General features: G+C 38.1%; 1 protein-coding gene across 4 annotated transcripts; it reads left to right on the top strand.

Moving 5' to 3' along the window:
- The first annotated feature begins 26,721 nt into the window (after positions 1-26,721).
- Positions 26,722-122,357, top strand: TINAG (tubulointerstitial nephritis antigen). 4 transcript variants are annotated; one of them, XM_043907061.1, is made up of 12 exons: positions 26,766-26,996; positions 38,293-38,356; positions 38,970-39,059; positions 47,660-47,774; positions 60,563-60,686; positions 64,624-64,774; positions 67,578-67,758; positions 69,518-69,563; positions 72,954-73,077; positions 103,180-103,225; positions 107,124-107,233; positions 121,467-122,357. In XM_043907061.1, exons 1-12 carry the CDS (start codon positions 26,867-26,869, stop codon positions 121,531-121,533), a joined length of 1,248 nt encoding a protein of 415 aa, XP_043762996.1. In that variant the 5' UTR covers positions 26,766-26,866; the 3' UTR covers positions 121,534-122,357. The 4 variants fall into 4 exon arrangements, with proteins under 4 accessions (XP_043762994.1, XP_043762996.1, XP_043762995.1 ...); XM_043907060.1 differs by lacking the exon at positions 107,124-107,233 and adding an exon at positions 120,952-121,009 and having other exon boundaries at positions 26,766-27,221; XM_043907058.1 differs by having other exon boundaries at positions 26,766-27,221.
- Positions 122,358-144,179: the final 21,822 nt, after the last annotated feature.

Raw genomic sequence — 144,179 nt, 5'->3', positions numbered from 1 at the left:
GTAGAGTTTACTCAGACAAAATAGGGAGGTGGGATTGACATTTCAGTCCTCAGACATCACAAGAGTATAGGTCTAGGAGGGAGAAAGGACACATTCTGGGTGCTGCATTTCACGTGGCTGCAGCTCAGTTGGTAAAGAATCTGCCTGCAATGCAGGAGACTCTAATTTGATTCCTGGGTCAGGAAGATCCCCTGGAGAAGGGGTAGGCTACCCACTCCAGTATTCTTGGGCTTCCCTTGTGGCTCAGCTGGTGATGTCCATGGGGTCACAAAGAGTCAGACATGACTGAGTAACTTTCACTCTCACAGGACAGTTTGAGTCACATTTTAGGTTCCCCGAGAAATGGAGTCTAAGACCAAGATGTCAGTATAGAAAGTTACTGGGACGTGTATTCAGTTGACAGCATCCGTCAAGGAGAAAGGAGGAGGCGAGGCTGGGCAGCCAGAGAAGGTGGGCTGTGATGCAGTTAGAACAGGGACCACAGGCTGCCCCATAATAAGTTCTAGAACCAGGATGGCTCTTTAAAATTATCACAGATGCGAAGAGAGGAGAGGGTTCTTGTATTTTCCACTGACCTTGGATAAACGTTACCTGGGGGTGAAGGAGTCACCTTGGCTGAGGCGGCTTCCTTTGGCAGAAGGCAATTCTGGAAAAGGGTCTCAGTGGTAAGCTGTCAATTGGCCACCTTTGAGAGACTCAAGAAAAGAGCCAGGACTTGAAGGGGCTCTGCAGCACAGCACCCACTACAAGGAGTGAATCTGTAAAAGATGCAATTAGAGAGGTGAGAACATTCCAGGTGATATAGAGTCTTACAAGTCATAGTTACAGGTTTGGGCATTTTTTTAAGCAACAGGGAGCTACTGAAGAATTTTAAGCTGAGGTTAAATCAATATGATCATATTTGTATTTTAAAAGGATCGCCATGGCTGCTGTGTAGAGAATTGATCAGAGAAAATACTGGAGGCAGGGAGCTCTGTGAGGAAGTGGCTACAGTCATCAAAGACAGACGTGATGAGAGTTTGAATTTACTAAGTGGGGGAATAAAGAAAAGTGGGCTGACTAAGGAGATAGAAAGCAGAATTAATGGCATCCGCTTATGGATGGATGGGCTTCCCTGGTGGCTCAGTGGTAAAGAATTCACCTGCAATGCAGGAGCTGCAGGAGATCCCTGGGTCAGGAAGATCCCCCGGAGGAGGGCATGGCTACTCACTCCAGTATTCTTGCCTGGAGAGTTCCATGGATGCAAGAGCCTGGCCGGCTATAGCCCATAGAGTCACAATGAGAAGGATATGACTGAAGTGACTTGGCGTGAAAGTGAAAGTGAAGTCGCTCAGTTGTGTCCGACTCTTTGTGACCCCGTGGACTGTAGCCTACCAGGCTCCTCCAACCATGGGATTCTCCAGGCAAGAAGACTGGAGTGGGTTGCCATTTCCTTCTCCACTTGGCATGCACACACACAATTATGGATGAAAAGAATGTGAGGATGACGGAGAAAAATGGATGAAGTCTGCTTTCTGGCCTGGGAATCTGAAATAAGAAATTGAGTCAAAGATAATGCTGCATAGTTTTAATTTTCTGTTCCATCTTCTACCACGTGGATGACTAGACTTGGCAACACTCTGGTAGTGAAGAGAGACAGTGTAGCTATTGCCAGTTAGTGAGATGTGCGTGGAGGTTATGGCTGCAACCTGGCACGAAGCCATAGAAAACCCAGTGCATCTTCTCCTCTCTTTCTTCCTCTTTCGTAGAAGTGGGGAGACCATATGTGGAGACGGTAGAGCCACAGAATCAAAGCAGCTGAGAACCCTGCGTCATGCTGTGGAGGCAGCTGCTCCGGATTGTTTCCCAGGCGGGAGGGACATTGTGTGAGCCAGAAACAGACTTTTCATGTTACACTTTAAGATTGGGGATGTTCTTGCAGAATAAGGCTAGTCTGTCCTGAAAAATACTGAAACATAAAAGTGTGTGTGTATGTGTGTGTGTGTGTGTGTTTGGGTGTGTGTGTCTGAGTATGGGGATGTGTGTGTGTTTGGGTGTGTGTTGTTGTGGGGCTGGAGGCAAAAATAGGGTAGAAAAGGCAGAAGGTAAATTTAGTTGTACAAATGTTGAGTTTAAGGTCACTGAGAGGTATTTTTTCTTTTTTATTTATTTTTATATTGAGTATAATTGCTTTATAATGTGTTGGTTTCTGCCATATACCAACATGAATCAGCCATAGGTAGGTATACATAGGTCCCCTCTCTCCTAAACCTCCCTCCCAGCCCACCTTTTCCCAACCCTCTAGGTTGTCACAGAGCACCAGACTGAGCTCCCAGCATCATATAGCAAATTCCCACTGGCTATCTGTTTTACATATGGTAATGTATATGTTTCAACGCTACTCTATCAATTCAACCCACCCTCTCCTTCCCCCACTGTGCCCACAAGTCCATTCTCCATGTCTGCACCTCTATTGCTGCCGTGCAAATAGGTTCATCAGTACCGTTTTTCTAGATTCCATATATATGTGTTAGTGTATGATATTTGTTTTTCTCTTTCTGACTTACTTCACTCTGTATAATAGGCTTTAGGTTCATCCATCTCAACAGACCTGATTCAAATTCATTCTTTTTTATGGCTGAGTAATTTTCCAATGTTTATATATACATATATGTGTATATATATGTATATATACAGTATATACAATTATATACATTCCAACATATCTATATATATACAGTATATGTGTATATATATATATATATATATATCTATATATATATATATATGTATGCCACAACTTCTTTAATGCATTCATCTATTGATGGACAAGTAGTTTTGATGGTTGCTTCCATGCCCTGGCCATTGTAAGTACTGCTGCAATGAACACTGAAGTACATGTGTCTTTTAGAATTGTGGTTTTCTCAGGGCATATGCCCAGTAGTGGGGATTAATGGGTCATATAATAGTTTTATTCCTAGTTTTTTATTTCTTAAGAAATCTCCACACTGTTCTCCACAGTGGCTGTATCAATTTACATTCCCACGAACAGTACAGGAGGGTTCCCTTTTCTTTACACCCTCTCCAGAATTTATTGTTTGTAGATTTTTTATGATGAACATTCTGACTGGTGTGAGATGATAACTGATAGTTTTGATTTTCACTTCTCTAATAAGTGGTGTTTATCATTTCTCATGTGCTTATTAGCCATCTGTATGTCTTCTTTGGAGAAATATCTGTTTAGGTGTTCTGCCTGTTTTTGATTGGGCTGTTTTTTCTGATATTGAGCTGCATGAGCTTCTTATATATTTTGGAGATTAATCCTTTGTCAATTGTTTCATTTACAATTATTGTCTTCCTTTCTGAGGGTTGTCTTTTCATCTTGTTTTGGTTTCCTTTGATGTGCAAAAGTTTTCAAGTTGAATTAGATCCTATTTATTTTTGTTTTTATTTCCATTACTCTAGGAAGTGGGTCATAGAGGATCTTGCTGTGATTATGCCAAAGAGTGTTCTGCCTATGTTATCCTCTAAGAGTTTGAGACTCTTGTTTTACATTTAGGTCTTTAGTCCATATTGACTCTATTTTTGCATTTGGTGTTAGGGAGTGTTCTAATTTCTTTCTTTTACTCACAGTTTTCCAGTTTTTCTAGCACCACTTACTGCAGAGACTGTCTTTTCTCCATTGTATATTTTTGCCTCCTTTGTCAAAGATAAGATGCCTATAGGTACATGGGTCTATCTCTGGATTTTCTATCTTATTTCAGTGATCTGTATTTCTGTCTTTGTGCAAGTACCATACTATCTTGATGACTGTAGCTTTGTAGTATAGCCTGAAATCAGGTAAATTGGTTCCTCCAGCTCCATTCTTCTTTCTCAAGATTGCTTTAGCTGTGTGGGGTCTTCTGTGTTTCCATGCAAATTGTGAAATTTTTTGTTCTACTTCTGTGAAAAATGCCATTGGTAGCTTGATAGAGATTATATTGGATCTGTAGATTGCTTTAGTATAGTTATTTTCACAATATTGATTCTTTCAATCCAAGAACATGGTATATCTCTCCACATGTTTATTTCATCTTTGGTTTCTTGCATCAGTGTCTTACAGCTTTCTGTATACAGGTCCTTTGCCTCCTTACTTGGTTTATTCCTAGGTATTTTGTTCTTTTTGTTGTAATGATGAATGGGATTGATTCTTTAATTTATCTTTCTGATTTTTTTGTTGTTAGTGTATAGGAATGTAAAAGATTTCTATGTATTAATTTTGTATCCTATGACTTTACTAAATTCACTGATTAGCTCTAGTAATTTTTGATAGTATTTTTAGCATTTTCTGTGTGTAGTATCATGTCATCTACAGACAGTGAGTGTTTTACTTCATCTTTTCCAATCTGGATTCCTTTTCTTTCTTTTTCTTCCTTTCTTTTCTTTTTCTTCTCTGATTGCCATGGCTAGGACTTCCAAAACTATATTGAATAACAGTGGCAAGAGTGGGCATCATTGTCTTATTTCTGATCTTAGAGAAAATTTTTTTAGTTTTTCACCATTGAGAATGATGTTTGCTCTGGGTTTGTCATATATGACCTTTATTATGTTGAGGTAGGTTATTCTATTTCCATTTTATGAAGAGTTTTTATCATAAATGGGTGATGAGTTTTGTCAAAAGCTTTTCTGTACCTAATGAGATTATCATATGATTTTTATCTTTCAATTTGCTAAAATTGTGTATCATGTTGTTTGATTTGCATAAATTGAAAAATCTTTGCATCCCTAGGAAAATACCACTTGATTATAGTGTATGAACCTTTTAATGTGTTATTGGGATTTGTTTGCTAGAATTTTGTTGAGAATTTTTGCATCTGTATTCGTCAGTGATATTGGCCTGCAATTTTCTTTTTTTGTGATGTCTTTATCACAATTCTATGGTATCAAGGTGATGGTGGCCTTGTAGAATGAGTTTGGAAGTGTTCCTCCCTCTGAAATTTTTTGAAACAGTTTGATCAGGGTAGACCTTAGCTCTTCTCTAGATATTTAATAGAATTCAACTGTGAAGCCATCTGTCCCTGGGCTTTTGCTTTAGGAGAGACTTTTGATCACAGTTTTGATTTCAGTGCTTGTGAATGGTCTGTTTATAATTTCTATTTCTTCCTGGCTCAGTCTTTGAAGTTGCACTTTTCTATTAATTTGTCCATTTCTTCTAAGCTGTCCATTTTATTGGCATATAGTTGTTCATAATAGTCTTTTATGATCCTTTATATTTCTGCATTGTCTGTTGTAACCTCTCATTTTTCATTTATAATTTTGTTGATTTGAGTCTTCTCTCTTTTTTCTTGGTGAGTCTGGCTGATGGTTTGTCAATTTTGTTTATCTTCTCAAAGAACCAGCTTTTTGTTTTATTGATTTTTGCTACTAATTACTTCATTTCTTTTTCATTTATTTCTGCGCTGATTTTCATGATTTCTTTCCTTCTACTAACTTTGGGGATTTTTTTTTGGTTGTTGTTCTTTTTCCAGTTGCTTTAGGTGTAAGATTAGCTTGTCAGTTCAATAATTTTCTTGCTGTCTTGTTTCTTGAGGCAGGATTGTATTGCTATAAACTTCTCTCTTAGAACTGCTTTTGCTGTATCCCATAAATTTTGAGTAATCATATATTCATTGTCATTTGTTTCTAGCTATATTTTGAATGACAAACCTAGACAGTGTATTAAAAATCAAAGACATCACTGCCAACTGAGGTCCACATAGTCGAGGCCATGGTCTTTCCAGTAGTCATGTGTAGGTCTGAGAGCTGGACCATAAAGAAGACCATAAAGAAGACAGAGCACCAAAGAATTGATGCTTTCAAATTGTTGTGCTGGAGAAGACTTTTGAGAGTTCCTTGGACAGCAAGAAGATCAAACCAGTCAATCCTAAAGGAAATAAGTCCTAAATATTCATTGGAAGGACTGATGCTGAAGCTGAGCCTTCAATACTTTGGCCACTTGTTGTGAAGAGCTGATTTATTGGAAAAGACCCTGACGCAGGGAAAGATTGAAGGAAGGAGGAGAAGGGGACAACAGAGGATGAGATGGGTGGATGGCATCACTGATTCAATGGACATGAACTTGAGCAAACTCTGGGAGATGGTGAGGACAGGGTGGCCTGGCATGCTAAAGTCCATGGGGGCACAAAAAGTCAGACACAACTTGGCAACTGAACAATAGCAATGACAATTTTTTAATTTCCTCTTTGATTTCTTCAGTAATCTATTGGTTATTTAGAAGCATATTGTTTAATCTCTGTGTGTTTATGTTTTGTTTTTTACAGTTTTTTGTTTCCCATAATTGATATCTAGTCTCACAGAGTTGTCAGAAAAGATGCTTGACAAATGTCAATTTTATTAAATTTACCAAAGCTTGATTTTTGACCCAAGATGTAATCTATCCTGGAGAATGTTCCTTGTGCTCTTGAGAGGAAAGTGTAGTTGTCTACATTTGAGTGAAGTGTCCTGGAGATACCAACTAGGTTCATCTGATCTAATGTGTCATTTAAGGCTTGTGTTTCCTTATTAATTTTCTGTCCTACTGATCTGTCCATTGGTGTAAGTGGGGTGTTAAAGTCCCCTACTATTATTGTGTTATTATTGATTTCCCCCTTTATGTCTGTTAGTGTTTGCTTTATGTATTGATGTGCTCCCATGTTGGTGCATAGATATTTACAATTGTTATGTCTTCTTGGGTTGATCTCTTGATCATTTTGTAGTGTACTTCCTTTTCTCTTATAATAGCCTTTATTTTAAGGTCTGTTTGTCTGATATGAGAATTGATTCTCCAGTTTTCTTTTGATTTCCATAGAATATCTTTTTCCATCCTTTCACTTTCAATCTGTATATACCTCTAGGTCTGAAGTGGGCCTTTTATAGATAGCATATATACAGGTCTTGTTTTTGTATCCTTTTATCCGGTCTGTTTATTTTGGTTGGAGTACTTGATCCATTTACATTTAAAGTACTTACTAATATATATGTTCCTATTGGCATTTCCTTAATTGTTTTGGGTTTGTTTTGGTAGGTCTTTTTCTTCTCTTGTGATTCTTGCCTACAGAAGTCTTTTTAGCGTTTGTCATGAAGCTGTTTTGATGGTGATGAATTCTTTTAACTTTTGCTTCTCTGTAAAGTTTTTCTTTTTATGTCTCCATTAATTTTGAATGAGATCCTTGCTGGGTAAACTTGGTTGTAGATTTTTCTCTTTCATTACTTCAAATATATCTTACCACTCCCTTCTGGCTTGGGGAGTTTCTGTTGAAAGATCAGCTATTAACCTTATGGGGTTTCCCTTGCATTTTATGTGTTTCTTTTAATATTTTTTCTTTGTGTTCAATTTTTGTTAGTTTGATTAATATGTGTCTCAGTGTGTTTCTCCTTGAGTTTAACTCATATGAGACTCTGCACTTCTTGGACTTGATTAACTATTTCTTTTTCCATGTTAAGAAAATTTTCAACTATAATCTCTTCAAAATTTTCCTGCCCCTTCTTTTTTCTCTTCTTCTTTTAGGCCACTATAATTCAAGTGTTGGTATGTTTACTATTGTCCTAGAGGTCTCTGAGTCTATCCTTAATTCTTTGATTCTTTTTTCTTTATCCAACTCTTCAGCAGTTATTTCCACCTTTCTATCTTCCACGTTACTTATTCATTCTTCTGCCTCAGTTATTCTGCTATTGATTCTTTCTACAGTATTTTTAAATTCAGTAATTGTGTTCTTTGTCACTGTTTGCTTTTTCTTTATCTCTTGTAGGTCCTTGTTAAGTGTGTTAAATTATTCTTGCATTTTCTCTATTCTATTTTCAAGATTTTGGATCATATTTGTTATCTTTACTCTGCATTCTTTCTCAGACAGTTCGCCTGTTTCCTCTTTGTTTATTTGGTCTTGTGGGTGTTTACCTTATTCCTTCATTCACAAAATATTTCTCTATCTTTTCATTTTGTCACATTTGCATGGATCTACACATTCCTTTCCAGGGGTCAGGGACTTCAGCCAGTACTCACCTGGTTCGCAGCAAGATCCTCTGCAACTGAAGATGCAATTTTCATGCATCTGTGAAGAGAGATGTACTCCACATCCACATATTCATTCACCACTCTGACTCATCTTTCACTGAGAGATATTTGAGAGGACATGTTCAGTATACAGTTAAAATGTGGTAAGGGATTTGAGGCAAAATCAAGGCTGGGAATATAGATTTCAAAAGATAATAAGTGAATAACCAATAAGGGAAGCAATGTGAGAAATGAGATTCCTACACATTCTGATGTTTAGATTAAGAAAAGAAACCTAGACAACATATTAAAAAGCAGAGACATTATGTTGTTGACAAAGGTCCATATAGTCAAAGCTGTGGTTTTTCCAGTAGTCATGTATGGATGTGAGAGTTGGACCATAAAGAAAGCTGAGTGTCAAAGAATTGATGCTAAAGTCAAGTAGATCTTAGGAAGCATCACTATGAACAAAGTTAGTGGAAGTGATGGAATTCCAGTTGAGCTATTTCAAATCTTAAAAGATGATGCTCTTAAAGTGTTGCACTCAATATGCCAGCAAATTTAAAAAACTCAGCAGTGGCCACAGGACTGGAAAAGGTCAGTTTTCATTCCAATCCCAAAGAAAGGCAATGCCAAAGAATGTTAAAACTACTGCACAATTGTACTCATCTCACACGCTGGCAAAGTAATGTTCAAAATTCTTCAAGTTAGGCTTCAATGGTACTTGAAATGAGAACTTCCAGATGTTCAAGTTGGATGTAAAAAAGGCAGAGGAACCATAGATCAAATTGCCAATATCTGTTGGATCATAGAAAAAGCAAAAGAATTCCAGAAAAACATCTATTTCTACTTAATTGACTATGGAGACACCTTTGATTGTGTGGATCACAACAAACTGTGGAAAATTATTAAAGAGATGGGAATACCAGACTACCTTACCTGCCTCTTGAGAAATCTGTATGCAGGTCAGGAAGCAACAGTTAGAACTGGACATGGAACCAGGGACTAGTTCTAAATTGGGAAAGGAGTAAATCAAGGCTGTATATTGTCACCCTGTTTATTTAACTTATATGCAGAGTATGTCATAAAACTGTCAGACAGTTGAAGCACAAGCTGGGATCAAGATTGCCAGGAGAAATAGCGATAACCTCAGATATACACATGACACCACCCTTATGGCAGAAAGCGAATAGGAACTGAAGAGCTTCTTGATGAAATTGAAAGAGGAGAGTGAAAAACCTGGCTTAAAAATTCAACATTCAAAAAATGAAGATAATGGAATCTGGTCCCATCACTTCATGGCGAATAGATGGGGAAACAATGGAAACTGTGACAGACTTTATTTTCTTATGCTCCAAAATCACTGAAGATGGTGACTGCAGCCATGAAACTAAAAGATGTTTGCTCCTTGGAAGAAAAGCTAAGACAAACCTAGACAGCATATTAAAAAGCAGAAACATTACTTTGCTGACAAAGGTCCTTATAGTTAAAGCTATGGTTTTTCCATTAGTCATGTATGGATGTGAGAGCTGGACTCTAAAGAAAGCTGAATGTCAAAGAATTGAAGCTTTTGAACTGTGGTGTTGGAGAAGACTCTTGAGAGTCCTTTGGACTGCAAGGAGATCCAACCAGTCAATCCTAGGGGAAATCAGTCCTGAATATTCACTGGAAGGACTAATGCTGAAGCTGAAGCTCCCATACTTTGGCCACCGATGTGAAGAACTGACACTTGGAAAAGACCCTGATGCTGGGCAAGATTGAAGGCAGGAGAAGGAGGGGACAAGAGGATGCAATGGTTGGATGGCAACACCTACTCAATGGATATGAGTTTGAGCAAGCTCCGGGAGTTGGTGAAGGACAGGGAAGTATGCTATTCTGCAGTCCATGGGATCACAAAGAGTCAGACACAAGTGAATGACTGTACTGAACTGAAATATTCTAATCTAACTGAGCATATCATTTTCTGAAAAGGTCTCTTGTTTTGTTCTTTAAGGAAAGCAATAGAATCCCAGAAAACTTTATCCTTTACTTTTAAAATTGCATAAGTCAATCTCAATATCACCATGTTGAGTACAAAGCTTCTCAATATCACCATGTAGTATAAAGCTATTTTCTTTTTTACCCTTCTTCTTGATGCTGTAGACATCAGTGTGCCCTGCTTGAATGTAAATTGAAGAATCAACTTGCACCTCATAGAAGGGCAGGAAAAGCAAACAGTTGCTATTAGAAATCTGCAACCAGTTTTTACTTAGGTGATGTTCAAACTAGGAGTTATTTTGAAAAATTGTGTAAAAGGAACCTTTGTAACATGAGTACCAATAGATTATTGTGGACAGCTATAAAATAATCTAAATATCATTTAGACACAGAAGCTAAGAGAGCTATTTGGTAATGTAAATTTTACAAGATTGAAGTAGTTTGTAAGGCTTAAGATTTTGTTGTTTTCAGGGATAAAATATAAGACAGAATCTGATATGAATTCATTGGTTGTGATACCAAGCATAACTCTGTGGGGATCCTGGGCATTGAAACCTTTCTGTGTCCTTCATTTCTTAGTTACAGGAAATATGCTTTATTTGGCCCCTCTGAATTCCAAGGAGCAAGTTCAAACACTTGCTAATTAGGAAAAGGAGAGGATGAAGAGACAAGGAAGGAGCAATCAAGAAAACAGCAGTGCAGCCTTGGAGCAGATTTCTTTTTCCTTCTCATAAATACACACAACAATATTTGAGCTGTTTTGCAGATACTGAAACCCCCATCAGGTGGAAGAAGCTAACTCTAAGCTGGGCACAAGCATGTAGACCCCAGGCTGGTTGGAACCAGAAGCTCGATGATGCTGATCCCCACTTAACCTCACCACCAACCAATCAAAAGAAAGTCCACATGCTGATCATGCCCTCTTCTTTGAACTGTTACTATAAAACCCTTCAATATCCCCTCCTAGTTGGGACACAGCATTTTGACAGCATATTAGCCTGCTATGACTCCCTTTGTCTGGCAAAACAATAAAGCCATTCTTTTCTACTTTACCCAAAACTCTGTCTCCAAGATTTCATTCAGTGTTGGGGTGCAGAGGCTGGATATGGTTTCAGATAGTCATTAGGTGCCTAGACTGCCTCTGAATCAAGCAGCAAAAATGTGTGGACATGAGATTTGCAGCATATTGCAGGAGAGTCAGAAATCTGGAAGTGGGCTTGACTTGGCTCATGGTCTACACTGTCAATGTCCTTCACATTGACAACCTGCTTGGGAGGAAATATGCTGAACTGGTCTACTGATTGTCATTTCACTTTGAAACTGATTTGCATAAGCATTAAGTTACTTCTAAAAAATGCACCAAAATATGAGGGCTTAATATCAAAACCAAAATTTGGTCCTCTTTCACTCCAAACCCCATACTTTCTCTTCTTGAACACAGTATTTTGAATGAAGTCATTTTAGGTGTGTAGGTGTGTTATTTATACCCCTCGGTATTGTGTAAGGGTGGGGGGCTTCCCAGGTGGCGCTAGTGGTCAAGAAGCCGCCTGCCAATACAGGAGGTGGGTATGGCAACCCACTCCAGTATTCTTGCCTGGAGACTCCCATAGCCGCAAGAGCCTGGCGGGCTATATAGTCCATAGGGTTGCAAAGAGTCCCAAATGACTGAAGCAACTTAGGATGCACACACATTGTGTAAGGATTGTGTTCCGCTCTTTCTTTCTCCTTAGTGTTTTAAAACATCTCAGGTAGTCATTTGTCTCCAAACTCTCTTTTGCTTATAATAATGGAAATGCTTTCTTTCTCTCTCCTGGTTTTTACTAGAGAAGCTGTTCAAAATGACTCAGCTTTTCCAATCAGCTCTGGTTCCTGCCTAATGCTGGGGGAGTGAAGGACCCACTGCATACATTCCTTTAAAACACACAGGAGGTGTCTATTTCTGATGAGAAACAAGGACACTTGTCCTGTCTGGAACCCTCAGTTCAGTTCAGTTCAGTCGTGTCCGACTCTGCGACCCCATGAATCGCAGCACGCCAGGCCCCACTGTCCATCACCAGCTCCCGTAGTTTACGCAAACTCATGCCCATCCAGTTGTTGATGCCATCCAGCCATCTCATCCTCTGTCATCCCCTTCTCCTCCTGCTCCCAATCCCTTCCAGCATCAGGGTCTTTTCCAATGAGTCAACTCTTCGCATGAGGTGGCCAAAGTACTGGAGTTTCTGCTTCAGCATCAGTCCTTCCAATGAATACCCGCCCCCCCCCCCCCCAATTCACATATAACCGTCTCACCAAGTGTTTAATCTCATTTGCCTCATTGTGTTCTGATTGACCATCATCATTTTCAAAGGGGTTGTTATCACCGTCTCTGTGAGTAAATGGGAGGTGAATGACCTCGGGATCTTTGCTCATGAATAAAAACTCGCTTTTATTCTACCAGAAGAAGAAACTCAACTACTGAAGAAACTCACAAGAGATTAGAATTTAAGGCTAGACAATTTAAGTTCTGCCTAGGGTTTTTTTTAATTCAAAGGTGAATGATAGGAAAGGGAGAAGCAGAGAAAGCGTGATCTAGAGAGGAAACGAGTATGTATTGAGTGGCTATTATATATCTGGAATAGAAGCTTTTTAAAAACTGAAGTATAGTTGATTTACAATGTTGTGTTAATTTCTGTCATATAGCAAAGTGATTGGTTATACATATGTATGTACACATTCTTTCTTTATATTCTTTTCCATTCCGGTTTATCATAAGACATTGAATATAGTTCTTTGTGCTGTTATCCGTCCTACACATAATAGTTTGCATCTGCTAACCCCGATTCCCAGTCCATCCCTTCCCCACTTCCCTCTCTCTCTCCTTGCAACCATGGGTCTGTTTTCTTTATCCTTGAGTCTGTTTCATAGATAGCTTCATCGGTATCATATTTTAGATTCCACATATAACTGCTATCATACGGCGCTTGTCCTTCTCTCTCTGACTGACTTCACCGAGTGTGATCATCTCCAGTTGCATCCATGTTGCTGCAAACGGCATTTCGCAGAAGCTTTTCCACTCATAAAAGTTTGATTCATAGACTCTCATTTTGTGAATGAAGTTGTGCTGCAATTACAAGCACGTATCACCAATAGACACACTTAGGTAATTTTTGGTTATTATGTTTCGTGAGTCATATCAGGAAGTCTGCATGCATGTGTTACTTTTTCATTATCATCAACACCCCCATTCTGGTGGATAAGTACAAAGTAAGTGCCAAAATGAAAAGACATGATGGGATGAAAAGTAGATACAATTTTTATAAATTAAAATGATAAAGAAATGGATGAGTATTACAGAAGAGTATAGAGTGACTCATTTTTCAGTGAATCCAGAGCACATGTTGCAAATCATGAAACACTTGAAGGAAGGCCTTGTGTCTGTACCACTGAAATTAATAGACAAGAGATAAGAAAAAGTGATTGAGGAAATGAAACCACTTTTGAGTGTGGGATTCCAGCGATTGTTTTTGAGTATGACCATATTTCATATCATACCAATAAAATAATCATTTCTTGAGATAAAATTTGCAGATTGTTTACTTTTTGTTGTTGTTCAGTAGCTAAGTCATGTCCAGGTTGGTTTACTTTTATTTTTTATAAATTTGACTTTCCCAGTAACTCTATTCTGCAGCCAGTGTGAACCCCTGGGTTAGGATGTCAGAAGGGAGGCGATGGGTTTGTAAATGAAAAGGCTTTTAAAAATTGGGTGTGCTGGTTTTATACATTTAGGATGATTGCCTCAAGCTGGTGGGGATTCCACAGACTCAAAGCTTTTTCAGTTTCCAAATTAAAACTAGTGATGAGGCAGTAAATGTTACTGCCATATTCTAGGAAATCCACTTTCACTTGTGCAGAGATCATTGAGAAAGTGTCTGGCCGTATTCACACATTTCATATTAATGAAACAATCAGGTTTTGAAAAATATTTCTAAATAAGTACATATTAGCAAAGAGGATAAGATTATGTTTAGTTTTAAGTCATTTTAAGGAAACGCATTAGGACCACAAGCTAAAAGAATGGGTCCCCTTTGGATTTTATGGAAATAGAACTGCCATATGACCCAGCAATCCCACTCCTGAGCATACACACCGAGGAAACCAGATCTGAAAGAGACACGTGTACCCCAGTGTTCATCACAGCACTGTTTATAATAGCCAGGACATGGAAGCAACCTAGATGCCCATCAGCAGATGAATGGATAAGAAAGCTGTGGTACATATACACAATGGAATATTACTCAGCCATTAAAAATTCATTTGAATCAGTTCTAATGAGGTGGATGAAACCAGAGCCCATTATACAGAGTGAAATAAGCCAGAAGGATAAACACCAATACAGTATACTAACGCATATATATGGACTTTAGAAAGATGGTAACGATAACCCTATATGCAAGACAGAAAAAGAGACACAGATGTATAGAACAGACTTTTGGACTCTATGGGAGAAGGTGAGGGTGGGATGATCTGAGAGAACAGCATCGAAACATGTATATTATCAAGTGTGAAACAGATCGCCAGTCCAGGTTGGATGCATGAGACAAGTGCTCAGGGCTGGTGCACTAGGGGATGCCCATTGGGATGGGGTGGGTAGGGAGGTGGTAGGGGGGTTCAGGATGGGGACCACATGTAAATCCATGGCTGATTCATGTCAATGTATGTCAAAAACCACTACAATATTGTAAAGTTATTAGCCTCCAACTAATAAAAATAATTGGGAAAAAATAAAATAAAATTATTATTGCACAAAAAAAAATTAAAAAAAATAAAGTTATATGGGACAAAAAAAAAAAAAAAAAAAAAAAAGAATGGGTCCCCTTTGGATTTTAAACACACTGGCTCAAGATCAACCTTTTGCAAACTAATCCTTTGCAAGGAAAGGAGCTTCTGCCTATTTCTAGTACTTTCTCATAGATTATTTAATCCTCAAAACAACTCTGTAAGATTAGTATTATGTTTCCAATTTTTATATGTGAGTTAACCAAATCCATAAGAATATAAAACAACTTGACTCATGTCATGTGGCTGGTAAGGAATTTCAATCAACTTTTGACTTAAAAAAAAAAAGAAAAGCCAAAGCTAAGAATCATTCTCATATACAGTGATGTTTCTCATAAAACATATACCTGAGGAATATTTGGAATTTTCCTATAGTTTGTGAAAAATGATTTTAAAATGTTCAGTATAGCCCATGAGGTTCTAAAATGAATTTCCTTACAAACGCATTTAGACTATTCAGTAACATCATTCCAGTGTCTTGCTCCAGCTCTGGCTGATGATGGGCAAAGCTATTCATGTTCATGGTTCTTAGTATATGTTGGTGACTTGCAAATCTATGCTCAAGCAAAGATGGAAGTTAGTTTCTCGTTAGACACCTATATCTGGATAACATATCAGAAAAATCAAATGATAGATTCCAAACTGAGCTAACTGTTGCTCAAAGGTCTTTTGTAGCTGGTGCTTCTCACCGGCTGTAAGTGTGAGAAACCTGGAACTCACCCCAGGAGGCCCTATCCCTTTGTCTCCACATCCAGTAAGACATTTTACAAGTATTACTTCCTTCATATCTCTCTTATTTAACTCTGTTTCAGAATCACTTTTCAAGGCCAAGTTCTCATTAGCCTTGCCAAGACTCCTGCGATAGTTTCCCGGTCTCCAAGCTCATCTCATCCGATCCATGCTCTGTTCTGCCAGTGTGATGATCTAACAGCAAGTGCCATCCTGACCATATCCTTGTCCTGTTATGAATTTGGACTAACTTCCCATTCCAAGAATTCACTGCAACTGTCAGATACCGACCATGGTTAATTGGAAGTCCTCCCAAAGGGGGTTTTGGAAAGATCTTGATAGTCACAGAATTTAAGGAAAAGCTGACTGACTGAGGATCCTGGTCGGTGTCTTCTAGTCTGTTGTGAGGCTGTTGGTATCTGAGTAACTCATGGCAGTGACCCCACTGAAGATTCAGTTCTCAGGGGAGAGTGATGGGCTCAGTTTATATCCCATGAGACCTCTAGGAAGTGGTAGGATGAAGACCCGGAATGGTCACTTAAACCAGGAGTGCATGGCCTGGAGGAAGAGCAGATACCCAAAGGAAAGTGTGTGATGCTACTTAAAAAATTTGAGGGTGACCAAAAATATGTAACAACTGACTCATATTCTTTTTTATTTTTAAATTGAAGTCTATACTTAGTGTGTCCTTGTCATTCAAGGTACAAAATTATCTGAATCTTATCAGTTTTTCAAATATGTCACCTTTTATATTTGGTTTCTCAGTCTAGAATTCCATCTGCTTTACATGGCAAATATCCTACTTACTCATTTTTATTAAAGTATGATTGATTTAAAATGTGTTAATTTCTGCTGTACAGTAAAGTGACTCAGTTATACACATATATACATCCTTTAAAAAAAAAAATCCCAGAATATAGTTTCTTGTGCCACACAGTAGAACTTTGTTGTTTATTGATTCCATATATAATAGTTTGCATCTACTAACCCCAAATTCCCCAATCCATTTTTACAGCTCAACTGAGATGTCATTTCCACAGTAACGTTTTTCCTAATTCCAGCGGGTTGGGTTGGCCACTGTGTGCTCTCATTAAACACTTTGCATGCCCCTGTAATTACTCTAATCAAGGCTCTTTGCAATGATTTCTTGACAAGCTGGCGTCTCTGGCTAGACTGGGTTATTCTTTAAGGATTAAGATTAAGACTAAGTTTTGCCTCCTCCAAATGTGCCTAGATTATGTTATTGTTGTTTAGTTGCTCATTCGTGTCTGACTCTTTGCAACCCCATGAACTGTAGCCCGCCAGGCTCCTCTGTCCGTGGAATTTTCCAGGCAAGAATACTGGAGTGGGTTCACATTCCCTTCTCCAGGGGATCACCCAATCCAGGGATCAAGCCCGGGTCTCCTGCATTGCAGGTGGAATCTTTAGCCACATATACATACAGGTCTGGAGTATGTATGTATGTATATATGTATATGTACATATAACATATATTTACATGTATATATATTTTTTTAGTAAAATAATGAATGAATAGAACTGTTTTTTCTCAAAACATTGTGCTGTAAAAGCATGCTAAGAGAATTAGATGACAGGTCTATTATTTTCAAGTGCTTCTTGTGAAAAAAACAAAACAAAACATTGATTAAAAAATTTTTATTAACTCTAGAGGATAACTATTTGCTTTCCAAGTTGTTTCCTGTTTAAATATATTGAAATTAGTTTTGATGTGAAAGAAAATTTTGTTCTTACTCATACGCACACTTATTTCTCTAATAACTTTTCTTCTGTTAGCTTTTTCTCTGCTGTAGTCTTTTGTGATCTCCTATGCCTTCATGCAATGTCCTTCATATTTATTTACTTATCTGGTTTCTTTTTGGGTCTTGTCTTTATGAGGTTTCAAAGGCTCCTCCCTTGTTTACATCTGGGCAAAGACAAGGCAGCATAAGCCCTGTAGGAGGTCCTTGAACCAGAGGGGAGACCAGACGGGAGGAAAATGGGGCCTTGGTCAGGGCCTGTCTTTGCCTTCCAGGCCCAAATTGGATGCATCCTCTCAGCCCATTAGAGTCTGCTTTGATGATTATTGTGCTAAACCAAATACTCTCTTGAGGCTATCTTCATCTGCAAATGCATGCTACATAAATAGGTGTGGGTACAATTCTATGTTGGAAAATTTTTTAAAAATGGAATGAGATGTTGAAAATGCCATTTCAAAAAAAAAAAAAAACAGAGGAAAAGTAAAACCAAAGTACCTATTTAATTATTGTGAGAGAGGTGGGAAGGTTTTGAGGCAAACTGCTTCTTGCTCGGACCTGGGCCCAGCATCCTGAACTATCACTAGTTGGGGAGCTATTATATGATCCTATTTTCCATTTCATGGATCTACTAAGTTTTGACTTTTTTTTCAATTTTCTTAATAATGTTCGATTAGAGACCAAGTCTGCACCATAAAGTTCCACAGAGGAGTAGCTTTCACTTGAATGTTTTTACAATGCACCTGAGTATGTATGCTCAGCCACTTCAGTCATGTCTGACCCTTTATGACCCTATGGACTATAGCCAGTCAGGTTCCTCAATCCATGGGATTCCCCAGGCAAGAATAGTGGAGTGGAATGCCATGCCCTTCTCCAGGGGATGTTCCTGAACCAGGGATCGGATCGAGGTACATACACAGACATATATTGGAGTTACAATGTATAAAATCTTCCAGGTCTCCTTAGCAACCTAATCCAAACACAACTACATAGGCAGAGATTTTATGTCTCACTGAAATTCTTTACTCTAAAATTTGAGATAACTCAGTGGAGTAGAAATAAGAAGAATGTAGCTTCAAACTATTGCTGATGACCCAGTGTATGAAGATGAGCACATCCATTTCCTCAAACCAATCCCCACTCTGACATCCTCACTGGTCCATCCCATCACATCATTAGATCATCCTAGACCTTTCATGCAGGTGAAGGGACCAAGTCCCAGACCCTCAAAGCTGACTTGGTAACTCTTAACTCACCTCACCGAGGAGCACTTACTCCTGCAGGACATTTTTGCAGCCTCCATAAATTGAAGAGAGAAATCGCTAATGGTGGAAGTTAAGCCAATAAAATAAACTGTTTTCGGCAAGCCCGCCTTCCTGTTCTCTCTCTTTCTCTATCTCTCTCCCTATATTTGCCTATTTAAATATAGCTAAATCTATTGTAAAGTAATTAGCCTCCAACTAATAAAAATAAATGAAAAAAAAAAGCTAAATCTTCCAATTGTATTACTACTCCCTTATCCACAGCACATGCATTTGAAAAGCCCCAGTGAATGCCTGAAATCTTGGCTACTACCAACTGTATATGAATAACACTATGCTTTTTTCCTATACAAACTTGCCGATGGTAAAGTTTCATTTATAAGCTGGGCACAGTAAGAGAATATCTGAATTGCCAGCATCACTACTCTAGTGCTTTGGGGACATGAGCCTTAAGTAAGATAAGAGTTCCTTGAACATAAGGACTGGGATGCCCCAACAGTCAATCTGATAACGGAGAAGGCCAATAAGTGATGACAGGTGGGTAGCACATACATCATGGGCACACCAGACAGAGGGATGGTTAGTATATTGTGTGGGATGAAGCTAGACAGTGTGGGAGTTCACTACTCTGTTCAGAACAGTGTGTGATTTTTAAAAGGAGTGAGGTAGTGCCATTTGCGGAGGTGTGGATGGGCCTAGAGACTGTCAAACAGCGAAGTAAGTCAAAAAGAGAAAAATAAATATTGTGTTACATCACTTATAAATGTGGAATCTAGAAAAATGATAGAGATGCACTAACTCGCCAAGCAGAAACAGAGACACAGAAAAAGAGAACAAAAATATGGACACCAAGGGGGGAAAGGGGGGTTGGATGAATTGGGAGGTTGGGACTGACACATATACGTATGTATAAAATAGGTAACTAATGAGAACCTGCTGGATAGCAGGGAACTCTCTTCAGTGTTCTGTGGTGACCGAAATGGGAAGGAAATCCAAAAAGAGGGGCTATAAATGTGTATGACTGATCTACCCTGCTTCACAGCAAGAAGCTAATAAAGCATTGTAAGGCAAATACACTCCAATAAAAATTAATAACACTTAAAAAATTGCTTATTTATGGAATTTTCCACTTAATTTCTTTCAAACAACACTTGATCATGGGGAACTGAAACCACAGAAGGGGAAACTGTGAATCAGATGGGTAAATGTGGCTAAAATTTCTAGTGTCCAGTCAATCTTCACAGCATCTAGCTAAGATCTAGTGTTAAGAAACATAATTGATTAACTTCATTCTTTCCAAGAAAACATCTAAAGATGCTGATTCCCTTCATTGTTCTTGTGTAATGATGGTAGGAAAAATCACAAGAAGAGGGAATTCAGTGCTTTTCTTCTCATCCGAAATGAAGGCCATCCAAGGAGAATGCTCATGTAGAAAGACAGTGTGGCACGGCAGGCTCTGACCTTTCTAGTTATGCATATCCTACATCCAATTTTTTGAAAAGCTACCCCAATATTTATGTACTACTGTTATTGGTTACTATCTCAAAGAAGTCATTTATTGGAAATTCATCTGATCAACCTTTATGTAAATCCAAATTGCAAGTAAACATGAGCATTTCATTTTCTTTTTTCTGATTTCTTGTTGGTTGTTTCAAAATGTTTGTAATGTGTCAATCAAGGTTCATAAACAGCATCATTACTGACAATTTTGGCCAGATAATTCTTTGTTGTGAGCTCTATCGTGTGCATTCTAGGAAGCTCTACGGCATCCCTAGCCACCATTCACTAGATCCTTGTGGTCCAGACAACCAAAATAGTCTCTGACCTAAAAAATAAAGTCTCTGGACATGGCTCAATTTCTGTTGGAACGTTAAGTCATCCCTTGTTGAAAACTACTAGTCTAAAGGAATTTATTAGTTGTAGAATTTGTGTCACATATGTCACTTTCAATGTGAAATTTCTTTGCAGGAATATTTGAAAGCTTTTGTCAATTTCTAGACCATAAATTGATTGAAATGAGATAGTATAATTAGTAGATACACTTGAACTGCAATATTTAACAATGTTCTGGAAACAAGTTAGGGCACCACCAATCCCTCCCAACTGCAGGGTCCCCATTCTTACCTCAGGGTGAAAGTAATGTGTTTGTGGGTATCAGAGATAACCCATCAAAGAACAAGGAGAGGTACTGACACATAAACTCTTCCATGCTTTATTTAAAGACTGCTCCTGGGTTACAGAGAAGGTGTTTATTCTCAGCTCTCTGGGATTGGAGTGGGGAAGGGGCGGGGAAGGGGAGGATTCTGGTCAGTAAATCATACTGTTGCAGTTTCAGCCAGCTTGTCCTAAAATGGTAAGCTGTGCAGATAATATGTGTGAATGCCAGGAGCATCTGCTGTAATCCTATTCATGGACTGAAGTCCCTGAATGAGAAAGGGGTTGAATATGGATGGGAACTAAAAGATAGTGAAGGATGAAGAGAGATGGTGGAGATTTAAGCATCATAGGCAGGAGGATTGTTTGGGAACAGGATGACACCTCATCTTCTGAGTCTGGAAAGAAGATGGGAAGGATGGCTGCAGGTGGACACGGGTTTATGTGTTTGAAGGCATAGGACTGACATTTACTGTCTTTGTCTCCTTGGTAACTTCTGAGACTACATCTTCCCTGGAAAGTGATGATCTCTGAGAAGTTAAGAAATCAATAGCTATGAAGGAAACAAGTTAAAGACATATGAGCAGCCTCTAAGAGCTTAGCTGAGACAAAAATCCGAAAATTTGTGGTGACACCAGGACTGCGGTGCATCATCTCCAATAGTACCTAAGAGACACTGTAGAAGCATAAAGAATGAAAATGGTAGGACTCATACATTTATGAAATCTATGTTCATGGAGTGCCCAATATGTGTTAGGAGAAAAGGGCTGAAGATAAAACAGGCAACAGACAAATTAGACAAAATTCTAAGATTTTACAGAACTTTCTGGAGGGGAAATATAGAAAGCAAATAATTGATAATACAATTATAGTGTATTAGGGTGAGCTGGGGTTGGAGGTGGGGTGTCATTTTAGATAGGAAATCTGGACCAGGACTCTCAGAGAAGATGTCATTTGAAGAAAGACTTAAAAGAGGTGAGAAATGAAGTCTTGGGGATTCAGGGAAGCATGGTCCAAGTAGAATGAACAGCAAGCATCAGGGGTCTAAGATAGGAGAGTGCACAGCATGATGAACAAGAGCAAAGTTAGTGTGGTGGCTGGACCGATATGAGCGAGGAGTAAACTGGTGAAATTGAGGTCAGAGAGATACCAAAGCTGGAGGTCCACATTGTATAAGATCTTTGTAGTCTATGGCTTTTAGGTTGGTTTAATGTTGAGAGTATTGAGGAAAGATTATTTGAGAGGACCAAGGAGGGAAAAGATTGAAGATATTATAAAAGCATATTTTAAAAGGCCACATAAAAGAGGAGGAAGTGAGTCCAAGAGGAAGAAGATGAATTGGGGGCCTGATGAAAAATGGGATGAGAAGCAGAGGAGAATGAAGTTCAGTTCAGTTCAGTCACTCAGGCATGTCTGACTCTTTGTGACCCATGGACTGCAGCACGCCAGGCTTCCCCATCCATCACCAATTCCCTGGGCTTACTCAAACTCATGTCCATCGAGTCAGTGATGCCATCCAACCATCAAATTCTCTGTTGTCCCCTTATCAATGAAACTGTAGGATTTAAAGGACGAGAGAGTTCTTAGGTGGACAATATACTTTTGAATGATAATAAACCCTTATTTAGCATGAATGGTAATAAGTTGTAAAGAGTGTGAATAAGATATAAAGCCCAATCTTGCATAGCAACCTGGATGTTAGGTCCATGAATCAATATAACCTGGAAGTGGTCAAACAGAAGATGGCAAGGGTGAACATCGACTTAGGAATCAGTGAACTAAAACGGACTGGGATGGGTGAATTTAACTCAGATGGCCATTATATCTACTACTGTGGGCAGGAATCCCTTAGAAGAAATGGAGTAGCCACTAGAGTCAACACAAGAGTCTGAAATGCAGTACTTGGATGCAATCTCAAAAATGACAGCAGGATCTCTGTTTGTTTCCAAGCAAACCATCCGATATCACAGAAACCCAAGTCTATGCCCCAACCACAATGCCAAAGAAACTGAAGTTGATCAGTTATATGAAGATGTACAAGACCTTCTAGATCTAACACCATGAAAAGATATTTAGGAGATTGGAATGCAAAAGTAGGAAGTCAAGAGATACTTGGAGTAACAGACAAGTTTGGCCTTGGAGTACAAAATGAAGCAGGGCAAAGGCTAACAAAATTTTGCCAAGAGAACTCACTGGTCATAGCAAACACCCTCTTCCAACAGGACAAGAGACAAATCTACACACGGACATTACCAGAGATTTAATACCGAAATAAGGTTGACTATATTCTTTGCAGCCAAAGATGGAGAAGCTCTATACAGTCAGCAAAAACAAGACTGGGAGCTGAGTGTTTCTCAGATTATGAACTACTTATTGCCAAATTCAGACTTAAATTGAAGAAAGTAGGGAAAACCACTAGACCGTTGAGTTATGACCTAAATCAAACCCCTTACGGTTATACATTGGGAGTGACAAATAGATTCAAGGGATTAGATCTGATAGACAGAATGCCTGAAGAACTATGGACGGAGGTTTGTGACATTGTACAGGAGGCAGTGATAGAGACCATCTCCAAGAAAAAGGAATGCAAAAAATCCAAATGGTTGTCTGAGGAGGCCTTACAAATAGCTAAGAAAAGAAGAGAGGCTAAAGACAAAGGAGAAAAGGAAAGACCCAGCCATCTGAATGCAGAGTTCCAAAGAATAGCAAGGGGAGATAAGAAAGTTTTCCTCAGTTATTATGCAAAGAAATAGAGAAAAACAATAGAATGAGAAAGACTAGAGATCTCTTCAAGATTATTAGAGATACCAAGGGAACATTTCATGCAAAGATGGGCTCAATAAAGGATAGAAATGGTATAGACCTAACAGAAGCAGAAGATATTAAGAAGAGGTGGCAAGAATACACAGAAGAATTACACAAAGAATATCTTCATGACCCAGATAACCAGGATGGTATGATCACTCACCTAGAGCCAGCCATCCTGGAATCTGAAGTCAAGTGGGCCTTAGGAAGCATCACTGTGAGCAAAGGTAGTGGAGTTGATGAAACTCCAGCTGAGCTATTTCAAGTCCTAAAAGGTGATGCTGTGAAAGTGCTGCACTCAGTATACCAGCAAATTTGGAAAACTCAGCAGTGGCCACAGGACTTGAAAAGGTCACTTTTCATTCCAATCCCAAAGAAAGGCAATGCCAAAGCATGCTCAAACTACCACACAATTGCACTCATCTCACACGCTAGCAAAGTAATGCTCAAAATTCTCCAAGCTACGTTTCCAGACGTTCAAGCTGGATTTAGAAAAGGCAGAGGAACTAGAGGCCAAATTGCCAACATCCATTGGATTATTGAAAAAGCAAGAGAGTTCCAAAAAAGCATCTACTTCCACTTTATTGACTATGCCAAAGCTTTTGGCCATGTGGATCACAACAAACTGTGGGAAATTCTTCAGGAGATGAGAATACAAGACCACCTGACCTGTCTCCTGAGAAACCTATATGCAGGTCAAGAAGCAACAGTTAGAATTGTACATGGAACAACAGACTGGTTCCAAATCAGGAAAGGAGTACACCAAGGCCATATCATCACCCTGCTTATTTAATTTATTTGCAGAATACATCATAAGAAACTCTGGGCTGGATGAAGCACAAGTTGGAATCAAGATTGCTGGGAGAATTATCAGTAACTTCAGATATGCAGATGACACCACCCTTATGGCAAAAAACTGAAAAGGAACTGAAGAGCCTCTTGATGACAGTGAAAAAGGAGAATGAAAAAGTTGACTTAAAACTCAACATTCAGAAAACTAAGATTATGGCATCTGGTCCCATCACTTCATGGCAAATACATGGGGAACCAGTAGAAAGAGTGACAGACTTGATTTTATTGGGCTCCAAAATCACTTCAGAGGGTGACTGAAAGCAAGAAATTAAAAGATGCTTGCTTCTTGGAAGAAAGAATATGACCAACCTAGACAGCATATTTTTTTTCCATTTATTTTTATTAGTTGGAGGCTAATTACTTTACAATATTGTAGTGGGTTTTGTCATACATTGACATGAATCAGCCTAGACAGCATATTAAAAAGCAGAGACATGACTTTGCTGAGAAAGGGCCATCAAAGCTATGGTTTTTCCAGTAGTCATTGATGGATGTAAGAGTTGACCATAAAGAAAGCTGAGCACCAAAGAAATGATGCTTTTGAAATGTGGTGTTGGAGAAGACTCTTGAGAGTCTCTTGGACAGCAAGGAGATCAAACCAGTCAATTCTAAAGGAAATCAGTCCTGAATTTCATTGAAAGAACTGATGCTGAATCTCCAATAATTTGGCGATCTGTTATGAAGAACTGACTCATTGGAAAAGACCTTGATACTGGGAAAAATTGAAGGAAGGAGGAGAAGGGGACGACAGAGGATGAGATGGTTGGATGGCATCACCGACTCATGGACATAACTTTGAACAGGCTTCAGGAGTTGGTGATGGACAGGGAAGCCTGGAGTGCTGCAGTCCATGGGGTCACAAAGAGCTGGACACGACTGAGTGACTAAACTAGCATGAATGATGTGCTAAGGACTTTAATATATTATCTCATTTAAATTTCTCAGCCACCTGATATGGGAATAAATTTTGTTATCTAAATGTTGCAGCTGATGAAATTGAAGCATAGAGAGGCTAAGCCACTTTCTCAAAGATGTGTGGCTAATCATTGGTGAAACTATGATTTGAACTCCTTAAGTCTCTTTGGCTCCTGTTCTTGACCAGTTCATTGTACCGGGCTACATGCTGTGGAGGACTCAGGTGTAATGAGATGGACTCAGGTCAATGAGAATCGAGGTTAGAGATGATTGAATGGGGCTGGAAATGGCACTTTGCAGTACTTTAGTGACTCAGTGGGTGGCAAGGAATCAGAGGCAGCAGAATTAGGATTGCACAGGTGGGATTATGGATATCAACACCAAGATGATATTAAATTAAAACAATAAAAGATAAAGACTAGCACTAGCTTACAGCCTGAGAGAAGAGTGCCAAAGAAAAGGAAACAATGAAGGTAAAATTATGAGTTAAATAATTTACAGAGCAAAGTTGGGGAATACATTTGATATGTCAGAGTTATGGATTAACTCTAGAGAGAAAGACACGCATTTTATAGGACAATAACTGAGGACCAGAGAAGCAAATCATGAACCTAAGATCATAAAGCCAATTAAATAGTAGCTCAGGGACAAGGGTCCAGGTTTTCTGATCTTCAGGACAAGTCCTTTCCACTAGGCAACCCAGACACTCTTGCTGAATCGTTGTCTGCTGGTTATTTATCTCCAGTCCAAAGGAAGATATTATAGTTAATGAGTAAATATAGTATGGCAAAACCCACAGCTTTACAGAAACATGAAAGATATCTTGACCTTTGAGTTTCCTTCACATCTCTTCCCTCCCCGCTCCCCAACAGCTCCTTAGCTCAGAGCACTGACTTTTCTTGACTATAAACTGCCTTTCAGATATTGCAGACCCCTGCATTGATGTCAAGCAGAAATTCAGGTAGAGAAAACTAAGGTCACCTTCAGGGAATTTCTAGCTAAATTAGGCTCCACTAAGTTTTGAAATAAAAATGCTTCTGGTAGGTGAGTGCTGTACGGATGCGATATCAAGCCTGTGTGTGACTGGGCATTTGTTATTGATATGACAGAGCCGAGCAGGCAATCTCAGGAGAGTCTGGATTTTAGTGGCAGTGCGAATAAGTGAGATGAATAATTGTGCTTTTGACTTTTGAATTTCCTACACCTTGCCAGTAGTCATTGCAGCCAAAATTTGGGCCATGTGTATTCCAGAGAGGTTTTTGATTTAAGAATCTAGGTTATTTTGAAGGTAAGCAATGTTCAATGTATCATCTACACCTAAGATTTTATGTATTTATTTTTATGGCAATGGATGTTTTTCCTGTAATATGAAATATAAAATTTTAATGTTGGAGGAATGACAATGGTCTATTGGTAACATGCACGTTATCTTTGGCAAGCACTGAAATTCTTGATTAATGTTTAACTACAAGAAATACAGTCAGTTCAAGTGAAGTATCAGTTTCTGGATTCAGGCTGAGTTGTCTTGATGATTAGAACTTAGGCTCCAAGGAGAAGCCCCAAGGCCAAGGGGATCGAACATAACAACCAGTGGGAGCCTTGCTGACCTCTGGAGAATGTGGGCCGGTTGTAAGATCTTAATCCTTGCTTATCTCACCACAGAAATTTGGATGGAGAGACAGTATTTTTCACAACAAGAAGTGGACCCAGGAGCTGAGTTCACTAGGAATCACACCATTTTGGAAGGTACTCGATTCAAAAGAGCCGCTTTCGAAGGGCAGTACTGTAGAAGTTTTGGTTGCTGTGAAGACAGAGATGATGGCTGTGTGACTCGGTTCTATGAAGTGGATGCGCTGTGTTACTGTGATAAATTCTGTGAAAGGGAAAATTCTGACTGCTGTCCTGATTACAAGTCATTTTGCCATGAAGAAAAGGGATGGCCTCCTCACACAAAGCCTTGGTTCCCAGAAGGTAGGGTTTGGGAATGTGTTCAAGCATTGTCCTAGTTCATTACAAGATCTGTCCAGCTGTCTTTCTCTTTCATTCCTTCCTGCCTCCTTCTCTCCTTCTCTTCCCTCTTTCCTTCTTTCCCTCCCTACCTCTCTCTCTCTCCTTTCTTTCCTCCCTTCCTTTCTTGAGTTGAAATGAAAAAATGAATACTTTGATCACCAGGTTAAATGTCTTTGGATTGTTAATGTGCTTTGATTCAGATGCTGGTACCTGCCTCAGCCTAGCACCTTCAGCAAAGTCCTGCTGTGACAGCCACAAAGGCTGATTTCCATTCTGCTTTGAATAGTCACTCAACTTATAAAAAGTTACTTAAGATTCTTTCTTTGTAAAATGTCTTGACAAAAAACAGCCTCTCATGCTTTTTTGAGTGTAACCTCAGAGAATCACATCAAAGTCACCAGACTGATCCTCTGCAGATATGTGTAACATTTTACTTATTTTCCCATGAGTGGCCTTAGAACCTGTGTCACAGCAATGCCATTTAAACCAACGCAGGAGCATAATAAAAGTGGCCACCCTCCCTGCCTAAGTAATACCAAAGACTCTCCCTGTGTGTTTTTGTTCATTTTGCCAATCAGGGATTTTAAACTGGGAAAAACAAAACAGTGCTCCATACAGAGTAGTTTTAACAGTCTAAGACTGAGTGAATAAATACAAATATTGGGTTGGGCAAAAAGTTAATTTGGGTTTTTCTATTACATTGTATAGAGCAACCTGAATGAATATTTTGGTCAACTCAATAATTCATAAGGAGAACGGTGCTACTTACTCTGTTGGTTTAATTATAGTAGAATGATTGTAGGTTCTGAGCAATCAATATATCTAAAGTTTGCAAAAAACACAGAACAAAACTCTACTCCTGCACTTCATATGAGGGAAAATTCAGGTTTCCTCAAAGCTCTGTCACATAATTATAAGTAGGTGGTGGTGAGTGGAAATTACAATTAGAAGACACTGCAGGACAAATTAGGATTTGTATCCTTACAGCAAAATCCAGATGCTGATTTTGCTTTCATTTTCAATAGTGTCATCTTGTTTGTAAAACACACACATGCTACGTTAAAATTTCCACAGCATAGTCATTCCTGCTAGACCTTTGCCTTTCCCAGCAAACAGCAATTTGATAGTTTATCAGAAATGGGCGATCTTGTCATTCACTGAAAAATATTCATTGACCATCTCCATCATGCCAGACATTGCACTTTTGCTGGGGCAACCATGGGGAAGAAAAAAGACAAATCTTATCTTCATGGGAGTGACAGTCAAGTTTTGTGGGACGGGGGATGGGGGGTCGTGGTGCTTGGTGTAAGATATTTAACAAATTCACTATACAGTTGCAAATTGTGTTAAATTCTCAGAAGGAAACATTTAGGGTGCTATGGGAAAGCCTATCAGAATATAATGTCAACATGGAAAGCAGTGTAGAGTATTAGCTTGGGGAGTGAGGGGTGTGGTCACTGGGGAGCTGACGGAATGGGATCTGGGAGCCAGGAGCTTGGTGTGGTCTAGGTGCTGGATGGAGACCTCCATTTCTGGAGAGTCATGGCCAGCAGAGGCTTGAAGGTGACGTAAGAAGGGGTTTGAGAGGAGTAGAGGTCAGATTTCACTGGGACTTATGGGCTATATCAAGAATTTTAGATTTTATCCTGAGAACTCATTGAAAGTTGTCAGGTATGAGCAGGATCGGCTTCACGAACGTTGAGGGTGAGTATTATGTATTAGCTGCAGTACTTTTGATGTGCTAAAGCATACTTGAGTTTTTCTTATTTGAGCCCTGTAGCCCATTTAGAAAAGAAACTGCTTCTGCTTCTATGTCCGTTTTTGCTTGAAAGGTAAGACTTTAATTTAGGGTTATGTTTTAGGTAGACTATGTTCCTCGTATAGCTTTTATTCTATTCATGATGGAGGGATGCAATTCATCATTTTATGTAGTAGCAAAAGGTTCACATCATAACTATACTCATGCAGGTAATTGTTTTGTTTTTTCTTTCTTATGAAAGTAGCTTGTTGAAAGAAAATAGCAGTACACAATATTGAAAAATGGTACAAAATTATATAAAATAAATAGACAATGGCGTACTATTTGTAGTAATTTTTGGCAAGAATGAAGTGGCTTTCCTCTGAGATGCTAGAAACAAAATCACTGATTTATGAAATGCTTTTCAGTTATTTAAGTGCATGATATGGTCTAGTTTCTTATACTGTAATTCTTTTTCAATCTGGGACTTAAAATTGCATTATCTTAAGGTTTAAAAAAAATTGTCAATTAAGTAAATAATGTCCCCCCTTTTAAAAAATTTATTTATTTTACTTGGAGGCTAATTACAATATTGCAGTGGTTTTTGCCATACATTGACATGAATCAGCCATGGATGTACATGTGTTCCCCATCCTGAACCCCCCTCCCACCTCACTCCCCATCCCACCCCTCAGGGTCATCCCAGTGCACCAGCCCTGAGCACCCTGTCTCATGCATCAAACCTGGGCTGGTGATCTGTTTCATATATGATCATATACATGTTTCAATGCTATTCTCTCAGATCAGCCCACCCTTGCCTTCTCGCACAGTCTAAAAAACTGTACTATACATCTGTGTCTCTTTTGCTGTCTCGCATATAGGGTTATCGTTATCATCTTCCTAAATTCCATATATATGCTTTAGAATATTGTATTGGTGTTTTTCTTTCTGGTTTACTTCACTCTGTATATTAGGCTCCAGTTTCACCCACCTCATTAGAACTGATTCAAATGTATTCTTTTTAATGGCTGAGTAATATTCCATTGTGTATAGGTACCACAGCTTTCTTAACCATTCATCTGCTGATGGACATCTAGGTTGCTTCCATGTTCTCAACCACTTGTAAAAGAATGAAACTAGAACACTTTCTAATACCATACACAAAAATAAACTCAAAATGGATTAAAGATCTAGACATAAGACCAGAAACTATAAAACGCTTAGAGGAGAACATAGGCAAAACACTCTCTGACATAAATTACAGCAGGATCCTCTATGACCCACCTCACAGAGTCATGGAAATAAAAACAAAAATAAACAAATGGGACCTAATTAAACTTAAAAGCTTTTGCACAATGAAGGAAACTATAAGCAAAGTGAAAAGACAGCCTTCAGAATGGGAGAAAACAATAGCAAATGAAGCAACTGACAATAATTAATCTCAAATATATACAAGCAACTCCTGAAGTTCAATTCCAGAAAAATAAATGACCCAATAAAAAAATGGGCCAAAGAACTAAACAGACAGTTCTCCAAAGAAGACATACAGATGGTTAACAAACACAGGAAAAGATGCTCAACATCACTCATTATCAGAGAAATGCAAATCAAAACCACAATGAGGTACCATCTGACGCCGGTCAGAATCCCTGCTATCCAAAAGTCTACAAACAGTAAATGCTGGAGAGAGTGTGGAGAAAAGGGAACCCTCTTACACTGTTGGTGGGAATGCAAACTAGTACAGCCACTATGGAGAACAGTGTGGAGATTCCTTAGAAAATTGGAACTAGAACTGCCATACGACCCAGCAATCCCACTGCTGGGCATACACACCGAGGAAACCAGAAGTGAAAGAGACACGTGCACCCCAGTGTTCATGGCAGCACTGTTTATAATGTCTCTTTTGTATAAACTGGAAGGTGGACATATAGTTACTTCCAGTCATTGGGGAATTTCAAAGGTCAGATACAGAAAACAAGTGATAGAGTTTGAAATGGAATCAGACTGGATTTTCCAGACAAAATCTCCAATGTGACAGATCTTAAGGAAAGAGTCTAGTGAACCATCTGCTGTGAACAGACATAAGCTAATTTGATTATACACAACTCTTATGTTCACCTTGGTAAAAAAAGAAAAAAAAAAGGATGTAAATTACTGGCATTTGAATTGAATGAAGGTTATTTACCCTTTCACAACCTCCTTAACCACATTACAATGAAGATAAATCACATTCCAAATTCTGCTGTGTATACTGATAATTACAAAAATATATGTTGGTACAGAGACCTACACTAGTCTATAAACCTGTGTAAGCTTCATGAAGTCTCAGGTCCCTATCCTGTTAGATGTTGCCACATCTACCACGCTTGAAAAATTTATTGGCATTTTCCCATATCTGATAATATTACAGATTATCAGGTTATAATAAATTCTCCTACCCAGTGGCTGGACAGATGTTTTAGAGATTAATCCTAGGGTATCAGGTTTAAGCATGAAGTCTTTTGATCTTAAGAGATACATAAAAACTGGGGAGTATGAGTGGGATATGATTTTTAACTATTTAAACTAATCTATATAAATTAAATATTGTTAAGTGATAAGAGTTGATTGCTTATATCCATTATGCTGATTAACAAGTTGCTAATTTTACCAATAAAAGCCCATTTCTGACACCCATTATGCTATACTCTAGTGTTCATTAAAAGATGGATAGCGGAACCCCTTGTAGGAGCTGCCCTTGAGTCTGGACTTTCAGGATAAATGATATTGACCACCCATGGGAGGCAGACTCCTGATTAAAGCAGACAACTGCCTTCCCTGAAGTGATGTTGAGACCAATACAGATAGTAGAACACATTATGATGGAGTATTTTTAAGTAAATTATATCATACTGTCATTTTTTTCTCAAATCAAGAGACTTATTTCACTTTCCAAAAATCTGATTTACCTAATTCTTGTAATAATGGCTGTTAATGTTGCAAAACTCCTTTGGTTTTGACAGTCATTACTATGCATCTATCTACTTATTTATATCAAGGTGTAACCAGCTTGATTACCTCACACTGAAGGGCTTTATAAGCTTTTCACTGAGAAAATAAAGACACCAGGAATTCTCTCAGCTCTCATCATAATTTTCAAGTTACTTCCATCTTGGTTACTGTTTCCATGAAGTAGATTCCTCTTCTTGAGCTCTGAATCCCATCATCTCTTATCTTTTCAAGATCTCCACCCTTACAATTGCCTCTTCCTCCCTCCCCCCTCTCCTTTTCTCTTCTTTCCTCTCTCCCTTTTTCTCCCTCTTTCTCTCCTAAACCATCATTTCCCTCCTTCTTTTCTGGATCAATCAATTTACAAAGTTACTGAGTTATGAAAGTGTTTTTGTAGCTCCCAACTTTTCTTTAACTCCTCAATTTCTACTACCTTTAAAGCATCAATCATATTTTCAAATTAACATTTTAAAAGAAATATTTTTTATTTAAAACTAGTAGAATCCAAAACAGGATACAAACATTGCTTGGGAGATGGAACTAGACAACATCAAAGGTTAATTTCTGATCCTGACTCTGTTTCTGTGATGAAGTGATACCTAGTATGGGAACCAAAGTTACAGTTTATTCCTTAGGGTGACACAGGATAATTCATCTTTTCACTGTTGGTGAGTGTAAATTGGTGAAATCATTCCAAAAAAAAAAAAAAAATGATGAATGAATTAAATGCCTTAAAGATGTCCAAACCTCAATTTTGACCCAGAACTTCCACTTCTTGGAATTTTTCCTGAGGAAATAACTGAGAAAGTGAGCAAATGTCATTTACAAGACATTGTCTTGCAGGAAGCTGGTGGGTGGTTGTAGCTCCCAACTTTGAAAAAGCCCACCCTCATCTCCATGTCCTTAACCAGTTTTATCTTATTTCCTCCTTTCCTTTAATGGCAAAATATCTGAAAGAAACATTTCACTTTCTGACTTCTAAACCTCTCATCAGCTCATTCCTACAAGACCTTGTTCCCTGCTACTTTACTGAGCTCTGTCTTGGCAGGATTATTGAAGACTTCCATGTTTTCAAGTGCAGTATTCAGGTGCCAATTCTCTTTTATTTTTTGGCTGTGCTATTCAGCATGTGGGTTCTTAGTTTCCCTACCAGGGATCAAACCTGCCTCCCCTGCATTGGAAGTGCAGAGTCTTAACCACTGGACCACCAGGGAAATCCCAGATCTCCATTCTTTTCTTGACCCCTCAGCTGTACTCTATGTAGGTGACAGCTTCTGCTTCTATGGAATATGTCTGTTGCTTTCCAGGACTCCACCATCCCCTGAATTCCCCCCTTCTTCCCAGGTCACTTCTTCCCAGTTTGTTTTTCTGAATGTCTGTTGGTTACGGTGTTTGAGCTCAGTCCTGGATGTCTTTCTCTTACCTACAAATACTCTCTCAAGGAGACTGTTATTTATTCTCAAAAACTTAAAGATATGCATGTTACTGGCTCTGAAATTCATGTTCCAGCCTTGACTTGACTTTGGACTTCCATTACTACTCTACTTGATGTTCTCCATTTGGATGTCTAACTTAGATTTAATCTTAGTCTAAAACATGTAAAGCAGAAGTTTGATTTCTCACCAAAAACCTGTTCCTTATTTCAATAATAGCATCACTGCTTCTCTATCCCTAAAGACAAAATCTTAGTGAGACTTCTGTGACCCTTCTTTTTCCTGATTCTCCAATAGTTAATCCCATTTGCTTTGGCTCCAAATTAAGTTCATCCAGTTCTTTCCACCCTTATCTGTATCAGGCAAATCCTTCATTCCTCTGGGACTACCATTCCAGGCAGCAGAATAGGAGAGGTGAGGACACAGATTATGGAAGAGATACTTTGGATAAGGTCTTATAAGTCCTTGTAAGCAGTTCAGTTTTAGTCTAAATTTAATACAGAAAAACTTGAGGATTTTAAGCAGGGAGTGACATAACACAGATCTTAAGAGATATCTCTAAATGCTGCTCAGGGGATGAAGGATACACTGGAGTCAGGCAGGAGTAGAGGAAGGTGGTGAACTGAATTTATATATTAGTGTAGAAGGTATTGCTTCGCTTTATCAGTACTTTGGCCAGGCTCGGATGAACAAATAATGGTTTCTGTTCAAGAAGCCACTCTCAAGTGAGATTGTAGCAATCTCTATTACTTTGGCCACCTAGTGCAAAGAACTGACTTATTGGAAAAGACCCTGATGCTGGAAAGATTGAAGGCAGGAGGAGAAGGGGACAACAGAGGATGAGATGGTTGGATGGCATCACCAACTCAATGGACATGAGTTTGAGTAAACTCTGGGAGTTGGTGATGGACAGGGAGGCCTGGTGTGCTGCAGTCCATGGGGTCACAAAGAGTAGGACATGGCTGAGCAACTGAACTGAACTGAACTGATGTATGTATGTATGTATACATATGTATATCTGAAAGCTGGTTTTTATTCATATTGTTTAAACGTTGCTTGTTCAATGTACTAGTTATATAGGTAAAGGGACCAGAAATCACAAAGGTTCTAATTGAAGGGGGCTGTCCTTTCTCTGACCTGTTCCCCAGCTACTAATTTTGAAGTCAAGAGAATGCTATCCCCAGGCCTACCCAAAATCATTAGTACTACATATAGTGTTAAAAAAAGTTCCATTTCTTGGTCTTCCCTCCTTAATGTCAAGTCAGTTCTTTGCATGAGGTGGCCAAAGTATTGGAGTTTCAGCTTCAACATCAGTCCTTCCAGTGAATATTTAGGACTGATTTCCTTTAGGATGGACTGGTTGGATCTCCTTGCAGTCCAGAGGACTCTCAAGAGTCTTCTCCAACACTATAGTTCAAAAGCATCAATTCTTCAGCACTCAGCTTTTTTTATAGTCCAACTCTCACATCCATACATGACCACTGGAAAAACCATAGCCTTGACTAGATGACCTTTGTTGGCAAAGTAATGTCTCTGCTTTTTAATATGCTGTCTAGTTTGGTCATAACTTTTCTTCCAAGGAGTAAATGTCTTTTAATTTCATGGCTGCAGTCACCATCTGCAGTGATTTTGGCACCCAAAAATAAAGCCTGTCACTGTTTCCATTGCTTCCCCATTTATTTGCCATGAAGTGATGGACTGGATTTCATGATCTTAGTTTTCTGAAAGTTGAGTTTTAAGCCAATTTTTTCACTCTCCTCTTTCACTTTCATCAAGAGGCTCTTTAGTTCTTCTTCACTTTCTGCCATAAGGGTGGTGTCATCTGCATATCTGAGGTTATTGATATTTCTCCTGGCAATCTTGATTCCAGCTTGTGCTTCATCCAGCCCAGAGTTTCTCATGATGTACTCTGCATATAAGTTAAATAAGCAGGGTGACAATATACAGCCTTGACATACTCCTTTCCTGATTTAGAACCAGTCTGTTGTTCCATGTCCAGTTCTAACTGTTGCTTCCTGACCTGCATACAGGTTTCTCAGGAGGCAAGTCAGGTGATCTGATATTCCCACCTCTTTAAGAATTTTCCAGTTTGTTGTGATCCACATAGTCAAAGGCTTTGGTATAGTCAATAAAGCAGAAGTAGATATTTTTCTGGAACTCTCTTGCTTTTTTGATGATCCAATGGATGTTGGCAATTTGATTTCTGGTTCCTCTGCCTTTTCTAAATTCAGCTTGAACATCTGGAAGTTCACAGTTCATGTACTGTTGAAGAGTGGCTTGGAGAATTTTGAGCATTACTTTACTAGCGTGTGAGATGAGTGCAATCGTGTGGTAGTTTGAGCATTCTTTGGCATTCATACATACATACATATATGTGTGTATGTGTGTGTGTGAGAGAGAGAGAAATTTTTGCTTTTTGGGCTTTTGGGTGCCCACATTCCTGTTACACCTCAGGTTTCAAACAATGTAGTGTATGTATGTATGTATATGTGTATATGTATATATATTCTTGCTTGGAGAATCCCGTGGATGGAGGAGTCTGGTAGGCTGCAGTCCATGGAGTCGCTAAGAGTCGGACACGACTGAACGCTTCACTTTCATGTTTCACTTTCATGCATTGGAGAAGGAAATGGCAACTCACTCCAGTGTTCTTGCCTGGAGAATCCCAGGGTCAGGGGAGCCTCGCGGGCTGCCGTCTGTGGGGTCGCACAGAGTCGGACATGACTGAAGCAACTTAGCAGCAGCAGCAGTGTATATATGTATGTATGAATAGATGGATGGATAGATGCATATGTCTGTCTGTCTATCTATCTATCTATCTATGGGCTTCCCAAGTGGTACAGAGGTAAAGAATATACCTGTAATGCAGGAAACACAACAGACACAAGTTTGATCCTTGGGTTGGGAAGATTCCCTGGTGTAGGAAATGGAAACGTATTCCAGTATTCTCCTCCATGGACAGAGGAGCCTGGCAGGCTACAGTCCATGGGGTCCCGGTTGGACATGACTGAGCCACTGAGCGCTGAATCATTTGCTGTTCAGCAGAAATTAACTCAACACTGTAAATCAACTATACTTCAGTAAAATAAATTTTAAAAATCAGCTTCCCCCTCTCCCCGCCACCCTTCATCCTCCCTTTAGAAATAGTCGGTGGAATACTTTCCTTGACTTTGAATGAAACTTGAATTGTTGCTTGCATTTTTACTGTTGCTTGCCTAGGTAATGAAAAGTTCTAGGGTGTTCGTAAATTGGAAGCATAGAAATTTATTTACAAAAAGTGTTTAATCCTGGGTAGTAATTAAAACTCTGAACTTGATTTAAAGTTTAATCTTTTCCCTCCCCTGTCGGCCACAAGAGAAGTGTTTTCATTCTCTCTTCCTGTGATGGTGGAATTCACGTAAAAGGGATGGTTAGATGCCAGTACAAGGAGATTTGAAATTCATTAAGCAAAACATTGAACTGTGAGAACATGGTGCTTGCTGAAAGAAAGCAGCTGTAAATGTTTCCTGAGAAACAATTTTTTGAAAAATTGGAAGATAGCTAATCTGAAATTTGCTTTTGTGACATTATGGCTTGTAGTTAAACCAGGTCCCTTGAAATGCTTTCTAAATATGTAGATTTACTCCTATTATTATATACAGTAAATTAGAATTCCTAGAGGGGTGGGATGGAATGAGAGGTGGGAGGGAGCTTCTAGAGGGAAGGGACATATGTATACCTCTGGCTGATTCACATTGATGTATGGCAGAAACCAACACAATATTGTAAAGCAATTATCCTCCAATTAAAAATAAATAATTTTTTTTTAAAAAATTAGAATTCATTTTATTTAACTAGGGGCCATTGATGTGATCTCTCAATGATATGTTTCTATCAAAAAGGTTTTCATGGGACACAGGAGTGAATTATGCTACTTTTGCTAATTCAGTAATTTGTGTCAGTTAAATTTACAAAGGGATTTAGTTTGTAGACAGGGCACTATTTTACCATATCTTTCTGGTTGGTTTTCATGCAAGGATAATTCACCATTGATCTCTTTGGAGTAGTTTCAATAATCTGGTAAAATAGTTAGCAAAAAGTTTCAGTTAATGTGACTTGGCTGGTAGCTCAGACCATAAAGAAACTTCCTGCAAGGTGGAAGACCCAGGTTCAATCCTTGGACTGGGAAGATCCCCTGAAGAAGGGAATGGCTACCCACTCCAGTATTCTTGCCTGGAGAAATCCATGGACAGAGGAGCCTGGAGTGCTGCAGTCCATGGGGCTGCAAAGAGCTGGACACAACTGACTAACTAAACACTTTCACTTTTTGGTTAATAGTTGAGGAACATTTAGATTTAGAACACAAAGGGCTGCAATCTTATAAACTTTTCTCCTGATTCAAATTCTGGAGAAAAAATAGAGTTTCTCTTTGTAAGGTGAATTCGCTGAAATGGCTTCATATTTTGGTCCAAAATCTTGAGCTCCTTCCTCTAATCATATGCAACTATTTATACCCACATGAGACTTGATTAGATTTTAAGATGAGAAATGCTATTAATCATTTCAAACACTATTTTACTGCCTACCTATTTAAACACATTAATTATTTTTTGAGTGTGTTTAGTGATTAATACCTCAGTAATCTAGTTTTTATGCTTTACAAATCCTCTCAGCTGGAACAAATACACAGAGCAAAGATAAAAGCTCATGGAGCAGATCCAGAAAAATTGGATATATAAACCCTGACAAAAACCCCATGTAGATTTCTGTCAGATTGGCACCAAATATTTTTGCATATTTGAAAAAACTAAACAAAATTTTAGAGTACTTGTTATGTGAATACATTTTATTAATCAATTTAGAATTTTGATTTGTTTACATGTTATGTTGACAGGCTGCCACAGAGATGGTCAACATTATGAAGAAGGATCAGTAATTAAAGAAAACTGCAATTCCTGGTAATGAATTTAAGTGGCACAGAACTGAATTCTACTGTCTGTGTATGTTTAATATCTGTGAAACAAAACATATGTTTAAATACAGATACACAGAATTATAAGATATCACATATCAGTAGTCTTTATGAGCATATTTAATTTTAATAGATGTGTAAAATCTACACATGAGTATTTCTTTTGAGTTTGATGTTTGTGACACTGCATTAAGCATATCTATTAATGACAAACATTTTGATATACTATAGGCAAATCAAATCATGTTTCCTTGAGCACAGTAACTAAATATATTATAATCAGACTGCCTTAAAATGATTATCCTGCAGAAAATTTCCAATTACACATACTGAATCTGCTGTCTTCATTGTTGTCTATTTTCAAACTTCAATGACTGAATGGTCATTTCATTCATTAACTGCCTGGAGTAGAAGATGTTGTGTTGTAGCGTAGTTAACGAACGTATTGTGATTTGCTTTTGTCAAGAATTAAATGGTCATACAGTTAACATTAATCAAAAATATATTTTATACCTTAACAAAGTGCAACTCTTGGTACTAATTTTGTAAATGTACTCCTAAAAGGCCAAGTCACTTTCATAATGTTTGTATTTTTACAGCACCTGCTCAGGACAGCAGTGGAAATGTTCCCAGCATGTATGCCTTGTTCAACCAGGATTAATTGAACATGTCAATAAAGGAGACTATGGGTGAGAAATATTTTGCTTTCTGGGATTTTTGGTGCCCACCTCCCTGTTACCCCTCAGGTTTCAAACAAGGTAGTTCCTATCACTTACCTGCAAAAAGATCATTCTTAAAAAAAAAAAAAAAAAGAGTGTGAGAGAAATGGAGAGGGAGATAGAAAGACATGTGAAATTGGAATACACGGAGGTAAACGTCAAACAACTAAAAATTAAAATGTACAAAGGAGAAACATGGAGCATGGTCTTAAATTATTCAGGAAGGAGCAGTGTCATGGTATGAGTGAGGTGCGCAGGAGGAAGTTTAGTTTAAATAAGTAGTCAGACAAAATCAGGAAGTAGCAAACTGATTCATTGATGTTTATCTTCTTTCCTTCCACATTTGCCCTGACCTAGCCAATCACAGGCTCAAGCTATCCTGTGCAGAATCTTACCTTAAGAGAGTAGTATTTTATCTTGAGGATTCCCCAGAAGACCAGTCCATCTAGACAGTTTCACTGAGATGATTGATATCTAGCCAATTTCACTCATAGTTGAGTCAAAAGAAAGATCAGGCCATTTTACTTTGCTAATAAACAAAAACTTGGGCTGATTGACAAAATAACAGTTTGATGCTCTGATAAATTAGCAAAGTCACTTTCCCACTTACATAGAAGGAATAAAGTAAAAATGCCAACACTGGCTTTCTTTACAGAACTGAAAGGAAGAGGGATGGTGGGATGGTTTCTGCCTCAGGATTTCTCTACTCTTGGTAACATTTTCCACCTTCAGGAAAAGATTTCACTTGAAAAGATCTATTGTCTAGCAACTATAAAAGTGAAGTCATCCTCAAATGAATTTTTTAAAACTAAAAATATAGTTTCTCCCCACACTTAAGCTGTATGTTTCCCAGCACAATGGGACACTAATTTTCAATGTATCCTGAGTATTTTCTTGGAAGACATGAAAGACAGAAGTCACATTTGTTGATATTAATATTCTCAAACCATTTTAAACTCCTCTGTGTGTGTGTTTTACCAATATTTTAGGTGATAATATGATGACATTTTAAGTATTTCAAGGGAAAATCAATTCTTTTCCATGGCTAAGTGATATTTAAATTATTAAAAGAACATGAGAGTATGTGTCATCATGAGAGATTATCTGAATCAGGTTCCTAAAAGGATTCAAATGCTTGACCTAACAAGCATGCATTTCCAGAAAGCCAAGATAAGCAGCCAACCTTTCTGCTGTCACAGAACCCAAAAGAAACCACCACCTAAAGCAATGTGGAAAAAAAGTCATATAAGAGTCTAGATCTGTTGGGAATGCTATCTCTCTTGGAAGGAAGAATTTTTCCATCATTTGTTTACTGTTGAGAGTACTCGAGGAATATTTCAGAGGCATGGGCCTTACCTTTTAGTAGCAAACATAGATGACTCAAAAAAGAAAAAAAAAAAAGGTGATATAGAATTGCAGCAAAAGAAAATATACACAGACAAAAGGGGAAAAAGAGGAGTATCACTGATCGCCCTGCTTGTGGCGCCAATTGTCTTGCTGTCTCCCACTGTGCACAATGTTCGTTGAACCCAGGGTAGGCAAGGCACAAGCTAAGAGGCTGGAAAGAGACTCGAGGAACCGTAGGAACTTCAGACACGTTTATTCTCTCCTGGTGGGCACGGCAGCCATAACACGGCTGGCTCAGCAGAGGTACTGCAGTTCTCCCCTCTCCTGACTGACCCAGTGGACACAGCCATGAGGCAGCAGTAACTCCCCCTACTTTATGGGTGGAGCTCACATATGTGCATACTGCACACAACTCGTGACCAACTGAGTACCTCATTACGAGCATGTGCAGTGCTATAAATGATTTCAGCTGTTACACAGTCATTGTTTACAAAATGTGGGGCAAGAGAGCCTGAACATGCCATCTTGGCCAATTTGCTCTCTCCCCACACTCCACCCCTTCAAGGTCGCTCACCTCACATTCTATGTGCCGTCCATTTGTGATATTCCCTTGGCCAGTAACACTGACCCTTGGATTTAATCTTGCAACAGCAGTAGCTACAACAGCAAACAGTTACTTCCCTAACACATAGCAAAGCCCAACACCAGGTATCACTTGGGACTCATGTTGCAGTCCTTGCCCTCATGGGGCTAGAAGAGTTACCCACTGCACGTGGAGTGCCTTTATCTTCCACGGCCAAGTCTAGTCCACCATCTGTCCTTGTGAGATTGTAGGAGAGCCTCCACAGGGGCAACTCCACTCCTGCGGAATTTTTATTAAGGACACACAAAACCCCCAAGAGGCACCAGGCCCACCCCTCAAGGAAGGGATCTTTTGTGGTGTTCACAGTCCACCCACATGATTACACTTTTCTAAATCTGAGGACATGGCCTTTACAGTACACCTCCCCATAAATTAGCCCACATTTGCATCTGCATAACCCAGAGGTCGGGACGCCTGCTAGCTCAGGCCCCCTGTGGGTTCTTCGCACTTTCAAAATGGCGTCCTGCGTGCCGTCTCTCTACTTCTCTCAGTGAAGTGAAGTGAAGTGAAGTCGCTCAGTCATGTCCGACTCTTAGCGACCCCATGGACTGTAGCCTACCGGGCTCCTCTATCCTCGGGATTTTCCAGGAAAGAGTACTGGAGTGGGGTTGCCATTTCCTTCTCCAGGGCTTCTCTCAGTAAGGACCTGCAAAACCTCTCAGGTGCCGGGCCCACCCCGTGTCCCAAAGTCACAAAAACCATGCTTCCAAGTGTTTCCTGTGCGTTTGCTGAACCTGCTTACCCAAGTCGGCCAACTCCACCTGAGTATATGGTTGGTATGTCATAAACTCAGTCACATTGGGGTCCCTTGAGGATACCCCCCATCCCACCTTAGCCTTCGGCTGCTCACGCTTCACTCTTTTTCCCCTGCTGCACAACGGGCCTCGCTGCCAAGCGGGGACCCACGGTCTCATGATGTTCATCATCACTGTCACTTACCACCTCGCTGTCAGGGATGCTGGGTTCTTCAGGGCCACGGGGTTCTTGCTCTAACACCAATATACGCTGCTCTAGTTCTTCCAAGTGTCTCTACATTGCACACCGGGGTGGCATCACAGAGAGCACTATCAGTATTTGCCTTCAGGGCACTCAGGAAAACCCACCCCACTGTGCCAGGCAGTTCCTGCCGCCTTGTTTGGCAAATGGGGACTCGCTGCCTGTAATGCCTTTTCAGTAGTATCCAGTGAACCATCCAGTCCCAGTCTTCCACGGGAGCCCATGTCAAGAGAACAGAGGCCACACAGTACCATATGCTATCTGTTGGCCGCTGGCTTCCTCCATCTAGTGGAGCCTCAGACTCCCCTACCCGCTGGGTATCCTGCCAACTATGCCAGTTATATCGCTGATCATCCTGTTTGTGATGCCAATTGTCTTGCTGTATCTCACTGTGTACACTGTTCATTGAACCCAGGGAAGGCAAGCTGTGAGCTAAGAGGGTGGAAGGGGACTTGAGGGGCCCCAGGAACTGCAGGCACGTTTATTCTCTGCTATAACACAGCCTCTCTCTTGGCCGGTTCAGCAACCATAGCAGTATTCTCTCCTGGCTGATGCAGCAGCCATACAATCCTCTCCTCTTGTGACTGATCCAACAGACACAGCCGTAACACCACAGTAATCCCCCCCACTTTATGGGTGGAGCTCACATATATGTGTACCGCACACAACCCGTGACCATGCGAGTACCTCGTGACATGCATGTGCAGTGCTATAAATGATCTCTGCTGTTACTACTCACTGTTTACAAAACATGGGGCGAGAGAGCCTGAACACACCATCTTGGCCAGTTTGCTCTCTGCCCACAGAGGTAAGTAAAAGAGATGAGTGATGAAGAAAAGGGCTAACACTAAAACTATTTACCAGGGAAGAAAAAGACAGAGTGTAGAAAGTCCTTGGATTTAAAAGAAAGTTCTAATTCTCAGATATTTACTGTTTCTGATGTTCAAGTTGCTTTCTTGTGTGAAAATGAAATCATTTTATATCATTCAGTGTCTATTTTAGTCTCTTTTAAAAATAACCTACAGGCAAATATATGCAGCCTTTGCTTTAAAGCATTTATTTCTGGCATCTTGGTAGTATCTAGATCCAAGCCTTTATTTATTCTACATAACCTACTTTGGTGCTTATTTACTCCTTGTATTATGTTTTCATGCAATTAATATTAACAAAACATGTGTACCCTTTTGGCACTGCTGAGGATACAAATAAATAATGTCTTAGAGGAATTTACAATCCAGCTGAGGAGCCCACATGTCATAGATTTGTAAAAGGGTTTCTAATGATAGGGCTGTTATAAATCCCAAATTCGTAGCACAAGTGATAACCAGCAAGTTAGAACAAAGGGAGAAAGAGACAGTCTCAGTTATCTGATGCTGTGTAACAAAATCACTTCGGAATTTAGTAGCTTAAAACCACAAGCTTTATTTATTTATTTATTTTTGAGAGTTCTCTTTATTTTGGCTGCACCTTGCAGCATATGGGATCTTTTTTAAAATTAATTTATTTTTTATTGAAGGATAATTGCTTTACAGAATTTTGCTGTTTTCTGTCAAACCTCAACATGAATCAGCCATAGGTATACATATATCTCCTCTCTTTTGAAATTCCCTCCCATCTCCCTCCCCACCGATACGGTATCATAGAAACTTACCTTACATTACCATATGTAAAATGGATAGCCAACGGGAGTTTGCTGTATGGCTCAGAAAACTCAAACAGGGGCACAAGCTTTATTTATTTATTTATTTTTTATTAAATTAATTTATTTATTTTAATTGGAAGCTAATTACTTTACAATATTGTAGTGCTTTTTGCCATACATTGACATGGAAGCAACCTAGATGACCATTGGCAGAAGAATGGATAAGAAAACTGTGTTACATATACACAATGGAATATTACTCAGCTATTAAAAAGAATGCATTTGAATCAGTTCTAATGAGGTGGATGAAAGTGGAGCTTATCATACAGAGTGAAGTAAGTCAGAAAGAAAAACACCAATACAGTATACTAACACATACATATGGAATTTAGAAATATGGTAATGATGACCCTATATGCGAGACAGCAAAAGAGACACAGATGTAAAGAACAGACTTTTGGACTCTGTGGGAGAAGGCGAGGGTGAGATGATTTGAGAGAATAGCATTGAAACATGTATATTATCATATGTGAAATAGATGACCAGTCCACGTTTGATGCATGAGACAGGGTGCTCAGGGCTGGTGCACTGGAATGACCCTGAGGGATGGGATGGGGAGGGAGGTGGGGGGGTTCAGGGTGGGGAACACATGTACACCCATGGCTTCATTTTTGCGTTCACATAAGCATACAGGATGGGCTTAGCTGAGGCTCTTTTCCTGATCTTTCCTTGGGTTACTCATATGTCCACAGACATCTGGAGCCTTAGCTGGGCTGCACTGTCTAGGTGGCCTCACTCCCATGGCTGGTGATTGGTGCTGGTTGTTGGGGGCCCACATGTCTCCAGGAGGACAGCCTTGTCATCTTCATATAATGACAGTGTTCAAGTGGGACATGAGTGGAGGCTAGAAATGGCCCCTTCGGAGGCCAAGGCTTGACGTTTTCACATTGCCAGCTTCACTGCTTTCTACTGAGCAGAGCAAGTCATCAGGCCAGCTCTTTCAACAGTTGGAGAAATGAACTCCATTTCTTAATGGGAAGAGCCACAAAGAATTTGTGTCCATTTTTAATCTATCATATCTCTAAACCTGATTTTTTATTATGAACTCAATGTCTAGTCTATTGAATAAGTTGGTCCTGATTTCTCAATAATGTGTCAAGTCAAAAATACCCCAAACTAAAAAGATTAGCCCTTGACTTATCCTTGGTTACTGGTAGCTCCCTCTACCTTGTCAACTAAGCCAGAATATCCGAAGTTAGTTTCAGGCTTTTTCCCTCTTCACTCTCAGTCACTATGCTCTTATTTTTCTCACAAAGCTTATTTTAGAAATTTATTTCCTTATTTTGATGCTATATTCTAGTGCATTTCTTGATGAAGCCTAGTTTGAAGTGATCTGACTTTTTCTTTTGTTTCCAGCTTAATGAAACCTCAAACCAATCCTTTATACTTTCATGGCTGTCCTTCTAAAACAAAGCTTTGCTTCTGTCACTCTTGTTCTTGAAAACTCTTCAATGACACTCCATTGCTTTAGAATATAATTACGCTCCTCTGCATAAATGACAATTTGGCCCAAATTCTTTACCGCCTCATCATTTACACTCTTTCCAGCCTGTCTTTCTGGTCTCTCTCATAGTTTAAGCATTACATATCTCCTCTTCACTAAATGTGCTTCCCAATTTCAAATCTGCTTTGCTCCAGAGTTGCCTTTGTTTAGAATAAATTCTATCTTCTCTCACGTCTGGCCACCTAACTCATTCTCATTCTTCTAGGATGAGCACTGAAAAGTCACTGTCTGTAAAAAATTGTTATAACTGCTTCAGGCAGAGTTATGTTTCAATTCTCTACTCTGATCAGGATTTGACCTACTGCTAATAAATAACACAAACTGAAGTCATTTCTCTCTTTGTCATTTTTTAGGGTATGAAATTTTTGAAGGTTGAGAATTTTATTTATTTCTATGTTCCCAGTGTTTATTGGAGAATATGATCGATAAATTAAGAAGGTTCAGTAAATGCTAACTTGGAACCTGATGACAGACATAGAGAACAGATTTGTGGTTGCCAAGCAGGAGCAGGGTAGAGGAGAGATGGATTGGGAGTTAGGAGTTAGTAGATGCAAACTGTTACATATGGAATGGATAACGACAAAGTTCTACTGTGTAGCACAGGGAAATATATTCAATATATTGAAATAAACCATAATAGAATTTTTCTTTTTTTATAAAATATATATGTGTAAAAATATTTTAAATATTTCTTTAATATTTAAATTTCTTTTTTAAAAAAGGTATATAATATACAGGGTTCCCTGGGGGTTCAATGGTAAAGAATCTGCCTGCCAGTGCAGGAAATGAGGGTTTGATTCCTGGGTTGGGAAGATAACCTGGAGAAAGAAATGGCCACCCACTCTAGTACTGTTGTCTGGGAAACCCCATGGGCAGAGGAGCCTGGTGGGTTACAGTCCATGGGGTCACAAAAGAGTCAGACATGACTTACTGACTAAACAACAACAAAACACACACACACACACACACATGTGCACCTATATGCACCTATACATGTACTTAAATGTATAGAAATAGTACCTACTCTCACTCTGTTTGATAAACTCTAATATTTCCTATTGTTTTCCCCATATTCTATCTTTTAAAATATTGATTCCTCTTTACTAAATTGAATGATTAATTAAAAGACCCACAAATATCTCAATATTTGAAGACTACTAGTGTGGAGCACAAAAAGCATGCTTTACTGACATCATGATTTTGCCTAAGGCTGGTCCTGGTAGTCTCTTAAATAAAGGCTGCAGTATCTAATATATTCAGAAATTTCCTTATTGAAATTCCTTGGATGATGGACATTATATTTAAAAACTGTGGCTCAAAGTTGCTTAAGGTTTTATGAACTAACAGATCTTATGAAAGAAAAGCATTAACTTGTCAGGCATGTTATTGAAAATTAAGTTGTATCTTGAATCATTCCTTAGACCCTTTCACATTATAAGCAGTTTTGGGGATAAACACAGCAGGATAAAGTTTAGTTTTGACTTAAGTACTGAAAATATATTGTCCTCAGTTTGTAGCTAATTCAAACAACATTGATTAAATTATTTTCATCTTTTTTCTGATTAAATTAATCAAACTTGATTAAATTACTTTTCATCTTTTTTCATTTGTCATCTCCTATCATCTCTTAAGGAATTTTCTTTAAATATCACCATAAGATTTTGAAAACAAACCTTCCTTTTCTATGTAAGGCATGAAATATGTTTCTAGAAAAGTATGTGCTTTTTTGTTATCTAATTTTACATCAATTGAATTCATATTGTTGTTAATAATGACTAAGATTATTGGGCACTTAACACAAATTAACTCATTTATATGTAATAGACTATTTTAATATTTAAATAAAATATTTCAATAAAATTAATTAGCATTGCTGTAATCTTTTTAAGTGTAACTATTTTGTCTTCAATTTTTCATGGATACTTCTTTTTACACAGCCAACTTCTTTTCAAATCTAAATTATAGATAAAACATTACCTTATTTAACCTTTAAATACATTCCTGAATGTTCAAGCTTCTTTCTAAAATTCATTTAATGATTTTTAAAAGAAACTACATATATTGGCCTTTTACTAAAATCACTTCACTGTAAGTAGAGATTCCATATTCTTAAATTTAGTCTGTGTTGATACAGCCTTAGTTTCCTCATATGAGTTATTTAAATCATTGACATAGACCTAATTTAAGAAGAGTGATACGTTTCCATATTAGAGTGATCAATAATGCATCATTAATATAACAAATATCTAAGTCTCAGTAATGGTTCCAATTTTGTCAGACTTGCTTCTGTATAATTTCAGAAAAACACATGAACCTATATTGATGAAAGTGACATCATATAACCTGTACCTACTTTTTCTCTTTCATTTGTAAGGCAGATGGACAGCCCAGAACTATAGCCAGTTCTGGGGAATGACATTAGAGGAGGGTTTCAAATACCGCCTTGGCACCTTACCACCCAGCCCCCTGCTTCTGAGCATGAATGAAGTGACCGTAAGTATTTGCTCAGTTTGATTCATGTATATGTGTGTTTGTATAAGTGTGTTCATAGGTGCATTTAAAGCAATTTTTAAAATTAATTTTCATTGGAGTATAGTTTCTTTACAATATTGTGTTAGTTTCTACTATACAGCAAAGTGAATCAGCTATAATTATACATATGCTCAGGCATTCAGAGATGTCTGACTTTTTGTGACCCTTTGGACTGTAGCCCACCAGGCTCTACTGTCCATGAGATTTTTCAGGCAAGAATATTGGACGGGTTGCCATTTCTTCTTCCAGGGAAACTTCCTGACCCAGAGATCAAATCCACATCTCCTGTGTCCCCTGTATTGCAGGGGAATTCTTTACCACTGAGACATAGGGGAAGCCCACAGTTACATATCCTCTTCTTTGGATTTCCTTCCCGTTTAGGTCACACAGAGCATTCACTCTGCTATAAGTAGGTTCTCATTAGTTACCTATCTACACATAGAATCAATAGTGTACATGTCAGTATCCATCTCCCAATTCCTCCCACTCCACCCCCTTTCCCCCTTGGTCTCCATACGTTTGTTCTCTCTGTCTCTGTCTCTATATCTGCTTTGCAAATAAGATCATTTAAAATAATCGAAAGAGTGAGTTTTGAGCATTCTGAGATAATTTTGTCATATTAAAAAAAAAAAAACCTTTCCACAAAATGGTTGTTACTCCCCTCAAAATATTCATGTGGACTTTGAAAGTTCACTAATATCAATTAGATATAGTCTCTTCAAGAATGATTATGTGTCCATTTACACTGATAATCATTTCAGGGAAATTCATGTTTCTGATAACTGGCTTTCCAGTGACTCAGTGCTTTAAGCAAGTCATTAATTGTCCTTATTTATCTTTTTTTAAGTAAATTTAGTTATTTTGTGAATTCATCAAAACCGAGTTTTGATGGCTCCTTTGGATTCTCCATTATGAAATTAAAAAAAAAATGCCAGTAACTGCAGATGAGTGTGCTTTGATGATTAATAAAGTTTATCTTCAAAAATCCTCACATTTTTCATTTAAAGAACACCTTCAAACTTTGCCTGACAAGCTGGCAAATTCCTTCATGAAGTTGCCACTTTTCCTAACGCCTTCCTGCTCTGTACTACTGAATTAGTTTTCCCTTTCGTTCCTGAGAGGTGTTATCTTCTGATCATAGGCGTCTTGTATAAAGAGACTTCTCCTTCTCTAGTTATCACAAATCTCTAACTTAGAACTACAGCTTTACCACCTCATGTGTGGACCTCTCAATTGAGATGTTGATTATATTCAAGGCCTGTTATAAATGCCCAGGGCATTTGTATTTTTTTAAGATTCCACATATAAGTGATATCATAGGATATTTTTCTTTCTCTGTCTGACTTACTTCAAAAACAAACTTATGGTTACCAAAAGGGAAAGTTGGAAAGGAGGGATAAATTAGGAGTTTGGAATTGGCATATACACATTGTGTGCGTGCCTGTATGGTCCGATTCTTTGCCACCCATGTCTCTTGCGTCCAGCAGTATCAGGCTGATTCTTTACCACTGAGCTCCCTGGGAAGCCCTTGTATATAAAATAGATAATCAAAAAAGAGTGCTGTATATCTTGGGGCTTTCCTGGTGGCTCAAATAGTAAGAAATCTGTCTGCAATGCAGGAGATTCAGGTTCAATACCTGGGTCAGGAAGATACCCTGAAGAAGGGAACGGTAACCCACCCCAGTATTCTTGCCTGGAGCATTCCATGGACAGAAGAGCCTGGAGGGCTACAGTCCACGAGGTCTCAAAGAGTCAGATATGACTGAGGAACTAACACAAAACACCCTGTATATCTCAGGGAACTCTACTCAATATTCTGTAATAAACTTCATGGGAAAAGGATCTGAAAAAAGATGAATATTTGCATACAGACAAACTGAATCACTTTGCTGTACACCTAAAACAAACACAACATTGAAAATCAATTATGCTCCAATATAAAATAAAAATTAAATTTAAAAAAGCCCAAAGAACAAATGCCCAGGCTGCTAAAGAACTGCCACTTCACTCTGAAATGAAGATGTCAGTTCCTGGCTGTCTGGAAGCTCTCAGCATTTGAGAGCAAGCAGTGCCGCTGTTTGTTGTTGGATGAGTTGTAAATCCACAAGTTTCTCATTAAATGTTTAATGTGCTTTGCTTTGGAAAGATGTAATCCCCTGAGTTATTATTCCAATTCACATTCAAGTAGCAGACTCTGCTAAATTCTAACTAGTATGCGAAAAGATCATAATAGCTGCCATGGATTGAGTAGTTGTGTGCCAAGCATACTTACTAGCACTTTCATACATTATCTCATCTAATTCTTGGCTTGATGTAGTGGGTACTGTAAATATCTATGTTTTAAAGACAAGAGCACTGACAAAGAGAGAGGCTAAGTCCCACTGAAGTAGAGAGACGCCACCTAGAATGACTTAAATGGCAGAGCCAGGACTATACTATTATACTTTTTTACTCTAGTAAAATTGCTTTACAATGGGTTAGTTTCTGCTATACAACAACGTGAGTCAGCTATATATATACATTTATTCTCTCCCTCCTGAGACTCCCTCCCCTCCCACCTCACTCCTCTAGGTCATCACAGCACTGGGCAGAGTTCACTGTATGTGCGAGAAGCAGTTTTCTACTGTCTATTTTATATATGTTAGTGTGTATATGTCAATGCTAGTCTCTCAGTTCATCTCAGCCACTCCCCACTCTACTGTGTTCACAATTCCCTTCTCTATGTCTTCATCTCTATTCTTGCCCTGCAGATAGGTTCGGCTGTGGCATTTTTCTAGATTCCATAATATATACATTAATATGCGATATTTTCCTCTTCCTGATTTACTTCACTCTGTATGACAGACTCTAGTTTCATCCACATCACTACGAATGACCCAATTTTGTTCCTTTTTATATCTGAGTAATACTCCATTGTGTATATATATATATATGTACCATGTCTTCTTTATCCATTTATCTGTTGATAGACATCTAAGTTGCTCTGTATCATGAGCAGAGCCAGGACTTTAAAAGATCTGTATCCCAAATGGTACTGAGTGTTCCTGTAGAATCAGTTAACTTTGACCCAATCAGGTTCAAAATAGCAAAATGGCTTTTAATCTTGGAACCATATATCTTTCTGAAATGATCAGCTTAGATATATTTCTAATCAACAAATATGATTCATTGACTACACTTACTTCTGCTTCATTGATGGCACTAAAGCCTTTGACTGTGTGGATCACAACAAACTGTGAAAAATTCTTAAAGAGATGGGAATACCAGACCACCTTACCTGCCTCCTGAGAAACCTGTATGCAGGTCAAGAAGCAACAGTTAGTACCAGACGTGGAACAACAGACTGGTTCAATATTGGGAAAGGAGTACATCAAGGCTGTATATTGTCACTCTGCTTATTTAACTTATATGCTGAGTACATGATGCCAAATGCTTGGCTGGATGAAGCACAAACTGGGGTCAAGATTTCCCGGAGAAGTATCAATAACCTCAGATATGCAGATAACACCACCCTTATGGCAGAAAATGAAGAAGAACTAAAGAGCCTCTTAATGAAGGTGAAAGAGGAGAGTGAAAAAGCTGTCTTAAAACTCAACATTCAGAAAACTAAGATCATGGCATCGGGTCCCATCACTTTATGGCCAATAGATGGGGAAACAATGGAAACAGTGATAGACTGTATTTTCTTGGGATCCAAAATCACTGCAGATGGTGACTACAGACATGGAATTAAAAGACACTTGCTCCTTGGAAGAAAAGCTATGGCAAACCTAGACAGTGTACTGAAAAGCAGAGATATTATTTTACCTACAAGGGTCCCTTTAGTTAAAGCTATGGTTTTTCGAATAGTCATGTATGCATGTGAGAGTTGGACCATAAAGAAGGCTAAAAACCAAAGAGTTGATGTTTTTTTAACTGTGGCGTTGAAGAAGACTCTTGAGAGTCCCTTAGACTTCAAGGAGATCAAGCCAGTCAATCCTAAAGGAAATCAATCCTGAATATTCTTTGGAAGGACTGATGTTGAAATGCCAATACTTTGGTCACGGACGAGAAGAACCAACTCATTGGAAAAGATAGTGGTGCTGGGAAAGATTGAAGGCAAGAGGAGAAGGGAATGAAAGAGGAAGAGACGGTTGGTTGGCATCACTGATTCAATGAATATGAGTTTGAGCAATCTTGGGAGATGGTGATGGACAGGGATGCCTGGCATGCTGCAGTCCATGGGGTCGCAGAGTCAGACACAACTGAGTGACTGAACAGCTACAATAGATATATTTTTAGATTTTTTTCTACAATCAGTAAATTATAATATCTTTAGAGGTTATCATAACTTTGAGTGACTTAATTATATGATCATTGTTTTCTTTTTCATTTTTGTCCTTATCTGGATAAAAAGAGACCGAATTGTTTGGGAAAATAAAACATTCATCCCCTTTATAAGGAATACTTTTCCCTTGCTTCTAGTGAGGGCCCACTAAGCCAAATACTCATTTAGGTGTCAATATACATTTTCTCTGAATTCTTTCTAACATATCTTTTGAAGCTCTATTTTCTTGCAACTTAGAGTATTTTATATTCTAGGGGAATGAGGTACATTTCTTTCCCAGGTTGCCACAGTTTATAGCATAGGAAAAGGAAATCTAATTCTAAATCACTTATTGGCTCCCGGGGATTTGTTTGCATAAAAGTCACTAAAGTGATATTTAAATGAAAAATGATTAGTGCTTTGGGAGAATTTAAATTACCCAACACTATGAATTAATGTAATAAAGTTGCCAAGTAATTCCAGGAAGGCAATAAGGAAAATTTGGCTGATCTGTAAGAGTTCTGTTACTCACTTATTATACAAAGCAAGGAAATAGCTTCCCGTTTCCAAGGCACAATAGCTTGAGGGCTGAAGTCTCTTCAAAAAATTTCTGAGTGTTGAAATTGTCCTGATATCTGGTCAAATATTAGAAAATCAGAAACATAACAAGTACTTCAGTGAATAACATGGGATCAAATGAACTGAGTTAAAATCGTTGCTACAGGAAGAGGTTTAAAAATAGGCTAATTCTTAGCCTGGTGACTACATATAATACAAAATACCCCCAATACATCAAATGGACTCTGAATACGGTAGAAATGAATTATTTTGTGTGTGTTTGCTTCTGGATAACTCCCCCTCCCCCACATTTTTAAAATACAATTTTCAACATAGAATGGTGTGTTACATACTAGCTGTGCTAACTGGATAGGCAGTTACCAGCAGTTGGGGTGGTTCTTCTGAGAACCCTGCATCACCAGCCCAAGACATGGTGTTTTCCTTGAGCACATTACCTGGATGAGAACTGAGATTGATCATATTCTTTATCTTGAGTGGGAAAGGTGAACTGTGAGTCATTCCTGGTTCCTGGGAAAGCTCTTCTCTTCTCTAGCTGGCTTCTTGGCTTCATGGCTTGACTGCGGCCATTATTCCCATAATATGTCTTCTGAGCTAAGTTAGAGGCTTATCAACCTGTCTTCTACAAAGAGTTCCATGATCATATAAATATGAAAAACCTGGTTAATCTGTATGAATTAATTCAACCCAAGTGAATTTTTGTAGACTGCAATGTGTAACAATGAGGAATAGAATATATTAATCATGGGAGGTTAGGAAGAATCTAGCTTAAAGATTTTGGTGACCCTTCCTGGATGACAGTCCTAAGTGTGAGCAGACAAGAGGAAATAAAATCTTATTGTTTTCCCTGGTACAAGCAGACTGAATAAGAGGAAGTGAGAGGGGAAAGGACGAGGCCAAGAGGGTCCTGACTAGACCATGAAGTTCCTTGTTTCGTAGGAAGACTCACTTCTACCCACTTTAGAATTATGTCTAGTGTCAAGTCAAATGACATCGGCTGATCAACCTTTGCCTAACTTTTTCTTAAAGGTGCTTTCTTGAGATTGTTCAAAATAATGTCTTGATTGGACAACTCTGTTCCAAATTGTTTTCCTCTAAATTAGATGAACCAACAATTCTCTGTCAGTCCATTGGGACTTTGTGTGCTGTCTTGATAAATTCACAGTGGGACTGATGGGGAGCTGGTCTTCAGAAGACCATAGCTCCCTGCAAATTTAAATTCTACCACTTAAGACTTTTTTTCTCTTTATGGTAGAAAAACATGTTAGAAACTGTTAAAAACACAGTTAAAACAGGTTAGAAAACACAGAAATTTATTTCAATATTTCTCAACATTTGTGCCATTAGCCATCAATCTTGCATGGTTTGGAGTAAAGGTGTCCTATCTGTGGTCAAATATATTTGTGAAATGGTGTATCTTTCTTCCAAAGTGTCACACTTCATTAATATACTGAAGAGAACTCTTCCTTCATTGACATTTTTTTGTTACCCCATATTTCCTAAACTCATGACATCATAGAACCTTTTCTCCTTTGCGTATAATGATGGCTAATATTCCACAGGATTTATATTCCACAGAACACACTTAGGAGATGCTAAAATATTGAAAGAAGAGTGCTGGAGGGAGCAGAAATACATTCAGGAATAAAACAAAGGTTTCTCAGTGTCTAAGAAAGAAAAGAATTATTATGATTGTAGGCAAAATTGGCGTGCAACTTTGGGAGTTGGTGATGGACAGGGGAGCCTGGCATGCTTCTGTCCATGGGGTTGCAAAGAGTCAGACAGGACTGAACAACTGAACTGAGAACTGAGGTCCTCTGAAGCCAACAGAAGCAACACAGTTGAGGTCTGTTGATAGGTACATGTAGGCAGTGCGTTTAGTCACATGGCTGTGTTTCATATGCCCTGATGGACATGACCTCTGCATTCTGTGTGCTTGGGTCTTATTTAGCCTGGCTTAAATGGTTTTAGCAGAGGTACCCAGCTCACAGGCCTGTGAGAAGTCCATGAAATGATGAATAAGAAGTACTTACCACACAGTTATAATAGATTGAGCATAATCTACTATGCTCATATAATAGTTGAGCATAACAGAAATGTTATTATATAATATATAAATTTGTTCTTTCTTCCTTGCATTAACCTTGGGAGAATAACAGATTTCTGAAACTGGTTAATTCTGTAAGAGCTAAATAATGAAAGGCTTCATTATTTAGAGTATTTTATTTCATAAATAGAGTGTTGTTCTGGATTTATTGGCCCTGACGGACTTTATGTATTTCTGGTGAACCTGAAAATTCTACCCTGCTCCTAAATCAAATCAAATCAAATCATGTCAAGTCTAATCTAATCAAATGAACAGTTCTGTACCTGATTGTTTTTCAGGCATCAAGTTCAAGTGCACTGAATTTAAGAGATAACTTTAAGAAGCTTCCCTGAGTTATATCCTATTATAAATATTGCAAATATTTTGAATAAAAGATACTGTTTTCAAACAGAGATAGGGAAAGTCAGAGTTCATTTCTCTACTTGGCTTAGTTAAAAAAATATAATTTTAATAGCTTTGTTGTTCATTCCCTGGAAGAACAATGAAGTTAACTAAGTTATCACAAATAAGACTCACCTCTTTGTTGGAGCTATTTGGAAACTATTAAAACATTAATAAAGCTGGTATAACATTTAAAACCTGTAGCTAAGGAGTTCATATGCCACAACTCAGACCCGATGCAGCCAAATCAATAAGCAATAATAAACATTTATAGCCTGTAACTTTACTACATTATATGGTATCACATTGATGTATATAAACATGTTCTAAATTTGGGGGAATAACCTCATTGTTTACTAGCACATCTTTTCTCAGACACTCAGTATGCATGATATTAGTGTGTCTAAGTTGGCATCACCAACAAATAAAAAATAACATCTTTTTCTTTTGTTTGTTGGAAGTTAAAGTAAAATAACATTTTATATATTATATAACTTTTAAAACCACTGATCATTGAAGTGAGAAAGAAATATTTACTCCATCACCTGGATCATCATTATCTAGATAAAACATAGTATTTGATTGACTAAATCCATTTCTCTAGGAGGAAGTTGTTTATTATTTTCTGAAATGTATTTTAGTGTTGGTAAATACTGAGCAATGAGAGGTACCTTTGGGAAATATCAGAGTGACTGTTACCAAGGTCTTTTTACCTCTCATGTTGCTGTTTAGACACTCAGTTATGTCGAGTTCTTTGTGACCCCGTGAGCTGCAAGCACGCCAAGCTTCACTGTCCTTCACACTCTCCCAGAGCTCGCTCAGATTCATGTCCACTGAGTCGGTGATGCCATCCAAACATCTCATCCTTTGTCGCCCCCTTCTCCTCCTGCCTTCAATCTTTCCCAGCACCAGGGTCTTTTCCAATGAGTCGGCTCTTCACATCAGGTGGCCAAAGTATTGAAGCTTCAGCTTCAGCATCAGTCCTTCCAATGAATATTCAGGATTGATTTTCTTTAGGATTGACTGGTTTGATCTCCTTATTGTCCAAGGAACTCTCAAGAGTCTTTTCTAGCACCACAGTTCAAAAACATCAATTCTTTGGCGCTCAATGTTCTTTATGGTCCAACTTTCCCATCCTTAACATGACTAGTGGAAAAACTATAGCTTTGACTACACAGCCCTTTGTCAGCAAAGTGATGTCTCTGCTTTTTAATAGGCTGTCTAGGTTTGTCATAGCATACAGTAGGTGTCAATGATATGGCAGAAGAACATGACAGGCAGATGTCATGGTGGACTTTAAGTGCACACTTCCTTTAGTTCATCCCAGCATCTCCTCCACTCTGCGGGTGAAGAACCAGGGACAGAACTGGATGTCTCTGAAACAAGAGTTTTGAAATTCGAAGAGCATCAAGCATTTCCTTATGTTTCTTCCAGGCTCTCTCTTTTCTTTCTCTCTCTCCTCAAAATAGAATTGCAAACCCTTCAGCAAACTTGAGGAAATACACACTGTCCTCACTCCTTATTCAGCTGAACTTGTGGCAGAATGAATGTGTTATCCGTCTGTTCCTGAGTTTTCACTTTATTTTCTTTACTAGTTGAAGCCTGATGCATAGCACTGTGATGTAATTGAATCAACATCATGGGGCCAAATTGATCACCACGGGACACATCTTCGAGAGAGAAATGTGAAAATTTACTTTTTCCCTTTTCTGGGAACAAAAATTGGGGGCTGTTGAAAAGTAGATTCCTGAGGTGATTTGGTGTGCTGATATAATTGATACCTGCGCTCTGGCTGTGGCCGAAATATGGCCTCTGGTCACCGGTGTTGAGTAGAAATGCAGAGAGAGAGAGTTTTGTGTGAGACAGAAAAGAATAACTTTATTGCTTTGCCGGGCAAGAGGGCCACAGCGGGCTACTGCCCTCAAGACTGTGTTTCTGACCTGGAGAGGGTAGTGAGTTTTATAGTAACAGGTCAAAGAGGGCATCGTGAGCTTGTGGACGTTCTTCTGACTGGTTGGTGGTGAGGCAAGTGGGAGTCCACACCATTAACCTTCTGCTTCAAAGTCATCTGAGATCTAAGTCCTTGCGGGTGGCATATAGTTAACTTCGCCTCCTTGGTAGGAGTTTCAGTATCTGCAAAACAGTTCAAGGGACATGACTTGAATATTTATCTAGAGTCCTTGAGGAATAACTAAAGGAGGCCTTGGACTTTGTTTAATGGCTAAAGTATTATTATTTTGTCTTGCTTCACTGTTTTCCTTTCTTTCTGCATTTTCTCATTTCTTTAATTAAATTCATTCTTTAACTAAAGTTTTCTAAAGATATGGAGAAGGAAATGGTAACCCATTCCAGTGCTCTTGCCTGGAGAATCCCATGGACAGAGGAGCCTGGTGGGCTACAGTCTATGGGGTCTCAGAGTCGGACATGACTGAATGACTTCACTTCACTTCTAAAGACAAAAGGCAGGTGGAGGACATGGGTGGGGGTCTGTTTCCAGATGATCTTGTAGCGTCCTTCTGGGTTACATAGACTCCCCAAATTAGAAACTACTTAGTCTATATGATGATTCTGCCCAAAGTGAGTTCCATGAAACACTAGTCCTCTGATCTGCTTCACAGCAAAAATGATGTTAAATCAAATGAAATAGAGTAGAATACGTTGCATTAGGTCACGCACATTGAGAATCACAAATATTATTTTTGTTTCTTACAGCCTCTCAGCACTTAGGTAGTTTTTAAAAAATATTGCAGTGAGGACAAAAAAAAGACTATTTAATTTTTAAAGCCACTGTTTCTTAGAACTGTTTGATTAATCAGCTGCTCCTCTTGTAATTATCTATTACAATTTCTCAGAACTAGTGTTCTGAGGAAGTCATCTTAAGAGAGAGCAGTTCATCAATTTCCACAGGCACATTTTCTTTATTATCACACCTCTGAAGCTGGGATGCTTCTTACATTTGACAATGTCCTGGATTCAAGCAAAAAAAAAAAAAAAAGATAAAAGGATAAATAAAAAGGGGTAAAATTCCATGGGACAGAACTTAGTAATGTGGCCACACCTGGGAGCCAAGGGAGATCAGGAAATATAGTCATTTTTCTGAGCCTGCAGGCACTGAACTAAAATTGCTATCACTAAAACTTATAAATAGAAGGAGCCCTGAAGGACTAGCAGTACTTGCCATAGTGTGGTCACTGATTAATGATATTTACAAGAAACTAGTTCCATATAAAAAACCCAAACTGGCCAAGTAACAAAGCAAAACTCTTTCAGATTTCAGGTATGAAGGCAAATATTATTGAAGATGAAAAATTCATTTTGCCGTTAGCAACTGGAAGTCAGCCCTTTCTTCTCCAATATTAAGTAGCTTAGAAGAAATTTCTTGGTATGCACTGCTACTGAACTTGGTCAGAAGAGAATAATATTTTCTGTAGACTTCTTCTGATTCTTGGGTCACTCCTTATCCACATTTAAGTGGGAGTAAGTGCAACTAGGGGATGAAGGGGGGCTTCGCCGAGTGGATACTGTGCAGGCATGGGCTCTTAGTAACACTGTCCAGAATATCCAGAATTTGATTAGTTACTTCTCAATCTGCTCTGTGACTGGGTTTCCATTACTTTTAGAGATTTTGATTCTATTAAATGCAACAATTATTGTAAATTATTCCCCAGCATTCACCAATGCTTTTAATTCTTACATTCTTCACAGGATATTTAATCTCTAATGAAAACTGAAATATTAAGGCAGGGAGACTGTTCAAGTTTGACTAATCTTAATCTGGAAATAGAATGTGGCTGACATTTTTCAACATTACAATGAAAGTAAAATGTCCATATGTAAGAGTGTAAAGATTTTTAAAACTAAATTTTTGCTTCTTTTAGGTCACTGTCATTATGGAATTTCTGTCTCTGTCAGTTGATCCTCTTGACTTTTTTCCTTTATTAAGTTATCCTTTGACCAAGAAAAAAAAAATCATTTAATGAAGTCAGACTTCATTACCAACTCCTAAAAACAGTTATTCTGTGGTGTTTACTTTTCTTTATTAGCTCTTGAAAACATTCTTACTTTATAGAGGAATGCAATAATCATGGAGTAATGAGATGTAAAATTTGCCCTGTGTTTATTACATCAAATTGTCTGGTATCATAAAGTAAATAAAGTTTCAAGGTAATATGTGCTTCTTGGATCTCAAGTCCTTTGGGCTTATTTTAAAGAAAAGCAATATTAAATAATTGGTAAAAAGTCTTGCAAGATCTGACAGGTGAGCTTCATGAATTGATCTTATTGATAAAAACTGTAAATATGTTTTCAATAAATATGGTATTTTGCCTGTTGTTTCTCTATCACCTTTTCTTATAGAGAAGGATTATACATTCGTATACTTTTATTTTTAAACAGTAAATCATAAAAAAAATACATGCTATTATTATAACATTATGCCTGTGGGGAGGAAATGATTTTCTTAAAGTTGTGCAATCTATCAGATAGATGTGTGTTTCCTCATTATTATCATACCTCCCATATCATACTGCATACCTCCCATATACAAAGTTCTCTGGTCAACTTTGGCAAGTGGATGTCAAATTCTGAATAGCTCAACCCTGAAAAAATGTGTTATACCTTTATTGCTTCCACAGAGCAGAAGGGAAATAGCCCAGCTCCACTATTAAAATGGAATTCTAAAGTGATAAATTGCAATAACAATGTTAATCTAGCTATTTTTCTGGAACATGGGCTAGCTTAATATTATAAATTCCTAAAAGCACACTGATTAGCCAATAAATGAAGGTATGAGTAATGTATAAGGTATGTGTATTTCTGTCCCAGGTAGAAAGACTTTGAGACCGTGTCTATGTCTCTGAAACTCTCTACTCAGAGGAGCAAATTTATTCTGCTTCAACTCCAGGGTTCTGCGGTGTGGCCAATCTGATGACATAAGAATCTAAAACCACCCAGATTTCTAGGATTTCTGTGATACTGCTCTTCCCGTTTTCATGCAGACGCTCTATCACAATCTACTTGAGAATTTGACACTTTTCTTCCATCACCTAAATAGCAGCATTTTTAGTAAGGAAACTCAGGATATTCAAGATAACAAAAACAATGGCCAGAATTATTGAGCTATATAGTAACTGAGAAAACACATTCTATGTACTGTTCTTTCAATTTTGTACTATGTTATGATTCCCCACATTGAATTGCTATTTTTAAACATAGAGTGAAATAGCTATGTTACATAAGTAATACATTTAAGAAATGTCATTCAGAACAGTTGAATGTACAAAATAATAAAACATTATAACAGGGCATGGGGATTTCTTATAGTGGTTATTGGGATAAATTGGAAAAGCTCTGACACATTTGCTTATTTTTCTTCTTTAGCCTTCTTTACCTGAAACTACTGATCTTCCAGAATTCTTTATTGCATCTTACAAATGGCCTGGATGGACCCATAGCCCTTTGGATCAAAAAAATTGTGCTGCATCCTGGGCTTTTTCCACTGCAAGTAATAAAATCATTTTAATTACTTCCTTAAATTCTCCCTTTTACTCTAGGCCCTGGGATAGTAATTAAAAGGGTTTTTAATTTAGAACATTTAAATATTATCACTTGGTCAATAGAATAAAATCTTACTCTTACCAGAGAAAGCAACCTGAAGATTAAATAAAAATCCATTTTTACTCTGAAATTGGTCTTTATCCTCACAGACTAATTTTAAATAGAGAGTAGATCAAAAGAGCAACAGAGAAAAGTTGCCAAAATTTGTTTGCTCTTTGAGAGTTAAGGCCAGATCATAAGAAGAGTGTAAGATTCCTCTTTACCCATATTACTATCTGTAATCCTAATATGTATGTTATACAGACAAATAATTCTTATATTATTTTCTCTTGATTAGATTTGCAGAAATATATTTAATTATGAAATTAATATATTTGATGTAGAGACTTCAGAACTAAGTGATAATAGATTAAATGGACTTTATCTCATTTTAGATAAAATCAGTTTTGTAGATTCTGACTCTACAGTGATACAACTGATCTTCTAACAAGAGTAGTTTCCAAACTACTTCAGAAGTGTAAGGAGGGACTTCCCTGGAGGCCCAGTGGTTAAGACTTTGCCTTCCAGTGAAGAGGGTGTGGGTCTGAACCTTAGTGGGAGAGCTAAGATCCAACATGTCTTTTGGCCAAAATACCAAAACATAAAACAGAAGCAATATTGTAAAAAAATTCAGTAAAGACTTAAAAAAAAGTTCATTAAAAGCAGTGTGAGGGATAACATACCACTGTTACAGCAACTTCATACAGTTTCACAAGGCCAGTACATCAGTACTCAGATTAATCCCAAGATTTGGTCTCCAAAGTATCCTCAAAATGTGTTGATTGTATTACAACAATTCAACCTCACACAACATTGTCTACTCGCAAAGATCAGTTTCATAAAACTGTGCTCTACGCTTAGAAATAATTCCAAGAGTCCTCAAAAAGAGACTAAGTACTGAATGCATCATGAAATAACTTCATGGGCTCTGAAGGGTGGCACTTCTTGGGACAGAGGAGTGCTGAGACTTTCTCTAAATGCCTCTCTATATCACTCCATAGAATAAGCTAGTTTGTTCTAGAAAAGATGCATTTGGTTGAGCTCACCCTGGAGCATCTCCATCTGTCACTTCTATGGCAATGCTTATTCCCCCAGGGCAACATTCTCTGGCATGGGAATCTCTTTGAGCCTGGTTTCCACTGGATGGGGACAGATTTAATTAGATACATCATTTGCCATTTTATGTTTATGTGGTTAATGTATTACACCTCCTAAGGGATATATAATAATTTTACTTTAAGTTTAAGCTAGACCAGCATTTCTGAAGATGTCTTAGGAAATATATTTGTTGTGAAATACTGAAAGTAACCTGCTAGGCTGATCTGGGCTGTGTATTTTTGGGGTCCATTGATCACAGTCCCATAGACGGCCTCAGCACAGGGCTAAGTCCATCTGTCCCTCTCCCTAACGGATGACAGTTTTGTACCCTGCATATTCAATGTAGCAATAGTTACAATGAGAAAATTTGTCTTTCAAAGAAGCTAAAAATTATAAAATGGGATAAAGAAGACAATTAAAAATATACACACATATAAAAATATAGTTATATAGGCAAATAAAATTTAAGCAAGATGTCAGAAGCTAAGAGGTGGAGGAGTTCCGAATGGTAGGGGTGATGCCGGCTGCAGAGCAAATTTGGAGACAGAATAAAATAAGCAGGAAAAATAACAGTGTGAGTCTCAGAGGTAAAGCCCGGTGAAAGTTTTCAGATAAAGAGCGGAAAACAATTTGTTGAACTGAGTCATTCTTAAATCTTCTGACCTTTTCTAAGTATTTCAAGAGAATTTGGATTAAACCTTCACTGAGATTCAGGAATGTCTGTAATAAGAGCAACATGTTGAATATCATTAGATTTAAAGCTCTTATCCTTTGGTTGGAGTCTGCAGATTCATGGGGCTGGAAGGGAAAGTAGAGGTCCCCATTTTCAAGCCGTTGCTTTTATAAAAGAGGCACAAACAAAGGAAGTGACCTGCCTGAAGTGAAAGGCAAGAAGTCCCAGAAGTGGCCCCAGAGGCAGGTTTCTGTCTTCTTCAATATTATTTGTGAAAGCCTTTTATGAACCAGAGAATAGTTACAGGAATACTTGATTCTGAGTCCTTGTACTGAAAGTCAAAGCATCAAGGAATTTCTATTTTCTTTTATGAAACAGGGAGTTATTTTCTTGAGACTGAGAGAGATGGAGGTATAATGATTTTTGCTCCTATGAAATGTATCCTAGCACAAAATACATGGGAATTGAGATGCAAGTAGGAGGTTATAGATCCAACACACACTGAGCATCTAAAATATGCCAGCAATTGCACTACAGAATTGTACATGTGCTATAATTACATAAAAACTATGTGTATATAGAAATACATATGTAAAGGAATTATTTTTAAATAATTTATTTCAGTGCTAATTTAATAATTCTAAACTAGCACTGTGAGGGGTTCCAGTACACAGAAAATTTTGATGACTAAAAACTACAACTTCTGAGAAAAGTGGATAGGTTGAAGAAAGGTTATGAATGTGCTTCCTTTAATCAAAAGTGAGTAAGACATTAAGAAGACTATATCAGGCCTCCAACAACAACAAAAATCTGTACCAAAATGTCACTGACTCCAATTTCTTGTGATCTCCACACACATATTATCATGGTAGCATGATCAAAATGCTCACATATATAGTTTTCTGCTGCTGGTTGATTAGTTTCCCCAGTCTATTATTCTATGAGGTCAGGATGATGACTCTTGATTTTGTTCATTGTTGCAATTTCTACTGTTTAGACTTGTGCCTGACACCTAGCAGGTGGTGACCAAATGTATGCTGGGGAAAGGAACAAACATCAACAACAACCGTGCTAGGGAATTATTTAAACAAATAGAATGTTCAGTCACAAAGGGTAGACACATACATAAAACAAGGTGAATTCTACATCTACTGAGATTAGGAACATGATCTTCGAGAAAATTATAAGCACAAAAGTGTGCTATGTAGCTTTTTGATAATTTTTTAAATTGGAGTTTAATTGCTATACCACAAAATGAATCAGCTACATGTATACATGAATCGCCTCCCTCTTGAGCCATCCCCCCATCCCAGCCCTCTAGGTCATCACAGAGCAAGGAGCTGAGCTCTCTGTGTTATATGGCATCTTTCCACAGTCATCTATTTTACTCATGGTAGTGTATGTATGTTGATCCTACTCTCTCAATTTGCCCCACTCTTTGATTCCCCCTGACTGTATCTACAAATCTGTTTTCTATGTCTGCGTCTCTACTCCTGCCCTGCAAATAGGTCCATCTGTACTATCTTTCTAGATTCCATACATAAGTATTAATTAGTGATAGTTTGTAATGTAGATTCATGTTAGTCTCAATTATTAAAACCAAAATTTTATTTATTCCACTATATCAGATTAACATGGATAAATTTTCAATGAATATTTCTGTGATTAAATTTTCTGATTGCCTCAGGTTAGTTATATTCAATACACACACACACACACACACACACATTTTAAGTGCAGGTGATATAAGTGTAAGCAAGATATGACTCTTGCTTGTAAGGTGTTTCACTTGACAGGTTTCTTAATGAAGAATTCAGAAGTATATAGAACATGAAAAGAACAAGGAACTAGAAAAGACTTTGAAGATGGTACCATAATGAAGCAATGCCAAAACTGGACATAAACTATGACTGAAATTATGACATGGTGGAATGTGTTGGAATATGCATCACATTTGGCCTTTAAGTTCCATTAAATTTCAGAGACTAGTTTAATAATTCAGACAAAAAGGGGATGCAAATTTTGGCAATATTATATGCCATTTGAATATTAATTAATATTCTCTTTGAAACAGGTGTGGCAGCTGACCGCATAGCAATTCAGTCCCAAGGTCGATACACCGCCAACTTATCCCCTCAGAATTTGATCTCTTGCTGTGCCAAGAAGCGCCATGGATGCAATAGCGGAAGTGTTGATAGGGCTTGGTGGTACCTGAGAAAACGTGGGTAAATAGCTCCCCAACATGCATCTCTAGGATTTTTAAGAGTGCTGCTTGGGTTAGAATAAGGGGGAAAAAACATTTTGCATTTTCCCAAAACTCTACAAATATATATGCGACATCTATATAAACACAGGAATTTCATTTAAGTATAATCCCTGTTTGGTATCTACTGAAGTTATAAGCTATCAAAAGCAATTGTTTGAAAAAATGTATACTTTTCTAGCTAAATTAATAGAGACAAGTAAGCATTGTCTTCTTGTGGCTCTGAGCCAAATTGTTGTAGAGTCCCCCAAGGGGGTAGAGTTGATACTTATCTTGAGACTGTTAGTTCTCCGGGCAGATTAATAGATAATGCCAGGGGAAAATTAGCCTAAGACTCAGAGGAATGATATAAAGACATGCTGTATAGTTGCCTCCACTCATCAGCATCATTGTCACCATTAATCCCATCTGCTGAGACGATGCAGGTTGCATTTCTCTACTCCCATGTAGTCTGATACTCATGCGGAACACTGGGTTTACTATAAGTACTTATCTACTTAAAAGTTGAGTTATCTGGCAAAGGAAATAGCAGCTGATAACTAATAGTTGAGGTATGTGCTGCCCACGTGTTCTTTCCTCATCCACTGGGTGCTCTGGGTGTGCTTCAAGAGACTGAATGTTAGGTATTTATAAAGTTCTTCAAAATTTTTATCTAATGCTTTGCTAATAAGATGGTGATTAGAATGGGCAACTTGGGCTAATACCTTCCTGATTTAATAGTGCTTGGTCAGCTTCTGTTTTTATTATTTTACTATAATAAAAGTTAAAGCCCTTTAGGAGCTTAAAAACATAACTTAACATTGAAAGCCAGTTAAATCTCCTTGTATTAGTCTGCTCAGGTTAACATACCAAAATGCCATAGACTCTGGCCTAAACCACAGAGTTTTTATTTCTGGAGGCTAAGTTCATGACGAAGGTGCTCAAAGTCAAATCACTTTCTGGTGAGACCCCTCCTCTTGGCTTGCCTTCTTACTGAGTCCCCACATGCAGAGAGACGTCTCTGTTCCTCTTATCAGGGTACTAATCTCAGCATGAGGGTCCCACCCTCATGACTTCATTTAAAGCTAATTATCTGTCTATACTGATATAACTATCTATCTGTATATAGAAATATAAATCTGTGGTTGAAAAGTAAAGCACACAAATGTTTGAAAAGTAGAGAAAAGTAAATGAATACAGAATAACTAAACTGACATGGGGCAGTTTTGTAGGGAGATTTGAAAGTTAACATAAGGAAAAATTTTCTGGAGAGAAAGTGCTAATTCACATATATAGACTCTATGCTTTCTTCTTTCTGAAAATTTTGTACATAACCTTACCTTGTTCATGCATGATCTGATAATCATGGTTTGCTTCCAATCTAGTAATATTGTTCAAGAATGTGAATATTTTCACTACTGGTTTAAATAAAGTTATGTTACCACACACAAATAAAAGCTAATTATCTTTCAAATGTCCCATCTCTAAATTGCATTGGTGATTAGAGCTTAAACTCATAAATTTGGGATGACACACCTCAATCCATAGTACTCATTATCCCCAAGTAATCCACTGGTACATTTTTTGGAAGTGGCTTAGCTTTCTTCATGCTCCTTACTCAGATTCTCTTACTTTTTTCACACTATTGAATTTCCTTGAGGCAATCCTAGTGCCATAATTCTATGGCCAGCTGAACATCAACTATCCATAAAATAAATTCACTGTTTTATTTTCCTTATCGTCTACTTCCATATTCAATGAATTGTGTTAGATTTGGATCCAAATAATTTGTATTTTTCTATGTTCAGTTTCAAAATCAAAAATAAAAATTCTTTTATCATTTGTATAATGTATATATTTGATAACTTTCTACCTTATTAACTTCAATACTATAGTATAGTATATATAATTTCTCTTAAAGGATCATGAATTACAAGCACATAATAATTGAAGTATCTATAACAATAAAAATGTAAAAAATACTTAATTTTAAAACCTATAATTTATCAGAATACTCCATCTGAATATGATAAAACCTGTTCTTTTTCATAGGAAATTTGGCTTTTTTAACTTATCTATTTTTAATGGAAGGATAATTGCTTTACAGTATTGTGTTGGTTTCTGCCAACCATCAGTACGAATCAGCCATAGGTATACACACGTCCCTCTTGAAACCCCCCCTTCCCTCCCCATCCCACCTCTCTAGGTTGTTACAAAGCTCTAGTTTGAGTTCCCTGAGTCTTGCATCAAATTGGCTATCTATTTGGCTTTTTTATATCATAGTTATGGATGAAGACTTAAGAAGTCCTTCCCCTATTAATATTACCACGTATTTTATTAATGGTTGCTTTTCATCTTCACAAAATTCTATTTGGTAGATAAATGTGTTTATTAGAATGGATTTGAGCAAGGTTTTAGAACCTAAAAAAATTGATACAAATAAGCTTATTTATAAAACAAAACAGACTCACAGGCTTAGAGAAAAAAATTTATGGTTACCAGAGGGCAAGGGTTAGAGGGAGGGATAGATTGGGAGTTTGGGATTGACATGTACACACTGCTATATTTAAAATAAAATGCCTTACCATAAAAAAAATTATAGTGAAGAAATAGGAATGGGACGGGGAAAGAGTTCTTATGATTGAACGACTATGTTCAATGTCATGAAACTTACATGTAAGTAGCCAGAATAATTTATAGATATTCAAATCAGTAAAATCGTATGGAGATAAGTCATTACTGCATTTCCTAAGTATTACATTTACTTCTTTGCTTATTCCTCATAGACTGGTATCGCATGCGTGCTATCCACTTTTCAAGGACCAAAATGCAACCAACAATGGCTGCGCCATGGCAAGTAGGTCTGATGGACGGGGGAAGCGGCATGCCACCACCCCATGTCCCAACAGCATCGAGAAATCCAATAGGATCTACCAGTGTTCTCCTCCGTACAGGGTCTCTTCCAATGTAAGTCTGAATTGCAGGACTTCTTGGTGGTTAGTTTTCTCAAAAATATATACTGCTGTTATTAAAACTATTTAAAAACAAGCATATTCTAAAATAATACTATGCTTTCAGATATAATTTTTGATATTATTTGTTTATTAATGACTTCCAATTTGGGTATACTTTTTAATCTTTGTAATATTAGCTGTGCAAATGATTGCCTTAAATTTTAAAATGTGGGAATAGAGTTTTATAATTATGTTTATTATATAACACACACACGCGCGTATATATGTGTATATAAAGTAAATGGTGGTTTAGTTGCTAAGTTGTGTCTGGCTCTTTTGCAACCCCATGGATTCTTCTGTGATCCTGCCAGGCTCCTCTTTCCATGGGAGTCTCCAGGCAAGAATACTGGACTGGGTTGCCATTTCCTTCTCCAGGGGATCTTCCTGACCCAGGGGTTGAATCTGCACCTCCTCCATTGCAGGTGGATTCTTTGCTGACTGAGCCGCCAGGGAAGCCTATACACACATACATAGATACATACTTGACAGATAAAAGATAAGCAAACCTCAATGAAAAATTGACTTTTTTGTGGTATTAGCTTATTTTATTCATCCTTTGCTTTACTCCACAAAAGACTTGAAATGGACATAGTCATGGTGGGAAAAAGATCCCCCTGGATTCCAGTTTGTCATGTTAAAATCCTGGGAGAATTTTACTGCATCTTATCAGTGTCACCCAGACATTCTCACTTTCAGACTGTTTGAAGCTTCAGTGATTTCCAATTATCTGTAGAATACAGTTCAACATTCTTACCATAACATACAGATCTTTCATGACTTGGTTCTGAACTACTGCTTTTTGGACTCATGTCCAACCAACCTACCCATCTCCGACCTGCCCATAATGTTCCTCATAAACTGACTGCTGTCTGCTCCCCACGTGTACCGGCCCTCTTTGCTTCTACTTAGACGGGTGATGATTCCTCTCACACCAGTGGTTATCCCACCCACTTCCAAGTCAAGTAAGTAGGTCAAAACTTCATCTTCTCTGAGAAGTTTTCTTGACTTCTAGGCAGAATCAACGTCCCTTTCTTGTTTGCATCCATGGTATTTGTGCTTGTCTCTATAATCAAACTTAGTTTATCATGATTAGTTATGTCACTTAGTATTTCATAGTTATGTTACTTAGCAATTAGTTATGGGATTGTCTGTCTACTTCACCGAAATGGAAATATCTTGAGGACTGGTGTAGGGTTAATATTTGTTTCTGTCCTAGTTTCTGGGATGTACTCTAATCAAAGTGCATATGTGAATGAACTTCGTCATTCCTAAAAGTTGCATTACAACTTTTTAGTGGATGAAAACAGAAATATTTGTATGCTAAAACTGAGGAACCTTACAAAATAATCATCTGGGATCACTGTTGTGGACCAAAGAATGGAGATGACACTACTTTCCACTGATAAAACAGTGTTCTATTTAATTTTTTCTTTTTGACCATAAAAATTATTATATTTTCTCTTTGTTCCAAAATCTTGCCAGTGGGAAGAGTCAATGAAACATGGTGTGTCTTGTCTTTAGCAACTTCACCGATGTGGAGATTCACATGCAAGTGTTTCAAAGCATGATTAAGAGTAAATTGCAAGTCATCAAGACACACTGGGTTCCATAATTCCTAAACTGATTGTACAACCCCTAACATCATAGACCAAACAGTAGGTGTAGTGTACTCTGACGACAGTAATGGTGCTCACTGATATTTTTCCTTCCAGGAAACTGAGATCATGAGAGAAATCATGCAAAATGGACCAGTTCAAGGTAAGCTTGGTCTTCCCAGGTGGCACTCGTGGTAACGAACCCGCCTGTCAATCAGGAGATATAAGAGATGTGGGTTTGATCCCTGGGTCGGGAAGATCCCCTGGAGGAGGGCATGGCAATCCATTCCAGTATTCTTGCCTGGAGAATCCCATGGACATAGGAGCCTGGAAGGCTACAATCCATGGCGTCGCAAAGAGTCGGACATGTTTGAAGTGGCTTAGCATGCACCCAAGGTGGGCTTGGATGAAATATGATTGTGTCTTATTTATTCCTTTAATAAATAACTTTGCATTTAACTCCTATATAAAGAGCTTAATAACTGATAGACTTTTTTTGCTTTTAGATAATTCTTAAATATTCAATGGTTGTGAGACCAATATAATTATAGGAGATATTCTCACCTAATAGCCTCGTTAGCTCCCCTTGTACTTGAAGAAGATAGACTCATTCATAAATTGAATTGTTGAACAAATGTTAATGACACATTGGATGAAAGTCAGCTTAGTCTATTCAAAGTGATCATGGACCCAAAAGACATTCAAATAGGAAGTGCTGAGGGCTTGTTTGCTTGTTTAGTTATATTTGACTCATACATAGTGTTAAAAATCTTCTCACTTCAGTTTAAATGGATTAGATTATGGATTGTAAAAAAATGAAGGTTTAGCAATAGAAACAAAGTAGACACTTCCCTTTTCCTATAGGCTCGAAAGAAATCAAATAAGCCAGGATGATTTTTGTGTTTTACAAAATGCTTTCCATTTTGATCTATTATGAAAATGTGTTATGGATAGTAAACTAAAATCAATAAGGAAATCATATACTAGTTTATAAAATGTCCATTGATTTGATATGAAGATATTATATCTGATACACAGTTCCTCTGCTTATCTATTGGAATTTATTTTGCACCAATGGTATGAATAAAAATAAGTTCACAGTGTATATTTCCAGTATTAAATATTGCCTTGAAATGCTTGGAAGAACAAAACCAGTGAGGCCTAAAATAGAAATTCAGGCTGTGAATACTGAAAAGTCCAAAAATACATTAATATTATCAATGCAGTGGAATTGATAAATAAATAAAATAATTAGGTTAAACAAACCAAAATTAAATTGAAAACATTTGATGTATACACAAGAAACTATTGGTTATATGTATTTTTGTGTTTCTGAATGCCGGCCTAATCAATATTGATTGGTTCAACAGCTAACAGGAACTACAGATTTTAAAATTGTGTTGGAAAGACTTTTATTGATCTTTATCATCACTTAGCATTTATTGAGAAACCAAAGCTTATTCTGAACATGGCCTGAATTCAATTTTTAAAATCCTGGGGCCTTACAAAAAACCTGAAACGAATAAAAAGAAATGTTTTTTTTTTTTTTTTCTTCTTTCAGTTGTGTAATCTTTGAAGGCTAGAAAAACAGTAGAGAATTAATGTTTAATTTAAATATATCCTTCATTAACTAGAGTTTGTGTGACAAACTTGAAGGAAGCCAGGCATTTGAAGTCAAGGTTGAATTTGAAATTCCAATTTTGACATTAGCTACTTAAATGACTTTGGTCGAATTATCTAAACCTCTTTGAGTCTTTAAATAATTATATTACTGTTTAAAGTTTCTCTCTCATTCTTTTAATCAGTTAAAAGAAATTTGCAGCATAATGATTGCAAATTGAGAATATCTTATGTTTATTTAATGGTCAGGTACTTAAGTATTCATGAATTTTACAGACTAAATCAAAAATACAGAGGTAAAATTTGAAAATAATAAAGTTGAAGTTCAAATCGTTCAGCATCCATGGAACCAATGTTTGTTGAGAACCTTCCTCCTGCCAGCCTGAACCAAGAGCAGAAGACAGAGCTCAGTATCCTACCCTTGTGTGTAGGTAGAAAGTAATAAGTTTGTGCGGTTTTCCAAAAGTAAAATTATACCGTGGTAACTTGTGTAGTTAGAGCATCAGGTCTGTTTGGTGTCAGAAACTCAAGGAAGAATCCATCTTCAAGTTAATTGTCATGGCATCTCACTCATGTTTCTTTAGTTGGGGAGGGTATTTTTCTGCATTGAAGAGTACTTTTTATTCATGGTGCTATGAATGCTAAGTCAGTAGCTCTGTGGAAGAGATTGCCAATAGCAATATCTTCACAGTTATAAATGCTGGTTGCCTCATCTTGCTGTAGATGCAACATGGCTGTCTGCATGTTGTTGCCAGTGCTAATGTACAAATTTCCCCCCTCTGCCTTTCAAAAGAATGTAAAATGTGATAGAATGGTGAATAAATAGTACTGTGTGCATTCTTCTAAAATCTGTAGAATTGAAAGAAGTTTAGGTGCGGGAAAGAGGACAAAAGCAAAGAGCTGCATAGAGTACAGTTATATAAATTCTTAACATCCTATGGAAAGGTGTGTTTAAGTAAAAAAAGAAGATTTCATCTCTTTTATGAATATTTGAACACCATCAGAAAAGGCATGCAACATTAAAAAATGAAACAAAAAGTAGAAATCAAAAGTAATACTTGACTTTGGAGGAGAAGCTTCATTTTAGGATCTATCAAATGTTAGTGGCTTTATTTCTTATTTTATTTAAAATTCACATCAAACTAAGACAAGCATTGTGCATAGTTGTCAAGGTATATGTAACTAGCCCAAATAAAAATGCTTTCAATTCATGTCTTCTAGAGGAGAAGTTTAAAGTATTCACCATAAATTGTTCAAGCCTCTCAATAAAACAGCCACAATACAGGAAAGAAAAAGAAATAATCTAGGTGAGGGAAGAAAGGAGAGTTTTATAAAATATAAGCTCTTCCTTCTGAAGAGTATAAGCTCTTCCTTTCTGAATAATACACTATTGGCTTAGCTCCCCAGAGCTGGAGGGATGCAATCTTGTCAGACTATTTTTTTGCTAAGGGTTTACTTTTTATTCAAACTCACCAAGGAAACTTTTGTATTTACTTCTAAGGAGGAAGGACAATTACTTTAAATCCTGTTTATTAGGTTCACCCTTCACTGATAGCTTAATTGGAATTTTAAGGGAGTGGTGGAGAAGCCAACAGTTAATGGAGAAATAGTGATCACTAGTGAGTATAGTGGGTTTCCTGCAAAGATTCAGCTCCTGATAATACTGCTTATGTCAATTAAAAATAGATCGAGTTCTAAATGTATAATGTGGCCTTAAGTAATATTCTAAGTAGCTAAAAGTTACTTTTATAAGTGAATTAGAAAATATTTCAATCGATTAAGTAGGATGGAAAATTAAGCTGAACTGCAAAATTCCTTTTTAGATTCTACCCCCGGTAATTGTTGACTGTTCTGTAAGAATTTCTGAAGGTTTTTTTTTTTTAAAGATAATGATTTAAAATCATGTCATTTATCCTGTTGGATTTTATTTTAGCTATAATGCAAGTTCATGAGGATTTCTTCAATTATAAGACAGGGATATATAGACACATTACCAGCACAAATGAAGACTCAGAAAAATACCGAAAGTTTCGGACACATGCAGTCAAACTCACTGGGTAAGGTGATTTCTCAAAAATCTTCATTTAATACTTCCTGAAAATAAAATTGAAAATAGATCATGTGATGCATTTAGGTGCCAGAATTCCTCTTGGTATGAGAGATTCTCATACAAATTAAAAATTGTAAAACCTTGACATTATTTAGTCATTATTTTAAAGTCCAGTAAAAAATTAACTCATTATTTTAGGAAAGGTACCAAAGCAAGTCTCTCAATTACTTGGGAATCCATCCTAAGAATCTGTTCTAAGGGCAAGGAAATAGACGATTAGAATTCTACATATGGGGTGATCAAGGAAAGTGTGCAAAACCAAGGTGTGCTAGGATGTGGGGAGAAGGTTTTGGATGGGATTACTAATGGTAGAGATTAAGCAGGAAGAGAGGGTAAGATCTCCTTTTATCCAATGTAAAATTATTTGTTTAAATCTATGTGAGAACTGTGAAAACTTGTCTTACTTTGCTTTTCCATTCTTAGTTGTTCAGTGACTTTTCAGAAAGGCAAACGGGGTAAAAAATTCCTTTACCCTGCTTCTGGAGCTGGGAGTTCAGTGCTGCTGGAGTTCCATTTCCCTTCAGTTTGAAAGCCCTGTTTCTTCTAAATCTCCTTCCTATGTGTGTTTCATCGTCAGTTTTCGTGTCCCCTAGTAACAGTCATGATTTGGAAAAATTTTTCCCGTACACTGGGTGATTGAAATGATCTTTCTTATTATTCAGAGAACTCTGGAAATGGCAACCTTGACGTGGAATCTTTCTTGACTGATTAGAACTGATCCTTTATCATCTCTCTCCTGCCATGATGATCAGGTTTTCTTCATTCTGCTCCTAAATTTGTTCATGCTGGGGTTGAACAATATGAATGTGTTTCTCTTTAATCACTCTGCACTGTTTGTGTATTTTCCATGTTGAGTGTGTCAATTGAAGTAATGTGTTCACTTTTATAAACTAAAAGGTTGAGACATTTCAAAATTTATCTCATGTGTGACAATTAGCAAGGCTAATTCTTCTAGTGAACAAATAACTTTTGGAGATTTTATTTATTTTTCAGAAATATGTTAGGGCCCTTGGGCATTGTTAAATGCCCTGAGGCAGTAGATTTTTATTCATTTCTCTATTAGTAATGTCTGATTTGGTAATTACTGTATTCGGAAAATTAATGCATCAATGAATTAGAGAGTAATCAAATAACCCAAGTAAGTTAATGTTCCTTATCAGAGAGCTTAGTGTACTTCTATGAAATACCTTACAAATTTATTGCATCAAATCCTATTTGCTATGAATTTGTCAAACACAAAGCTATTAGATTTAACTCACTTGTACTTAATGAATTTAAACTATCAAATGCCCATCGCTGAGGAATACAAGGAAGATTAATACGTAGTCCTATTCTTAAGGAGTTTAGGGAATAAAGTAGAGACATTTACAAGTGATTCCAGTATAAGGTGATAAAAGTTGTGTATTTCCATATGATAGCATTATAAAAATATATATATTTACAAATATATACTTATACTATTTTATATATACTGCATACATGTAGTATATATTGCATATATATTGTATATTTATATACATTATATGTTTACAGTAGGTAGATAGATAAACCCTTAAATTTCTTTGCTCCTCATCCTTTTATTTTATTTTTAACTGGAGGACTATTACTTTACAATATTGTGATGGTTTCTGTCACACAGCAACATGAATCAGCCAGAGGTAAACATCTGTCCTCTCCCTCTTAAACCTCCCTCCCACCTTCCTCGCCATCCCCCCCTCCAGGCTGTCACAGAGCGCCTGCCCTGGGTTCCCTGCAGCGTATAGCACATTCCCCCTGGCTATCTATTTTACGTATGGTGATGCACTGTTTTACTATTACTCTCTGCAACCCCCTTCCTCCCCACTGGGACCCTAAGTCTGCTCTTCATGTCTGTGTCTCCTGTGCTGCGCTGCAAACAAGACCATCAGTTCCAGCTTTCTAGATTCCATGTATATGTGCTAATGCACAGTATTTGTCTTTCTCTTTCTGACTTACTTCATTCTGTATAATAGGTTCTAGGTTCAGCCGTCTCATTAGAGCTGACTCAAGTGCATTACTTTGTTATAGCTGAGTAATATTCCATTGTGTGTATATACCACAGTTTCTTTATCCATTTATCTGTTGATAGACATATAGGTGGCTTTTGGTTCCTAGCTACTGTAAATAGTGCTGCAATGAATATTGGGGTACAGATGTCTTTTTCAATATGCTTTCCTGAGGGTGTATGCCCAGTAGTGGAATTGCTGGGTCATATGACAGTTTTATTTCTAGTTATTTTTTTAAATTGAAGGATAATTGCTTCACAATACTGGTTTGATTTCTTCCATACATCAACATAAATTAGACATAGGTGTACATGTGTCTCCTCCCTCTTGACCCTCCCTCCCACCTTCTGCCCTTTCCCAGTCCTCTAAGTAGTTATGGAGCCCCAGTTTGTTCCTGAATCATATAGCAAATTTCCATTGACTATCTACTTTACATACCGTAGTGTATACGCTTCCATGCTTCTTTCTCCATTCATCTCACCCTCTCCTTCCTCCACCCACCCTTGTTTATAAGTCTCCTCTCTATGTCTGCATCTTCAGTGCTGCCTTACAAATAGGTTCGTCAGCACCATCTTTCTAGATCCCATTTATGTGCATTAATAATGATGTTATTTTTATCTTTCTGACCTACTTCACTCGTATAATAGAATAGGCTCTAGGTTCATCCACCTCATTAGAACTGACTCTAATATGTACGTTTTCATGGCTGAGTAGTTTCCATTGTATATATGTACCACAGCTTTCTTATCCATTCATGTGTTGATGGACATCTAGGTTGCTTCCACATCCTAGCTGTTGTAAACAGTGCTGCAATAAATATTGGGGTACATGTGTCTTTTTCAGTTTGGGTTTCCCAAGGGTATATGTCTAGAAGTGGTATTGCTTGGTCAAATGGTGGTTTTATTCCTAGTTTTTATAGGAATCTCCATAGTGGCTGTATCAATTTATATTCCTATCAGCAATGCAAGGGAGTTCCCTTTTCTCCACATCCTCTCCAGCAATTCTTGTTTGTGGATTTTTTGATGATGGCCATTCTGACTGGTGTGAGGTGATAGCTCATTGTAGATTTGATTTGCACTTCTCTAATAATGAGCAGTGTTGAGCATCTTTTCATGTGTTTATTAGCCATTTGTACATTTTCTTTGAAAAAATGTCTGTTTAGTTTTTCTGCCCTTTTTGGGATTGGGTAATTTGTTTATCTAGTATTGAACCACATGAGCAGCTTGTATATTTTGGAGATTAATCCTTTGCCAACTGCTTCATTTGTTATTATTTTCTCCCTTTCTGAGAGTTGTCTTTTCACCTTGCATATAGTTTCCTTCACTGTGCAAAAGTTTTCAAGTGTAATTAGGTCCAATTTTCTTCTTTTGCTTTTATTTCCATTACTCTAGGAGGCGGGTCACAGATCTGCTGTCATTTATGTCAAAGAGTGTTCTGCCTAAATTTTCCTCTAAGAGTTTTATATTTTTTGGTCTTTAATCCATTTTGAGTTTATTTTTGTGTATGGTGTCATGAGGTGTTTTAATTTTTTGCATGCAATTTACATGTAGTTTACATGTAGTTCCTCAACTTTCCCAGTACCAATTATTGAAGATACTGTCTTTTCGCCACTGTATTTTCTTGCCTCCTTCATCAAAGACAAGGTCCCCATAGGTGCATGGGTTTATCTCCAGGATTTCTATCTTGTTCCATTGGTCTGTATTTCTTTTTTTGTGACAGTATGATACTGCCTTGATGACTGTCACTTTGTAGTATAGTCTGATGTCAGGAAGATTGATTTCTCCAGCTCCATTCTTCTTTCTCAAGATTGCTTTGGCTATTTGGGGTGTTTTGTGTTTCCATGCAAATTGTAAAATTGTTTGTTCTAATTCTGTGAAAAATATCATTGATAGTTTGACAGGAATTGCCTATCAATCCTTTGCCACTCAGTCTTCTCTATGGTCCAACTCTCACATTGGTACCTGACCACCAGAAAAACCATATCTTTGACTATACAGACTTTTGTTGGCAAACTGATGTCTCTGCTTTGTCTCTCTCGGTAGGTTTATTACTAGGTGTTTTATTCTTTTTCCTGTAATGGTGAATGGGATTGTTTCCTTAATTTCTCCTTCTGATATTTCATTGTTAGTGTATAAGAGTGCAAATGATTTCTGTGTATTAACTTTGTATCCTTTGACTTTGCTATTTTCATTGGTTACTGTTAATAATTTTCTGGTGACATCTTTAGAGTTTTCTTTGTAAAGAATTATGTCATCTGCAAACAGTGAGCGTTTTACTTCTTTTCCAATCTGGGTTCCTTTTGTTTCTTTTTCTTCTCTGATTGCTGTGTCTAGGACTGCCAAAACTATGCTGAATGAGTGGCAAGAGTGGGCACCCTGGTCTTGTTCTTGATTTTAGAAGAAATGTTTTCAATTTTTCATCATTGAGAAAAATATTTGCTGTGAATTTATCATATATAGTCTTTATTATGTTGAGGTAGGTCACTTCTGGTCCTACTTTCTGGAGAGTTTTATCATAGATTGGTATTGAATTTTGTCAAAAGGTTTCTCTGCATCTATTGAGATAATCATAGGGTTTTTATCTTTCAGCTTGTTAATATGGTGTCTCACATCGATTGGTTTGCAGATATTGAAGAATCCTTATATCCTTGGGATAAAGCCCACTTGGTAATGATTCATGATCTTGAGAGGGTAACAGGCAGGAAAGCCAGGGGTCTCCAAACGGAGGAAATAGGCTGCAAGTGCCAGACATTTTTATCTCTCTTAAGCGGCAGGAGGAAACAAACCAGCAATATATTTTTTTCTTCTCTATACAAATTTAAAAGGAGGTTTCTCCTAAAATGCTGTGTTGCCATGACATCTGGTTTCACCTGAAGCTAACTATTCTCAAACCTTGAGTTAACCAGTACATTTCTTTTTTATGGAAATGTTTGTCTTAAGATACATTAATTTACCCCAGACTCTAAGTTCCGCCAAATGGCCTAACTTACTTACTCAGATATTGTTCCCCTAATCTATGTAAATGAAACTGTTTGTTTGGTAGTCTGCCCTTCTACAAGATTCAAGTCAATCGTTTTATGGCCAGATGAATTATCTGGTGCCATTCTAAATTCTAAGACATTCTTTTCTTTTCATTAACAGACTGTGAGTGACTGTATAACTTACAGCTAAAGACTCGGAGTGGGGTACTCCTTCTGCCCCCTTCTGATGCCTCTGTCAGAAGCTTTCTCTATCCCCTTTATACTTTAATAAAACTTTATTACACAAAAGCTCTGAGCGATCCAGCCTCGTCTCTGGCCCTGGATTGAATTCGTCTCCTCCAGAGGCCAAGAATCCCGGCATCTTATCGTTCAGCAACAACCTTTCAATCTTTTTAATGTGCTGTTGAATTCTGTTTGCTAGAATTTTGTTGAAAATTTTTGCATCTATGTTGATCAGTGATATTGGCCTATAATTTTCTTTTCTTGTGGCATATTTGTCTGGTTTTGGTATTAGCATGCTGCTGGTCTCATCGAGTGAGTTTGAGAGTTTCCTTTCCTCTGCAGTTTTCTGGAAGAGTTTGAGCAGGATAGGTGTTAGCTCTTTAAACTTTTGTTGGAATTCACTTTTGAAGGCATCTGTCTCTGGGTGTTTGTTTACTGGAAGATTTTTTTTTATTATAGTTTTGATTTCTGTGTCTGTAATTGGCCTATTCATATTTTCTATTTTGTCTTGGTTCAGTTTTGGAAGGCTATACTTTTCTAAGAATTTGATGGTTTTTTCCCAGGTTGCCCATATTATTGGGATATAGTTGCTTATAGTAGGATATTACGATTTTTTGTATTTCTGTGTTGTCTGTTATAACGCCTCTTTTTTCACTTCTAATTTTATTAACTTGAGCCTTCTCCCTTTTTTTCCTGATGAGTCTGGCTAACAATATGTTATGGTCATTATGTAGTGTCTTTCTTTGTTTCATAACTGTCTTTATTTTAAAGTCTATTTTTTCTGATATGAGTATTGCTACTCATGCTTTCTTTTGATTTCCATTTGCATGGTATATCTTTTTCCAGTCCCTTACTGTCTGTCTGTATGTCTCCTTAGGTCTCAGGTGGGTCTCTTTTAGACAGCATACATAGGGGTCTTCTTTTTGTATCCATTCAGCCAATCTGTGTCTTTTGGTTGGAACATTTAGCCCATTTACATTTAAAGTAATTATTGATAAGTTTCATCCTGTTACTGTTTACTTTATTGTTTTTGGATTTGTTTTTATAGGCCTTTTCTTTTTATGTTTCTTGTCTAGAGAAGTTCCTTTAGCATTTATTGAAGAACTGGTTTGGTGGTGCTGAAGTCTCTTAATTTTTTTGTCTTTAAAACTTTTGGTTTCTCCTTCAAACCTGAATGAGATCCCTTCCGAATAAAATAATCTTGGTTGTAGTTTTTCAAACCCTTTCATCACTTTACATATATCTTGCCATTCCCTTCAGGCCTGCACAGTTTCTGTTGAAGGTCAGCTGTTGGCCTTATGGGGGTCCTCTTGTATGTCATTTGTTGCTCTTCCCTTGCTGCTTTTAATATTTGTTCTTGCGTTCAGTTTTCATTAGTTTGATTAATATGTGTCTTAGCGTTTCTCCTTGGATTTATCCTGTATGGGACTCTCTGGGCTTCCTGAACTTGGATGGCTATTTCCTTTCCCATTTCAGGGAAATTTTCAATTATAATCTCTTCAAATATTTTCTAATGCCCTTTCCTTTTGTCTTCTTCTTCTAGGACACCTATGCTTTGAATGTTGGAATGCTTAATGTTGTTCCAAAGGTCTCTGAGGCTGTCCTCATTTCTTTTTATTATTTTTTCTACTCTGCTTCAGTTATTTCCACCATTCTAACTTCCAGCTCACTTATCCATTCTTCTGCCTCAGTTTCTCTACTGTTGGTTCCCTCCAGTATATTTTTATGCTCAGTTATTGCATTGTTCATTGTTGATTATTTTTTAATTCTTCTAGGTCCTTGTTAGACATTTTTTGCATCTTCTTGGACTTGCCTCCAGTCTTCTTATCCATGCCTCCATTGTGCTTTCAAGACTTTAAATCATCTTTCTATCATTATTCTGAATTCTCTTTCAGGTGGACTACCTATTTCCTCCTCGCCTGTTTTGTCTTGTAGCTTTGTACTGTGTTCCTTCATCTGCTGCATATTTCTCTGTCTTTTAATTTTGTTTAATGTATTGAGTTTGGGGTCTCCTTTCTGCAGGCTGGGAGGTTGCAGTTCCTCTTAATTGTGGAGTCGGTCCCCCATGGGTAGGTTGGGACCAGTGTCTTGTGATGGTTTCCTGGGTGGGGGGACTTGTGCCTGTGTTCTGGTGGATGGAGCTGGATCTTGTCTCTCTGGAGGGCTGTGCTGTGTCCACTAGTGTGTTTTGGGGTATCTGTGAGTTCAGTATGGATTTGGGCAGACTGCCTGTTGATGTGCAGAGTTGCGCTCCTGTTTTGCTGAAGGATTGGTATGGGGCATCCCAAACTGGAGCTTGCTGGCTCTTGGGTGGTACTCGGTCTGTGCTGAGTTAGGGGCCTTTGGGTGGGCTCTTGTCTATTAATGTTCCATGTGGTGAGGAGTTCTCTGAAGGTCCAGAGTCCTAGATTTAAGTCTCCTGCCTTTGGGGTTCAGACCTGACTCCTTACAGTAGCATCGAGACTTCTCAGGTGACATAGCACGGAAGACAAAGCCTCTAGATTAATGGTGAAATGGCTCTCAACAGCCAAGGAGACCCAGAGAGATTCATGGACTCATTCCAAGAATGTTGGTTTGCCTTTCTGGATGTCTGGGGTCCTCTGCCAGTGTTCAGAAGATGTTTTGTGTTCATTGTTATAGCTGGGGTGCTCTGTCTCCTCACAGCCACTGCTCCATTAAGAAGCTTTGTCTGGCTGACAGATTTCATATAGGGACCCGCATTTTCAAAAGTACTCTGAAGCAAAGTAATAGACATCCTCACAGCCCTCGTGGTAATCCTCTTCTGGTTAGTGTTTATTTCCTCCTAGATCTTCTTGTCTGCTTCATGCCTCACCATTTTAGTTTACTCTTCTCTCTTTTCTTACCAAAACCTCTGCTTTGGATACTATGGTCATGAAAGGACTTAATTGAATTAAAAATGCCAGATATTTTGAAACATGACTTATTTTATATGCCAATAATAATAATAATAAGAATGAAATGTTACTAATTAAATTAAGCAACTCCATTGATTATTAGATGGATTTCAATTTAGAGATGTTAAAATGTGGGGTGAAAGTGTATCACACAATGAAGAATATGATAATTAAGATTTTCATTGTGGCCAGTGGTCTCTATGTTATGGTCCTCTATATGAGAGACAGCTCATCCTGTGTCTTTGTCCACCAAAACTTACGAACTTTCTTTAAACTCTCATTTGGAAGTATAAAGTAGTACCTTAAAGGCATTTACTTTTGCATATGATTCCAGGAATTACCACTAGAACTCAAATGAAAAAAAATGTAGCAGCTAAATATTTTATAAAGTTACGGGAAATTATGTGGATAAGTCATTGTCATCCCTGCTTGTGGGACAGGATTTTATTGAGGAATAATCTCTCTGTTACATATTTTTGCCATGGTTTAATAATGCTTTATGTGAAAGTTTATTTATTCAGCAAATATTTTATTGAGTACTTCTATGTTCCAGATGTGTTGTTAAGAAGCTAGGGATATATCAGGAAACAAAATAGACACAGGGTCTTCATCAAGTTTATATTCTATGAGTTGATGTATGGCTGTTAGGGAAATACAATTGTGTTTATGAAAGACCAGAATTTTTATGCTAAAGTTGGTATGTTTGTGTGTCTGGGGTCAAAAGTGTCAAAATTTTAACATATAAAAATTGACTGAGAGAGAGAGAGAAAAGGCAAATAATTGGAAGGTAGAGGCCAAAAGGAAAGCAAACACTGAGAAGTCCAAGGAAAACATGAAAAAATAACAAAGATGTTTCAAGTAGATTGTGAATGAGGATTGCAGTTTTTTAAATTAAATTCAGTTCAGTTCAGTTCAGTCACTCAGTCGTGTCTGACTCTTTGCGACTCCATGAATCGCAGCATGCCCGGCCTCCCTGTCCATCACCCACTCCTGGAGTTTACTCAAACTGATGTCCATCGAGTCACAACCCCAAATACATTAAAATGTTGCAAAGTGATAGAAATTGGGCATATTTCCAAAAAATGACTGTGAAAGCATTTGGTTTGAGTAAATTATTGAAAATCCAAGTCAGAGATTTCTGTAAGCTTGATGCAAATCCATAATGTTACTTAAAATTGGACACAGAATGAGTCATTTCTCTTTTCTACATATTCAACAAAGACTAAAAGAAAGCCCATCTTCCTCATCATGTTGTGCTGGGTATCAGGTGTGAAGAGAAAAATGAAAACAAAAACATAAACACAGCCTTTGCCCTCACAGTGCAACTACATATTAACCAAAAACACTCAAAAATGGGAAGTTTTGATATATTTAACAAAGGCAGGGTGGAAAGTGATAACATTTATTATAATACCTGATCTAGACTTGAAGACCTGAGAAAGACACTTGAGGAAGAAAAGTGGGAGATAAGATTTATGAGTTGTTTAGTAGCAGGCAAAGGGACTAGTTTGCGTAAAGTCCTTGTGGTCAGGATATAAAGTAGTACATGAACACAAAGAAAGTTGTGTTTGCTGAATCTTGGAAGGCAAGGACTTGTAGGCTAGTGTAGAGAATTTAGTCAAAGATACTAAGTATTCCATTAAGGATCTTAAGAGCAAAGGGAAGTCATTGAAGATTTAAATATGAATGTGGTATGATCTTTGTATTTTTAAAAAATATTGCTTTATTAAAGCCATAAGTATAAAGAATGTGATACAAAAGGCAAATGGTGATAAAAGATAATGGTCTGGACTTAGATGGTGGAAGAGTTGAGAAAATAAGGGTGAGTCAAAAAATATTTCAAGAGAAAAGCTGGAAGATGGGATGTGGATTTAATATTGAAATGGATGATAAAATGGAGATGTGGTGTTCACTACTGGGCTTGGTGACTTCAAGATGTCTTTGAGACATAAAAATGCAGATAGGTGTCAGAGAAGACAGGTAGATATACGGATCTCAAGGTCATAGTAGAGGCAAGGGTTGAAGATGAATGGTACTGAACAGAATAAGGAAAGCAAAAAAAAGGAAGACAGACTGAGGCTAAGGCATGGGAAAAAGCTAATATTCATAACTGGTTAGAAAATGATGAGCCTGCAAAGAAAGGGTGGAAACCAGTGAAGATGTTTTAAAAAGTGGTTATTGTAAGATCTGGAGAAAACTGGAAAACTGTTAAGCTTGGGATCCAGAGTTTGTGAAGACATTTGTCGTAGAGAAAGACTGAGTGGCAAGTCTATTATATCAACAGAGGAGGAATAAAGAAGGTTAAACGAAACTTCTGACATGAAAAGTAGTGGTCAGTTGAGGAAAATTCCTATCAGATTGCTTTTCTTTTCCTAACCTCCAGGAATTAGGAGGCGAGGTTATTTGTGGAGGGAGGAGGTGGTGGGAGGATGAATGATCAGAAATTTGAGGATAGACATGGTTTGCAGTGGTCCTCTGGATATTTAGGTGAGGGAGTTGCCCCAGGAACCAATAGGAATTGCCTCACATTGCTATTGGTAGCTTCTGCCCTCATATATATGATCTCTGCGGCTGTAATCAGCACTTTGGTGGATGCAAAGAGAAATGAGTTCATTTAAGACTGACAGTTCTCCATATGGATGCAATGAGGCATTGGAAAAGCAAGGGGTTTAGGATATGAGTAAGATGGCAGAAAACTTAAATCAGTCTGATTAAGAAAGAGTTGATGGAGTCAAAGAAAATAGACAAATCATTGGACTAGAGATCATGATGATTCTAATATCTGTGATTTTTATGATTCTGTAACTTATTTTTCTTACTTTTTAGAGCTTTAATGTTTTATTTTTATTGTTTATGAGAAAAAAGTAATCATGTAATAATGAGTTAATATTTTACAGATTATGAACATCATGGTAGAATGACTAAGTCATAATTTTATATGTTAGCACCTAATTATCTTGGAATACTTAGCATCTTTTAGGTCCTAAACACTTGATTTCTGCCTATCTATCTTATATATTTATTTATCTATTCATCTATCCATTTAAAGAAAGTTACCCCAAAGAGGCTATGAAAGAGGCTATGCTTCACCTTGTAATAACTTACAATGAAAGAGAATGTAAGAAAATAATATATGTGTATATATATAACTCATTTTACTAAGACAACATTATAAAATCAACTATATTTCATTAAAAAGTAAAAATAATGCTTCAAAGTTAAATTTCTAATATAATTTCCTCATATTTTCTAAACATACAAACAGAAAGGATTCCAGGAACACAAATCACTATTAAGTGCAACTGCACCTTTTTTTATGTAGTTTTATTAGGGCTACCACTTGTTTTTCCCTACTCATTTCTTTCCCCTTCTTCCTTTCTAAATAATAACTGAATGGTGAACCTGAAATTTCATGCTATATTATGTTTAACCCCTGGCAAATTGTTACATTCTGAGCAGATGTTTTAATTAGAGGTTTTTAATGAATAGCGAAGTCTAAGACAGATCAATGAACACTTACTTAGAAAACGAAAATAAACATGTGATAATTAAGTATAGGCAATACAAAAACATTGAGTTTGGGTCTTGGGGTATCTTTAATGGCAAAGTACTTAGTTCTTTCTTTTTGGGAGGGGGACTAGAGGGCGCACTGCTTTGAATAACAGTAGCTGCTGCAATAAATAGACTCAAAATACTTGATAATTCAAATACATTTTTATAGAAGTATATTATTCATTTAATAGTTCAAGATCAGAGGTCTTAGATTTGGGGTGACTTTCCCCTATGTGGTTTCAGGCACCCAAGCTTTTTCTACTTTGTTGCTCTGCCATCTTTTAAGGTCACATGTTTTTATTTTATTCTGCATCTGGAAAATAAGAAGAGCATGAGGAGGACTTTTTAAATTCATTTATTTTAAAGCCTTGACTCAGAAATGACCTTTCTAGTCCATTCATGTCTGTTTGGCTAAAGCGCATTGATATGACTCTACCCAGCTGGAGTCAGCAGGGAAGTATAAAAGTTTTGTCAGTAACATAATATCCGAACAAATAGAGGTATATATTCAAGTAGAATTCCAAATTTGCATAAACTTAAAAAAAAAAAAAAGAAAACAGAAACACAAATTCCAGGTTGTGGAGAGCTGACTTGATCTGCATTAGGAGATGCCCCTTCAGTGGTTATGTGTTCTGCTTTTAGAGAATCTTCTTGGTAATTCTAAGACTTACTGCTCTGCAAGATTACACCAATTAATAAATGCATTTAATTAATATACCAACTATATTTATAATTGCTGGAGCAGCACTGTCGCACAGTCCTCTGTTCAGAAAGCCTTATGAGATGGAATTATCATTCCACTTTACTAGAAATAAGAGCCTGAAAATGTTTCAGAAAACTTTAGGTTCTTCAAAATATCTATTTTAACAATACTATGGTTTTATATAAATGTTAACTATATTTGTCTATATCTATCTTTCTTTCCATCTATTATCTATCTATCAAGGAAGGTCCAGTGTCAAGATTTACTCATTGTATATTTACCACATAGGTTTTCTCAAGGAACTGTTCTATTTTTTCTTTTACAAAAAAATTCCTTTAGAGTAAAAATAGATGTATCCTTTTTTCTATATAAAATTATATTCTCCCTTGCTTTGATCACACACCTTTAATCTATACGTAAAGTCTTTTTCCTCATTTTTCAGCAAGAAACTTCTTTTGAGTATGTAATATGTGTCAAGTACTGTGCTAGGCATTAAGAATACAAACAGCAAAAATATCTTGCTCTGCTCCTATTTTCAAGCAGGTGGGGAGAGAGAAACAGGGGGTGCAGAGAAGGAGATGGGGAGACAGAGGGAGAGAGAGGAGAAAGCAGTGCTAACAACACAGAATGTCTTAAGTGTGGGGATGCAAATATAATAGGAATTTAAATTGAGTAGTGAGGGCAGGTATCATATAGGAAGGCACACAACTCCACTTCTGGGGCCAGAGAAAACTCCAGGGAAGCAGTAACACCTGCTGTGGAGGTGAGTAGAGCAGAGAGGAATTACCAAAGCTATGTGGAAAGAGAAGAGCATGTCTCAGGAAAAGTGAGCAGAAAATGGCCAATCTCACAGTAAGAGAGAGTATGATCCACTTAAGACACTGGAAGTATTGACTAGGTAGCGAGTAGAGCAAGGGGGAATCTAGTGACAACTGAGACTAGAAGGTAGCCTAATCCTGGAGCATTCGTCTTTTAATGATGATTAACTTACCTGTTCGGGGGCCTCACCTGGTCTGAGTGCTTCAGCATCTCTGGGTTTGCCTCCCTGTCCTCCCATCAACTGCAGGAATTTGTATGTCTTCGCAGCAACATTGTTTTGTTTTCAGTGAAAGTTCCAAGTGCCCAGGTGGTTTTTCTGCTCCCCTTATTCTGTGATGTTCAGTTTAACTCAGCTCAGCCTATTTCTGGGTCATTCTACTTTGAGATGTAGGTGTATCTGAGAGCAGAAATTGTCACCAAAGAATAGAAATGGGATTTCAATAAACAAGATCCACTGTTCAGTTTCTGCTATAAAGCAAGCAGACAAATTGAATAACATTCAAAACAGAAAAAGAATCTTTCTTTCCCTGACACATTGTGGCAGACCTGAGCTCTGGGAAGTATTGTTCATATGTTAGCCTGGTCTTCAACTATTTCCACTCCGGTAGTGCAGACAGCCCTGTAAACACACGGTGTGAGGGGAGGTGAGCTCAGGGTATTTCTACTCCACCATTTTGACTGATCTCCAGCAACTGAAACAAACAAAGAACCCGTATAATGGAATTGCATTGCAATGTAAGTGGTTTTGAAATGGATGGAGTCAAAGTGCTTGAAAGCCTGGGGTTGGGGGCAATCTTCACCAAAAAGTGTGCAGGTGAGGACTAGAGTAGGAAGTGACCCTAGAATAAAAGTCACTAGCATTCTTGTCCTTTATTCATTTTTCTAGCAGAGACTTCAATTTTAAAATCTTGATGGATCTGAGCTCATAATGTATTGGGAACACTGACTTTTTTATACTATTGACTAAACTCCAGTTTATTTCTGGCTTCATAAATTTACTTTTAATGACTTTGACCTGGACAAGGCTTTAACTTTTATTCTAGATTTTCAAACTTCTATTTCTAAGGTAATTAAGTCAAAGATCTACCTGGAAGATATTTGGGTGAATGATGTGTGGTGATGATCTAATTTTTTTCTCTAAACTCTGAACTAAAAGCAACAAGGCCACATAATAAATAATGCATTCCTTCTTTACCCTTTGAGATGCATTTTTTTTATAGCTTATTAAGTTATTATATAAATTTATTATGGTTTGACTCTGGGGTATTCTGTTCAAAAGACACGCTATTGTTCATGCTAAAGTTTCCGGTAGCTTTATTTTACTATCAGATTGTTTCAAATTGCTGTCTTGCTCTCATTTTTCAATATTTATCTAATAATAAAACAAACAAAATACTCAGAGCAACTTAAATTGGAACTTGTATGTTTTATTTATAATTAAGATAACATAAACTTTCTTACTTTAAAGGCTATTAAGTCCCTTGCATTTATTTTTCTTTAGAGAAATGCTATGTTTTAAAGATTTTCTTTTTTATAAAAGTTTTTTTCTCTTCACTATACCCTAAGCTTTTTATATCTTTCTTAAACATAATTTTTAAAGATGAGGTTATTTGACTGCTAAATTGTTATTTTATTTTACTTTTATTACTGTGTTGAAATATTCCAATTGTAAATAGTATTACAAATAAAAGAAGTATTAAAATGATAATTTGATTAAATTGATTAGATAATTTGCTACTTTTTCAAACTTAAAATATTTTATCCATCTAAGATCTGTAAAGGACCCTGGATTTTATCTTCCCAATAACCTAATATAAAAAAAGAGGGCATAGTAATAGAGATTTTCCAGAGATTACATGCTGGTTAGTTGCAGACCCAATATTCAGCTGACACCAGTTCAATACTAATCTTGTTTAGTAAACCACTGGACTGACATTACAGAATCTATATCAAAGCTATTGCTCTAATTTACTTAGATGTTTATTCTTTTGTAAGCTGGGATAAAAGGATGTTTGTGAGGAATAAATGGGATCATGCAAGCACAGTACTCATATGCTGGATATACGGGAACATTCAATAAATGTTTATTGTTATTAGTAATAATATCAACAGTGGGGATAGATTGGGCCATACTTGTAATCAGATACATAATTCAACAACTTTTTTTTTAAGTTTTAAAGTTTTCTTTTTAATGTAGACCATTTTTATAGTCTGTATTGAATCTGTTATGTTGCTGCTTCTGTTGTTTATGCCTTGGTGCTTTGCTGTGAAGTATGCGGGGTCTTAGCTGCCTGGAGTGAAGTGAACTGAAAGTCGCTCAGTGGTGTCGTGTCCGACTCTTCATGATGCATGGACTATACAGTCCATGGAATTCTCCAGGCTGAATACTGGAGTGGGTAGCCGTTCCCTTCTCTAGGGACTCTTCCCAACCCAGGGATCAAACCCAGGTCTCCTGCATTGCAGCTAGTTGGTAAAGAATCTGCCTGCAATGCGGGAGACCTGGGTGTGATCCCTGGGTTGGGAAGAGCCCCTGGAGAAGGGAAAGGCTACCCACTCCAGTATTCTGGCCTGGAGAATTCCATGGACTGTATAGTCCATGGGGTCACAAAGAGTCAGACACGACTGAACGACTTAGCTCGCTGATCAGTGATCAGACCCTCACCTCCTGAACTGGAGGGCAGAGTCTTAACCACTGGACTGCCAGGGAAATCCCAAAAACCTTTTAAAATTTGCTGAATTTCCTCCCCAACCCCTGCCCCGCCAATATGGGACATTTTGAAGAGGTTAATAATTGTCAATGACATTCTCAAATTTTAAATGTTATTCAGATTCTTTCCTTGTGAATGAAAGTTGAACTTCTAATCTGAGAAAATGGAACTGATGTTATGGAAAGTAAAACCATTCTGGGTGTTATAAATAAGTGACATCATCTTAAATAATTCTTAAAAGTTGGCTTGATGTTTCTTTTCTAATATTTTCAAAGATTTTAAATTTATACATGCTAGGAGCTGAGGATACTGAGATAAATAACACTGAAAGCCTTAATAAATAAAACAAGACCCACTGTTTTGATGCAGCTGGCTAGGGAAAGCTATCGATCATTTAGGAAAGCCATTGAGTGGTTACACAGACTGTTGGGATCTTTTGAGCTGAGTTCATTGACAGAAGCGTGGAGGTGAAGAGAGACCCAGGGAGGTGAAACTGGTTTTATTTTTCTTCTGTGTTCAGAGCTGATGGCATCACATTGCCTTGTCTGTCAGTGCTGAATCAAACTGACAGCGCAGTCTGTATTCCCTGCCTTTCTCTTGTTTGACATTGGTCTTTCACTGATCTGTCGTCTGGAACACTGACCAGGTCTGTTCACTCTGTAACTGCTGTTACTAACAACAGCAAAAATTATTGCTTTTATAAAACAAAGCAATAGAAAAAAGTACAGCTTTATTTTCATTTAAGGAAAGGCAAAGTAGGAGGGTTGGTTTAAAAAGAATTCTCACACACACACACATATATATGTGTATATGTAATTTAGAAAGATGGTAATGCTGATCCTATGTGCAAGGCAGACAAAGAGACACAGATGTAAAGAACGGACTTTTGGATTCTGTGGGAAAAGGCAAGGGTGGGGTGATTTGAGGGAATAGCATTGAAACATGTATATTACCGTATGCAAAATAGATGACCAGAGCGAGTTCGATGCATGAAGCAGGGCACCCAAAGCTGGTGCTCTGGGACAACCCAGAGGGATGGGGTGGGGAGGCAGGTGGAGGGGGGTTCAGGATGGTGGGACACATGTGCACCCATGGCTGATTTATGTCAATGTATGCCAAAACCATCACAATACTGTAAAGTAATTAGCCTCCAATTAAAATAAATAATTTTCAAAAGAATTCATATGAAATAATGTCATTTGCAGCAATGTGGATGGACCCAGAGAATATCATACTAAGTGAAGAAAGACAGAAAAACAAATATATGATATCAGTTATCAGTTCAGTTCAGTCGCTCAGTCATGTCAGACTCTTTGCGACCCCATGCCAGGCCTCCCTGTCCATCACCGACTCCTGCAGTTTACCCAAACTCATGTCCATCGAGTTGGTGATGCTATCCAGCCATCTCATCTTCTGTTGTCCCCTTCTCCTCCTGCCCTCAATCCCTCCCAGCATCAGGGTCTTTTCCAATGAGTCAACTCTTTGCATGAGGTGGCCAAAGTACTGGAGTTTCAGGTTCAGCATCTTATTTGCAACCTAAAAACATGATACAAAAAGAACTTATTTACAAAACAGAAACAGACTAACAGATTTCCAAATCAAACTAGAGGTTGCCAAATGGGAAACTTGGTGGCGAGGGAGAGATTATATTACATTAAGGTAAGCATATATATATTACTATATATATTAATAAAATAGATAACCAGTAAGGACCTACTGTATAGCACAAGGAACTTTGCTCAATGTTCTGTAATAACCTACATGGAAAAAGAATCTGAAAAAGCATAGGTATATGTTTATGTGTAACTGAGGGACCTTGTTGTATACCTGAAATTAACACAACATTGTAAATCAAGTATACTCCAACATAAAATAAAAATTAAATCAAAAAGATAAAAAGAGCTGTTGGAAATCTCTGCTGACATTCATAAAAACACATCTCTAACACATATAAATATATACACGAAACACATATTTGTGTGTACATACACTCACACAGGGCCTCCCTGCTGGCTCAGATGCTAAAGAATCTGCCTGCGGTGCAGGAGACTCAGGTTTGATCCCTTGGTCCAGAAGATTCCTTGGAGAAGGGAATTGCTACCTATTCCAGTATTCTTTCCTGGAGAATTTCATGGACAGAGGAGCCTGGCATGCTACAGTCCATGGGGTCACAGAGAGTAGGACACGACTGAGTGACTAATGCACACACACTAACGCGGAAAGGTGTCTAAGATGGTTTTTGCTCCAGAACAGTACAGACTAAGTTTGATTATGGAGGCAACTCTGTAGAGCATTAAGAACATGTAATTTAAAGACAAGCTTAGGTGCAGAAGCTGGTCCTTGCCCTGCTCCCTGGGTGATCTCAGGCAGGTCATTTAATCTCTAAATCTCAGTTTTCTCATTGGAGTAATAACAGTTTCCTCACTGTCTTGTTAGGATTAAGGGAGACAGTGTGTCTGCTTCCTAGTACGCTACTCATTTTACATGTTCTTTAATATCTATAAAAAATTGTATTTTCTTGAACTTTTAAATGTATTACCTTGAATCTGTTTTAAGAATTATTTTTTAAAAGTATAATATGAAGCTGATTCTAATTAGGGCATTAGTACTGATCAAGGACATGATGTACTTTTACCCTTATCATTTCAATTTATTATTCTTTTTAGACAATGACTCAATTATTCTGAGAAGACAAGCAATTGATTAAGAATGAGAAGGGAAAGAGAAATGTGACTATAGGAGGGAAAACTTTATTTCTTTGATAAATGTGATAACATTCTTATGATGTTAGATAGTATGATTCTGTTTGCACCAAGAAAGTCAGGTAGTTGGGAGTTTGGTTTTACGTTTAAACTTACATTGGTTTCACATACTTTTTAATTCTGTAGGGTTTGTGTAAAACTTGTGGTTTGAAGTAATAATTTTCTATTTGGTAAATATCGAGGAAAGACATGGTACATGAACAAGTGTTTCGGTCGAGGAAGGTGATTATAGACAATTCCCTAGATTTATGGAGAACTTGGATTATAACAAGGCTGAGAATGGTTTTTAGGCACGGGGAAAGCACACTTTATCTTCCTGCTGAGATGAGATTTAATGCCTGTGGATGCTTCAGATTTGGGAGGCCTGTGTGATGGAGCTTTATTATGAGTCCCTGGAACAGTGCTACCTTTCAAATTTAGCTTTTTCCTTTTTGTAGCTTAGTATATTATTTTTGGTGATTCTGTTTTATTTCTGTTTCTAATCTAATACCTTCTGTGGTAGGTATGTCATTACATTCTTAGTTACATCTGACTCTTTGAGACCCTGTAGACTGTAGCTTGCCAGGCTCCTCTGTCCATGGAATTTTCCAAGCAAGAATACTGGAATGGGTTGCCATTTCCTACTCCAGGGATCTTCCTGACCCAGGGATTTAACCTGCATCTCTTATGCCTCCTGTACTGGCAGGTGGGTTCTTTATCACTAGGGTAGGTAGTGTCCTCAAAATTTCAAATATGATAGAGTTCACATGAAGGTTAGGTAAAGTGTATGTTTGTGAACTTTCAAGATTGCCCCTTGAAAGACAGAGTACTTTCAGAATAATCACTATACACTTTTAGAAAGTATGTATTAGGTTGGCCAAATGGTTTGTTCAGGTTTTCCATAAGATGCTATGGAAAAACCCAAACAAGCTTTGTGACCAAACCAATTATAGAAGTTTACTGTGTTGTAATCTAGGCTCAGGATTTTATCTTCTGCTCCAGGAGTATAACAATTCTGATGAATGAATGAACCGGGAGGTTTTGTTAAAAGCATGTGTTGCTATGGCAATTTACATGTTCCTGAACAAAAACATGTGGGATGTGATTCACTCCTTCAGTAAGAGAAGATCAAAGAGAAGGTCAGGCCGAGTCTATGTTTCACTAAGAAAGGGGAAGATGGCAGAGAACTAAATTTCGTGGATGACAAATGAGTACTACCTGTGACACTAAATGAAAACTTTGATTTATTTTCATCCTCAAAATAAGTGTATCAAATATTATTTTCATCCCATGATTCTAATAATTAAGTTAATAATGTTTCTGGGTATATGTGAGTTGGCTGGATGTGAGTGGATGCAACCCTGATGGAATGTTATCATGACCAAGCTGTCCCTCCTGACTCCATCCCCACACTTTTCACTTTAGTCCATCTTGTTCACCATCACCAGCTTTATCCTTCTAGGGCTGCCTACAATCCTTCCCATTCCAAACCTTTCATGACACCTCCATGAAGTCACAAAAGGTAACCCCTGGCATTATCTCCATCTCTTCCCTCAGGTGTGCCCCCGTTCCCTTGGTATCTTCTACAAATTGCTCAAGTCCCACCATTCACTGCCTCTTCACAGCTGGAAAGGACTCCACCCATTTCTGCAATCTGGTCCTACATTTGTTGCTTGTGTTCCTCAGACACTAGGGAAATTTGGCCACTTACTATATAATTTTGAACTGTTACTTAACTTCTTTTGGCCTCAGTTGCATTATCTGTGGAGATAAATTGGATTACAATCAGATTAAATTGGCAACATTGTTTGATCTTGACTACTCAACTCTGCCATTTGCTGACATAAATAATATGTAGATGAATGAGCTTGACTGTTCCATAACCGAGTCACTTTGTTGTACACCTGAAACTAACACACTGTAAATCACCTCTCCCCCAATAAAAAATAAAATAAAATAACAAACAACCAAACAGGCTGTGGACCAGGTTTAGCCTATTAGTCATATACTCAAACCCAAAGTCTCCTTTCAGTGCTAAGATTTTATAAGAAAATAGAAAGCCATTTCTATTCCCAACATCAAATTGCTGAAGTTTTCCCTTACAGTGTAGTTTCATTAGATATTACCCTAGTTCACTGTCATTGATGGTGATGGATAGTTTTGGTCCTACAGTCTCTCCCAGCACGTTTCTCATGGCACAGACATCTCAGCACATATTCTGTCGACGTAGTAAATGCAGAGGAGTACTTCTCCCAGTCTCAGAGCAGGTCATTCTAACCAGAGCATGAACTGAGTACAACCTTGTCATCAATTTCGTCCGTAATCCTTTCTGTAGGTCAAATTAAATGTGATAGTACACCCAGCAATCCTTTGCTTCCTGAAATATTACAATAGGGTAGTGTAAGCAATATTCCTGCAACTCAATAAACAGTGTTGTTTGGATGACTAATTAATATAAGGAGCACACAAAACATACAATCTTCTCTGACTCTTTCGTACAGAAAATGATCTTTCAGACATCTCCATATGCTTTTTCAATGATGAAGTTTATAGCTCATTAGCAGAATGCATCAATAAAAGTAGCCAATCTTAGATTCAGTGAACCCTGGCTTGATGTACATTTTGTTTCAATGGAAAAATGAAGAAGGGTGAGGGAGACCCTCATTTTATTTTGCTTTCCCATGCAAACTATTCTCATTCATCTCTGATCTAGCATTAATTAGCACTTTGTGATGTCTCTCTGTCCTATTCAAGATGGCCATGCTCCCCAAGCCTGAGTAATTTTTTGAATGAAGTTACTAAGTGTCGCCATTAGAACACTCATAAAACAACAAATCCCTGTGGATCTTTGCCTCATTATTACTGCAGTTGTCTTTCAAATCTTTGTGTTAAAGAGCCCTAATTTTCTAGCTGTAGTCTCACCTTTAAAAGTGAAGTCCTAGATCCAGAGTAGTCTTATCATTGTTATGACTTGAAACTCATTTGGTGGTTTCTTTATACTTGTATCGTATCTGACTTTCATTTCCTTAATAAGAATGGTTGGAGTTTCATATCAGGCTCTCTTAATGTATCTGTTCCCTGTTTTCTTCCAAAATTTCCGGTTTTAGTTGTCTGTACTGCATCAGATTTCTTTACATGTCCACTGTTTAGAAACTTTGCTTTTTATCTGTCTGGATCTGTATTCACTAATATGGAACTGGTCTGCCCAGACAACATGAGTTTGAACTCCTCTGTTCAGTCTATTGGATAAATGCTGGAACCCCAGATGTGAAAATTATCTGAAGCATTGCAACATTTTGATCTAGATATTTAGATCACAGTGTAATATACTTACCATCAATATAATATTTTTTTCTTCTTGTCACTCCAAATTCTTAGCTGGATATAAAGAACTTGATTTCTAAGCAAATATATCTTGACTTTGTAGGTTAGAAAATAATTGTTCTCATCACAGAATTCCTTACTTTGTGTGTGTGTGTGTGCTCAGTCATTCACTTGTATCCAACTCTTTGTGACCCCATGAACTGTAGCCCACCAGCCTCCACCAGGCTCCTCTGTCCATGGGATTTTCCCGGCAAACATCCTGGAGAGGGTTGCAATTTCCTCCTCCAGGTTCTCACTCTGCAGAAAGTCACTTTCACAATTATTTTAAATCATCAGCTTTCCTTCTTTCTTTCAGTGTTTTACTTGTCAGAACCCCTGAAAAACCATGAATTTAAAAGTTAATAAGCAGAACCACTATCAGTAGAGAGAACTCCCAAGGAGAACAAGCAGTTCTGTAATTACAGTCTTGGTGATGATCAGTCAACCTGGTTGTCAGGAACATACCTTTGTATATTGTGACGTGTATGCCAAGATTTGCCATATTTGATGTACCCTCCTGCTCATTCACCCTTGAAATCCTGCAGTTATTCTCAAGTCCTTCTCCCTCACAGTTGGTATATATTAGCCAGTAAATTCCATCCCTTTTATCTCCAACATAGCTCTCAAACCTATGCCCTCCTCTTCATTCCCAGTACTTGCTCAAAAAAGTATCTATTGAGGGTTGCCTATGTGAGAGTCACTTTTTCAGGAGTTGGAGACACAGTTGTTAAAAGAATCAGCATTTGCCTGAGAGGGCTTCCATTCTTACTGGGCATTTCATTATGTCTTGCTCTAATGACAACATTCATCTTAAGCTGTCAGTCTCCTCCCTCTGGAATCTATTCCTATGCTAACACGGAAGTTGTCCCCAGGTCATGTGACATCCCGAATTTGGATGACTCTTTATCAGCAGATTTATGGCATTTGTAAATGCCAAGCTTGTAGCCTGGAGTGCTCTCTATGGGCTGAGCCACTCCCACTGCCGTTCTCCGGTCCCCCTGGACTAAGTGCTACTGTAAGAATAGGCTGCAAGAGAGCTTTCCCCGCTCTCTTGTGACTTTGCCCTCATGCTTACAACTCTACCCTCCATTTCCACCTGACGAATTTCTGTTCCACTCTGTGAAGGGAGTTGTCTTTGCCCTCACGGTTAATGTCTTCATCTGTAACCTATGGAAAAGTTGTGAAACACTCTTTCAAAAAAGTAGCTATTATAGAGTTCAATTTATTCTTATACATTTTTGACTTACAATATCATATCAGTTTTGGATATACAGCATAGTGATTCAATATTTTTATACATTAATAAATGATCACCACAATAACTCTCCTTACTATCTGTCACCATACAAAATTATGACAATATTATTGACTATATTCCCTAAGTTGTGCATTACATGTCCATGACTTATTTATTTTATTTTCTACTATTTTTTATTTTTATTTTTGAACCAATTCAATATAATTAAGATTTATACAATTTCACACAACAGTAGGATACAAATTCTATTCAAGTTCCCTTCGATTGTAAACTAGAAGACACTGGAAAATATCCAGGGACATGAACAAAGTACAAAAACTCATTTGTTTTTCATTTCCCAACATCACTCCCATTAGATAATCAGCATCTTGAAGGGAGAAGATACATTTTCTTTGTATGAAAGAGTAGCTTGCTGAATAAAGGCAGAAATAAATGGATGAAGTACACAAGAGATTCTGTGCTTTCATATTAAAAAATACTTATAGGAATATCAGTATTACTTTAAAAAAATTGCATATTCAGTTTTCTGTCATTTACCATGTTGAATATGACCAACATTGGATAAATGGGTCTGAATGGCAAAACCAAGTGAAACCAAAGGAGAGAAAAAAAAATCATTTAAAATCTTATATCGATAAAAAGTACTTATTTAGTTCCAATGAATTTACTATCTAGACAGAACTTAAAACAGCATTTTAAGAAGTCTAGTATCATTTAGTACAGTTGTCTGAAAAGAATAACATCCTTTTCAAAAGGAATAACCTTAGCAATACAAAATCTTACATCATTCTTTAATGCTTACTTTGCAGAATTTATGATCTCTCTAAGAAAGACTTAATATTATGCAAAAGAGTAGTGTTTCCAAAACTACCTGAAAGTGAGCATATAAGATAAATCCAGACTGCAGAGTTTAGGTTATGCATATACATATAGCCACTCTTCTTTAAAAGTTCTTTTCCCATATAGGTCATTGCAAAATATTGCGTAGAGTTACCTGTGCTATGTAATAGGTCCTTATTAGTTATATATTATTTATAACACTGGGCTTCCCAGGTGGCGCTAGTGGCAAAGAACTCACCTGCCAATGCAGGAGACATAAGACACAAGGGTTTGATCCCCTGGAGAGGGGCATGGGAACCCACTCCATTATTCTTTCTGAGAGAATCCCATGGGCAGATGGAGCCTGGCAGGCTACAGTGCATAGGGTCGCAAAGAGTCAGACACGACTGAAGACTTAGCACGCGTGCACACATATATAGTAGTATGTATATGTCAATCCCGATCTCCCAATTCATCCCTCCCTAAGAAACGATCTCAGGGACTTCCCTGGTGGTCCAGTGGTTAATTAAGGTGATCCCCTCCCACTGCAGGGGGCATGGGCTTGATTGAGGAACTGGGATCCCACATGCCATGTGGGGTAGCCCCCAAATTGGAATAATTTATATAAAACATCTTAAGGAAAGAATCTCAGCAAAGGATAGTTAAGGTACTGGTTCATTTTAACAAATGTTTGTGAATACTTCTCAACTTGAAGAGGTACAAGGGAGGCAAAGAAGAGTGTAAACAAGTTTTGAGCAAATATGAATAAAAAGAAAATCTTCATGTCCTCAAAGATATTTGTTGTCTAATGAGTAGATATTTGTAAAAAATATATACACATTCCTAAAATTTTCAACCTGTTGCTACAATGGCAAGCAAAATCCAGTACCATAATTCAGGAAAGTATAAATATGTGTGTATGTGTGTGTGTGTATGGATTCACTATATACTATTCATATATATATATATGTACATTCACTATGATATTAATAACCTAGGGTCTGATTCTTCCCAGTCATGCAGAGCCTGGGATATTTAGAAAATAACCCACTCGTCTACCTTGCTGTAACACTTCTTTGTGACTTGGATTACCATCTTAGAACTGTCTACAGAAGACAGAGGAAAGAAAAGATAGCTGAAGGTTGCAGTGCAAACATTAGAGTCTCTGATGGATGAAACTTGCTTGTCATTGACACAGAGGCTGTAACACAGGGAAACTGAACAATAGCTTCTGTGCGGAGGTGTGATATGTTCTTTCTGACTGAATTTCGCATAAACGTCAACATCCTTTGTTTATAATTTTTTCACAAGCAGCCAAACCCCTGAAACTATCAGCTTTATCCTACTTATTTTCCTTTTCCTCTTTCACTTTTATTGAAGGATTTGATGAACTTTCCTGTCTACCTTGAGAATGTTTATAATAATTTGAACACTGACTTTCTCCCTGGGTTAAAAATGATTGGTGCTAGAAATAATGCATCTTAAAATGATAATAAACAGCAGTACTACTTGAAAATAAATTTAAGGCAAGTCCAAAGAGTTAATAGATTTATAAGATAAGAATGATTATTATATCATTAAATATTATTTAGATAGTCATAACAAAATATTGAGAGTCCCTTGGACTGCAAGGAGATCCAACCAGTCCATCCTAAAGGAGATCAGTCCTGGATGTTCATTGGAAGGACTGATGCTGAAGCTGAAACTCCAATACTTTGGCCACCTGATGTGAAGAGCTGACTCACTGGAAAAGACCCTGATGCTGGGAAAGATTGAGGGCAGGAGGAGAAGGGGACGACAGAGGATGAGATGGCTGGATGGCATCACCGACTCGATGGACATGAGTTTGAGTAAACTCCGGGAGTTGGTGATGGACAGGGAGGCCTGGCGTGCTGCGATTCATGGGGTCGCGAAGAGTTGGACACAACTGTGCTACTGAACTGAACTGAACTGAACAAAATACTAGGAACATATGAAAAATATCACATTTGAACAAAAGTAAAGGTGTTAGTTTTTACTTCTTAGATATCTCCAGAATAGTTTATTTGTTTTTTTTTTCAGTGATACTAGAATATGAAAAATTATACAGCTACATTTCTTCTCCTTTGTGATGAAATGCTGCTTCTTAGAATTATAGTTGACCCTAGAACAACGCTGGGGTTAGCACCAGCCCCACACATTTGGAATCCTGAATGTAACTCTACAGTCTGCTCTCAGCACCCACACTTCAGCATCCATGGATTCAACCAACTTCAGACCCTGTGGTACTGTAGTATGTATTTAGTGAAAACAAATTCCATTTAAGTGGACCTATGCAATTCAAGCCCATATTATTCAAATGTCCACTGTAGTTAGTCTTTGATCTGTTGGTAATGGGATTATTGTGTAGTCAATCATTTTGGTATATCTTAAATCCATAATGCAATTGTGGATCTTCATGCCCCAAAACGGTCTCAATATTTCTGAGAGTGATAAGAATATCTAAAATGGACTTAATAATACATGCAATACTTACTTCATGGTGCATTTTGCCATGATGTCTTTTCAATTCCTTCTGGTATACTACTTTGTCTTCCCATGCACCATCCTCAATGCAGTGGAACCTAGGAAGTGAGAAATCTCTTACAAAGTGGGAAAGGAACCTATGCATTTCTATCATTACCCTCTATTTGAGTATTACTAAAAGTGTTTTATGGCATACACAGCTTTTAGTGAAATAGCTTTTTCAGATTTTAATAAAGAGTCTGACCTGTTTCTGCCCCAACTCCAAACTGAGCTGAGTTTAGCATGGAGCTCAGTTTGGATGAATCTGAGTGACAGGGAATGGACTGTACTCTCAATGGCTCCTCCTCATTGTTGACAAATGTTTAACTACGGGATTGAGCTTGTTGTGTCTAGATATCTCTTTCTCTAATGGAAGTTCTTTCCTATGAGGCTCTTTAGTGCCTCAAGCATAATGTACCTCAACTTCTCACCATGTCTGATGGATCTCAGATTTGGGGGTCCTCTCCTGCCTATATGGTTTTGAAGTCAAGTGGCTTCTTAGATTCTTCTGATGTAGTCGTGTATTTTGTATTTGGTATAAATAGCTAAAGTGATCAGTGGACAGACTGCCTGAAGGAATGTTTTCTTGAGTGGTCCAGAATTTGCCCTTTCTGAAATTGTCATGATAGCCATCATGAGCAGAAAATGAGCAACTCAACATTTCAGATATGATCTACTGGTAGAAGCATATAATACCCTTTGAATATTTGGGGTCAAATCATTTTTTAATATGAATTTATTTATTTTAATTGGAGGCTAATTACTTTACAATATTGTAGTGGTTTTGCCATACATTGACATGAATCCGCCACGGTTGTACATGTGTCCCCCATCCTGAACCTCCCTCCCCATCCCATCCCTCTGGGTCATCCCAGTGCACCAGCCCTGAGCACCCTGTCTCATGCATCGAACCTGGATTGGCAATCCGTTTCATGTATGATCATGTTTCAATGCTATTCTCCCAAATCACCCCACCCTCGCCCTCTCCCATTTGACTGGTAAATTTTTCAATGTCAGTAGCTTATTTAGAAAAGTTACAAGAATGTAGATGTAATTATAAAGTTGAAAAATGATTTTGAAAACTGAATCAGTTTGAAAAGTGAAAGTGTTAGTCACTCAATTGTGTCCAACTCTTTTGCAACCCCATGCCTGTAGTCTGCCAAGTTTCTCTGTCCATGGAATTCTCCAGGCAAGAATACTGGAGTGGGTTGCCATTTGCTTCTCCTGGAGTTCTTCCTGACCCAGGGATCGGAGTTAGGTCTCCTGCATTGCACGCAGATTGTTTACCATCTCAGCCACCAGGGAAGGAGGAGGAGATAACCTCTTAGTCACAAGATAAAATGATCCAAATGCATTATTACTTATTCTCATGAATGCCCCAAAGATCCTTGCAATAAACTTGCCATCTTTAAACAATACTTCTATGGTACCACAGCATAATTCTATTTATACTCTATTAAAAACAGCTTTCTGGGAAATAGACATAGTGATAATATTTGAACAACAAATTCATATCTTTTCCAGAATGCTTTTTATACAATGGAAAACCACTCTGATGTTGAGATTTGGGGTACTAGGGATTAATTGATGTGAACAGGATTGTTTTCCCATAATCCACCAAAGCTCATGAAAGTGGTGGTCAACATGCTTTCTGCATGTAAGACTGACGCCATTCACGGCACACTGCAGTTGGGGACTGAATGTTCATAAAAGAAGCAATATTACATATTGAGAAGAACATGGGATTTGGAGCTGTGGTTCAACATCCCCACTCTTCGATCTTGGACAAACCTTGATATTTCATTAGTAAATAGAACATGTTAGTAACATCTATGTCCCTGGCTTTAATCAGGAGAAAAAGAAGAGGCATTTTAAGTCCTGATTTTTTTTTTTTTTAAAGAATCGTCATCTGTTACACTGAGAATGTACCAGTGCTGAGAATCATCCTCATCATTTGGTCTTTAAGTCATGTTTAACTCTTTGCAACCCCATGGACTGTAACATGCCAGGCTCCTCTGTCCTTCACTGTCTCCCACAGTCCGCTCAAATTCATGTTCATTGAGTCAGTGAGCAGGCTTCCTTCATAGCTCAGTTGGTAAACAATCTGCCAGGAGACCCCAGTTTGATTCCTAGGTTGGGAAGATCCGCTGGAGAAGGGAAAGGCTACCCACTCCAGTATTCTGGTCTGGAGATTTCCATGGACTGTATAGTCCATGGGTAGCAAAGAGTCAGACACGACTGAGCAACTTTCACTTTCCACTGAGTCAGTGATGTTATCTAACCATCTCATACTCTGTCATCCCCTTCTCCTCCCGCCCTCAATCTTTCCCAGCATCAGGGTCTTTTCAAATGAGTCAGCTTTTTGCATCAGGTGGCCAAAATTTTGGAGCCTCAGCTTCAGCATCAGTCCCTCCAATGAATATTCAGGACTGATCTCCTTTAGGATGGACTGGTTGATCTCCTTGCAGTCCAAGGGACTCTCAAGAGTCTTCTTCAACACCACAGTTCAAAAGCATCAATTCTTCAGTTCTCAGCCTTCTTTACAGTCCAACTCTCATATCTGTACATGACTACTGGAAAAACTATAGCTTTGTCAGCAAAGTGATATCTTTGCTTTTTAATACACTGTCTAGGTTTGTCATAGCTTTCCTTCCAAGGAGCAAGCATCTTTTAATTTCATGGCTGCAGTCATCATCCACAGTGTTTTGGAGCCCAAAAAATAAAATCTGTCACTGCTTCCACTTTTCCCCCTTCTATTTGCCTTGAAGTGATGGGACTGGATGCCATGATCTTAGTTTTTTTAATGCTGGGTTTTAAGTCACCTTTTTCACTTTCCTCCTTCATCCTCATCAATAGGCTCTTTAGTTCCTCTTCGCTTCCTGCCACTTTCTCCTCTTCAGTTACTGAGAATATAGGATTTGATTTCCATATGTGTGTGTATATAGAGAAATTCATATAGCCATTTTATAAAAAATATATGCATATGAATATTTTTGCAAAAACACACTTTTATAGCAATTATCTTTATTTACATCATGGTTTTATCAGTATTCTTGGAGAGTTTTAGTAGAGTTTCAGAAGATGAGATATAAAGAGGGGAGATGTCTTTAAATACTTTAAACCTTTACATTCCAGCTGCCCTAAGGCTTATTTCCTTTGATCAGCAAGTTTGATTTCAAGCCATTTGGACTAGATAAGTGTACTCTTGAAAAGTCAAAGATGTTTTGGTTAAAAAGAAACAGTGCATTCACCTTTATATAGGCAATGATGATAGTTCCATAATGAAACGTGGTGGGAGAAAGGGAAATAGAAAAGATACAATTCCGACAATAATTAGTGTTTTATGAAGATGCAACTCAAGCATTTTTAACCACGCCAATAATTTTTATTATTATTTCTAGATGGGGCACACTAAGAGGAGCACAGGGGCAGAAAGAAAAATTTTGGGTAAGTAACACTTTCCAGTTGAATTCCTACTGTGACGTGAGTATTTTAGAATCATCTGTGTCTCTACTCCCTGTTTTGTATTCTTTAGTCATGCCCTAAATCACTATACTGTTGATGGTAATATTGGTATTTTCTCCAGGACAAAATCCATTGTAATCATTTATGTTATCCTAATAGTTTTCAACTCTTCTTATTTCAAATTGTAACTGTGAATCAGTATTTTTTTTCAAAAGGAAATCAATAGAAAAACTTGTCTGTTATCATCTATATAAACTTAAAAAATTGATCAGTGGTCTCTCATACAGGTCAATCAACTTTGTATTCTTACATTATTTTTGTTATGGGTGATGCTTTTGTAATGTTAGTATTGAATATACATATATAGTTTATTTTTGTTTTCACCAACTTATAACACACATTTCTTTACTGACAAAAGACAATAATTAGGCTAACATTATAGAAAGCTATATGTAAGAAACAGTGAAGAAGATTAGAATTATTACCTGGTTGATTACAATAAACTTTGAAGAATTGTCCTAGGTCCTTATATCATATACCCTTTGTGTGTGTGTGTGCCAAGTCGCTTCAGTCGTGTCGGACTCTTTGTGACCCTGTGGACTATGGCCCGCCAGGCTCCTTGGTCCTTGGGATTCTCCAGGCAAGAATAGTGGACTGGGTTCCCATGCCCTCCTCCAAGGGATCTTTCTGACCCAGGGATGGACTCCGTCTCTCCTGCAGCAGTTCCTTCACTGTGGGTGTATTCTTTACTGCTGAGCCACTAGGGAAACCCCATATACCCTCTATTCTGTCAGAAATAAAGTTTAGGTAATGCTATTTATCATCAGTTCAGTTCAGTTCAGTCGCTCAGGCTTGTCCCACTCCTTGGAACCCCATGGAATACAGCACGCCAGGCTTTCCTGTCCATCACCAACTCCCTGAGTTTACCCAAACTCTTGTCCATCAAGTTGGTGGGCCATCTCATCCTCTGTCGTCCCCTTCTTCTCCTGCCTTTAATCTTTCCCAGCATCAGGGTCTTTTCCAAGCAGTCAGTTCTTCACATCTGGTGGCCAAAGTAATGAGTTTCAGCTTCAACATCAGTCCTTCCAATGAACACCCAGGACTGATTTCCTTTAGGATGGACTGGTTGGATCTCCTTACAGTCCAAGGGACTCTCAAGAGTCTTTTCCAACACCACAATTCAAAAGCATCAGTTTTTAGCACTCAGCTTTCTTTACAGTCCAGCTTGAGAGTCATCCATACATGACTACAATCTGCAGGTCTATTTATCATAGAACTATAATTTGAACGTATGCATTAGAAGGCATATTATAACTTACAAAATGCTAACTATTAGGGCTTGTGCTTATTCTAGTGACTCTTGTTAATTAGATTTTTCCAAAACGCAGTTACAGAAAATCAATCACACAGGTGTGTGGTCACCACCTGTATTTGTCTTGTTGATATATAGAGGTGTTATGCCATTGAGTATGGGCTTCCCAGGTGGCTCAGTGGTAAAGAATCTGTCTGCAAAGCAGGAGACACGGATTGGATCCCTGGGTTGGGAAGATCCCCTTGTGGAGGGCATAGCAACCCACTCTAGTGTTGTTGGCTGAAGAATCCCATGGACAGAGGTGCCTGGCAGGCTACAGTCCATAGGGTCACAAAGAGTCATACATGATTTAGCAACTTAGCAGGCACACACATGTTCCCTTGAGTAGAATGATGCTTTTTTGTATTTAAACTTAGCTTTCTCAAATATCATTTTCCTTATTAAAATACAGCTTGAGGTAGTCAATAATAACATTCGTGTTCAATAGTTAATCTTTATAATATTCGAAAGAGAATATATTATTTGAGTCTCCTGGAATATTTCTGAATGCTGGAATAGTATGAGTAGGGAACAGCGTGTCTACATTGCTGCCAAAACTGAGGATGGAAAAGCCTGAAGAGAGCCTGAAACATGCACATGGTAGGTATAGCCCTTGAAATATTTGTAAACAGGTACACACACACACACACATGCATAACTAAGTTTAACCAAACTTTTCTGTGGCCCTGACCCTGCTCAGTTCTTGACTAAATTGAGGGATTTCATCCCTCACCATATCTCTCCCAGAGAAGAAAATGTTGACCTTCTTTAGGAAATAATCTCAGTGTCAATATCTATGCAGTTAGCACTCCATATCTGCCAGTTCTGCATCCACAAATTCAACCAACATATTTAAGAAATTCTACAAATTCCAAAAAGCAAAACTTGAATTTGCTGTACACTGACAACTATTTATATAGTGTTTATATTGTATTTTCAACTTTTTACATAGCATTTACATTGCATTAGGTATTATAAGTAACCTAGAGATGGTTTAAAGTGTATGAGAGGAGTTGTGCAGGTTGTACACAAATATTATGTCATTTTATATAAAAGTTTGTAAAAAAGACTTGTGACAGTTGTGAGTTAAGTTTTATTTGAGGCAAAATAAGGACTATAGCCCAGGAGATAGCCTCTCAGATAGCTCTGAGAAACTGCTTGGGAGAGATGAGGAAGAGGCCTATATATATATGGTTGGGTGAAGGGCGAGTACACGCAATCAAATACACGTTTTTGCAGAAGGTTTCTGCTAGTTTTATGGAGGTTACTGCTAGTCACAAGGAACAGATGTCTCCATTAAAGATTTGAGTGCTTTTCTAGATATGAGAAGATGCCAGAATTTGAGCTCATATAGTCTCCTGAAAATATTTAATTATCCAAAGGCCTGTTCTGCCAGTTTTCCAGAACGCAGGGTGCCTCATTCCTGATCTCATCCCTGAACTTTTTTGAGGTGTGTTGAGGCTGAGAGGCTGCAGTGGCTGGTGACTTCATCCTTTTGGAGGCAGATGTGCTGGGCTTAGTCGCTCAGTCATGCCCAACTCTCTGTGGCCCCATGGACTGAGCCCACCAGGCTCCTCTGTCCGTGAAGTTCTCCAGGCAAGAAGACTGGAGTGGGTCACCATGCTGGAAAGTGTCCATTTTTAGTTGGCAGACTTGAGCAACTATGGATTTTGATGCAGAGGGAGAGGGGTCCCCTGGAACTAATCCCCTACAGACATCAAGGGACAACTGTAATTATTATGACCAAGTATATAGGAAAAAACATTTTGAGACATGTGAAGAAGAAAACGTGACAATAACCAAGGGAAAAGGCTACCAATAGAAGCAATAGATGTAATAACCATTGTAAAAAAAAATATTTTAAAATATGAATGAAAAGATGGAGAATTTCATTGAATGGTTTCAATATACAAAAAAAAAAAAGTTATTGTAGGTATGAATGCAATGTCTAAAATTAAGTACTCAATGTATGGGTTAAATAGCATACAGAATTAGATATCTTAAATAAATGCAATAAAATATATCCAAGTTGCAGAACACAAAGGAAAATATAATGGAAAATCCAAAACACTAGTAAGAGATGAGTGGGACACATCAGACTTTTGTTTGTTGGTTTTCATTGGAGTATAGCTGTTTTACAACTTTGGGTTAGTTTCTTTGTACAATGGAGTAAATCAGCTGTGTATCCACATGTCCCCACCCTCTTAGGCCTCCTCCTCACCTCCCCATCCCACCCCTCTGGGTCATCACAGAGCACAGACCTGAGCTCCCTGTGCCGTATAGCAGCTCCTCACCGTTTTACATGTGGTAGTGTACGTATGGAGATCCCAATCTCCCAACTCATCCCACCCCACTTCCTTGCCCCACCTCGTGTCCACCTGTCTGCCCTCTGCATCTGCATCTCTGTACTCACCCTGCAAATAGGTTCCTCTATACCAGTTTCCTAGATTCCACATATATGTGTAAATATATGATATTTGTTTTTCTCCTTCTGCCTTAATTCACTGTATGTATAACTATATTTCTCAGAAGGATGAGAGAGAGGATGAGGCAGTATCACAATCTGAAGAACTGATGGTCACAAGTTTTCCAAAACCGAGAGACATCAACCTAAGTTCAGGAAGCTCAATAAACTCCAAGTAAGCAAAACTAGAATTATATTAATATATCAATTGACAACTTTCTTCAAAGAAGGCAAATAGGAAACACTTACATTCAAACAAAAGCTAAAATAACACAGCATCAAAAAGATAAAGCAAAGGTCATAGAAAAAACAGAAAAACAAATCTACAATTTGGTTGCATATTCCAACACATCCCACTTATAACTTCATACAGAAAACAGCTAAAATATAAGTAAAGATATAGAAGGTTAAAAAAAAAAAACTATTAGCTAGCTTTATGTGCTTAAAACTCATACAACACTAGAAACAAATATTAATGGACACTTTTTTGTGCATATGGAATATTTGCCAAAGTTGACCATATGCTAGTTATAGGGAAAGTTCAACAAATTGAAAGGATTTAAATTTTACAGAGTGTGCTATGGAAAAACTCGTGTTAGTTAGCTAAAGCAGTACTGAATTTAATAGGAAATGAATGTATTTGAAAAATAAAAGGTTAATATTAAAACAGGAAAAGTTGAAAATAGCAATTTAATAATCTAGATAAAGAACTCAAACCTCAAAAACAAACAAACAAAAAATAGAAGGAAGGGAATAAAAAGGAAAAGGGCGAAAAATAGTGAAAAAGCAGACATACAATAGAGAATATCAAGAGAGCAAAGATTTGATTCTTTGATAAGATTAAATTCCTAGGAAAGCTTGTAAAGAAATCAAGAGAGAGAGAAAAAAATTACAGTAGAAATAAAAAAGGAAGTCTCAAAATCTATCAGTTCAATAGATATTGTTGGTGTTGTTCAGTCATTAACTCATGTCTAACTCTTTGCATCCCCACAGACTGCAGCATGCCAGGCCTCCCTGTTCCTCACTATCTCCCAGAGTTTGCCCAAGTTCATGTCCACTGAGTCAGTGATGCTATCCAACCATCTCATCTTCTGTTGCCCTCCTCTCCTTTTGTCTTCAATCTTTTCCAGAATCAGGGTCTCATCACTTCACTGGTAAATTCTTCCAGACATTTAAAGAACAAATAAAATCAATTTTACATCAGTATACCTTAGGAAAATAGAGGAGAAACAGTTCCTGACTCATTTTGTAAATCAGCATAACACCAATGCCAAAACTTGACAGAGACAACTCAAGAAAGGAAAACTATAGGTCAGTATCTTTCATGAACACAAAATTCTAAACGAAACGTTGCAGTTGTAAGAGGTAAAAAGGGCAAATATTATAATCAAAGGAGGTTTATGACAGGAGTGTGAGGTTGGTTTTATTTATTTATTTATTTTTTTTTTTTGAGGTTGGTTTTAAATGTAAAATCAATGAATACAGTTCATCACATTGCCAGACTAAAGATGGAAAAAAATGATTATCTTAACTGGTGTGTGTGTATGTTAGTCACTCAGTCTTGTCCAACTCTTTGCAACCCTGTGGACCATAGCCCACCAGGCTCCTCTGCCCATGGAGTTTTCCCCCAAACCAGAATACTGGAGTGGGTTGCCGTTTCCTTCTCCAGGGTTTCTTCTCAATTTAGGGACTGCCTGCATTGCAGGCAGATTCTTTACTGTTTGGGCCACCAGGGAAGCCTCATTTTAATTGGTGCTAAAATGTAATAGTAACAGCTTTTTGCAACCTGCCCCCTCATAGATACTCTTATACATCCTCTCCAAACATGGTAGCTGCAAGATCATTAGAGCAACAGTTTCTGATTTCTAGACTCTTTCAAAGGGCTCACATGATTAGCTTAGGCAGGATAATCTCCCTTTTAATTAACTCACGCCAATTGATTGGGGATTTGATCACATCTTCAAAACTTATTCAACTTTGTGAGACAACATGATCTAATCATGGGTGTGACATCCCATTATATCCTCAGGTCCTTTCCATAATCAAGTGAGAGGATTATGTGGGGCAACCACACCAAGGAGCAGGAATGTGGGGGTCATTATAGAATCCTGCTGAAAAAACAAAACAAAACAAAACAAAACAGAATTCTGCCGACCTCAGACATTATTTATGACCTAAAATCCTCAGCAAATTAGGAAAAGAATCTACCTTCCTTAACCTTATAAAGTCTACTCTCAAAAACCCAGTAGTTAACATCATAATTAAGAATCAAATGCTGAACATTTTCCCCTCATCAATGAAAAGTAAAACATTTATTGTCATCTTTGTTAAAATTTTATTGAAGTTTCCATCTAGCATAGTAAAATAAACAAACAAACCAAAAATAAAGGCAGAGTGTGGAAAGAAATACAATTGAAGATTTTTGCAGATGACATGGCTATGTGTATAGAAAATTAAAAAAATACATTTAGAAATAAACTGTTACAAACAGCATATTTAGCAAGCTTTCTTGATATTCAGTTCAGTTCAGTAGCTCAGTTGTGTCTGACTCTTTGTGACCCCAATGACTGCAGCACGCCAGGCCTCCCTGCCCATCACCAACTCCCGGAGTTTACTCAAACTGATATCCATTGAGTCGGTAATGCCAGCCAACCATCTCATCATCTGTCGTCCCCTGCTCCTCCTGCCCTCAATCTTTCCCACCATCAGGGTCTTTTCAAGTGAGTCAGCTCTTCACATCAGGTGGCCAAAGTACCAGAGTTTCAGCTTCAACATCGGTCCTTCCAATGAATACCCAGGACTGATCTCCTTTAGGATGCACTGGTTGGATCTCCTTGCAGTCCAAGGGACTCTCAGGAGTCTTCTCCAACACCACTGTTCAAAACCATCAACTCTTCGGTGCTCAGCCTTCTTTGTAGTCCAACTCTCACATCCATACATCACTACTGGAAAAACAATAGCCTTGACTAGACTGACCTTTGTTGGCAAAGTAATGTCTCTGCTTTTTAATATTCTGTCTAGGTTGGTCATAACTTTCCTTCCAAGGAGCAAGTGTCTTCTAATTTCATGGCTGCAATCACTATCTGCAGTGATTTTGGAGCCCCCCCCCAAATATAAAGTCAGCCATTGTGTCCACTGTCTCCCCATCTATTTGCCATGAAGTGATGGGACTGGATGCCATGTTCTTAGTTTTTTGAATGTTCAGCTTTAAGTCAACTTTTTCACTCTCTTCTTTCACTTTCATCACGAGGCTCTTTAGTTCTTCTTCACTTTCTGCCATAAGGGTGGTGTCATCGACATATCTGAGGTTATTGATACTTCTTCCAGCAATCTTGATTTCAGCTTGTGCTTCCTCCAGCCCAGTGTTTCTCATGATGTACTCTGCATATAGATTAAATAAGCAGGGTGACAATATACAGCCTTGATGTATTCCTTTTCTTATTTGGAACCAGTCTGTTGTTCCATGTCCAGTTCAAACTATTGCTTCCTGACCTACATACAGGTTTCTCAAGAGGCAGATCAGGTGGTCTGGTATTCCCATCTCTTTCAGATTTTCCACAGTTTATTGTGATCCACACAGTCAAAGGCTTTGGCATAGTCAGTAAAGCAGAAATAGATATTTTTCTGGAACTCTCATGCTTTTTCAATGATCCAGCAGATGTTGGCAATTTGATCTCTGGTTCCTCTGGCTTTTCTAAAACCAGTTTGAACATCTGGAAGTTCACGCTTCATATATTGTTGAAGTCTGGCTTGGAGAATTTTAAGCATTACTTTACTAGTGTGTGAGATGAGTGCAATTGTGTGGTAGTTTGAGCATTCTTTGGGATTGCGTTTCTTAGGGATTGGAATGAAAACTGACCTTTTCCAGTCCTGTGGCCACTGCTGACTTTTCCAAATTTGCTGGCATATTGAGTGTCACACTTTCACAGAATCATTTTTCAGGATTTGAAATAGCTCAACTGGAATTCCATCACCTCCACTAGCTTTGTTCGTAGTGATGCTTCCTAAGGCCCACTGGACTTCACATTCCAGGATGTCTGGCCCTAGGTGAGTGATCACACCATTGTGATTACCTGGGTCATGAAGATCTTTTTTGTACAGTTTTTCTGTGTATTTTTGCCACCTCTTCTTAATATCTTCTGCTTCTGTTAGGTCCATACCATTTCTGTCCTTTATTGAGCACATCTTTGCATGAAATGTTCCCTTGGTATCTCTAATTTTCTTGAAGAGATCTCTAGTCTTTCCCATTCTATTGTTTTCCTCTATTTCTTTGCATTGATCACTGAGGAAGGCTTTCTTTTTTTTTTTTTTTTTTTTAGGGATTATGTCCGATGATTTTTTTTTTTTTTTTTTTATTTCAACTACAGAGGGCAGGTCTCTCCCCTTGCTATTCTTTGGAACTCTGCATTCAAATGGGCGTATCTTTCCTTTTCTCCTTTGCTTTTTGCTTCCCTTCTTTTAATAGCTATTTGTAAGGCCTCCTCAGACAGCCATTTTGCTTCTTTGCATTTCTTTTTCTTGGGGATGGTCTTGATTCCTGTCTCCTGTACAATGTCACCAACCCCCATCCATAGTTCATCAGGCAATCTATCAGATCTAGTCCCTTAAATTTATTTCTCACTTCCACTGTATAGTCATAAGGGATGTGATTTAGGTCATACCTGAATGGTCTAGTGGTTTTCTCTACTTTTTTCAATTTCCGTCTGAATTTGGCAATAAGGAGTTCATGAGCTGAGCCACAGTCAGCTCCCAGTCTTGCTTTTGCTGACTGTATTGAACTTCTCCATCTTTGGCTGCAGAGAATATAATCAATCTGTTTTCAGTGTCGACCATCTGGTGATGTCCATGTGTAGAGTCTTCTCTTGTGTTGTTGGAAGAGGGTCTTTGCTATGACCAGTGCGTTCTCTTGGCAGAACTCTATTAGCCTTTGCCCTGCTTCATTCTGTACTCCAAGGCCAAATTCGCCTGTTACTCCAGGTGTTTCTTGACTTCCTACCTTTGCATTCCCATCCCCTATAATGAAAAGGACATATTTTTTGAGTGTTAGTTCTAGAAGGTCTTGTAGGTCTTCATAGAATCATTCAACTGCAGCTTCTTCAGCATTACTGCTCAGGGCATAGACTTGGATTACCGTGATATTGAATTGTCTGCCTTGGAAACGAACAGAGATCTTGCTGTCATTTTTGAGATTGCATCCAAGTACTGCATTTCAGACTCTTTTGTTGACTATGACAGGTACTCCTTTTCTTCTAAGGGATTCCTGCCCACAGTAGTAGATATAATGGTTATCTGAGTTAAATTCACCCATTCCAGTTCATCTTAGTTCACTGATGCCTAGAATGTCGATGTTCACTCTTGTCATCTACTGTTTGACCACTTCCAATTTGCCTTGTTTCATGGACCTAATATTCCAGGTTCCTATGCAATGTTGCTCTTTACAACATTGAACCCTGCTTCCACCTCCAGTCCCATTCACAACTGGGTGTTGTTTTTGCTTTGGCTCCATCCCTTCATTCTTTCTGGAGTTATTTCTCCACTGATCTCCAGTAGCATATCGGGCACCTACTGACCTGGGGAGTTCATCTTTCAGTGTCCTATCTTTTTGCCTTTTCATACTGTTTGTGGGGTTCTCAAGGCAAGAATACTGAAGTGGTTTGGCATTCCCTTCTCCTGTGGACCACATTCTGTCTAGGTCGGTCATAGTTTTTCTTTCAAGCAGCAAGCATTGTTTAATTTCATGAGTGCAGTCACCATCTGCAGTGATTTTGGTGCCCAAGAAAATAAAGTCAGTCACTCTGTCCATTGTTTCCCCATCTATTTGTCATGAAGTGATGGGACCTGATGCCATGATCTTTATTTTTTGAATGTTCAGTTTTAGGCTAGCTTTTTCACTCTCCTCTTTCACTTTCATGAAGAGGCTCTTCAGTTCCTCTTCACTTTCTGCCATAATAATGGTGACATCTGCATATCTGAGGTTATTGATGTTTATTCTGGAAATCGTGATTCCAGCTTGTGCTTCATCCAGTCCAGCATTTCACATGATGTACTCTGCATATAAGTTAAATAAACAGGGTGACAATATACAGCCTTGATGTACTCCTTTTCCTATTTGGAACCAATTTTTTGTTTCATGCCTGGTTCTAACTGTTTCTTCTTGACCTTTATACATATTTCTCAGGAGGCAGGTAAGGTGTTCTGGTATTCCCATCTCTTTAAGAATTTTCCAGTTTGTTGTGATCTACACAGTCAAAGGCTTTGATGTAGTCAATAAAGCAGGAATAGATGTTTTTCTGGAACTCTCTTACTTTGGAACTTGTGGTTCCTCTGCCTTTTCTAAGTCCAGCTTGAACATCTGGAAGTTCTCAGTTCACATGCTGTTGAGGCCTGGCTTGGAGAATTTTGAACACTAGTTTGCTAACATGTGAGATGAGTACAACTGTGCAGTAGTTTGAACATTCTTTGGCATTGCCTTTCTTTAGGATTGGAATGAAAACTGACCTTTTCCAGGCCTGTGGCCACTGCTGAGTTTTCCAAGTTTGCTGGTATATTTAGTATACACTTTCACAGTATTATACTTTAGTATTACACTTAATTATAATTAGTATACACTTTCACAGTATTATCTTTTAGGACTTGAAAATAACTGGAACTCCATCACCTCCACTAACTTTGTTTGTAATGATACTTCTTAAGGACCTCATGATTTCAGACTCCAGGATGTCTGGCTCTAGGTGAGCGATCACACCATGGTAGTTATTGGGTCATGAAGATCTTTTTTGTATAGTTCTTCTGTGTATTCTTGCCACCTCTTCTTAATATCTTCTGCTTCTGTTAGGTCCATACCTTTTCTGTCTTTTATTGTGCCCATCTTTGCATGAAATATTCCCTTGGTATGTCTGATTTTCTTGAACCGATCTCTAGTCTTTCCCATTTATGGTTTTCCTCTATTTCTTTGCATTGATCACCGAGAAAGGCTTTCCTATCTTTCCTTGCTATTCTTTTGAACTCTGCATTCAAATGGGTCTATCTTTCCTTTTCTTATTTGCCTTTTGCTTCTCTTTTCTTAGCTATTCGTAAGGCCTCCTCAGACAACCATTTAGCCTTTTTGTTGTCCTTTTTCTTGGGGATGCTCTTGATCACTGCCTCCTATACAATGTCACAAACTTCCATCCATATTTTTTCAGACACTCTGTCTATCAGGGCTGCTAGTTAAGACCTGACAAAATGGTCCACTGGAGAAGGTAATGGCAAACCACTTCAGTATTCTTGCCTTGAGAACCCCATGAACAGTATGAAAAGGCAAAAAGATATAACACTGAAAGATAAACCCCTAGGTCAGTAGGTGTCCAATATGCTACTGGGAGTCTTCACTTGTAAAGAATCTGCCTGCAATGTTGGAGAGCCAGGTTCAATCCCTGGGTTGGGAAGATCCCCTGGAGAAGGGAATGGCCACCCACTTCATTACCTTGCCTGGAGAATTCCAAGGACAGAGGAGCCTGATGAGCTACATTCCATGGGATTGCAAAGAGTTGGGACATGATTGAGCAGCTTAACACACACACACACATGCTACAGGGGAAGAGTGGAAAAATAGCTCCAGAAAGAGTGAAGAGGTTGAGCCAAAGCAGAAACGGCATCCAACTGCGGTTGTATATGGTGGTGAAAGTAAAGTCCAATGCTGCAAAGAAAAATGTTGCATAGAAACATGGAATGTTAGGTCCATGAATCAAGATAAATTGGATGTGATCAAACAGGAAATTGCAAGAGTGAAGACTGACATTTTATAAATCGGTAAACTAAAATGGATGGGAATTGGTGAATTTAATTCAGATGACCATTATATCTACTACTGTGGACAAGAAAACCTTAGAAGGAATGGAGTAGCCCTCATAGTCAACAAAAGAGTCCTTTTGAGTTACAATCTCAAAAGTGAAAGATTGATCTTGGTCCATTTCCAAGGCAAACCATTCGATATCACAGTAATCCAAGTCTATGCCCCAACCAATAATGCTGAAGAAGCTGAAGTTGAAGGATTCTGTGAAGCCCTACAAGACCTTCTAGAACTAACACTGAAAAATGATGTCCTTTTCATCATGGTGGACTGGGATGCAAAAGTAGGAAGTCAAGAGATACCTGGAGTAACAGGTAAGTTTGGCCTTGCAGTACAGAACGAAGCAGGGTAAACACTAATATAATTTTGCCAAGGGAATACACTAGTCATGGCAAACATTCTCTTCCAACAACACAAGGAGCAACTCTACACATGGATATCACCAGATGGTAGATACATAAATCAGACTGATTATATTCTTTGTAGCCAAAGATGGAGAGACTCTATACAGTCAGCAAAAGCAAAACCTAGAGCTGACTGTGCCTCAGATCATCAGCTCCTTATTGCAAAATTCAGTCTCAAATTGATGAAAGTAGGGAAAACCACTAGGCCATTCAGGTATGAGCTAAACAAAATCCCTTATGACTATACAATGGAGGTGATGAATAGATTCAAAAGGGACTAGATCTGGTAGAGTGCCTGAAGAGCTATGGATGGAGGTTTATAACATTGTACAGGAGGTGGGGAACAAAACCATCCCCAAGAAAAAGAAATGCAAGGAGGCAGAGTGGATGTCTGAGGAGGCCTTACAAATAGTTGAGAAAAGAAGAGAAGAGAAAGACAAAGACAAAGGAGAGATGGAAAGATACATCCAACTGAATGCAGAGTTCCAGAGGAAACCAAGGAGAAAGAAGAAAGCTTTCTTAAGTGAAAAATGAAAAGAAATAGAGGAATACAATAGAATGGGAAAGACTAGTGATCTCTTTAAGAAAATTGGAGATTCCAAGGGAAATTTCATGCAAATATAGGCACAATAAAGGACAGAAATGGCAAGGACCTAACAGAAGCAGAAGAGATTAAGAAAAGGTGGCAAGAATACACAGAACTATACAAAAAAAGACCTAAATAACCCAGATAACCACCATGATGTGGTCACTCACCTAGATCCAGACATCCTGGAGTGTGAAGTCAAGAGGGCCTTAGGAAGCATCACTACAAACAAAGCTAGTGGAGGTGGTGGAATTCCAGCTAAGCTATTTCAAATCCTAAAAGATGATGCTGTGAAAGTGCTGCATTAATTATGCCAGCAAATTTGGAAAACTCAGCAGTGGCCACAGGACTGGAAAAGGTCAGTATTCATTCCAATCCCAAAGAAAAGCAATGCCAAAGAAGGTTCAAATTACCTTACAATTGCGCTCATTTCACATGCCAGCATGATTATGCTCAAAATCCTGCAAGCTCTGCTTCAGCAGTACGTGAACCAAGAAATTCCAGATGTCCAAGCTGGATTTAGAAAAGGCAGAGAAACCAGATATCAAATTGCCAGCATACACTGGATGATAGAAAATGCAAACATTTTCCAAAAAACATCTACTTCTGATTTACTGACTATGCTGAAGCCTTTGATTGTGTGGATCACAACAAACTGGAATATTCTTAATGAGTAGGGAATACCAGACCACATTACCTGTCTCCTGAGAATCCTGTATGCAGAACAAGAAGCGACAGTTGGAACTGGACATGGAGCAATGGACTGCTTCCAAATTTGGAAAGGAGTGCATAAAGACTGTATATTGTCAGTATATACTATATATATACATATACTGATAATATATATCTATATCTCCTGTATATAATATATAGCATAATTAATATATATATACTGATAACATTATACTTAATAACATATATGTGACATATATTTACTGTATATTTAGCATTATACACACACACACACACAGACACACACACACATATATATATATGTACTTAATGGTTTCAGGTTGAAATCTTTTCCTCTAAGTTGAGAAACAAGAAAATGGTGCTCATTCTCACCACACCTACTCAACATAGGCCTAAATATCTGTTGTTTAAGTCTGTGTCTCCTTTTCTGCCCTGCATGTAGGGTGGTCATTACCATTTTTCTCAATTCCATATATATGCATTAATATACAGCATTTGTCTTTCTCTTTCTGACTTACTTCAATCTATGTAATAGGCTCCAGGCTCATCCACCTCATTAGAACTGACTCAAATGTGTTCTTTTATACTTGAGTAATATTTCACTGTGTATATGAGGGCTTCCCTGATAGCTCAGGTGGTAAAGAATCTGCCTGCAATGCAGGAGACCCTGGTTTGACTCTTGGGTTGGGAAGATCCGCTGGAGAAGGGATAAACCACCCACTCCAGTATTCTTGTGGCTCAGTATATGTACCACAGCTTCCTTATCCATTCATTTGACGATGGACATCTAGGTTGCTCCCATGTCCTACCTATTGTAAATTGTTCTGCAGTGAACACTGGGGCGCAAGTGTCTCTTTCAGTTCTGGTTTCCTTGGTGTGTATGCCCAGTAGTGGGATTATCGGGTTATGTGGCTTTTCTATTTCCAGGTTTTAAGGAATCTCCACACTGTTCTGCATAGTGACTGTACCAGTTTGCATTCCCAACAGTGTGAGAGGGTCTCCTTTTCTCCACATCCTTTTCAGCATTTATTTTGTAGACTTTTTGATGATGGCTGTCTGACTAGTGTGAGGTGATACCTCATTGTGGTTTTGATTTTCATTTATTTATTAATGAGTGATGTTGAGCATCTTTTCATGTGTTTATTAGCATCTGCATGTCTTCTTTGGAGAAATATCTGTTTAGGTCTTTTGCCACTTTTCTATTAGGTTGTTCATCAGTTGTTTCATTTGCTATTATTTTCTCCCATTCTGAAAGCTGTCTTTTCACTTTGTTTATAGTTTCCTTTATTGTCCAAAAGCTTTTAAGTTGAATTAGGTCCCATTTGTTTATTTTTGTTTTTATTTCCATTTCTGGAAGTGGTTCATAGAGGATTTTGTTGGGATTTATGTCAGAGAGTGTTCTGCCTATGTTTTCCTCTAAAAGTTATGCTTTTTCTGGTCTTACATTTAGGTCTTTAATCCATTTTGTGTTTCTTTTTGTATATGGAGTTAGAAACTGTTCTAGTTTCATTCTTTGACACATAGTTGACCAGTTTTCCTAGCACCACTTGTTGAAGAGAATATATTTTCTCCATTCTATATTTTTGCCTCCTTTGTCAAAGATAAGCTATCCATAGGTGTGTGAATTTATCTCTGGACTTTCCATTTTGTTCCATTGATTTATATTGCTGTCTTTGTGCCAGTACCAATCTGTCTTGATCACTGTAATTTTATGGTATAGTCTGAGAGAATAACATTGAAATGTACATTAGCATATGTAAAATAGATGACCAGTGCAAGTTTGATGCATGAAGCAGGGCACCCAAAGCTGGTGCTCTGGAACAACCTAGAGGGATGGAGTGGGGAGGGAGGAGGGAGGGGAATTCAGGATGGAGGACACATGTGCACCTGTGGCTGATTCATGCTGATGTACGGCAAAAACCAGCACGATATTGTAAAGTAATTATCTTCTAATTAAAATAAATAAATTAATTTAAAAGAAACAAACATAGCAGTGGAAGTCCTTTCTAGAGCCATCTGGCAAAAAAAGAAATAAAAGTCATCAGAGCTGGAAAGAAAGAAGTAAAATCACCTTTATTTGTAGATTACATGATTTTATATACACGTATACTGTGTTTCATTGCACTTCACTTTATGTGAACTTTTTTCTTTTTTTAACAAATTGAAGATTTCTGGCAGTGGACTGTGTTGAGCAGCCTATAGGCACCATTTTTTCAGCAGCGTTTACTCACTTTGTGTCTCTATGTCACATTTTGGTAATTCTTGCAACATTTTAAACCCTCTAACAGCAAAAATATTTCAACTTGCAAAATAATCAGATGATGGTTAGCATTTTTTAGCAATAAAGTATTCTTGAAGTATGGGCATTATTTTTTGACATAATGCTACTGTACACTTAATAGACTACAGTATAGTGTAAACATAACTTTATATGCACCGGGAAACCAAAAATATCATGTGACTCACTTTATTGCAATATTCATTTTATAGCAGTGAACTGGAACTGAATCTGCAAAATCTCCAAGGTATACATGTTTGGAAAATCCTAAAGACTTCATCCCAAAGTCGTCAGATCAAATCAATTAATTCAGTAAAATTATAGGACAGCAAAACTAACATACAAAAATCAATAGCCATTTTATAGACTAGCAACAGATTATCAGAAAAAATAAAGAAAATAAGCAATCCCATGTACACTAGCGTCAAAAAAAATAAAAGGAGGTGAAAAACCTTTACTCTGAAAACTATAAGACATTGATGAAACATGGATCGGGATCGGGATGGGGAATACGTGTAAATCTATTGCTGATTCATGTCAATGTATGACAAAACCCACTGAAAAAAATAAATAAATAAATTTAAAACAAAAAAAAAAGCAAAAAAAAAAAAAAGCATGGAGAACCAAAAAAAAAAAAAAAAAGAAAGATGTTTGTTTTACTTTTTAGTCACAAATAAGTGGAAGGGTATCCTGTGTTCTTGAATGTGAAGAATTAATATTATTAAACATTTAATACTGCCAAAAAAATATAGATTCAATGTAATCCCTATCAAGATTCCAATGGCACTTTTATAGATATAGAAAAACCATCTTAAAATTTATATGGAAACAAAAAAGAGTAGCCAAAACAATCCTTTGAAATAACAAAAGAAAAGAAATATCATCTTACCTGATTTCAAGCTATACTGTAAATTTATAGCAATCAAAACAATATGATTCTGGCATAAAAGCAGACAGATTAATGGAACAGAATTGAGAGCTTGGAAATAAAGGTGAAAAAGAAGTTTCTTTTGCTCAGAAAGCCAGTAACTTGGGGAGAAGGTGGGTTTGTGCCCCCCAAAAAACAAGTCTGAAGATTCTGCTCCATCACAAAAATTTTAAAGGGAAAAGGAAAATGATCTCAGTTAATCACTGGGGTGGGGGTCAGAGTCATCAGCGTCCCCCACTGCCTTCCACCTTGTCAACTTCTTGTGGTCTTTCTTTAGTTGTTATCTTGTTCACACAGTTTGTTCTGAGATTACTGAAGGGGAAGCTGGGGAAGAGGTCTGGTCACCTGCTGGTTACTTGATCTTCATTTCTACTTCTTTGATCTATGGGAAGAACCAACGGGTTAGACATGGTAGTGTGCGATCAAAAGATTTGAAAAGCATGCTTAGGTTGAAATGAGCCTAGCATGAGGAGGCCCTGATTTAAATTTAGTTAAAATATAACTTCGCTAACATGGCAAGAAAAGGGGTTCCCTGCTGAGGACTGTTCTCTGCAAAGGGCTTCTTACACCCCTGCATTTCTTTCCGGCCTTTTAAAACTTAACCCGTCTCAGTTCATAGAGAATAATGTAATCAAAATATAAATGTGTCCGCCTGCTTTCCTGCTGGAAGTAACAACGACTTGCATCATTTTCACCATTATTTTCTCTGTGTGGATTTCCTTTCCTCCCCTTCTAGCCTCATAAGCTGCTGCTGCTGCTAAGTCACTTCAGTCGTGTCCGACTCTGTGAGACCCCATAGACGGCAGCCCACCAGGCTCCCCCGTCCCTGGGATTCTCCAGGCAAGAACACTGGAGTGGGTTGCCATTTCCTTCTCCGATGCATGAAAGTGAAAAGTGAAAGTGAAGTCACTCCGTCGTTTCCGACTGTTAGCAACCCCATGGACTGCAGCCTACCAGGCTCCTCTGTCCATGGGATGTTCCAGGCAAGAGTACTGGAGTGGGGTGCCATTGCCTTCTCCGAGCCTCATAAGCTACCAACATGCTTTTGTTTTATGATCAATGACAACTTTGTTGCTTTATTTCAATGCTTTATGCTTTTATATTTATGTTTTTACTGTTTCCCTTTACCTGTATCTCTCTTTCTCTTTTTTCTTCTGGTCAATTGACTTCCAGACTTTAATAAGCATTTTGGGTGGTACTTCCTCCATGACAACCTCCCTGAACCATTCAGGTAAATGAGATGCTTCTCTATGCACATATTCCTACCTTATTACTTGCCTTATGTTGATCATCTTTTGTTAGATTGTAAACTCCCTGAACACAGGATATTTTTTTCATCATGGACCAGTCACGTAGCAGACCCTCTGTGAGTGCAGTTTTGTGTCATCTTCGAATGTGGCATTTCAAACCCTCATGCATATGTTGTACTCTGGGGGATTCACCAATTCTGCTTATTGAACATGAGGGTACATGCCTATGAATGTAATTAATGACTAACATAATTGTTTTGTTCTTATTTAGAAAATATGCAGGTTCTTAATAATCACAGTCTATAATAAGTCATAGTGTCATATTAAGTGACACAGGAATCCCTTATAACATTACAGACTGGATTAAAAATATCCAAGCATGGTACTCAGTATTTCTCTCTCTCTCTCTCTTTTTTTTTTTTTTTGGTTTTTCTACAGATTGCTGCCAATTCCTGGGGAAAGTCCTGGGGAGAGAATGGCTATTTTAGGATTCTTCGAGGAGTAAATGAGTCTGACATTGAAAAGTTGATTATCGCAGCTTGGGGCCAGCTGACAAGTGCAGATGAACCATAGCATATCATTAAATTTCCATCAGGCCAAGCATTCAAGTAACCCTTTAAATTGAAATTAAGCCATGTGAGGTTCTCTGTGACAGTGCAGTCTTGGCCTTTTCACCTTGTTATCACAACCTGCATGTTTTCTTGTTTCACCCCAGGCCCTAAGCTTTCCTTTATGTCGCTGAGAGTGTAAAAACACTAACAGAGGACAGCAGAGGGACTGAATGCCTTTTAAGTTCCCTAGTAGCCTTCATGTCCCTCGCATGACAATGTTCTTTTTGACTTTGATCATTTGCAAACAGTGTGATGGCATTTGTTTTAAAAGTTCATAGCATTTGTTTGTGGAAATGACCCAGTTTCTCTCTTTGAGCAATGAAGATGTTAGACAACAAAAAGCACTGAAAACACCAATTTGCCATCATTTACAATTATTTTCAGCCCAATAATGCTTTCTTAATTCTGACATTGTTTATGATTTGCTAAAAAGCAGTGGAAATATATTGTTCCTCTCAGTAAGCTCACATTTTGGTTTTTTTCATTCATTTAAACTGAGCTTGCAATCTAACTCAAAGGGAGAGTCACTACCATAGGAAAGAACTACTCTTTACCCTACTATGTAATTGCTTATGATGTGGGGAAGATAATAAGTAACAAAAAACTTAGATGCTGACAATGGAAGTACAGTCTTAATGTGTATGTAGGACACACACTCCTATTTTTGAAAACCAGTGCACTTGGTGTAAAGTTTATTAAAATGAGCTGCAAAACTGTATTTGGCGAGATCACATATTTACCCCCTAAAGCAGCAACCTGATGTCATGACTCAGAATGAATACATACACTTTTATCACAACCATTTCACAATTTGCTGCTGGAGATGCTAAAAAAAAAGCTCAGTTGTCACAAATTTGCATCTAATTTCAGTTCTCAATAGTCAGAGAAACAAAAATAGCCTCATCATCCTTGTTGGGAAGGGATGCAATCTTCTAATAATTCACTGACATCTTGAATGACAAACTAATAAATGAAGAAGCAAAGCTGACCTGTCAGTGAGCCTAGCGGATTATAATGACAATGGTGGGATACCCATGACCTTCACTTCTGGGCCTTCTATTGTCTGGATTTCCAGTGTAGAGCTCTTTTATGTGGTCGCATCCAACAATTCCCTTTTAGATGAGCCAGATGTGCTGAAAATGTGAGAAAATGGAATACAAAATTGTGAAGTGCTGCTGCAATGGTTGTTTTCTCCATTAATCTCTGCTGTGTCATCAGAAGAGGCATCTATTCACTTAGTTCTCCCCTAGAAACCATACAGGAGTCTCATTCACCTTGTTGTGGTTGGTTGATGTGCATATATATATGCATATGTACCTATGTGTATGTACACACATATATATGTTTGTATGTACATATATATATAATGTAATATATAATATTACTCAGCCAAGAAAAAAGAAATAATGCCATTTGCAATAACAGATGTATTTAGAGATTATCATCCTAAGTGAAATAAATCAAGTGGAGAAAGACAAATGCCATATGTTATCACTTCTATGTCAAATCTAGAGAAATTATTTAAATGAACTTATTTACAAAACAGAAACAGACATAGAGATACAGAAGACAAATTTATGGTTACCAAAGTACAAAGTTGAGGAAGGGATAAATTAGGAGGTTGGGATTAACAGATATATACTATACTACTGTATATAAAACAGTTAAATAACAAGGACCTAATGTATAACACACAGAAGTATATTCAATATCTTGTAATAAACATAATAATCAAATTTTTCTCATTCTTTTAACTTTAAAGAGCATATTTGGTTATATTTATTATCTGAAGTCCCCGAGTTGGCCTTCAGAAAATAGTGATTGGCATCTTCCTTTGCCCACTAAGAAGTAAGTAGCTGTTTGTGGAATGGATTTGACTGCTGACTAGACCGTGCCCTCCTATGCTGTGATTTTTCTTGGCCTGTAGGCATGCCCTACTCACCTTGGCCTGGACTGAGCAATGGGAAGAACCACACATTCAGTCCATGTGTCTTCAGGATTCCAGTCTCTGCTTACACATATGAGGTCTTATTATTTTGTGTTTAGAGCATAGGAGGGAAGAATTGTCCTTATGATCACATAACAGCCAGGACAATATGTTTTAGATTAGGTGACACTGTGAGCACTCAGACCTGGTTTTCTTCCTGTTCAGTTCAGAGTATGTGCCACTTACATGCTCTTCATGGGTCTCAGCTGAAATCCATTACTTCGTCTAGTTTTTCCTGGAAAAAAGAGGAAATATTCCCAAGATAGCAGATTGAACTACAGCCTGGCTGCTCCACGCTGTTGAATCATGCTTCTTTCTTCAAATGTCATTAGGAAACATACATAAGAAAGAAGTAGAGAAGATCTGGAAGATAGGACTCATGTCCTTTCAGGGTTCACAATGTTTGAGTCCCACCTGTTTGTATTCTAAACAAGAAAAAGGCTTCTCCAGGTTTTTAAAATTCATATTCATGAATTCTCTTTAAACCCCCAAATGGAATTGTTAGTTGATATTCAACCAGAAATAAAGGAAATGTCTCTAAGTGTTTGCAATAAGAGGAATAGAGTGAAAAGACTTGGTTGTGTAGGTGATGGAGGAGCAGAGAAGAGAATAAAGTATGCTGAGTCAGTCCAGGGACGTGCTGCAGGAGGAGGCTATCATAATCCCTAGAGTGAGGGCTCAAAGTGAAGCAGTGGGTGACTGGGATCTGGGGACAGGTGTTTTCCTGCTGGTAGATGGGAGCAGGACTGACCTGTTTGGTGAAAGCTGGAGTTATGAAAAGGCAAGGTGTTGCCAACTGTGCCACCTGAAGCAGAGAGGGAGACAAATACTAAAGCTTCTACCTTCCTCAAACCTTCCAAACTCTCAACAGTGCCTCTCATTGGCTGATACTGCTGAAAGACAATGGATACAGGAGGTGATGAAATCAAGCTGTCATGGTTAAATTCCGCCCTTTACCAGATACAAAGAATAGGATGAGGATAAGGGATAAATGATAGAATAAACAGAAAATACACTTTTGTTTCAGTCCATGTAGATACTGCAAACTAAAAGTTCATGAAGGGACAATTTATCACGGATTGATTACATTGGATCCCACCAAAAAAGATACCCCAGGTCCAAAGGCAAAGGAGAAGCTCCAACAAGACAGTAGGAGGGGTGAAATCGCATTTAAAGTCAAACCCATACCTGCCAGAGATGTTCAGAGGGTTCAAACATAACCTTGTATGCACCAGGATTCAGAAACCCCACAGAGACTGAGACAGACCTGCCTTTGAGTGTGTGAGTGTCTCCTGCAGAGGCACGGGGCAGCAGTGGCCTGCCGTGGGGACAGGGGCTCTGGCTGCAGCAGACCTGGAACACGCAGCATAAGCCTTCTTGGAGGAGGTCGCCATTGGCCCCACCACAGAGCCGCTGGGCAGGTGACCCACAAACTGAAGAACAATTACACCAAAGAAATTCTCACACTGTTAAGGAAGTGCTAGGACCCACAATGGATTTCCCAACCTGGCCATCCTGCAAGGGGACTGAGAACCCCCAGGGTATTTGGCTTTGGAGGCCAGTGGAATTTAATTACGGAACTTCCACAGGACTGGGGAAACAGATTCTTGGAGGGCACAGACAAAGCCTTGTGTGCACCAGGACCCAGGAGAAAGGAGCAGTGACCGCATAAAACACTGAGCCAGACTTGCCTGTGAGTGTCCAGGAGTCTCCTGCAGAGGCGTGGGATCACAGTAGCCTGCTGTGCTGTCAGGGGCACTGAATACAACAGTGAGGGCATAAGTCCTTTTGAAGGAGGCCGCCATTACTGCCATTACCCCTATCATAGTTTGGCCTCAGGCCAAGCAACAGGAAGGGAACACAGCTCCACCCAACAGAAAATCAGATTCAAGATTTACCGAGCATGGCCCTGCCCATCAGAAGAAGACCCAGTTCCCCCCACAGTCAGACTGTCCCATCAGGAAGCTTCCACAGGCCTCTAATCCATCAGAGGGCAGACAGAATGAAAAGGACAAGAACAGAAAATTAACCAAACTGATCACATGGATCACAGCCTTGTCTAACCCAGTGAAGCTATGAACCATGCCATGCAGGGCCACTCAAGACAGACGGGTCATGGTGGAGAGTTCTGACAAAACGTGGTCCACTGGAGAAGGGAATGGCAAACCACTTCAGTATTCTTGCCTTAAGAACCCCATGAACAGTGTGGAAATGCAAAAAGATATGACACTGAAAGATGAACTCCCCAGCTCAGTAGGTGCCCAATATGTTACTGGAGAAGAGTGGTGAAATAGCTCCAGAAAGAAGAGATGGAGTCAAAGCAAAAACAATGCCCAGTTGTGGATGTGACTGGTGATGGAAGTAAAGTCTGATGCTATAAAGAACAGTACTGCATATGAACCTGGAATGTTATGTCCATGAATCAAGGTAAATTGGAAGTGGTCAAAAAGGAGATGGCAAGAGTGAATATCAACATTTTAGGCATCAGTGAAACTGAAATGGACTGGAATGGGTGAATTTAATTCAGATGACCATTATATTTACTACTTTGGGCAAGAATCCTTTAGAAAAAATGGAGTAGCCCTCATAGTTAACAAAAGAGTCCAAAGTACAATACTTGGGTGCAATCTCAAAAATGGCAGAATGGTACTGTTCATTTCCAAGGCAAATCATACAATACCACAGTAATACAAGTCTATGCCCCAACCACTAATCCCAAAGATGCTAAAGTTTATGATGGCCTACACGACCTTCTAGGACTAATATCCAAAAAAGATGTCCTTTTCGTCATAGGGGACTGGAATGCAAAAATAGAAAGTCAAGAAATGCCTGGAGTAACAGGCAAGCTTGGTTTTGAAGTACAAAATGAAGCAGGGCAAAGACTAGCAGAGTTTTGCCAAGAGAACGTACTGGTCCTAGCAAACACACTCTTCCAACAACACAAGAGGCAACTCTACACATGGACATCACCAGATGTTCAATACTGAAATCAAATTGATTGTATTATTTGCAGCTGAAGATGGAGAAGCTCCATATAGTCAGCAAAAACAAGACTGGGAGCTGACTGTGGCTCACATCATGAACTCCTTATTGCAAAATTCAGACTTAAGTGGAAGAATTTAGGGAAAATCACTAGACCATTCAAACTGAACGTGAGAGTTGCTCAATTGTGTCCGATTCTTTGCAACCCACTGGACTCTACAATCCATGGAACTTTCCAGGCCAGAATACTGGAGTGGGTAGCTGTTCCTTTCTCCAGGGGATCTTTATAACCCAACGATCAAACCCATGTCTCCTGCATTGCAGGTGGTTTCTTTATGAGCTGAGCCACCACAGAAGCCCAAGAATACTGGAGTGGGTAGCCTATCCCTTCTTTGGGGGGTCTTTCTGACCCAGGAATCAAACCAGGGTCTCCTGTACTGGAGGTGAATTCTTCATCAACTGAGCTACCAGGGAAGTCAGACATTTCAAGTATGACCTAAATCAAATCCCTTATGATTATTCAGTGGAAGTGACAAATAGACTCAAGGGATTAGATCTGATAGACAGAGTACCTGAAGAACTGTGGACGGAGGTTTGTGACATTGTAGAGGAGGCGGTGATCAAAACCATCCCCAAGGGAATAAAAATGCAAAAAGACAAAACGATTGTCTGAGGAGTCTTTACAAACAGATGAGAAAAGAAGAGAATTGAAAGACAAAGGAGAAATGGGAAGAGTTCCAAAGAATAGCAAGGAGAGATAAAGCTTTCCTCAGTGATCAATGCAAAGAAAAAGAGGAATACAGTTGAATGGGAAAGAGTAGAGATCTCTTCAAGAAAATTGGAGATACCAAAGGAACATTTCATGCAAAGATGGGCACAATAAAGGACAGAAACAGTCCTAACAGAAGCAGAAGATATTAAGAGGTGGCAAGAATACACAGAAGAACCATACAAAAAAGATCTTAATGACCCAGACAGCCACGATGGTGTGATTGCTCACCTAGGGCCAGACATCCTGGAGTGAGAAGTCAAGTGGGCCTTAGGAAGCATCACTATGAGCAAAGCTAGTGGAGGTGATGAAACTCCAGCTAAGCTATTTCAAGTCCTAAAAGATGATGCTGTGAAAGTGCTGCACTCAATATGCCAGCAAATTTGGAAAACTCAGCAGTGGCCATAGGACTGGAAAAGGTCAGTTTTCATTCCAATCCCAAAGAAGGGCAATGCCAAAGAAGGCTCAAACTACCACACAATTGCACTCATCTCATGTGCTAGCAATGTAATGCTCAAAATTCTCCAAGCAAGGCTTCAACAGTATGCAAACCATGAACTTCCAGATGTTAAAGATGGATTTCGAAAAGGCAAAGGAATCAGAGATCAAATTGGTAATATCCACTGGATCATACAAAAAGCAAGAGAATTCCAGAAAAACATCTGCTTCGGCTTTATTGACTATGCCAAATCCTTTGCCTGTGTGGATCTCAAGAAACGTGGAAAATTCTTAAAGAGATGGGAGCATAGACCACCTGACCTGTTTCCTGAGAAATCTGTGTGCCAGTCAGGAAGCAACAGTTAGAACTTGACATGAAACAATGGACTGGTTCCAAATTGGGAAAGGAGTACATCAAGGCTGTATATTGTCACCCTGCTTATTTAACTGATATGCAGAGTACATCATGAAAATGTTGGGCTGGATGAAGCACAAGCTGGAACTAAAGAGCCTCTTGATGAAAGTGAAAGAGGAAAGTGAAAAAGCTGGCTTAAAACTCAGCATTCAAAAAATGAAGATCATGGCATCCAGTCCCATCACTTCATGGTAAATAGATGGGGAAACAATGGAAACAGCAACAGACTTTCTTTTCTTGGGCTCCAAAATCACTGTAGACAGTGACTGCAGGCATGAAATTAAAAGACGCTTGCTCCTTGGAAGAAAAGCTGTGACAAAGTCCATATAGTCAAAGCTATGGTTGTTCCAGTTGTCAAGTATGGACATGAGAATTGAACCATAAAGAAAGCTTGTGAAAGTCACTCAGTCCTGTCCTACTTTTTGTGACCTCATGGACTATATAGTCCATGGAATTCTTCAAGCCAGAATACTGGGGTGGGTAGCTGTTCCTTTTCCAGGGGGTTTTTCCAGCCCAGGGATCAAACCCAGTTCTTCTGCATTACAAGCTGATTCTTGACCAGCTGAGCCACCAGGAAAGCCCAAGAATGCTTAGCAGCAAAGAATTGATGCTTTTGAACTGTGGTGTTGGAGAAGACTCTTGAGGGTCCCTTGGACTGCAAGGAGATCCGACCAGTCCATCCTAAAAGAGATCAGTCCTGAATATTCATTGGAAGGACTGATGTTGAAACTGAAACTCCAATACTTTGGTGACTTGATGCAAAGAACTGGCTCATTGGAGAAGACCCTGATGCTGGGAAAGATTGAAGGCAGGTGTAGAAGGGGACAACAGAGGATAAGATGGTTGGATGGCATCACTCACTCAATGGACATGAGTTTGAGTAGACTCTGGGAGTTGGTGATGGGCAGGGAGGCCTGGCGTGCTGCAGTCCATGGGTCGCAAAGAGTCGGACACGACTGAGCGACTGAGCTGAAAGGGCATACAGACATTTCTCTCCTCAGAGGTATCTATGAAGCAGGGAAATCAGGCCAGCACTGTCAGAAATGGTGTGACTGAATGAAGGTGAAAGCTCTTCCACCTTCAGTAGTGAGCACTAATATACATCATTTTGTTTAGATATCTAAAGTAAATGTTTAATTGGCGGGTAACCCCAATAAAGTGAGGTTTCTCCCAAGAACCACTAGTCACAACCTCATTGGTTAGAATTACTGCAGCTGGAAATAACTTTTCCCTCTATCATCCATTCCCTGGTCCCCTGTTTGTAACCTCCACCCCCTATACAATTAACTAAGTCTGTTTCTTCTGAGATTATAAAAAAGTGTCAGTTATATAGAATACAAGATTTATCTTGGGTTATACCCACCATTTAAAATGTTCCCAGGTTACAGTTAGGCCACTGAGAAGTTCTACTGTAGCAGGGACACCTGGCAAAACTCTGCCTGGCTCTGTCCTCACTCACCTGGCCAGGTGCTCATTGTGGGGACCAGCATGTACTGCTGTATACAATCCACAATTGCGTACAATGGCTCATTGTATGCAACATACACATTGTATACAACATGTATCATTATATGCAATGGATCATCATAGTGACAAAAAATTATTAAGTCCATCTAAGAAAGAAGTGGAAAGTTTTATTTTTAAGCAGTTTTGAAGATTATAACCCAGAAATCTCAGAAAACTCTGAGAGCACTTCCACCTGTTAGAAGTCAAGGCACAGTTGTATAAATATTTTTGAGGCAGAAGTCTGTATGTCAAATGATGTGTTATTGACAGCTACATAATCAGATCTAGCGCCATCATGGTGTGTCATATGACCCCATGCACGATCAAGAAGGAATGGACCTTTTAAAGAGTTTTGTCATTGATGTTAAAACAGTGTTGCTCTTTATGGTTGAGCAAGTCTTCCAGACTGTGGGGGAGGTCTGATTGATGAATAAAGCAGATATACAATGTGCAGTATGGGGTGAGGAGGCCAAAGGGCAAAGTTTTGTTTAAATTTCTCTGGTCTTGCCATAAAAGTGTGACTTATCTCATAATTGTACATGTATATGATATGTACCATTGTATATAATGGTTCATTGTATACAACATACACAACATTGTACATAGCATGTACAGTTGTGTACAATGATTCCATGCATGTCCACAGCCCTTTCTCTTAAAAATCCTCATTAAATATATGTCCACAGCCCTTTTCTCTTAAAAATCCTCATTAAATAAGACACATGATCAATTCTATATTTATTACAGTTGTCCTTCAATATACATGGGGAATTGGTTTTAGGAGCTCCTACAGATACCCAAATCTGCAGACACTCAAGTCCCTTTTATGCACAAAATAGCATGGTTCAGTGCTGACAGTTGGCCCTCCTTATCCATGGGTTTCACATTTTCAGGCTCAACTATATGTATTATTTCACAAACTACTGTTTTATAAAATAGTGTATATAGTCATTTTGTGTTTTATATACACATATATTAGATATTATATAGCTATGTAAATTATATGATATATATATATAAAACACAAAATGACCCAAGAAGAAATAAATAGGCAGAGAAAGCACTAACCAAGAAATAAATAGACTTTCTAAATTTTACTGCATGAAATTTATAACATTATTCCACAAAAGACACAACTGAAACAATAAGGAAAATGAAGAGATGAAGTAAATGAGAAAATATTTGTGGCATACTAAGCAATAGAAATATATATTTTCCTATTTCATATACTTTCATATTACTAAAAAATATTAGTTTATATTATAGTGTTACTACCTATCATTCTTTTAATTTTTCTGGATATGTATTTATTTCTCACTTTCCTCCTTAATATCCTTTATCCTTTACACATTTTTTCTCTTTTCTTAAACTTATCAGGTATTTGTCTATTTCATTTTCCTTTTCAAAGAAACAATTGTGGTTTTTCATATTTTCTTCTGCATCATTGTTTTCTGTATAGTTATAGTTAATAGCTGTTCCCATCTTTGTTATCTTCTTCCTAATTTCTTTGCAATTATTCTGAATATTTTTTCTAACTTCTTAAAGTAAACCCTTAACTCATTAATTCTGAGCTTTTCTGGTGTTCTAATTTAAGTATTTATGTACGATGCTCTCTAAATGATGCTTCTCAGTATAATCATGGCTTCCTTTCACTCTTTATAATTCTAATTACTTGTTTTTTTTAAAAGACACACATTTTCTATTAAGTGGAACCTCAAGAAAAGTTGCATCAATTGCAGTTATATTTTACTTCTCAGGTACTCTCTTAGCTCATCTCTATTCAGCGAGTTTACAAATGCAATGTAGAACTAACTTAATCACATAGTGTGTCAACTATATGGTTTAGTAACTAGTTGTATTGATGTATTTTGCATTGCAAGAAACACGTTTCAATATTTAGGTCTCTAATACATATTTGAAGCTGGAACATTCACAGCAGGCTAGCTCTCAGATGTATTTACTTATGAAAGTCATATTTCCAGGGAGAACTTCTCTCTGTGGCCAGGCCATTAAGTGTTAGTTCTTTCATTTCAAGTGACAAGATTCTCTTTTTGAAGAGCCATTCGCTATGAGATCCCTCCCTTCTTAGCCTACTAATTTCCTTCAGATAAAGAAAATAAAGTAGCAGAAAAGCCAAGCATGCTATAAATGATTTTGCATTAAAAATTCATTTCTGATTTTGTATTATGTTGTGTTTCTCTAAAATATTTTGGCATTTGGTATGTCGAATTCACAGGTACATTCCCAGTAAAGAGATATTTGTGCACAGGAATAAAGTTTTATTCTTACCATTGCAAATACCAGTGATAATTGTCACTTGCAATCTCTTTAGCATTTACCCAGCTCTGTCTAATTTATTCTTTTGATTCATGGATTAATACAACACAAGATATCTTTCCTTGGAAATGTATTAATTTCAAACAGAAGCAACTCCATTGTAGAAAAAACCCCTTTTGACTATTTGTCAGATACTTGACATATGTATATGACATGCATATGAACAGTGCTTTAAAGGATTATAGAATAATTAAGATGATTATGCAATGAAGTAATAAAAATAGCATTTTTCTATTTTAATGTAGTTTGGAGGAGTGCCTGTGAAATATAGTTGACTTCTGAAAATGTAGGGATTAAGAGCTCTGACTCTCTGGGAAGTCAAAATTCTGTGTATAACTTTACAGTTGGCCTTCATTTCCAAGGTTCTGGTTCCACATCCATGGATTCAACCAATTGTGGATCAGGTAGTAAGTATTGAAGAAAATCTCTGTATAAGAGGACCTATGCAGTTCAAAACCGTATTGTTCAAGTTACAACTGCACAGTAAAACTAGTCTTAATTCTCCATGTGAATATCAAATTATCAAGTAAAGCAGCTTTGAGACCTCTGAGAAGTTACTAAATGTCTATTGCTTCTTGGGGGGTCATATTCAATTAAGTAAACATATTAATCATACCTACATTCATTGAGCCTTTGTTATATACTGAGTGATAATGACAAGTGCTGTTTAGAGTCTCCACTTCACCTAACAGGTGGTTCACGCAGCTCCAGGAGATATAATTTAAAGAAGACACAGGCTCTTTTAATGACAGGACAACTTTCTCCGCATCTTAAGGTGGCAGCAGGTGCAGTGAAGGCAAAAGGGAGGGAACACAGATGATCCAAACAAGTCTCTGAAGCTTTTTTTCCCCACTCCTGACTCCCAATCCTGCACCGTGACTAAGGGTGGGCAGCTTGCCTCAGAGTGGTTCTGTGTAAGGCCAGTGTCCATATTTTCTGATCCAACCATTAGGGTGCCTAGACAGATATCTACACGTGTGCTTAGGGAGATCATGGGATCTTCTATTTGACATCATGATGGCTCTGGAGAATCTACTACTCAAGGATGCTATGTGAATAAATGTTTCTAAATAGACAGAACAGACACTCCTCTAGTTTTCAAGTTATCCTTCAAGGACTACCTAGGACAGGGGGAGAAAAGAGATTTCCAAGTTACAGATAGAAACTGGAGGTAAACACACATCATCTCACTTTAGGAGATGGAAATGGAAATCTGTGTCTTCCAGGATCGTCTAGACTTCTTGCAGTGGGAGGATAATTTCAACATTCACTTGTTGTCAATGGTTTTAATAATCTGACATTTTCTATGGTGGGAATGTGCACATGTGTACACACATGTAGACACAGACACACTTGGTCTTTTTGGAACTTTGGAGATAGGAGTCTCTTTCATGTCCAAGTTTGGAAGTTTGTTACTTAAATAGAAATTTATTGAGAGTCTGTTCTGTATTAGACTCTGTGTCAGGCACCAGGGATATTTGGGGCAAAAAAGTAAGACCTGGGCTCTCCTTTCAGAAATGTGCTTTTTAGTCTGTCCTGAAAAAATTTCCAGGGACTTCTCTGGTGGTCCAGTGGTTAAGAATTTGCCTTGCAATGCAGGGGACATAGGTTTGATATCTGTTTCAGTTCAGTTCAATTCAGTTGGTCAGTCACGTCTGACTCTTTGTGACTCCATGGACTGCAGCACACCAGGCTTCCTTGTCCACCACCAACTCCCAGAGCTTGCTCAAACTCATGCCCATTGAGTTGGTGATGCCATCCAGCCATTGGTTTTTCCAGTGAATATTCAGGACTGATTTCCTTTAGGATGGACTGCTTAGATCTCCTTGCTGTTCAAGGGACTCTCAAGAGTCTTCTCCAACACCACCAGTTCAAAAACATCAATTCTTCAGCACTCAACTTTCTTTATGGTCCAACTCTCACATCCATACATGACTACTGGAAAAACCATAGCTTTGACTAGATGAAGCTTTGTCAGCAAAGTAATGTCTCTGCTTTTTAAGATGCCATCTAGGTTAGTCACAGCTTTTCTTCCAAGGAGCAAGCATCTTTTAATTTCATGGCTGCAAGGGACTAAGATATCACGTGTCCCTGAGCAACTAAGCCCACATGCCACAAATAAAGTCTGTACATAGAAACAAAAGATCCCTCATGATGCAAGGAAGATCTGCATGCTGCAACTATAATGTGGACAAATGAAGAGATAAGTAAGTATTAAAAATAGATATTCAGTGCAGAATTACAATAATTTATGAGGAATACTTTGGAGGGAATTTCCACATGACTAGAAGCTGTAACAGGAGGAATTGGTCTAGTTCAGGGTGTTGGCAGGTAAACGGCTTTTCAGGAGGAATATTTAGGTTAGTCCCCAAAGGAAAAGTAGGAGTAGACTAGGGAGAGTCACACTTGGGTGGCAAATGAGAAACGCTGCCTGGATGAAGCACAAGCTGGCATCAAGATTGCCGGGAGAAATATCAATAACCTCAGATATGCGGATGACACCACCCTTATGGCAGAAAGTGAAGAAGAACTAAAGAACCTCTTGATGAAAGTGCAAGAGGACAGCGAAAAAGTTGGCTTAAAATTAAACATTCATAAAACTAAGATCATGGCATCCGGTCCCATCACTTCATGTCAAATAGATGGGGAAACCGTGGACACAGTGAAAGACTTTATTTTTGGGGGCTCCAAAATCACTGTAGATGGTGACTGCAGCCATGAAATTAAAAGACACTTACTCCTCGGAAGAAAAACTATGACCAACCAAAACAGCATATTAAAAAGCAGAGACATTACTTTGCCAACAAAGGTCCATCTAGTCAAGGCTATGGCTTTTCCAGTGGTCATGTATGATGTGAGAGTTGGACTATAAAGAAAGCTGAGCACTGAAGAACTGACGCTTTTGAGCTGTGGTGTTGAAGAAGACTCTTCAGATTACCTCCGACTACAAGGAGATCCAACCAGTCCATCCTAAAGGAGATCAGTCCTGGGTGTTCATTGGAAGGACTGATGTTGAAGCTGAAGCTCCAATACTTTGGCCACCTGATGCGAAGAACTGACTCATTTGATGAGATCCTGATGCTGGGAAAGATTGAAGGTGGGAGAAGAAGGGGACGGAAGAGGATGAGATGGTTGGATGGCATCACCAACTCAATGGACATGAGTTTGAGTAAACTCCAGGAGTTGGTGATGAACATGGAGGCCTGGCAGGCTGCGATTCATGGGGTCGCAAAGAGTCGGACACAACTGAGTGACTGAATTGAACTAAACTGAAGAAAGACCCGGAAGAGGGGGCGAGTAATCTCAGAAGAGTTAAGAAGAGGCTCTTTTGCAAGTGAGTGAGTGAGATAAGGGTGGTAGGGAGGTAGGTGATAAGTAAATTGTATAAGACAGTAGGAATGATGTTAGAGAACTTTGCCTTTATCCCCAAAGCCATGATGAGGGGAGACTATTAAAATTTTTTGAAAAGTCCTGCTGGCTGAAGAGTTGATTGAGGAGGGCAAGACCAGAGATAAGGCTCCCACTAATCAAGTGGATGATTAAGAAGCTTGGGACTAGATGTAGTGGTGATTTAGACCAGGAAATGGAGAAGAGAAATGTCCTGTTTGGCAAAGTGTTTAGGTTATAAGATTATCAGGACTTGATTTAAAACCCATGATGAGGAGCAAGAAAGAGAGGATTCCAGAAGGATTCCAAAGGTTTGGGTTATTAAACCAAGTTAAAGCTCAGGGATTTTCAGAGGGATACGTGAAGTTACTAACCTCCATCCATAGTTCTTCATGCACTCTGTCTACCAGATCTAACCCCTTGAATCTATTCATCACCTGTACTGTATCATCATAAGGGATGTGACTTAGATCATACCTGAACAGCTTAGTGGTTTTCCCTAATTTCTTCAATATAAGCCTGAATTTTACAACATGGAGGTCATAATCTATCATATAAGATATACCCAAGTAAATGCAGAGTGCCAGAGAATAACAAGGAGTGATAAGAAGGCCTTCTTAAATGAACAATGCAAAGAAATAGAATAAAACAATAGCATAGGTAAGAAAATTGGAAATATCATGGGAACATTTCATGCTAGGATAAGCATGATAGAGGAGAGAAATGGTAAGGACCTAGAAGAAGTAGAAGAGATCAAGAAGAGGTGGCAAGAACACACAGAAGACAAGGATGTGTATTTATTATCACCCTGCTTATTTAACTTACATGCAGAGTACATCAAGAAAAATTCCAGACTGAATGAATCAAAAGCTGGAATGAAGGTTGTGGGAGAAATATCAATAACCTCAGATGTGCAGATGATACCACTCTAATGGCAGAAAGTGAAGAAGAACTAAAGAACCTCTTGATGGGATGAAAGAGGAGGGTGAAAAAGCTGGCTTGAAACTCAACATTCAAGAAACTAAGATCATGGCATCTGGTCTCATCACTTCATGGCAGACAGAAGGGGAAATAGTGGAAGCAGTAGCAGATTTTATTTTCTTGGACTCCAAAATCATTGTGGATGGTGGCTTCAGCCATGAAATTAAAAGACACTTGCTCCTTGGAAGTAAAGTTGTGACAAATCTAGACAGTGTATTTAAAGCAGAGACATCACTTTGCCAACAATGGTCCACATAGTCAAAGCTATAGTTTCCCTAGTAGCCATGTACGGATGTGAAATTTGGACCATAAAAAAGACCAAGTGCTGAAGAACTGATACTTTCAAATTGTGGGGTGCTGAAAAAGACTCTTGAGAGTCCCTTGGACAGCAAGGAGACCCAAGCAGTCCATCCTAAAGGAAATCAACCCTGAATATTCATTGTAAGGACTGATGCTGAAGCTCCAATACTTTGGCTACCTGATGTGAAGGGCCAACTCCTTGGAAAAGACCCTGATTCTGGGAAAGATTGGAGGCAAGAGGAAAAGGAGGCAACAGAGGATGAGATGGCTGGATGGCATCACTGGCCCAATGGACATGAGTTTGAGCAAACTCTGGGAGGAAATGGAGGACAGAGGAGACTGATGTGTTGCAGTCCATGTGGTCTCAAAAATCAGACATGACTTAGTGACTGAAAAATAATAACAAACCTTGAATCTATCCTAGAAATACTGCTTTCAAGGCAAAAGTTAACTGGATGTAAATTTTTATGTCTCAGCACTTTTGGTATCTAATTCAACAGATCTTTTGAATGACTACTCTGTTGCTAAGTATTGAGAACAGTTCTCTCAATGTAGGGGTTCAAAAATGGACTTAGTTTTGTGGTTCAAACAGGCTGGAATAAGGGAGAATAGAGGACATAGGAGAAGGGCGGATGCATCTAGATGGCATGATCATGAAAACCTTTTATGGGGAAGTTACCTGATAGTATTCACAAATCAGCCAGGTGAATGAAGAAGGGAAGAACATTTTAGGAAAAGAAAACAGCCTGTTCAAAAGGGAGGTATAAATATTCTCGATGTAATAGTATAGCTGAAGGAAAAATAAACTGGCCAAAGTGCAGTGGGATGTGATGTGATGGGAGGTAGACCAAGGTGATTTTGGGAAACAGCAGAGAACAAACCCATGTGGACCGTGAAGGCCATAATATAGAGCTTAGATTTTATTCTTAGTGTGGTGGGAAGGCGTTGAGAAACTATTACCTCTTTACTTTCTGTGTGGAAAATGAAGAAAAATCAAGATGAAGAAGGAAACAGTAAGGAGGTTATAGCTACAGAGCCGGTGACAGGTTGGGGATGCTCAGATCAGGGCAGTAACTGAAGAGTGGGGGATGATGAGAAGCAGGGAGGAAAAGACGTGCTTGTGTGATTGTGGAAGACTTTTATCTTCTTTTTCAGCTGAAGTACAGCTGATTTACAATGTTGTGTTAATCTCTGCTGTATAGCAAAGTGATTCAGATAGATATACATGTATACATACACTGTTTTAAATATTCTTTTCCATTATGATTTATTATAGAATATTGAATATAGTTCCCTGTGCCATGCAGTAGGACTTTGTTGTTTATCCACTGTCTATATAAAAGCTCACATCTGCTAACCTCGACCTCCTACTCCACCCATTCCCCACCCCCTCTCACCCTTGGCAAACCAGTCTATTCTCCATGTCTGTGATTCTATTTCTGTTACATAAGTTCTTTTGTGTCCTATTTTAGATTCCACATGTAAGTGATGTCATGGACATTTACATTGCTTCCATGTCTTTGTTATTGTGACTAGTGCTGCTATGAACATAGGGGTGCATCTATTTTTTTTTTTGAATGATAGTTTTGTCTGAGTACATACCCAGGAGTGGGATTGCTGGATCATATGGTAATTCTGTTTTTAGTTTTCTGAGGAACCTCCATATTGTTTTCCACAGTAGCTACAATAACTTATATTTTCAGAGAATTTTAGATCTTTCAGATCTTTCCCTGGCCAGCTGAGCTGATGGTAGTGTCATTCACTGAGATGTGGAAGAATCAGGAAAAGCAGCTTTGAGATAAAAACAAGAGTTCACACTTAGGTATGCTAAATGGATATGACTATAAGGCTCCCATAGTTCTAAAGTTACATAAGAGAGACCATAAAAATCTCATATAACAAACAGGTACAGGGAAATATCAAGAGTGGCTTCTAAGTTTGAATAAATTGGCTATTCATCAACAAGCATAGGTTAAACATCTGTTTGGAAGAATCATTACATTAGTCCAAAAAGAAATGGACTGGAGAATGACAACGAGACTGACATCTCATTGAATAGAGGGATGCTCCTGCTGGAGACCAAACTGGAGAATGAGCATCATGTCTGCATGTGATATGGACAAATGCCAATCAGTTCAGTTCAGCTGCTCGGTTGTGTCCAACTCTTTGCAACCCCATGGACTGCAGCACGCCAGGCTTCCCTGTCCATCAACAACTCCCGGAGCTTACCCAAACTGATGTCCATCGAGTCAGTGATGCCATCCAATCATCTCATCCTGTTGTCCCCTTCTCCTCCTGCCTTCAGTCTTTCCCAGCATCAGGGTCTTTCCAAATGAGTCAGTTCTTCACATCAGGTAGCCAAAGTACTGGAGTTTCAGCTTCAGCATCAGTCCTTCTAATGAATATTCAGGACTGATTTCCTTTAAGATTGACTGGTTGGATCTCCTTGCAGTCCAATGATCTCTCAAGAGTATTCTCCAATATCACAGTTCAAAAGCATCAATTCTTCAGTACTCAGCTTTCTTTATAGTTCATCTCTCACATCCATACATGACTATTGGAAAAACCATAGCTTTGACCAGACAGACCTTTGGTGGTAAAGTGATATCTCTGCTTTTTCATATGCTGTCTAGATTGGTCATAGCTTTTCTTCCAAGGAGCAAGCATCTTTTAATATCATGGCTATAGTCACTATCTGGAGTGATTTTGGAGCTCAAAAAAAAAAAAAAAAAAAAAAAGTCTGCCACTGTTTCCCCATCTATTTGCCATGAAGTGATGGGACCAGATACCATGATCTTAGTTTTCTGAATGTTGAGTTTTAAGCCAACTTTTTCACTCTCCTCTTTCATTTTCATCAAAGAACTAAAGTTCTTTGCCAGTGATGAGGTCCAAATACCCTTCTCCCTTCCTCTCATCATGCAATGCTCCAAGGAAGGCTAAATAAGTCTTGGGAATTAACTATGCCCCAGAAAGCAATGGGAATAAATCCTCAGTTAACTAGTTTTGAAATAGAAATGACTATCTGTACCAAGACATGAGTTTGAGCAAGCTCCAGGAGATGGTGAAGGACAGAGAGGCCTGGCATGCTGCAGTTCATGAGGTTGCAAAGAGTCAGACATGACTGAGTGACTGATCAACAACAAGAATTTACTCATATGATATTATTTTCCCATAATATTGGATGGGCAATTAAAGTAGAAATTGAACAATATTACAAAAATACTAAAAATGTTCTATATGTATGTATGTGTATGTGTATATGTATATATACAGATTGTGTGTGTGTGTGTAAAGCATATTCTCTTCATAGTTGATTAGAATTTTCTTGAGGGAGAAAATTTTGTATCCTCAATTGTGCTAATGTAATGCTTGTTCCAAACAGATATTTAGTATATGCTTGCTAATGAGTAGCCAACATTTTAAAGTGCAGATAGTAAAAAAAGTAATGCAAAATTTTGGTGAATATTCCAGTGGCCAAGTTTAGTATCTGCAATGTCTGTAGAGTGAAATAATTCTGATTAATTGAAGTCCTAAGAAGAGAAGAAATCAATAAAAGTTGGATTTCAATAGCACCAGGAATTTGAGTTTGATAGAACTTCAGAAAATGCAAATATACAAAGATACTTAAATTTAGATGACTCTTTCCTTGCCTACGTATACAATTGGCCTCTAGTACATAAACTCTAAGTATCCTTTTGAAATCTGGGCAAGCATAAAAGTCTAAAACTGAGCATTTCTACTATTTTCTGGCTAAAGAATTCTAAGTCAACTACAAATATCTGATTTTAAAAAGGAAAATAAAAGAAAAAGCAAACTTCTGAAACTCCGTGTTTCTTCATTCATATAAACACTAAGTAAAACAGCAGAACAGCAGGAGTTCTGCCTTTTGACTTTGTAATGCTCTGTATGAAACCTAATTTAGACTTGGGAAAAATTATATCATCACCAGGACTAGCTTTATACTTAAAGCATTAATGAGAAATGAAGGACTTTTCAGTGATGTGTAAAGAAAAGGTCCTTAGAAATGGAGGTGTAATCAAAGATGAAAAGACTTTGATTTTGGCTCTGTGGGGGAATTGGGAGATCATTCAAAGAAAGCATTACTTATTGTGTTAATTACCTAGTGGGATCATCAAAATTCTTCTATATCTTTCCAGCACCACTCTCTTCTGTTCTTCCACTTTTATTTTTGGGAATAAATTTGAACTTCTGAATAGGTTCTATGGTTTGAGTCACTTAAGAATTCACAAAGCAGATAGTGCAAACATGCAAAAAAAAATTGTGGGCATTTTACAAATGTGTGACATTTTATGCTTCTTCTGTATTATTATAATTTGAACTCTATTGATAAACTATTTAAAAATCCAACTGAGAATGATGAATAGAGAAAAGGCTCTGCTGAAATTAATACCATTTTTTTGGTGGTAATTCATGTAATTATGTGTATCTATTTCTCTCTCTTTCTCTCTCTCTCTCTCTCTGGGTGTGTGTGTGTGTGCATTTATTTCTTAAGGAACCAGTCACTGATACACTAATCCATTGTACTAATATATTTTAATGCATGACACATGAAATGCAAAACAGAAAAAGAGACACAGAAGTACAGAACAGACTTTTGAACTCTGTGGGAGAAGGTGAGGGTGGGATGTTTTGAAAGAACAGCATGTATATTATCTATGGTGAAACAGATCACCAGCCCAGGTGGGATGCATGAGACAAGTGCTCGGGCCTGGTGCACTGGGAAGACCCAGAGGAATCGGGTGGAGAGGGAGGTGGGAGGGGGGATCGGGATGGGGAATACGTGTAACTCTATGGCTGATTCATATCAATGTATGACAAAACCCACTGAAATGTTGTGAAGTGATTAGCCTCCAACTAATAAAAAAATAAATAAATAAAACAAACAAACAAAAAGGAAAACACTTTAAAAAACTTTGATATGAAATTTTTGTATATAAAGATGCCGAGACATTTTCTTCCTGCAGAATTAAACATGGCTACTACAGTACCATCATTTTTTTGGGGGGGGGAGGTGGTAGACAATTTTTATTAAATAAAACTTATATCATTAAATAATGCCATCAAACTAAATTTTCCTCCATTTTTGGAAGCTGACCACATGAAATTTTTGTTTTTACAAACTAGAAAGCCCCTTCAAATTTGGATGAGATAGAACATTTATTGGTTAATAAAACAGAGATGGCAATGGGTCAACAGGATCCAGAGCCTAAATGGCAACCTGTTTTCTATCTCATATTTTCATCGCTCTTTTCTCCACATCTTGAGCTTTGACTTCATCACATGCCACTTAAAAATGAGCAGAACTTTACCCCCATAACAAAGGAAGCAGTCACTGGGTGATTTTAAGTTGACATCATCTTAACTGGCTTCAGAGAATATGATGCTGTTGGTTCAGCATTAGCAACACCTAGAAAGTTGTTAGACATGCAAACACCAGGGTCGCCCTCCAGACCTACTGACTCAGAAGCTCTACCCCTGGGCTTCCCCTCAATCTATGCCTTACCATACTGTCCAGGTAACACTGAAGTGTGCCAAATTTTTAGGGAAACACTACTCTGAAGGAAAGAAAGACTGTCTCTTTCATTCTACATGAATGTCAGGGAAGAACTCTTACTGGTTTAGTTTTAATTACATTCAAACTCTTAGATAGATGACTAGAACCAGGGATGTAGAAAGCTGTAATGAGCTTGGTTAAAGTATATGTTCTCCTGGCCAGGAGAATGAGATTCTGTGTTTGGGAGTTCCTCCAGACCACAGAGTGGAAGCAGAGATAGAGGATATTCCCCCAAATACAGAGTGCTGTTACCTAATAAAGGAGCAAAGTATGCAAAGGTGAAGGAAACACAGAAGATTTGTATCTTGTGATAACCTACAATGAAAAGAATATATGTATATATGTATAGCTGAGTCACTTTGTTATACACTGAAAACTAACACAACATTGTAAATCAACTATATTTCAATTTAAAAAGCAAAATATAGAAGACTATTAAAAATGGTATTGGATCTTCTCCAATTCAAAGATAACCCTAGTTTAATGTTTATCTCATACATTTCCTTTAAAAATTCAATGGAACATGCACATATGCTAACAATTCCATCTTATCAATTGTCTTGAAAAGCATGTCATGAATTATCAGCTTATATGGTGTCACTGTGGAAAATACAATACATAAAATTTAAATGATTTGTTCAAGGTTATTCGTCTAATGATAGAGTCAAAACTAGACTACAGTGTACAAAATGGCAAATCAGGAAATATACTCAGCCTGTCAGATGTGACAGACATACTAGCAAACCAAGATTTTGCTGACAAGAAAGGGAACTCTGCTCATTGCTATGTGGCAGCCTGGATTGGAGGGGAGTTTGGGGGAGAATAGATACATGTATATGTATGGCTAAGTCACTCTGCTGTGTGCCTGAAACTATCACAACATTGTTAATTGGCTATCTGTTAGTTGCTCAGTTATGCCCAACTCTTTGCAACCTCATGGACTGCAGCCTGCCAGGATCCTCTGTCCATGGAATTCTCCAGGAAACAATACTGGGGTAGGTAGCTGTTCCTTTCTCCAGGGGATCTTCTCAACCCAGGGATTTACCACCTGAGTTATAAGAGAAGTCCCTGTTTATACTCCAGTATAAAATAAAAAGGTTTTAAAAAAGATTTTGTTGATAAGATCTCATAGTCACAATATCTGGGTAATAATGTTCTTCCCTTCACCTGGCTATTTACCTTTTTTGCAGCTCAAACCCTGTAGGAAAGAGAGAAAACATTAGACACAAATTTGATTAATTTGACAAGACAAAATAATATGTCTTTATTGAATGAAGGATGGCTTCTACAATAAGCTACCTGGAAATAACATTTGATCAACTTTTACAAATAAATTGTGAAAGCTCAGAAGCCAATATTAAAGGAAAGCAAATAAACTTTAACATTGGGCCTTGAGTCTGAAAAGTTCAATTCTGAAAGTGTAGAAAGCAGTGTGCTTCATTAACCATTCCATTGTCAAACAGTTTGTTTTTCAACTAATCCCAGAGATACTCACTCTTTGAAGAAAATAATTTTAAAAGTCTGCTTTGATTTCATTATCAAACAACTACAACTAAATTATGTGAACACCTTTAACTTTACATTTTAAAAATTAAACTTGCTTCAGAACTTCTTCCCAAGGAAATACCTGAGAAACAAGGAACTATGGGTAATTTGCATGAAAAAAATATATAGTGCATGGTTAGTATTTTAATTTTTTTTTCTTTTTGTTCTAGATATGTTTACAAATAAGAGTGATATTTTTGCACAGGTGTAATGATCATCTGCCATTCAGAAATTTCTAAAATCTCTTAAACATGTACCCACTTTTCCACAGCCTTATTGAGTGGTGCCTTCCCAAGACAGAAGGTCTCCCAATTGCCT

This window comes from Cervus elaphus, chromosome 7 (assembly GCF_910594005.1).
Source record: "Cervus elaphus chromosome 7, mCerEla1.1, whole genome shotgun sequence".
Taxonomy (NCBI): Eukaryota; Metazoa; Chordata; class Mammalia; order Artiodactyla; family Cervidae; genus Cervus; species Cervus elaphus.
The sequence above is the reverse complement of the archived record's forward strand: the minus strand, read 5'-3'. Positions and strand labels throughout refer to the sequence as shown.

What these genes read in the sequence shown, in the direction of transcription:
- TINAG (XM_043907058.1), top strand. Translation starts at nt 26,867, where the DNA reads ATGTGGGCCGGTTGTAAGATCTTAATCCTTGCTTATCTCACCACAGAA. An exon ending in CATGCAGTCAAACTCACTGG is followed by an intron (nt 73,078 to 103,179) that starts GTAAGGTGATTT and finishes TATTATTTCTAG; the next exon opens with ATGGGGCACACTAAGAGGAG. An exon ending in GGAAGCTCAATAAACTCCAA is followed by an intron (nt 107,234 to 121,466) that starts GTAAGCAAAACT and finishes GTTTTTCTACAG; the next exon opens with ATTGCTGCCAATTCCTGGGG.